At 36.1% G+C, this 132,777-nt stretch overlaps 14 protein-coding genes, 1 long non-coding RNA gene and 1 pseudogene across 31 annotated transcripts; 8 read left to right on the top strand and 8 right to left on the bottom strand.

Moving 5' to 3' along the window:
• Positions 1-3,200: 3,200 nt before the first annotated feature.
• LOC140974533 (serine/threonine-protein phosphatase PP2A-2 catalytic subunit-like) lies at positions 3,201-5,757 on the top strand. The gene is made up of 6 exons (XM_073438041.1): positions 3,201-3,750; positions 4,062-4,176; positions 4,433-4,541; positions 4,627-4,704; positions 5,075-5,266; positions 5,366-5,757. Exons 1-6 carry the CDS (start codon positions 3,498-3,500, stop codon positions 5,537-5,539), a joined length of 921 nt encoding a protein of 306 aa, XP_073294142.1. The 5' UTR covers positions 3,201-3,497; the 3' UTR covers positions 5,540-5,757.
• A 297-nt stretch (positions 5,758-6,054) lies between these two features.
• On the bottom strand, positions 6,055-8,390 carry LOC140974532 (glycosyltransferase family 92 protein RCOM_0530710-like). Its single transcript, XM_073438039.1, has 2 exons — positions 8,270-8,390; positions 6,055-8,176 (listed from the first exon to the last, which is right to left on the bottom strand). The coding sequence occupies exon 2, from the start codon at positions 8,171-8,173 to the stop codon at positions 6,305-6,307; it is 1,869 nt and encodes a 622-aa protein (XP_073294140.1). The 5' UTR covers positions 8,174-8,176; positions 8,270-8,390; the 3' UTR covers positions 6,055-6,304.
• Positions 8,391-19,170: 10,780 nt separating this feature from the next.
• Positions 19,171-20,885, bottom strand: LOC140972678 (protein trichome birefringence-like 2; annotated as a pseudogene).
• Positions 20,886-21,917: 1,032 nt separating this feature from the next.
• On the bottom strand, positions 21,918-30,009 carry LOC140974530 (protein NSP-INTERACTING KINASE 3-like). 5 transcript variants are annotated; one of them, XM_073438034.1, is made up of 12 exons: positions 29,993-30,009; positions 28,172-28,860; positions 27,394-27,526; positions 27,205-27,276; positions 26,948-27,091; positions 26,768-26,839; positions 26,622-26,681; positions 26,434-26,531; positions 23,670-23,813; positions 23,102-23,443; positions 22,472-22,863; positions 21,918-22,372 (listed from the first exon to the last, which is right to left on the bottom strand). In XM_073438034.1, the coding sequence occupies exons 2-12, from the start codon at positions 28,272-28,274 to the stop codon at positions 22,064-22,066; spliced, it is 1,869 nt and encodes a 622-aa protein (XP_073294135.1). In that variant the 5' UTR covers positions 28,275-28,860; positions 29,993-30,009; the 3' UTR covers positions 21,918-22,063. The 5 variants fall into 5 exon arrangements, with proteins under 5 accessions (XP_073294135.1, XP_073294137.1, XP_073294136.1 ...); XM_073438036.1 differs by lacking the exon at positions 29,993-30,009 and having other exon boundaries at positions 28,172-28,315; positions 28,391-28,993; XM_073438035.1 differs by lacking the exon at positions 29,993-30,009 and having other exon boundaries at positions 28,172-28,549; positions 28,657-28,993.
• Positions 30,010-51,874: 21,865 nt separating this feature from the next.
• LOC140974529 (ADP-ribosylation factor) lies at positions 51,875-54,850 on the top strand. Its single transcript, XM_073438033.1, has 7 exons — positions 51,875-52,013; positions 53,264-53,433; positions 53,596-53,666; positions 53,853-53,972; positions 54,263-54,381; positions 54,479-54,560; positions 54,648-54,850. The coding sequence occupies exons 2-7, from the start codon at positions 53,286-53,288 to the stop codon at positions 54,651-54,653; spliced, it is 546 nt and encodes a 181-aa protein (XP_073294134.1). The 5' UTR covers positions 51,875-52,013; positions 53,264-53,285; the 3' UTR covers positions 54,654-54,850.
• Positions 54,851-60,925: 6,075 nt separating this feature from the next.
• Positions 60,926-63,063, top strand: LOC140974528 (uncharacterized). Of its 2 annotated transcripts, XM_073438032.1 has the most exons (5): positions 60,926-61,104; positions 61,195-61,359; positions 61,499-61,579; positions 62,502-62,625; positions 62,703-63,063. In XM_073438032.1, exons 1-5 carry the CDS (start codon positions 60,956-60,958, stop codon positions 62,748-62,750), a joined length of 567 nt encoding a protein of 188 aa, XP_073294133.1. In that variant the 5' UTR covers positions 60,926-60,955; the 3' UTR covers positions 62,751-63,063. The 2 variants fall into 2 exon arrangements, with proteins under 2 accessions (XP_073294133.1, XP_073294132.1); XM_073438031.1 differs by having other exon boundaries at positions 60,926-61,359.
• A 3,196-nt stretch (positions 63,064-66,259) lies between these two features.
• Positions 66,260-67,961, top strand: LOC140972677 (uncharacterized). Its single transcript, XM_073435051.1, has 2 exons — positions 66,260-66,884; positions 67,696-67,961. The coding sequence occupies exons 1-2, from the start codon at positions 66,260-66,262 to the stop codon at positions 67,959-67,961; spliced, it is 891 nt and encodes a 296-aa protein (XP_073291152.1).
• Positions 67,962-72,935: 4,974 nt separating this feature from the next.
• Positions 72,936-76,242, top strand: LOC140974527 (uncharacterized). Of its 5 annotated transcripts, XR_012174798.1 has the most exons (8): positions 72,936-73,033; positions 73,213-73,351; positions 74,526-74,603; positions 74,716-74,808; positions 74,924-75,227; positions 75,302-75,409; positions 75,720-75,771; positions 75,868-76,242. XR_012174798.1 is itself a non-coding variant. In XM_073438030.1 (7 exons), exons 2-4 carry the CDS (start codon positions 73,232-73,234, stop codon positions 75,089-75,091), a joined length of 381 nt encoding a protein of 126 aa, XP_073294131.1. In that variant the 5' UTR covers positions 72,936-73,033; positions 73,213-73,231; the 3' UTR covers positions 75,092-75,227; positions 75,302-75,409; positions 75,720-75,771; positions 75,868-76,242. The 5 variants fall into 5 exon arrangements, 4 of the variants coding, with proteins under 4 accessions (XP_073294131.1, XP_073294130.1, XP_073294128.1 ...); XM_073438030.1 differs by lacking the exon at positions 74,526-74,603; XM_073438029.1 differs by lacking the exons at positions 72,936-73,033; positions 74,526-74,603 and having other exon boundaries at positions 73,040-73,351; positions 75,868-75,902; positions 75,941-76,242.
• A 73-nt stretch (positions 76,243-76,315) lies between these two features.
• On the bottom strand, positions 76,316-80,666 carry LOC140974526 (DEAD-box ATP-dependent RNA helicase 22). 2 transcript variants are annotated; one of them, XM_073438025.1, is made up of 9 exons: positions 80,315-80,666; positions 79,042-79,329; positions 78,391-78,513; positions 78,256-78,303; positions 77,870-78,177; positions 77,405-77,729; positions 76,857-77,009; positions 76,704-76,755; positions 76,316-76,624 (listed from the first exon to the last, which is right to left on the bottom strand). In XM_073438025.1, the coding sequence occupies exons 1-9, from the start codon at positions 80,600-80,602 to the stop codon at positions 76,572-76,574; spliced, it is 1,638 nt and encodes a 545-aa protein (XP_073294126.1). In that variant the 5' UTR covers positions 80,603-80,666; the 3' UTR covers positions 76,316-76,571. The 2 variants fall into 2 exon arrangements, with proteins under 2 accessions (XP_073294126.1, XP_073294125.1); XM_073438024.1 differs by having other exon boundaries at positions 77,870-78,303; positions 80,315-80,665.
• A 582-nt stretch (positions 80,667-81,248) lies between these two features.
• LOC140974524 (uncharacterized) lies at positions 81,249-87,101 on the bottom strand. Of its 4 annotated transcripts, none has more exons than XM_073438020.1 (18): positions 86,898-87,101; positions 86,521-86,830; positions 85,693-85,902; positions 85,342-85,400; positions 85,103-85,240; positions 84,569-84,643; positions 84,361-84,444; positions 84,192-84,253; positions 84,033-84,102; positions 83,591-83,666; positions 83,379-83,509; positions 82,628-82,687; positions 82,479-82,553; positions 82,299-82,403; positions 82,113-82,208; positions 81,930-82,010; positions 81,748-81,849; positions 81,249-81,565 (listed from the first exon to the last, which is right to left on the bottom strand). In XM_073438020.1, the coding sequence occupies exons 1-18, from the start codon at positions 86,937-86,939 to the stop codon at positions 81,497-81,499; spliced, it is 1,845 nt and encodes a 614-aa protein (XP_073294121.1). In that variant the 5' UTR covers positions 86,940-87,101; the 3' UTR covers positions 81,249-81,496. The 4 variants fall into 4 exon arrangements, with proteins under 4 accessions (XP_073294121.1, XP_073294123.1, XP_073294122.1 ...); XM_073438022.1 differs by having other exon boundaries at positions 86,521-86,825; positions 86,898-87,037; XM_073438021.1 differs by having other exon boundaries at positions 86,521-86,803; positions 86,898-87,037.
• A 680-nt stretch (positions 87,102-87,781) lies between these two features.
• LOC140974523 (uncharacterized protein At4g28440-like) lies at positions 87,782-90,177 on the bottom strand. Of its 2 annotated transcripts, none has more exons than XM_073438019.1 (3): positions 90,045-90,177; positions 89,178-89,393; positions 87,782-88,081 (listed from the first exon to the last, which is right to left on the bottom strand). In XM_073438019.1, the coding sequence occupies exons 2-3, from the start codon at positions 89,365-89,367 to the stop codon at positions 87,894-87,896; spliced, it is 378 nt and encodes a 125-aa protein (XP_073294120.1). In that variant the 5' UTR covers positions 89,368-89,393; positions 90,045-90,177; the 3' UTR covers positions 87,782-87,893. The 2 variants fall into 2 exon arrangements, with proteins under 2 accessions (XP_073294120.1, XP_073294119.1); XM_073438018.1 differs by having other exon boundaries at positions 89,959-90,131.
• Positions 90,178-95,401: 5,224 nt separating this feature from the next.
• Positions 95,402-95,917, top strand: LOC140972676 (uncharacterized). Its single transcript, XM_073435050.1, has one exon. It carries the CDS (start codon positions 95,402-95,404, stop codon positions 95,915-95,917), a length of 516 nt encoding a protein of 171 aa, XP_073291151.1.
• Positions 95,918-103,886: 7,969 nt separating this feature from the next.
• On the top strand, positions 103,887-107,994 carry LOC140974522 (probable LRR receptor-like serine/threonine-protein kinase At1g67720). Of its 2 annotated transcripts, none has more exons than XM_073438016.1 (15): positions 103,887-104,091; positions 104,170-104,710; positions 104,778-105,289; positions 105,378-105,504; positions 105,574-105,645; positions 105,742-105,810; positions 105,888-105,959; positions 106,068-106,136; positions 106,214-106,395; positions 106,469-106,722; positions 106,842-106,968; positions 107,039-107,104; positions 107,172-107,358; positions 107,427-107,559; positions 107,633-107,994. In XM_073438016.1, the coding sequence occupies exons 1-15, from the start codon at positions 104,019-104,021 to the stop codon at positions 107,939-107,941; spliced, it is 2,793 nt and encodes a 930-aa protein (XP_073294117.1). In that variant the 5' UTR covers positions 103,887-104,018; the 3' UTR covers positions 107,942-107,994. The 2 variants fall into 2 exon arrangements, with proteins under 2 accessions (XP_073294117.1, XP_073294118.1); XM_073438017.1 differs by having other exon boundaries at positions 103,888-104,091; positions 106,232-106,395.
• A 2,470-nt stretch (positions 107,995-110,464) lies between these two features.
• LOC140972419 (uncharacterized) lies at positions 110,465-111,814 on the top strand. Of its 2 annotated transcripts, none has more exons than XR_012174511.1 (3): positions 110,465-110,681; positions 110,752-110,837; positions 111,525-111,814. It is a non-coding gene; the product is annotated as an uncharacterized lncRNA (long non-coding RNA). The 2 variants fall into 2 exon arrangements; XR_012174510.1 differs by having other exon boundaries at positions 111,521-111,814.
• A 2,066-nt stretch (positions 111,815-113,880) lies between these two features.
• Positions 113,881-115,089, bottom strand: LOC140972675 (uncharacterized). The gene has a single exon (XM_073435049.1). It carries the CDS (start codon positions 115,087-115,089, stop codon positions 113,881-113,883), a length of 1,209 nt encoding a protein of 402 aa, XP_073291150.1.
• A 1,267-nt stretch (positions 115,090-116,356) lies between these two features.
• On the bottom strand, positions 116,357-117,175 carry LOC140972673 (uncharacterized). Its single transcript, XM_073435048.1, has one exon. It carries the CDS (start codon positions 117,173-117,175, stop codon positions 116,357-116,359), a length of 819 nt encoding a protein of 272 aa, XP_073291149.1.
• Between the last annotated feature and the right edge of the window lie 15,602 nt (positions 117,176-132,777).

The following is a 132,777-nucleotide window of genomic DNA, read 5'->3' as shown; positions in this document are numbered from 1 at the left end:
TATATATATATTGATTTGTTGTCTTGTTCGTTCTTTTCAATCAATCAGTTAATTTCTCATTGTATATGATGAAATTATATACATAAAAAATAATTTTTCCATATTTGAAAGTAACAAAATTGTTATTTAATATCACTCACTTAATGAGTTAACTAAATTATGTTTACCAATTCATTGTGCATTATTATTATTATGATTGCAACTTAATGGAGCATAGATGAGGGCATAGGATTGTCACCCCAACAATTAATTTTGTGTTTAAATTATTATTATTAATTACAATTACTTTGTGTTCGATAAAATTATTTGATTAGTGAGAATATATTTTATTTAGATAAATAATTTCTGGAATGTAAAATAACATTCATATCAGATTTGTTAGGTACAATAATTGTTCATGTTAGGTAGAATTATTGAAACTTGACATTTGAGTTGCTTTATGGTTTTAAAAGATTTTAGTTAACATTGCATTGTTACCACCGGTTATAACTTTTGGTAAAACGGAAAGTGGATGATCATGCAATTGATATATATCAGAGACAAAGTCATGAAATCAATTCTCATAGATGGCAAGGAGTGTAATTATTGGGAGCGAGATTGTTGGAATGCAATAATTGTCTTTGCTTGATACATCAATCGAAACATGACGATTGGACTACAATACCGTTTAAAATATTTGAGTTGCACCATTACCACTAGCTATAGTTGTGGTAAAGCTACCAATGTCTGGTCCTACAATTGATATCATAGTCAGTCTCACAAATTCGATTTTCATTCATTGCAAAGAGTGCAATTGTTGGGGTACAATAACTTTCTCCATTGGATAGAACAATCGAAACGTGACGATTGAGCTACTGTATGGTTTTAAAATATTTGAGTTAACGTTTAAACATTGTTACCATAATTTATAAATTTGGTAAATCGACAAACGCTTGAACTTTTCTGATTATAAATTATTTTGAATTTTCTTTTGTTTCTCTAATAAAATATCTATCTACATTTCTTACCTCGAGATAGTTTTTTCCTAATATATTATATGCTCTTGAATTTTCATGTATTTTCTCCTAATTTTTATATCAAGTAACTTTATCAATAATTTTAAAATTAATATAAACATCACATCTATTTTAATCACTCTATTTTTTTTCAGTTTTTTATTCATTATATTTCAAAATTCAGACATACATTCTTTCTCATTAACAATTAATTCATACACTTAATTATGTTTTAATGCAAAATATATATAATATGTATAATATGCGGAGAAATCGAATGAGAATTTTTTTAAAAAATAGAATTAAATCGAATGGTGAACGACTCAAATAAACAAAATAAGAAGACCATATGAAAAAACACATGCAAACATCAAAGAGATTAATCAAAATCAACTCAAATAAACAAAATAAGAAGACCATATGAAAAAGTACACGCAAGCATCGAATAGATTAATCAAAATCAAATCCGACGACGAAAAAACATAGAAATTTGATATGATGATATGATTGCTGAATTTAATAGAAGAAAGAAGAAGGAAAAATAAAATGAAACTATGATACTGAAATATTCGAAAATCATACAAGAAAATGATTGAAAAAATTAAACCATGTTGTTTAGAATAATAGATAAACTGTGAAATAATATTTGTTATTGAATAATTTGTGAAAAAATTATGTGTTTACATGCGTTTGCAAAATTAGGATCAATGTTCATAGTGTACTTAGGTTCGTTACCCACGTGCAACGCACGTGCTTTGCTACTAGTATATCTATATATTATATGTGAGGGCCCGTTATCCTAATAACGATTTATTAACATGCAATCACGATTAATCAGTAAACAGCGGAAAAGTATGTTAAAAATTTGTGTTTGGGCATATAAAAATTTCGGCATGACCTTCGCATTAATAGGACATACCAGAAAATCAAATATCTTGCACATATACATGCATTGCATTCATGCATGTCATCATTGCATTTCTATGTCATATATCGTGGTTTCTTGATGTCTCGCACTGAGGTTTCTGACACCCGAGAGGGGAGCTGTCGTGTCTTTTGTGTGTGGGCATGACAGGTGGTACAGGTGGTTCGACCTCAAGCGCTCGAGAGGAAGCCTCAGGAAGTACCAGAGCTCTTTGAGAGTGGGCTCAGTTGTATATATATATTATATGTGTGTGTATCTTTTATCTTTTCGGGGTTCGAAACTTGACCCGGTCTATTTTACTTCAACTCTTGTGTGCTATAAAATTTAAATATGCATTTTAATATCGCCTATAAACCGATATTTTTTAATACATATTTTAAACACACTATTTCATTATTTGGCTTAATTACTTTAAATTCCTCAAGTTAAAATAATTAATTTTAATTATCGTCAAATAACATATAATTAGGGTCATTACATTAGAGATCACTAGAGTCAACATACCTAAACAAGCAAAAGTATTATAGTTGCTCGACGCTATTTTCTTGCCCTATTTCGTCGGAACAAAGCACTAAAATAGAGCAATTAGTTGGACATGGCCTAAAAGCTTCTCCACTCGGACTCCATGTTCTAGAAACATAAAATCAAACCAGATAAAATTAGATGGTGTATCGATTTCAACATTCTAAAAAATTGGAAAAGTGTTTTAACATTACAAATTCGAAAAAAAAAATTCTAGTCAATTGTATGAGAAAAACTTCATACCCGACTCGACACATGAAAAATATTGTTTTTTTTAATATAAAAAATAATATTTTTCATTCTAAATATGAATCGAGTCAATCTTTTTAATAAGAGTAAGTCTCTTGTGAGACGGTTTCACGAATCTTTATCTGTGAGACGGGTCAACCATACCGATATTCACAATAAAAAGTAATACTCTTAGCATAAAAAATAATATTTTTTCATGGATGATCCAAATAAGAGATCTGTCTCACAAAATACGACCCGTAAGATCGTCTCACACAAATTTTTGATTTTTAACAAATATAAATTAATAAGACCGAATCACATAATCCTCCATCTAAATTTGAACATGTTCGGTCAAGATTAAAAAAGGTATTTAATTTTTAAGAGAAGATAAAGTTCAAATGAAACTCTTCTCACATTCTCGATCTTATTTTTTTATTAATTTAATGAAATATGGATTGAGAGTTGGGCCCTTTTTTTAATATAATAATATAAATTAATTTAATAATATAATTATAATGTAGATTTGAGCTTCATCTGCCATCCATCGATCTCACAGAGTCACAGTTTGTTTCTTCTTCAATCTTCATCCATACGTACATAAACAATACCCCATCTTTATTCTTCTGTCTCTGGGTATCATGCCTAGATTTAGATTTAGGGCAAGGAGGATTGCAAACAGATCTATGGTGATCTGGTGGTGGCTCTATTGATTTCATATTTCGGATAATTCTAATTTTGAATTCCAACAGATCCAAGGGTTTGGTTTGAGTTTGAGATTCAAGCAACAGGAATAGAGTTTGGATTTTTTCTTATCCGGAATTAAAATGCCGGGTCATGGGGATTTGGATAGACAGATCGAGCAATTGATGGAGTGCAAGCCGCTATCGGAGGCGGAGGTCAAGGCTCTGTGCGATCAAGCGAGAGCGATTTTAGTAGAGGAATGGAACGTGCAGCCGGTGAAATGTCCCGTCACTGTTTGTGGGGATATTCACGGCCAGTTTTATGATCTGATCGAGCTCTTTAGGATAGGAGGAAATGCTCCCGATACGAATTACCTCTTTATGGGAGATTACGTCGGTGAGTTGCTAAGAAAGGCTGCTTTTGGTCCGATTATGAACTGAAGATTATAATTTTCTTGCATAGATCGTGCATGTGCTTATTGTCCTTGGAGTTACTTTACTCTATACCTCATATTTGTGGGAAATTAGAACGTTGATTTGTTTAGATATTATGTAGCTAGGATTACTCTGAAGTCTGCATCAGAACCTTTCAGTTGCTTTATGTGATTTTTTTGTTAGATTAGATTTCCCTTTTTCTTTTGATGTATTCTAATTGGATTGGTGGAAAGAGTTTCGTATCATGCCACTAAATCTTTTCATGTAATGCAGACCGTGGGTACTACTCGGTGGAGACTGTTACACTTTTAGTGGCTTTGAAGGTTCGTTACAGAGATAGAATTACAATTCTTAGAGGGAATCATGAAAGTCGGCAAATCACTCAAGTGTAAGACCCTTCTCTCTCTGGAGTGGTGTGCATGTACTGATGAAAGCACTTTGAAGGTGCATCAAATATTAAATTGATCAATGGTGTGGTGTTTTGAAATGTATCAGAGTTTTTTGCTTCTTAAACACCGAAGATATCTTTGATAAAAGGAACTTTTATTTCCAATGTTTTAAGCATGCCAAGTTTTGAAATAGTGTATGTCTTACTCATTAGTCATGGTCTCCTGATTTATTAATTTACCACTTGTGCATGCCAGTTATGGGTTCTATGATGAATGCTTGAGGAAGTACGGCAATGCTAATGTGTGGAAGTATTTCACTGATCTTTTCGATTATCTACCCTTAACAGCACTTATTGAGAGTCAGGTGTGGATGATAAGCAGGCAACCCAGTTTATTTGATTTGTAAATGGAGTTATTTTATTGTCTGATGCCTTGTATTGCCCTTGTAGATATTCTGTTTGCATGGAGGTCTTTCACCGTCTCTTGATGCCTTAGACAATATCCGAGCTTTGGACCGTATACAGGAGGTATGAATTAATTTTATTGTTATTTAGCGTTTTAGATGTGCTTCATTTCATATTTATTTTACTTCTTTTTTAATATTTTTTTCCTTTTTATGAGTGAGTTGATGTGATGTGTGGGTTCTTTATATCTTTCCAATTTTATGCTTTCGGCTTATGGTGACTGAGTTTTTTACAATCTATCTACTTGTATTGTTTCATTCTTAGCTAAAAGTGAGCTGTGAATGTGTCTTTTCTCTACATTTTGGCTCTGTTGCTTTGTTATTTGTTATAAGTTTATAGTGCTTAGCCATCAAACAATAGGGTTTCAATTCAGATAGAATGGCTTATTGTTAGACGTTATGTTTTATCAACTTTATTATTGATGAACTTGTAGGTTCCGCACGAAGGACCAATGTGTGATCTCTTGTGGTCTGATCCAGATGATCGATGTGGCTGGGGCATATCACCACGTGGAGCTGGCTACACTTTTGGACAGGATATAGCGGCTCAGTTCAACCATACCAATGGCCTCACACTAATTTCCAGAGCCCACCAGCTAGTCATGGAGGGTTACAATTGGTGTCAGGTTAGTCATACAATCTAATCTAAACATGCAAGTGTGCATCTCCCCTCGGTCCAAATGTCATTTCAGTATTGATATCGACTTGTATTAATTGATTCGTAGGATAAGAACGTGGTGACAGTTTTTAGTGCTCCAAACTATTGTTATCGTTGTGGGAACATGGCTGCCATACTCGAAATTGGGGAGAACATGGAGCAAAACTTCCTTCAGTTTGACCCAGCTCCTCGGCAGATTGAACCAGATGCAACACGCAAGACTCCGGATTATTTCTTGTGAACCCATGACCTCTGCCGACTTGTTGCTTTAATTCTTTTGTTTTCGAGTTTTGCTCTTCTACTGAATTTGTTTTATATGTTCGAGATTTTAGCCAGAGAACTGGAGGCGGGGAGGTATTTTTCCTTGTATATTTTTTTCCAGTGAATAGGAACGAAGATGACGGGTGATATCACGTGTTCAGTAATTTAAAATGTTGTAGGGTGCATTTTTCCATTTTATCCAGGTGATTGGTACTCCAACAAAATTTCATGGAACTGAATAGTCGTGTCCATGAACATGGCTTCTAAAAATTTAAAATGGTAGAGAATGAAATCTTTTTAGGTTATCTTTGGAGTAAATTACTCTTCTGATTAAATATTGCCATCTTTTCTACCATCAGCTACGCTGAGCTTAATATCATAAAGAACTACTGGCGAATTGTGATTTATCTTGTAGAATGCATTTCATTCCACCATGTCGAGTGGAATCACAAATATATTTGAAAAAGTACTGATTGAGCTAAATATGCTTCGATATCCAAAGTAACTTAAATGGCAAGACAAGGGGCTTTAAAACCTTAAAATTAGTAAATCATTCCACAAGCATATGACCAAAGAAATCATGTCATGTCCTCGCCAGAAACAAACACCAAATGAAATCCCTGTGACTGAATCTATTGCTTTTTTAAATCCTCTATTCACAGAAAAGAACGAAGAGTGGAGATCCATAATGTGTAAAAATCAAAGAATCATTGCTATGGTCTTTCTTCTTTACAACGTACATAAGTCACAGAGAATGCGTCTCCCATGGCAGCAAACCACTCCAAAGATCAGCCATAGTGGCCATAACAAAGTCCCTAAGTCCTGAATCCCAAACCTCACAAAACTTTTTAGACCAATTTGGCGGTTCAATAGCCTCTGTTCCCAATCCAGGTACCCTGTCTCTCGAACCTTCGTTTTGGTTTTGTTGCCAATCTGCAACATACGTAGCAACTCTTCTGTGAAACTTTGTTCTAAACACTTCCCACACCTGATATTTGTAATGATTAATCACAACAGTGCTCTGAGGCAAATTCAGGTACTTAAATCCCTTTTTAAGGTGGAAATGGTGCACCACATTGAGCAGGGTAATATGTAGTGCATCCGGTCTAACGATTGATTTATGCCTTTCAGGGCTCTGGAGGCGGCAGGTGTAACCCACCATAACTCCCTTTGAGGGTGGTGAATTCAAACCTGATGGTCCAAAACTATGGCAAGATGTTCTGATTTCTGCGACGGTCTTCAATGATGATGATATATTAGCTACCAAGTTGCGTAACGAATTCTGAGTTGCATGACCTACTGTCCTGAACCTTTGGTGTCCAGGAGATGTAAACGGTAAGTAAAAATACTCATCCACATCCATGAATGAAACCCAACGGCATTCATCCTTCGCAGTGAGAGCACAGTGAGAGAATCCTGCTTCTTGTGTCTTGATCCATGGCCATACATGTCGGGTTAGATTATAATTCTCTTGATCAAGTTCTCTTATGACTTCATCAGTTTTATCATCACTGTCGTTATCATATATGAACCATCTTTCAACTCCAAGCCAAGCATGATATAAAATCCACTCACGGATGGTCGATGCCTGGTTCCACACCATTGTACACACACAAAGCTCGTATTTTCCTTTAATCCTCTTCTTACTTACCAACCCAGATATGAAAATATTGGCAACTGATGGCATGAGTGCACGCTCATAAGCTCCCCCATGCAGACGGGGAGTCGCTCCAACAGTTACTCGGACTCCCTGAGCCTTATCATGGTTGCCTTTTAGGCTTATAGGCAATGAACATCTTAAAACCTCCTGAGCAGCAGATAAAGCCTTAGTAGTAATAGTAAACATTTCATTTCTTTCCCATTTCCCTAATCTAAAATGGCAACTAAACTGACTCGAGTGCGATTCCCTATCCGGCCTCAAGTTCAATCCTTTCACGAACACAACAGCAGAATCCCCGTCCACTGTGGCTGCATATACCACATTTTCCCAAGAATTAACAGTCTGATTTTTCACCCAAAACTCATTTATTTCCCCCAAGATTTCAATTTTATAGCGCCACATCAGATTTACAACAGCTGAATAATCTACTGAAGGAAGAGGACACCTCACAACCAACCTGAACTCTTCGTATACATCTACAGACAGCACCTTTTGCTTAGTTAATACAACCTTATTCTTCCCACCAAAACTCCCTTTCCTGTACCTTTGCACTACATTTTTACTATAATAAACACATTCTAATTCATCAGCAACATTCTTCTCTTTCAACCAATCTCTCTCTCCACCACTCAACAGCAGCGAAATATGATCAGGGAACAAAACCCGGTTCTCTATTTTTAATGGAAATAAAAAACTTCTAAAATCTTGGGCCGATTTAGCAGTATTTCTTGAACTAGAAGAAGACAATAGTGATAAGCCTGAAACCACTAAAACCGGCCTAAAAGCAGAAGAATCTGAGGGAACCATATTGGATAAAAGATAAAGAAAGGTGAGAAAGCTTAAGCATAATATAGAAGATCTCACAGACAAAAAGCAAACAGGAACACTGAACGATGTATAAGATTGTCTGCTGAAGAACCTTTTTCTCTTGCGGCGTTGATCTGGAGAATCCATTCTCTGTTTGAAGGTAATTTTGTTAATATTTTGTGTTAATAAAAATTAACAACACATAATGTAGTGCCGACAATGATTGTGTTATTTAAATCTAACCTTTCAAGGTTTCATTCTGCTGCAGAATGACTGGTGAATGTCGGGAGGAAAAAAGGTAAAGTTTTTGGGCAGTAGGACCATTTCGTCAAGTTGAGAAATGTTATGGAAGGTCTTATTTTCATTGTATTTGGTACATTTCTAAAAAAATAATATTTTTTTCACGTATTATTTTATATGCACAATCACGTACTGCCGCTAGTTGAATCGCCAGATTTAACCCTTTTTTTTTTAAAGACAAATTTATGGATTTATCAATATATAAAACACATTAAAAATAAATAATTATCAATTTATGATCATCGATATTAGCTCATCAAAACAATATCAAAACTAATGCAACNCACCAAAACTCCCTTTCCTGTACCTTTGCACTACATTTTTACTATAATAAACACATTCTAATTCATCAGCAACATTCTTCTCTTTCAACCAATCTCTCTCTCCACCACTCAACAGCAGCGAAATATGATCAGGGAACAAAACCCGGTTCTCTATTTTTAATGGAAATAAAAAACTTCTAAAATCTTGGGCCGATTTAGCAGTATTTCTTGAACTAGAAGAAGACAATAGTGATAAGCCTGAAACCACTAAAACCGGCCTAAAAGCAGAAGAATCTGAGGGAACCATATTGGATAAAAGATAAAGAAAGGTGAGAAAGCTTAAGCATAATATAGAAGATCTCACAGACAAAAAGCAAACAGGAACACTGAACGATGTATAAGATTGTCTGCTGAAGAACCTTTTTCTCTTGCGGCGTTGATCTGGAGAATCCATTCTCTGTTTGAAGGTAATTTTGTTAATATTTTGTGTTAATAAAAATTAACAACACATAATGTAGTGCCGACAATGATTGTGTTATTTAAATCTAACCTTTCAAGGTTTCATTCTGCTGCAGAATGACTGGTGAATGTCGGGAGGAAAAAAGGTAAAGTTTTTGGGCAGTAGGACCATTTCGTCAAGTTGAGAAATGTTATGGAAGGTCTTATTTTCATTGTATTTGGTACATTTCTAAAAAAATAATATTTTTTTCACGTATTATTTTATATGCACAATCACGTACTGCCGCTAGTTGAATCGCCAGATTTAACCCTTTTTTTTTTAAAGACAAATTTATGGATTTATCAATATATAAAACACATTAAAAATAAATAATTATCAATTTATGATCATCGATATTAGCTCATCAAAACAATATCAAAACTAATGCAACAATAATATTGATAGTAAAATATAACTCATAATATTCAATTTAAATAATATTTAACACAATTTTTTTATCTTTTGTTTTTATAATTATATATCACAGATAATTAATTTGACATCAGAATCTATCTTTGGTAAACTAATATTGATGACTATTAATTTCTTGTTAAAGACAATTTTAAAAATACTAAATAAATCAACATGTGTAATGAAATACACATTCAAATAATATTTTATGACAAATAATACATACATCAACCACACTTTTCATTAATGGTGATGCAGCTAGCCATGACGACAATCATATTACAGCTTACACTGACTTGGTTGCATATGGACGGACTACTACTTGTTCATCGATCACAAAGTAAATGCAAAATTTTGCAGCGCCCAGGCAAATGTTAGTATGGGCCTCATGTAAAGATATTAAGAGACAAGGGACTCCAGAGCTTGTCTATAAAAAGAACGTGTAGAAAGTGACACAATTAACACCATGGTAAATTTCAAATTATTGTTAAGGTGGAGTCGAAGCAAAACAAATTATTAATATGGCATTCAACCAAAGAGTATCCAAAACAATAATTTACAGGTAGACATTGGTGTTGCAAAAGATATAATCATGGTTAATATAATGACACCTGATGCGATCTGGGTGAAATAGATGAGCATGATCGGGTGCTCCACCGGATCTGCTATCAAGATAATGAAGGGAATAAGAGCAATGTGAGATACGACTTTCCCTGTGACCTGCAGACAAGGAGATGAACTCGTGAATGTGCGCCGGAGGGGTGTCCGGCGTGGTCACTCCGATGCTTAAGTCAGTGGAGGACTCAAACTAAAAACCAATGTAACCAAGTGATAGTTGTGAGACTGGTGTGGAAGGTGAGGAATAAGTGAAAAATAAATGTGAGCATTCAATATCTGAATAGATAGTAAATGCAAAGAAGGAACCTGATATTTATAATAGAGGATGTAATGATGAACTCGTTCTTTGTGCTGATCATTAATTATAGTAGGGCGGCTGATTATACCCTATTGTTCTGACATGTCAAATCTCATACTAGTCACATCCAGCTGACCTGATTTTGTCAACCACTTGCATTGGTGTCAGAGATAGGTCGGCCGCACATACTCTACTTCGTCGGCGTAATTAAATGCAGCACTCATATCGAAGTGGCCCGAGTACAAGGTCTCTTGGGAAATTACATGAGAACCCGGGCATATAATACCCCGGGGAGGTTATGTCTCGTATGCTCCAATGGCTCGGCACTTTCCTGAACTAGTTGGAGTGTCTCTGTCGAGCTCATTCCTACATCGTCCTGGGCCCTCCAGGGACCGGGCTTCCTTGCCGACCTATTCCAATGTCCCGCCTTTACTACGTCTCATGAATGATCACCCTCCCTGACCCGGACACTATCCATGACCCGAGTCATCCCGGGGTATCAACACCCTTTTTTTACAATCACACAATATCTTGTCTTCCCGTTGCCAATTAAATAATGTCAAACAAACATCTGATTTGATCACAACCCACCGATCGAGTTATTGCCACACACTTTAATTTACCTGTGGTCGGTAATTATATGTGGGCACAAATTAAGGGACATCTAGCCGAGTCCCTTAAATGTTACAACAGCATGAGAAATTATACAGACGAGGTTGCATACATTAATATATATACACAGAAACAAACACACACACAAAGTCCCTTAAATTTACGTTCAACGCACGCGACGATTGATGTTCTCACAACACTTTTGTAACACAAGGAAGTCTCTTACTTCACAATTAGGAACACGAGCGATCCATGTGGCCAGACCACACCTTTAGATATGGAGACAACACCAGCTTTTCTTAGATGGAGAAGCCTTTACATCAACTGATTAAATACAAAGCTGCAAGTAATTTTATCTAGAGATGTAATTAAGTTTTTATCTCTTGGAAGTTTCATCCAGATTCCCAAGAGCAAGTTTGTTTTCTCCGTAATTACCAAGTAAATTATCTCTTCTTGCTAATGGTAAGTGCATGTCTTTTTATTCGTAAAACACATGCAGCCCGAAAAGACAATTTTAACCGTCCACCAATTAGCAATCAGACACTTTCCAATGCTCATTTACTGAGCCAGCCAAAGTGATCGATTGGAACTTGAGTGATTTACTGCAATTTATCAACACTCGATAAAAAAAACTTTCGAAAAAAAGTTCTATAAGTATACGTTCAACGAATAATCCACATTAAGCTACACAAGCTGAAGACAAGAAGCATTCAGTTCAGTGTAAAAGTCAAGATAGAGCCACAGGTCCAAGTATCCAAGAATTAAGGTACCAAGACAACTATAAAACAACCGAAGTCCGCATTTGGGCCTTGATATCCAAGTTTAATTTCACGTGGAAATTAAGGACACTTTGAGCGCAGTACGGCCAGTCAGCATAATAAGCCGAATCTACCCAAAATTAAAAGGACCAAGTTTAGAAATAGATATCAAAATATCAAGTCCATTTCTAATACTGGGTTAAAGTTCGCAATCTATTCAATCTGGAATTCCGTCTAATCTAAACAAAATAAAAATAATTGACGAGTTCATAACAGGTTTCATTCCCAGTCTAATGCGGTAACTGCTATGACCACTTCTTTGGTACCAATAATCTAAGAAATGTTATGAGAAACCTTCAGTTACTGTTTGTCCCGAGGAAAACTGCTGTCAATGATGTCATCTGTTCTCTGACATGTCAAAATCAGAATCTGAATTGTTTAGTTTAATTTAATTAAAAGCTTTGAATTAGTCCCACGCTAACCACGAACGAAGGTAGAAAGAGAAAAGAAACCCCTTACGAGAAAACCACACTTCACCAAAAACACAGGTAAAGAGTTTAAAACTGTTCCAAATATTTACTTGCGTTGACAACCTTGACTTTTTATTTGAGGTTTAATTTCTCTGTACTCGATGCCTTCCAAAACACATCAAAATATAGCATAGATCAGGAAACACAGGCAACGATAAAAATAAGCCTCCATCTCTCAATGATAGTTTTTCTTAATTTTATTTAGCTACTGTCGATTGAGGCTGGAGCCTTCAAGAAGACATCCAGTACAAAATATTATACAGAATCCTTTTTCGGATAAGAACATGTATATGCATGAAAGAAAGAATGAATGAAGGGTGTTGATTTAAGACACGCTTTGGTCAAGATTTTACTTTTAACCAGTCATTCTTGAAATTGTCCTTTTTCAGAGATGGGACAATGGCATACAGTCTTCCAAAGAAAAAAAAAACAAAACTATTTATTCCTATAGATACGTATAGAAATTACGAACCTGCAGGAATTGTAAGAACAAGAAAATTTATTGAATAAATTAGATGAACCAACCTTTACAAAGATCGCTGTTTAGAAAAGTCGTTGCTTCATCGTGTGACATCGACAGATCCGTTTTGTACTTCACCAAAAACATTACAGTACGTTTCCTTTACACGAAACAAAATTAAAATAAGAAAATTCAAGATAGATTGAATATGTTTGATTATGTGATTGAGGCTTGAGAGAAAGGAAGAGGGAGACCATAAATTAAACCATAAACTCATCGAGTTCGGGATCAACTCTGATGCTCATCGAAACTGCCTCATCTTGTTTAAATAAGTCTTTCTCTCGCCAGATTTCTTCTAGCAAACACGCTATCTCTGGGGGTGCTCCAACCTGATAAAAACGTAAATTATTAAGCAAGCAGCAGCTAAATAATTGAAAAACAGCTGAAAAGAACTTTTCTTTTCACCACAAATTATCGAAAACCCTTTATTTCACATCAGAAACAGAAACAGACCACAAAATGGGGGACTTGATAATGCATGATACTAACAAATGGGACAGATCAGAATTCAGAAGTAACAATCTAATATATTGGTTTCTGCTGGTTGAGTCAAAAATAACAAAAGATAAGATTTCTTCAAAGAAACTTGGATGAATCTTCAAAATCAAACCTTTTGGCAATTAATATAAGCATCGAGCAATTTCGGGTGCGATGGATGCGAAACAATCTCGGTCTTGATCACATTGGAAGCGTTCTCATCTTCGTCTCTTTCTTTTCCAATTTTCAGATCACCTGAAGTTGATTCCGGCGCCACCAGAGAACACGGTCCAAACACCGGAATCCGATGAAAAATTTCGCCAAAACTGTAATTGTAGCCGCACGGCTTAAACTTAGCTGCAATCATCAGATTTTCGGGGGCCATGAGCGCCTTGTCTGGGTAATCATCATTAGTTGGCTGAAGTCCATACACGTCTTCCATTGAAAAAAGAATGAAGAAGTCGATCAGTCAAATACATGCAATTAATACACGTGCAGAAAAAGAGAGACAAACGTAAAAAGTAGCAAGTGTAGAGTATTAGAGCATGTGTTTTTTGGGAAGATTAAACGAGAATGGACAAAGATAAAAGGAATTGTACGTTTTAATAGGAATCCACTCCAAACTTCATCGATTCTTTATTTCTTTCTTGACCAGATAAATAAATAGTATAAATAATCTTTGACCCGACATCGTTGACGGATTGAACCAATCTAGAACCAATCCAAGTTCTGTTCATTTTAATCCGGTTCAATCTGAAACCAATATAGTTGTTTTCGGGATGAATTGAATTAAATATCAACAGTGAATCAAATTGAATTGTTTTATAATAAATCAACAACCATGTTAATATGGTCCGTTTGAACTTCATATCAGAACTAGCACAGACCCAATTTCATACATCTATATTGCTCCAAAAGGTGAAATCGCTCACCATAGGTGCCCCTCACCCCGACCCAACAGGATTGTGAGAGGAGCTAAATCATGGTGACTCAGCCAACCAACAGCAGCTAGACCTTATGTTACGCCGCGCACAAGGAGCTCCCCCACATTGGAGGGAATTTAACTCCCACACTGCCGCTTGCGAGGCTCAATCCCTGATTATTGCTCCAAGATTCACTGCTGCTGACCAACTGAGCTAAGCCCATGCAGGTTTTCATACATCTATATTAAAAGCATGTACATTATATATATATATATATATATATATATATATATATTAGATAATTAATAAATAAATTAAGATTTGACATGTTACTTATATTTAATTATCTTTAAAAAAACTATTTCTAATTTGGTCTCAATCCGGTCCAATTCTATTTCAATCCAACTTAATTCGATTTCGATTTTGGATTGAATTACGCTCTCAATCCGATATTATACAGGATTTGCTCGATTTCATCACCCAAAAATCCAGAACCGGTTTAACCTGGTCCGGTAACATGTATAGACCCGACTAATGAAAAAATATTATTTTTCTTTGTTGCTATAAATAAAATCAATCTATCTCACGGATATATATTCATGAGAACATGCAAATACACTATAAATAAATAAAACTAAAGTATGATGATACATTCGAATATGTGAGTTAAAGTATGATGATACATTGTTGGAATATTATAAGTTTCCGAGTTTCACAATTAAATCTGCAAGAGAACTGAAGAACCAAATCGATCGGACGTAATCAAGATATCGTAACTGAAAGAAGATTTTAAACCTATTACATAAATTTCAGTAAACGAATTGGTAATCAGAACTGAAGACTTCGCGTTGGAAAAATCTTTATCAACTGAAGTATCCAAAACTGAAATGACATCAGTTAGAACTAATATTGACCAGCTAAACTGATCTGTCGACCAGTTGACTCATGATGAATTTATCTATGTCATCATTTGTAGTATCAGTCGACAGACTGACAGTTCGTACCAAAGCAGAACAGATGAAATAGAGCAGAACAGTCTGACACTTCGTACTACTATCAGATAAAATCATCTACTTGGACTAAACGATGATTCAACGGATATTAGTCATTAAATGCATTCAATGTGGCCGTTGAAAGCTGATCGATTTAGTTGAAGAAGATTAGTGAAACATACTGGACAAGCTATTTATGATCATCAAGCAGTTGCGAAACATTTTTCGAGCATTTCTCAGTTTACAAATCGCACACTTAAGTATTTACGTAATTGTATTTATTCGTAGCATTCCGGCTACTCCTTAAGAGCGATTCAATTATTTACATTAAGTTATTGAAGAACTAAGAATTTTAGTTTAGTAGTGTATAAGACCAATTGAAGTGGATTATTAAAATCTGTTATAATACATCAAAGTTTTTTTAAGTGAAAATCTATCATTGAAATAAAATGGGTGACATATGAACATTTGAAGACTTCGAACATCTATAAAAATTGTGTGTTCTATTTTGTTACATATTCAGTTTTTACAGTACATCACCCTCAGTATTCAATCTATATTTCAGTCTAATTTTGCATTATCATTAGTTGACTGATTTATATCGACGAACAAGATTTCAGGATCAGTTCAATCAAATAACTGATTCATATTCAAAACACCCAAAAAGCCAGAGTGTTTATTCAACCTCTTTCTAAACATTCCTACTACGTTAACCTGTCATATCACATTCGAATATGTGAGTTGATGTCATCAAATCATTTACATGTTTTTAAATTCCTTTCAATATTTTCTATGTTTATAAAAATACACCATTTTTTCTTATTTTAAAAAAAAACACCAATGTCTGATAAAAAAAAACCCATTTTATTTCAATGCCATGATCACAACATATAATTTTAGATAACTAAAGTAAATTTAATATCCTATAACTTTTTCTTTGGTAATATTGATCATATATTATAAAATAAAATTTGAATATTTGGTTCTAATAATTTTAAGTACGATTAATTCCTTAAAATCCCTTGATTAAGTACATCTTAGGAATTTTATATGATATGTTTTGATGGTTTATAACCTTTCGTATCTTATTTTAAAACACACTTTTGGCATGGATAAAATAAAGCAAGTAACAATACGAATAAATAATTAAAGAAAAGAAGATACAAGTTGGGGGGAGGGAAGAAGTATTTGGAGAAAAAGATATTAAAGATCTTTCAGGCCTTGGCCATTTCGGGAGAGACTGTTATAATAAGATTTAATATGGCAAGTGCAAATCAACTTATAGACTAAGAACGACATTCCCCATTATCTCCTCTTCACCAAATACATACGGCCAAGATATTATAAAAAAAATAATATATGTGCATTCTATGATTGGAATGTGTGTTGTTCCCTTGTACAAATCAAAACTAGAGGCTTTTTCACCGTTTACCAAAAATTTCTTCAACGCTTAATAAAATAACGTAAAAAAAAAATTTAACAAACTAAGGTGTCACGCCTCTTCAAGAGGCGTGACTTGCCTTTAATTTTTTTTTTTAAAAAAAATTTTGCAACTTTTGTTGTTGCTGGAACTATTTAATTTTTTTTTAAAAAAAACAAGTCATGCCTCTTCAAGAGGCGTGACTTGCTTAATAATTTTTTTTTAAGTAAGTCTCGCCTATCGAACCGGCGTGATTTTTATTTTTTTTAAAATATTTGCTGGACGCTGGTGGAGGAAGTCTGTCATATGAAACACCGACAACCCAATACAGGCAATAATGCATGTTTCTTTCTTTTATTTCACAAAGAAGACGTTAAAAAAATTTATGATTAAAAATCATGTATTAAAGTGATTTGATGTATCACTGATGAAGACTAACATGACGTGTTTTTTTATCAGAAAATTTGCTTATATATCACTTGCCTTCGCTTCAAATGTATTATTCCTGTGCTTCATTTCTCTGGATTTATTGGTCATTCCTTGTGGATTTTCGTTCAATGTTCGATTAAGTCATTGTACTTCAGCACATGAGGTTTGTATGCTTTAAATTAAGTTTTTCATTCGATTTTTGATTAAAATCGTTAATTTACTTATTTGTGATTATATATTTGCAGATAAAATTTTGATTTTGAACATGAACGTTGATATAAATTAATTTACTTGAGTATTCGAATATAAATTATGAATTTATCAAAATGTTACGTTTCCAGTTTATGATTAAAATGCTTAATTATGTTTTATTATTTTATATTATGCAAATGATAATAAAAATACTTTTTCTTCAATGTTTTATATTGGTAGTATTTAAAAAAAATTAGTATAACGATTAATTTATTTTACACAAATAATATAAATGTTTTTATTATAAATACGGTTAATATAGTTTTTAATTACTTAAATGTAAATAAATATTACAATTAATTTCATTTCTTATTATTTTATTTGACATGCGTAGTATCAAAACTTTTTATTATAAAAATATGATTATAAAAATATTATAAAAATTAACAATAACCAACAAAATAAACATATAACATTATCGTGGTTCATAATTAACGGATAGCGTATTTTTTAAAAAATAGTTATTTAAGTTAAAAAAATTATAATCAAACATATATCAATAATTAAAAATAATCTATTTTTTAAAAAATAATTAAAAAAAATCATATCGATCTAACACACGAATTACAATTAAAATTTTTTTTAAAGTTTTTTTTGTAAAATTTTAAAAAAAAATTCAAACAAACATATCTCAATAATTAATAAAACTGCAACTCATTTTTTTTTACCTTAATATGGTTCTTCAATAACATCACAAATTATTTTTTTTAAAAAAAGTAATAAAGTCACGTGTGCTTCCAAAACAGATAAAGCATATGACTTTACAGCTTTTCACTACCATCCAATTATTAATAAATAAATTTGCAGCCTTTGACCACATTGTATCGATCGACGATACAAATATATATTTTTAAAATAATTAAATTAAATTTTTTTAACTTTTTTTTAATCACAGAAAATAAATAAGGGAAGTGTGATTTTTTTTTTTAACGTTTTTTTATTAATGGAATTGTGCAAATTTAAAAATAATTTAAGGAAAGTCACGCCTAACAAGTAGGCGTGAATTCTCTTTTTTGAAAAAAAATAATAAGGGAAGTCACGCTTACTTTCACTTTTTTAACAAGGGAAGTTACTTCCCTTTTTTTAAAAAAAAATAAATTATTTTTTAAGTAAAAAAAAAAAAATATTTTTTTTTAAAAAAAATAAAAAAAAAATTTAAAAAAAAAAAAAATTAACAAACTAAGCTGTTACGCCTCTTGAAAAGAAGAGACTTTTATTTTTTTTAAGAAGTGACTTCTCTTGTTTTTTATTTTGTTATTTTTTTTTTTTAGAAAAAATAAATTCAAACATGTACAAAAACTTACCGATGAAAAATATGAGAAGAGTGAATGAAAGAAGAGAATCAGGTATTCAATTTATAGAAGAAAATTTATAATATTATAATAAATTCGAAATTAATAAAATTATAGTGTCGCAGCTTTTAACATGTGCTCCGCTTCAAAGTTAATGTGTAGCAGCTTTTAGCATGTGCTGATTCCGCGTCTTTTGCATAAAATAAGTCACGCGCAAATTACGCCATCAGAGATGGCGTGGCGTGACTTAATTTTTTTTAAAAAAATGAAAGTCGCGTCTCTTCAAGAGGCGTGACAGCTTAGTTTGTTAATTTTTTTTTTTTACTAAAAAAAAAATTTAGTTAGTCACGTGTTTTTTTTTTTTAAAAAAATGAAAGTCACGTCTCTTCAAGAGGCGTGACAGCTTAGTTTGTTAATTTTTTTTTTTTTACATTATTTTATTAAGCGTTGAAGAAATTTGTGGTAAACGGTAAAAAAGCCCTCAAAACTAGAATTAGCCTAATAAGAATCATACAAAAATACTTCATCATTATTGTCATACGATCTCAAGTTCAATACATGTTTTTTTAGCCATAAAGTCTGACTAATGATATAAGCAAGTGGCCTTTCTTCCATTTAAATGATTTTGATAAATATTTTCTTTCTACCAGGTCAATTAATATAAGTGCAACTTTGTACACTGCGTATCATATAAACACAGAACTACTGCTAAGCCAAGATTTATTTTGAAGCTTGGGTCGTATTCAAGCAAATTAAAGGTTTTTGGTTGATTCCCCAGAAATACATAAAATAATACCTATCACTAACAATGGTATATGCAAGAACAAATTCATGCAAGGAGAGAACCAGAATACCTTGCATCCAAGCATATTCCCGCATACAGTTTAGTTTACAACAAGAAACCAAGAAAAGGGGAGGAAAGATTTGTACTGGAAATGTTGCCTAATCGCAATTCAGTTCCTCCACGATCCTTTTCCACTTTTCAAGAGAGACACGTAGAGTAACTCGTTCCAAGTATCTGGTACTCCAGGTAAGCACCAATGACTGCAATCTTTTGCGTGGGCAGTCGCAGCATCTTGTTGCTCTGCCTGATAATCTGGCCTATGAATGGACGGATAACCATCTTTTCTATAATCTGTGAGACAGCTTATGTTTAAATAAATCACTGGAGTTTTCATGCCCTGAAGTATATGCTCGAAAAATTTCATCTTTGCAGGATACTTTGCTAAGTGACTTTTCTTGAAGATTGGTTCAGTTTCTTTATGGCACTGCCCTCCCGAGTTCCATGGTCCCCTGCAAACAGTCAGATATTAGAAGTTTGCAAAATCCATTGCCACGGAAATTGACAACAAAAGAGTGTTCAAATATGATATCCTTCTAACTCATTTGACATTAAATTAATTTGTAATCGTACCTGAAATACGTGGCTGAGAATCCTAGAAAACAATTTGAGTTCGCCTTTCGTCAATGTTGCTATCCACCCAATGAGCCCAAGTGACAAGTTCTCTCTTGTACGCTTCCATAACTTGTAAGTCTTGGATACACATAATTCCCTTCCTGGTAATACTTCTCCCTGTGAAATAACAATTTTACCAAGTCATCACCTTGACTCTTCATCCTTGGCCAACTTTGCATTTTTCTCCACTAGTTTTTTCCTGTAAGCACAATTTTGGTCCATGTATTTTCTCTGTGAATATGAGTTTGCAAACCAAATTCGTAGCGAATGAAGCAGGCATCTCTTTATCGTAACACCATACTCAATCACGGGATGTTTTTTCATGGGTCCAACTGTGTCTGATATTAAATATTATCACATCCGCGTCATGATACATGGCAGTAGTCTCGTCCATCAAATCCAGTCTTAATGTCTCAAACGAAACGTTTTTGCCATTGAAAGATGATTCCTTCACAAAAAAGGAGAACTGACAGTCTACCGAGCAATTATAATCCTGCAGAAGCAACCATATGGCATGATGCATCGTTGGAGAAATTCTAGTAATATTTTGGTATTAGTTTGGTGGTTTTTTAGCACAATTACCTCAATCTGAAAGCATAGAAACCTTTTTCTTGAATTCAGTACTCCTCCCAGATATCTCAAAAATTCGTTTTTTGTCCGGATACTACAGCGAAGAAGGCAAACATGAGACTCCCACATGTTCCTATTCAGCGAACCTCCAACAAAAACTAACTTTTCTCTCTAAGTCTCTCCAAAAATTCACTCGCGTTAAAGCTGAGAAAGCATTGTGAATTACAAAACACAAACATGATTAGCTGGGACGGTCTACTAAGATACAAATGTAATTAATCTCAGTATTCTAAGTACCAAGTAAACCAGATAGCAAACATAAACTATCAAGGTATATCACATCAAATATGTTAGAGTAGGTGTCCAGCGAAACTTGTGGCTTTGGCTTTATTAACTCTAATGTAAAACGATCTTTATATTAATAATATTTTACGGTTTTACTGAATTATGATATTTGCTTTATATGTATATGTGAGACCCGGAACCAAAGAGGGCGGGGGGTGATCGCCGGTGCCATGAGGTTATACGGACAATGAACGGCTCCTGGCAGGCTTCTAGGCGAAGGGAACATGAATGAACCGATCTTATACCAGGAGAAAGATTCTAAAAACTGTTCAGGTATGAGACTGTGCAGTTGAAGAGGGTTTAAAAGATTTGATAGGTACTACTCATATCAAGAAGGTGCATCTTCTTTTCGGTAGCTCATATTTGGGACAATTTTGGGATTGGTGACCCCTGAAAAGTTTCCTTGGGTGCGTGTGCTTGAGGACATAAGCACGCTGGAAAGACTCGTCTTGGTACAGTGAGGACAGTCGTCGAATCTGGGGCGTTACACCACAAACAAAATTATTTTTGAAATTATATATTTTAAAAAAATTAATAATAAGAGTCTTAAAAGAGATATTGAATGGTACTACACTCAACACGATGAAAGACAACACAACGCCGAGGCCGAAGCACGACACTTACTTCATGAGATGAAGCGCAGGGCGGGAACTGATCCGAGAATGTGAGCTTCTTGAAGTCCATACATGGTATAGTATTAGAAAAACCGGCCATTTTTATGACAACGGCTGAAAACTCGTAGATACAACTGTAATATATAGTGAAAAAACATGCCATTCGAGTCCAGTTGATTGGTTGAGTTTATTTGAAGAATCAATTTGGTTGAATGAAGGAGAGGAGAGGAGATGGAGCACTAATTTACTGGTTAGTTGTTCCAAAGGAGGAGAGATCGGAATGACGAAATAGTTATTCAATTGCGGGCCCACTATTTATATTTGAGCCTAACGAATTTATTATGTGACAAGATGGTTTACCATTGGTTGAATGAATTTGTGATCCAAACAAAAACTTTTGTACACATGGAATATTCAATTGTTCCACAATCACATCACAAAAAAGAAGAAAAAAAATGCTATCTTGGGCCAGAGAGCTCGATTGCCTCAACCACGAGCGATGATTCTTCTACGAAATCCGAATATCTTTTCGAATGTTTCTCATGTCTTGTAGTCTCCATGCTCTGTGATTGCTCCCATTTCTCTGTTAACCCGTCGCCTTCCAACATCCTCAAAACCTCTGACATTTTTGGACGATGACACGGATTAAAATGTGTGCTGACAAGTGCCACTCGCACCATCTCTTCTAACTCCATTCTATCGTATTCATTCTTCAACTCTCTGTCCAGCAGAAGATTCAGTTTACCATCTTCATGAAGCTTCTTCACCTGAGCCGTTGCACCCAGAAGCCATTCTCTCGGATTCATATTTTAAGTTTTAACATAAACAACATGACATAATCATAATCAAAGATACGAGGGAGTTACCCAGTCGAGCATGACCGCCTTTTGGTTGGTCCCCCGCCCAAAGTCCACCGCTTTCTGCCCTGTAATCAACTCCAGAAGTAAGATTCCGAACCCAAATACGTCCGTTTTTTCTGATGATCGACCCGTTGATAAATATTCGGGAGCAATGTGACCCACAGTGCCACGAACTGCTGTTGTAACGTGGGAATCTCGGTGATCCAATAGCTTCGCCAATCCAAAGTCTCCAACTACTGCCTCGAAGTCCTCGTCTAACAAGATGTTGGCAGCTTTGACATCACGGTGAATAATTTTGGGGTCGCATTGCTCATGTAAATACACTAGCCCCCTAGCTGTACCCAATGCTATTCTTTTCCTCCTGGACCAGTCCAAAACCGGCCTGCCATTTACATGATCTAAAAAGATGATCGAATATAATGTTCATCAGCCAAGAATCTGCAGCAGACCACCTCCTCGATAGAAATATTTTAAGGCTTTTTGTGATTTTCTAAAACTTAAAATTCTCCCCAAATACCCCTCAGTCTTGCCCCTCACATGAATTCCTAGTTCCAATCGTGCCTAGGATGTTTCAGGCTTGAATACAATTAAGATTGATTAACTTCAAAACTACAGCAGAGCAGAATATTCACATACCTTTCAGTCTAGAGGCGACCGAACCATTTGGCATGTATGGGTAAATGAGAAGACGTTCGTTTTCGGTCGAGCAGAATCCCCAAAGACGAAGAAGATTTCTATGGACAGCCAGACTGATCAGCTCTACTTCCGTCTGGAACTGAATTTCACCACCAACTGCATTGTAATCTTTTAACCTTTTGACAGCAACTACAGTCCCGTTACTTAAACGCCCCTTGTAAACGATGCCAAATCCTCCCTTTCCTAATATATTCTTCAAATTGAAATGATCAGTGGACGCTCGGAGTTCCTTGAAGGTGTACCTTCTCAGATGGCCTAAACGTACCTCTGGATCATATTGATCTGACAAACAAAAGACGGATAAGAATAAAGCAGAGAGAAAGAATGATTGTGTAGCATATGGATAATCGTGTCAATATTTATCGTTTAACCTTTCCAGAAATAAGAACACACTAACCATATACCAAATAATTCCATCCATCTAATTTCCGACATCAAAATCTTGTTACAGAATTGTTAAAGATTAAAAGGTAAAGTTAGTGCACCAACATTCATCAATACGACTGACCATTAACATCAAAGAATATCTGCTGATTATGCCTGTATCGCCACCAAAGGACCAAGCCAACGACTATTAGGATTAGAAAGGCAACACTAAAGCTAGCTCCAAAAGCAATGGCAACGTAATGTTTTGTTCCAGATTTTGAATACCCTGTTAAGAATAATTAGATTATTGTTAGGAAATTTGATTCAAAGATTGTTTATAATCTTTTCTGTGTGAATTGAGATGACCGCAATCAATGAACAATTTATGCATACCAAGAATACTGTAGCAACGCAAGCAAGAGTTACAAATTACGCAAAATTACTGAACACAAGGAATTATGTGGTTCAACCAAGTTTGGCCCGCATCCATGGGAGAATACGGCTCTCTTTTATCATTCACTCAACAAGTTCTTCACAAAGCCTTCAAAAAAAAAAGAACAATACAACATATGAGCTCACCTGTTCAGTTGTTGATTATTGAAAATCTCTCTCTGTTCTTATCTTCAGTCCAGCCTTCTCTTTTATAGCACTGACCAGCCAACTAACCAGTTGACTTCTACAAGTTATAATCTGTTATGGCCACTAACAGAAATAGCCACTTCTTTGCTAACCTATTAAGCCAGACTTTTGGAACACTAACTTATCAATCTCCACCTTGTCTCAAAAATATTGGCTTCTCTCCTTCACCTTTTGGGCTATTTTCCACCCACTACATTGATTAAGTTCAAACAATGTTTGAACTTGGCTTGTGGTAGCTCCTTGGTCATCGCATCTGCTGGGTTATCTTTCGTACCGATTTTTCCAGCTTTATTTCTCCTTTTTCAATGATGTCTCACACAAAATGTAACTTAACGTCAATGTGTTTTGACCTTTCGTGGAACACTTGATGCTTGGCTAAGTGGATTGCACTTTGGTTATCACAGTGGACCACCTGATCTTGTTTTACCCTAAGTTCAGAAACTATTCCTTGCAACCCAGGGTCTCTTTAACCGCTTCTGTCACATCAATGTATTCCGCTTCAGTTGTTGATAACGTAACCACTGATTATAGAGTGGCTTTCCAGCTTGCAGCCGTTCCATACACGGTTAACACAAACCTAGTTAATGACTTCCTTGTATCCAAGCTTCCCGCATAATCAAAATCCACGTATCCAAGTACTGGTTGAGAAATGTGCACGTCTTTTGAACAACAGTCCAAGATTTTCTTCCCCCTTCAAATATCTTAGAGTTCATTTAAGAGCATCCCAGTGAGCTTGTCCAGGGTTGGCCATAAATCTTGAGATCACATTTATGGCATAAGCCAAATCTGGACGACTACACCATTTCATACATGATGCTACCTACCCCGCTAGCATAGGGTACACAGCCACACAGGACATTTCTTCCCTCTCTTCTTTGCAGTTTGGGGACTGATTTGTTGAGAGTTTAATGTGTTGTGCTAGAGGAGTACTTACAGCCTTTGCCTTGGACCAACATTGCCCATATCTTGATCCTCCAAGTCCAAAATCATTACTCCCTGTAAATTTTTCGATATCAAACTCATTGATTACATTGCAATTTATCGATTCCCAATGATGGCGCCATTTGTTAGGAAAATTGATTCAAAGATCGTTTTTAATCTTTTCTGTGTGAATCGAGACGACCGCAATCAGTGAACGATTTCTGTATACCCAGAAAACTGTAGTAAAACAATCAAGAATTTCAAATTATGCAAAATGGTTGAACACAAGGAGTTACGTGGTTCAGCCAAGTTTGGCCTACATCCACGAAGAACACGCCAATCTATTTTATTATTCACTCAACAAGTACTTTACAAAGTCTTTGAGAAACAAGAGCAGAAACAATACAACAGATGAGTTGTTTTTCCCTCAATCTCTCTTTTTCTCTCTATTCTCTCTTGATCCCTTCGTCACTTGTTGAGTTGTCGATTTTTGAAAATATCTCTCTTTTCCTATCTTCAGTCCAGCCTTCTCTTTTATAGCACTGACCAGTCAACTAACCAGTTGAATTCTAGAAGTTATAATCTGTTATAGCCACTACAGAAATAGCCACTTCTTTGCTAACCGATCAAGCCATACTTTTGGAACACCAACTTTTCAAATAAATCTCACTTGTTGTGGAAAGAAACTCACATATCTCCACAATAGTATAATATTTGTCCACTTTGGGCTTAAGCACTCATGGATTTGCTTTTAGACTTTAGCCAAAATGCATCATACCAATGGAGATATATTTCCATCTTATTAACCCATGATTTTTAGCATATATTTCCAATGTAGGACTTTGATTGAAATCTCAACAATCCTCCCCTCGAACGAAAGACCACCATTATTCTTAGGGTCGAGACTTCCCTTCAAGCCCATCCGTCCATCCTCTCCACTTGGAGGATAATACACTCCAATCGAGATCACTCTTTTCCACTGCGTTCGGAACACATACTTACGTGAAATACTTGGAGCACAACCTGCCTCGAGAGCTCATCACGGATTTAATGGGAGCCTCCACCTCCTTCACTTAAGTATCCGAGGATTCTACTCACATGGCTCGATCTAGACCATGGCTCTGATACCACTTGTTGTGCAATGAAACTTATATATCTCTATAATGGTATGATATTGCCCACTTTTGGCATAAACCCCTCTGGATTTGCTTTTGAACTTTATTCAAAAGTCCTAACTTTTTCCTATATTTCCGATATGAGACTTTGGTTCAATTCCCAACAATTATGATAACAGGAATGAAGATTAAATATACTGAAAATCGGGTGGAGAATGAAGCCATGTTTACCTTTTCCATTATCAGGTGGGAAGAACAATGGCTCTGGATAGACAACAGAACAATTGTTTTGAGAAGCTTGCTCACAAATTAAAGGATTTCCAACAATTCTGGGAGCGAACCAACACAAAACAATTAGCTGAGTAAATAAATTCTACCACAAGTAAATGATTATTTTTGAAAGAGAGAGAGCAATCAACTTTAATGTTCGAGCAGAAACTTTAGGCAAGGAGCCACTAAGATTATTGTAAGAAAGGTCCCTGCAGTGAGGAAGAAATCAAGTTCTTAGTAAATTACTCTCATGAATTTGACAACTAATGAGAGCAAGAAAAGAAATAAGACATACACAAGAGTGAGGCCCTCGAGTTTGGAAAGAGAACCAGGAATCGGACCAGTAAGGCTGTTGTTGTTAAGCCGTCTGTCTTGCTCAAAGCCATGGAAGAAACAGGTGTCATTATAAAGCAAACAAGGATGGCAAAATGAGAAACTTTTGAAAGTTAATATCAGCAAGTCTCAAAACACTCACAGATAATTTAAGTCCTTCAGATCCCCAACAGATTCAGGAATTTCATCAGTAAGCTGGTTGTTTGAGAGATCGAGCGTCTCAAGCTTTTCTAACCTCCCAATGGAAGTAGGAATGAAACCAGAAATTTCATTGTTCTGTAGCAATCTACATAGAAATGGAAAAACATTGTTGGAGATTAAATTGAAAATGGATACTCAACTAGGCAATAACATATAGACAATCTCAAAACTAACAGTAATAATAATAGAATAACTCACATAGACTGCAAGTTCGTGAGGTTTCCGATCCCAGGTGATATGGTTCCGGACAAGCTCAGGCTAGGTAGTCCTCTAACAAGAAGTAAAAATTACCGCAATAAATCAGTAACTAACAGATTCAAGCTATAAGCAATTAGTGGAAAGTTTTCTTCGATTTTTGGCATTAAAAGGTAATGTTAGGTGCCTTACAGAGCAGAAACATAGCCATCTGGAGAACAAGTGATCATCCTCCAACTACAAGGATCTACAGAATTGGCATCCCAATTTTCCAGGACATTATATGGATCATTTAAGTCACTTTTTATGGCAATTAAAGCTACAACTGCATCAATTTCAACAAAGAAAGATCATTTGTCAAGATATAATACACCTTTGAAGAGCTATTACACTCAATATCAAAACCATTAGCTGGGTCTGCGTTACCCAACTTGTAAAGCATATATGTCCACAAATGAAAACAGTGCCAGACTTTGCATAGATTTCCAGAACCAGTGTGTGGACTCTAAGTCCTTGAATCCATTAATGTGACAGCTAGTTTTTAGGAATAATTCTGATAAAACTACCAAACTTCTCAAGAACCACGATGGAAGAATTATCAGTAATATATTTTTATTTCAGTAAAATCCCTACACTGGAGGCAGGTTGCAGCAGCACAAATCTTGATATGAAGATAGACATTTCAGGCTAATACAAAAACTAAATGACAAGGTAAGAGTTTATAAACCAAGAAAAGAAAAAAAAAAGGTTTCACCCGAATTACAAGAAAGCATAAGCTAACGGGGACATTGAACTTGAATATGATCAAAATTAGAAAATAAATGCAAACATGAAGGAATAAACTAAAAGCTTAGGAATCCATAAAAATTAAAATTCAATCACCATCATCCATGCAAGAAAATTAAAAGCAAAAGAATTTTTCCCACAGCGATACAAAGAAATATGGAAGTTCAGAGAGAAAAACGTCTACCTTCAAAATTGACTCCAGTTGGAGATAAAGTTGAATAAGAACTCCCAATCAATGCTAAAACCATTAATCCCACTTTCCAGAAAAGAAACTTCTCTATCCCCATGTTACGATCTGATGAAACTCTAACCACAAAATTTAACTTGTCTGCAAAAGATTATTCCGCTCAACAGATTAGTCCATTCACAAATTACACAATAATTCACAACGTCAGCAGATCACCTTATTCTCCAAACAACTCAGACCATAAAACGAGCTCTCAAGTCTCAAGATCAGAACCCCACAAAGTATTTCCTCCTCCACCATATATAGAAAGGCCCCTTTTATATTTCGAACTCCAAAAGAATTTCAAAATCTCTTTCGTGATCCAAGAATCCACCACTTTGGGACAAAAGCAAAACTTACATAGTAAATTTATAATCTTGAACAAAAACAGAGCCTCATACCAAGTAGGCAATATTTGGCGCCGAATAGAATGAAGAAAATACCTCAGAAAGCAAAAACAGGGGGAATAACAGATATTTTAGAGCCTTGAGATCTACGAATAGTAGTTTGTGAATTCAATGTAGTTGAAACTTGAAACTGATCCCCACAAAATTCTATCTGCCCCGGACTAATAATTTTGAGCTTGGCTTCTGTTGCTTTAGGCAGCCTATCCGCTCAAAGATTAACATCACAGTTCCTCACTTTATCTAGTTAAAATCAAGAAACAACACGACGACATTTTACAGCTTACCAGAAAAATACAAACACAACCCAAGAATCCAAAACAAAAGAGGCCAAGGGATCACAAAATGCAGATGTGGCAACTATTTAATAATAATAATAATCAAACAATGGGGAAAAAGATTATTTAGCAAGTGTTATACTAATACAGTAAATGTTTTTGTTTTTTTTTTTCAAAAAAAGAAAAAGAAAAAGAAAAAGAAAGAAGGTTTGATATGGAGTGAAGGGATGGATGTGTGATTGAAAGCATGGTAAGTTTTTGGCAGATCACGTGCTTGCCTTACCTTGTCCTCGTCTAAGTCTAACTTTGTGACCTTTTTGACTGATTTTATTTTCCAAATTCATTTTGTTCTGTTAGGATCTCATCATCTCATCCATATTATGTATGTTAAGTCTTATAAATAAAACAATTGCCTTGATCTCTCTCTTTCTACATATAATGATTGAAACCGGAACCCAACCTTTTGAAAACCAGACAAGTATAGTAGTTGTAGTTGTAGTTGTGGAGGTTGGTTAAGATGAGGACATAATTATGATGAGTAGGTATAGTACTTAGCTTAAATTAAATATGGTAATTTTTCTTTTTGAAAATCCTTATTGTGAATCTGATTAATTTATGTGTAAAATTTATACATTAAATGTTGAAGCGGATGAATATATTAACTGATATAGTTTGTTTTATAGGCTGATGATGTATCGTTGAGAATATATAAAATTAAATTCTCACTTGAAAAAATTAAAGTACCGCAATTATCAGCCTACACTACAAGGGCATTTTCGACAAATCCTTATTAACTGAAGCAAAGCAGTACCTCCTACCTTAATGTGCTCAGTTGAAAAACTCGAGAGTATTCTGTCGCATCGGAAAGGCTGAATATTTTCTAGCCCACAACTGCTTGAACTTTCTTAATTATATAATTATTACCTCCCCATTCGATAGTAATAATGATGATGATGATGATGATGATGATGGTATGTCTTGTATCGTGCGAATGAAAAAAGAGTTTGGACAAACTTTTATTTAAGCTCAATCTTCAAGGGACGGATACATAATTGCAAATAATCAATGTTGGGGTGAAAATTGTTTGTTTTAAATACCAAAGCCTATGGATTTTAGGTTAACCATATTATTTCCAATCTCGCCTCGTCGGGAAACCCCCTTCTTGACTAACTGCTGCATGCTATAAAAAACTCGGGACACGAAAGTTTCCAGAGGCATTTATGAACTCATGATTCTCAAGTTAATAATATAAAACATCATATCAATCTAGATATTAGCTCAACTGTACTGGCTACTCAATTAAACTAATCACAGTAAAAAGAACATGTGGAACTGTTTTTGCCGGATCCATGTCTATTAATTGTCGCCCTTCAAGTTCACACTACAAAAAATAGCAATAGCTACAAATACTTCAATGAAATATACATTCCCATAGCATCATCAACCTCTTGGTTCAAGTTTCAGCAGAAACACTTTTGGTCATGAATGAAATTAGAAAACACTTAAATACTGACCTTGTTAAAGGGATCTGATGTTGTAGATGTTTGTCGCGTGTTAACAACATTCTGCAAGTCCGCTTCGTCCTTGGAAAAATGATATGCTTCCTGTATGATAAAGCCATAAAAACTTCCTCAAAATATTCGTCGGTGTCTAGAAGAGTACCTTTGGGCTAAGGATGACGTTTTTGGAAATGAATCCTTTGGCCCTGGATCAAAAACTGACAATGGCATACTCATAAAAGATGAAAACCCTTTCAAGTTGCTAGCTGAATAAAAAAATCCACCACATTAAAAAATCTTAAATTCTATCTTGTGTTACTACATACTTACATTTCAATCGTGCTAGCACTTCCTTTCTCCTTCTTTCTAATTTCTCTCTTGTATCAAGGATAAGATAATTGCAATCAATTTCCAAGAAAAACAGGCTTATCCAACTTCCTTTTCGCAAATCTATTTCAAAATGATGTACAAAATATGCATAATGAGATTGCCATATGCTACATTTTCTTCCTCAAACTCATTTATCAAACACAGAGATTCACAGGCATTCAAGTGAATATTCAATGATACTTATTAGCTAACATCACCTGGCATTGCTGATCTGACAAAACTTAATTCAGTAGACATCGGTAAATGGCTCACATTCTTCACTATCCATTGGCTTGCATCTGAGCACCACTTTCAGAAACCATCAAACTCTTAATCAATTCACTAAATAATAGGCTATATTCATGAACTTAATTTTCTTTAAAATAATAAAATTGATGCAACACAAAAAAAGAAGATTTTTTTATGGGGAAAATAAAGGTTATATATATTTATTTGTGCATACGTATCATTGATATAATTGATAAACACTCACTCACTTCACCGTAGCTAGAGCATAATTTCATCAAATCATTGTTGCTGCCAAGCTCCAGAACATTTCTCACTGTCAAATATCTGCAGAGGAAATATTTCAATACACAGATTTTATTGTTTTTGAATAAATAAACGAATATGAGGGGATGATACCTAGAAGATAGACTCGGTCCGCTGTCGATAGCCTGTGTGAATACACGCCCAATATCCAGATAGTTTTGGGAGGTCATCCTAAGGGTTAGGGTTCATAAGAAGGTCACCTCATTCAACCGGATTCATCAGATCATAAAAGGACCCACCCGAGGCTCCATTTATCCAGATTCGTCTAGAGCTCATCCGGGAGCTCATCCCAGCCGACCTCTCATACTTCCATAATCTCGTCGATCAGCGAAATGTGTCCGACCTCCCATCATGGTGCGAGCCGACCTCCCAATAAAATATTATCACATCGATTGAGAAGATCTCGGCCAAATCCGGGTATTAGACGAGTTCATGCCTCAAGGAGCTCTCACTCAGATATATTAACGTGTAGCCCATAGAGATATTTAATATAATCTTATCTAAGATTCTGAGAATATAGAGTCCAACAGATTTAGGACTCTACAAATAATAATCCAGAGTCCTATAGAATTAAGACTCTACAAATACCAGAATTTTAGTTGTCAAAGAATTCTAGTCGCATAAGGATTCTTCTCCTATGAATACCAGGTTCCGGTCATTGTTTATTCATTCATACATTCCCTCATTCTTAGCAAACATAGTATTCTCTCTGTTTTTATATTCTCTGACTTAAGAATCAGAGGGTCTACGCTGGAACAAACTTTTGTGCTTCCAAATTTCAAAGGTCCAACCCGAACTTCCAAGGAGAGATCCGACCTCCCAGTTGCCCTTGCGATTTTCATCAACATCAATTGGCGCAGTATGTGGGAAATACTAAGCAAAAGACGTAGACATGTGGGGACGATGAGGACGAAGAACAGGTCCTAAAGGCAATAAAGGAAAAAGTGTGGCGAATCTTAGTATGGATCAACTGGCCCATTTTGTTAATAGGTTTGTGGAAGAGGCCTTTCGTCGAAATCAAGTTCAACCACCATCACCACAACCTTCCTCTCCTCCACCTCCACCTCCACATCCACATCCGCCTGAACATCTAGAAGCAATGTTGGAGGAAATCAGGAGGTTGGGCATACAAGTTGGAGGCCGACCTCCACCGCTAGACAGGGAGAGCCTACTCTCCCCAGAAATACTGAATGAAGACCTTCCACTCAATTTTCTTCAGCCAAACGTCGGGGATTACGATGGGAATACAAATCCGGAATAATATTTGGGGAGGTTCAAAAATTCCGACGTGCTGCACAAATAGTCAGATGGGGTGAAGTGCCGATTCTTCCTTACCACCTTAGTAGGTCTGGATCAGAGGTGGTTCGATCTGCTGCCGCCACATTCCATTACAAGTTTTCGGGAATTTAGCTCCATCTTTATGAACCAATACGCCACAAGCAAGAGATATTTGAAGACCTCTATGGGCTTGTTCCATGTGAAGCAAAGTGAGGCGGAGTCGCTGAGGGATTTTATGAGGAGATTTAACAGTGCGGCCCTGGAAGTGCCGGCTGCTGCTACCGAGACACTAGTAAATGCCTTCACGCAAGGCCTTCGGGGATGACATTTTTGCAATTATTTGATGAAAAAACTCTCTCAGTTATGACGAGCTCCTGAGCCGAGCTGAGAAATACGTGAACCACTGAACCTTTAAGATGCACAGAAGTTGATAGGTCAAGAAAAAAGATAAGGGGAAGGAGAAGTATAGCCAAGCAGGAAGAGGCCAGCAGAGAGAGTCGATGAACGAGGTCGATGCATGGGGCAGTTTCCTTATGCACCATTGGCCATGAGTTTGGAAAGGGCCATGGCGATCTATGAAGAAATAAGAAAGTTAGAGCACCTGCACCCGAAACAAGCCGAGAGAGGCCCACGTTTACCTCTCTCAGATAAATTATGCGAATTCCACCAAGAATATGGCCACACTACTAATGATTGCCAGATTTTCCATTCATATTTTCCAATAAATTTATGTATTGAATTTTAATTTATATGTTAGGTTACAATGGTTGTTTCGAAAATGAATATAAATAAAGCTTGGATGTATGCTAGGACCTAGGTTAGAGAATGGATTTATAACAGAACAATATATGAATGTGGTTTTGGAGTTCGTGAACTTTGCTAACAGTCATCCTGAATGAATGAGTGGTAACAAGTTACGTTGTCCTTGTACTCAATGTAAATACAGAAATACTAATTTTTTCGATGAGGATACCGTTAAAGTACATCTAGGAAAGTATGGTTTTGTTCCAAATTATTACAATTGGTATGTTCATGGGGAGCCTTATATTACTGATCCGTTAAGACATTTCATTCGCTCATTTTCAGCTACTATTGCTCAAGAAGATCCACCCAATGACAATGCATTGTAGTCAACGATTCACAATGCGATGAATGCACTTCATCATTCAGATGTTGATGAGATACCAACAACTGTCGAACAAAAATTGTACGAAATGCTAAAAGGCGGTGAAAGAGAAGTTTGGGACATCATTCCTTCTAGTTATTCCCAATTTTCAGCTAATGCGAGACTATTGAACATCAAGGCAGATCACCATTTCTCCAAATGATGTTATGATGATTTATGTCAGTTGATATCAGAGTTGCTACCAACCGATAACAAAATGATAAACAATTTTTACAATACGAAGAAATTAACTAAGGGTTTAGGTTTGCCAGTGGAAAAGATTGATTGTTGCATTAACAATTGCATGTTTTTTTGAAAAGATGATATTGATTGTAAGATGTGCGGCCAACTTCGTTATAGACTGCAAAATCTTGGACCAGGGAAAAAGAAAAAAAGATATATCTTGGAATATTATGTATTGTTTTCCATTAACTCCAAGGCCGCAGCGCTTGTATGCATCTACCGCAACAACCAGACACAATATGTGTGATTGAGATTTTCTTGCACGGTAAATCCCCAAATAAAATTTAATCTTTTATGCTTGAATAAAGCACAAGTGCACGAGTCAAGTTATAATATAGTGTACGGAGTTCGGATATCATCCCAAATTTTGACAAAATCCCCTATATTATTAACATTCTCTCTCAAGATATGCTAAATTAATTCTACACAATGAAATAATTAAATATGTTTAACAATTTATCAAAGGTGAGTTGCATGCACGATTCATAAAATCTCCTAACTTTCGACATATTGGGCTATAACTATCAACACGTCGTTTAATTTCATATGTCTATGCAAATTGCAAATCATGCACGATTCATAAAATCCCCTAACTTTCGACATATTGGGCTATAACTATCAACACGTCGTTTAATTTCATATGTCTATGCAAATTGCAAATCCACGGATTGTGTTACTTGTTCCTATTGCATACTATTATTTCAATTCATTCACAATATAATATATTATCAAAGTTAGTTAGACTTCAATAATCAAAAAAAAAATAATAACACAATCAAGAATACTGCAAAAGTCGAATGTTTAATTATATAAAACAAAGTTTCGGGGTAAGATCCCCTTAAATCCCAACAAATAAAATATTTAGCTACTAAACATCATAATAAAATATTCAAACAATAATTAAAATAAAGTTTTCAAACTAAAAAAACTATAGTAGATGAAGAATGGAAGAGATGCTGCGCGAAAATCCCGAATTCTTCAAGTTTCCTCGACTCTCGGGTTCTTTTTCCTAGCGTGCGGCGGCTCTCTCTAGATGATAAAACTCTACGCAATTCTCCTTAAAACCGTGTACTAGGGCTTTTCCAAGTAGGTGCCATCAAGAAAGTTGGAAAGAAATGAATAGAATATTTTTTCCTTCCTGATCGCGATGGGGAGACTGAAATTGCCCGCCCCAGCGCGCCCTCTGTACAAATTCTTCTTTTTCATATTTCTCGTGTGCGCTAGGGCGGCCGGAATTGCCCTGCCCAGCGTGCCTGACTCATAGATCAGCTCTGTTTTTCTTCTTGTACTTGCTGGGGTGGTCAATTTCACCCGCCCCAACACGCCTAGCTCGACTTTGGCCTCTGAAATCCACCTTTCTTGATCACATTGTCTAGAATTCAACCCAAACACATGAAAAAAAATACTATACATGACATATATGTTGGACATTTGAATCAAATTTAGAGTTTGAATAAAAATTATGTCTCATTAATGTGAGATTGTATTTTAGCTCTCCACATTCTTGAGTTAGTCGTGGCTCATTATTGTCGAAGTGTCTTTTGACTTTCCACATTCTTGAGTTAATTGAAGACTTTTGGCTCTTCATATTCTTGAGTTAATGGGAAGATTAATTGAGTTAATTAATTTTGCATGACTCTTGGTGTGCACTTTGGGGCTTATAAATAGTGTGTTCATTTCCTCATTTCATATACATGAAACTCTTTCAAGCATTCTCTTGAATTTCATATTATTAGTTTTCCATTTGGCCTCTGTTAAATTTCGGTGATAAAGTAAATGTACGTTTTCAGCTCACCGTAATAGTGCATCGTGCTAAGTCACTGCTGATTGTTCTGTTGTATCCTGAGAAACAGACGTCCAGGATGATCTGAAGCACATACAGGAGGGGACGAATCAGTTTAAGGACAATATACTTCGTACAGGCCTTAGTTTGGTTTACTTTAAGCTTTGCTCTACCGTGTTTTCTTCACCATTTAATTTACTGGTTTTTACGAAAGTTTACCGTACTTTATCGTCCGGTTTAGTCTTCACTGATCTTATATTTATAGGCATGAAGGCTTGATCGTACAGTGAGATTCAATTATTGTATCAGTTGCAGCTTGAACGTGTTTCTTGAAATTTGTGTCTAGACTTTTCCGACAGTCTTCTGAAACATTTTGGCTTTATGCTTTGCAGCAACGTCCATTATTGTACTATCAATAGTACAGATGCTTTGTACACTTGTGCAAAGCTGGAATCCACTTTAGATAAGCTTGTCTTGATCTGCAACTGATTGATTCCTAACTGACGCTCCTAACTGGTCATCTGAACTGATCTTCAGTTGGGCTGGTGAAATCAGTTGGCTCGTCAGTTGAACTGATTTCACTCTTTCAGTTGAACTAATCAGCTGGGCTCTTCATCAGTTGAGCTCTTCATCATCTGGTCGGGCTTCTGAAGTTCTCCTGGTGAACCACCTATCAGCTGGACATCAACTGAACTATTCTTCGATATGTCAGTTGAGCTGATTCATTTTGGACAATCATCTGGTACTTTCAGTTGTGTCTTGATAGCTTCAGTTTTGGCTCAATTAATAGATCAGTTCGAAGCCTGATCAACTCCAGCTTCCTGCGCACTACAATTAAACCATTAGAAACAAAATAACAAGTTTTGTTAACATCAAAATTAAGATTGCAAACATGAAATGCTCCAACATAATATCTAGAAAAAAAAACTCATCATTAGATATAAGATAATACCAAAATCATATTCATGATTTATTTGTTTTTAAATTTTTGTCTAAAAATTAAAATTATATTATTTAACATAAATATATCACTAAATTTTATTTTACGAATACTTAGTTGTTAATTGGGGTGTAACATTACTTTTGTTGACGATATCACAAAATTTTGTTATGTGTATCTTCTTAAAAATAAGGATGAAGCAATTGAAAAATTTGTCCAATACAAAAGTGAAGTTGAAAACCGACTTAACAAGAAAATTAATGTGCTAAGAAGTGATCGTGGAGGTGAGTATGAATCACCATTTGCTGAGTTTTGTGCTCAACATGGCATTAAACACGAAGGAACCGCACCTTACTCACCTCAGCAAAATGACATTGCAGAGAAAGAATCGCACATTGAAACAAATAATGAATACATTGTTATTAAGTTCTGGTTCACCTCTGAACATGTGGGGGGGAAACTATTTTAACAGAAAATTACCTTTTAAATAAGGTGCTCCGAAAGAAGCAAGATAAAAGTCTATACGAGTTATGGAAAGGTAGAAGTTCTTCCTACCAATACTTGCTAGTGTAGGGGTGTCTTGCCAAGGTAGTTGTACCAACTCTAAAGAAAGTAAAGATATGACCAAAAACTGTTGGTTGCATTTTCATTGGATATACTCAAAACAGTAACGCGTATCGCTTTCTTGTACATGAATCTCAAATACCTGATATTCACAAGAATATGATAATGGAATCAATAAATGCTTAGTTTTTTGAACACATGTTTCCTTGCAAATCTAAAGAAGATCCAAGTTCATCCAAAAGATTATATGAGACGATTGAAAAAGAACAGGAGCTTAACCAAGATATTAAACCTAGACGTAGCAAAAGAGCTAGGACTGAAAAATCATTTGGTTCGGATTTCAACACTTTCATGATGAAAAATGAACCTCAAAGCTTCAAGGAAGCAGTGAGTTCATCTGAGGGACCTCTGTGTAAAGATGCTATCAATTCCGAAATGAAATCTATTTTACAAAATCATATATGAGAATTAGTGAATCTTCCTCCGGGAAGCAAACCACTAGGCTGTAAATGGATTTTCAAACGAAAAATGAAATCATATGGAACCATAGATAAATATAAAGCCAGATTGGTAATTAAAGGTTACCATCAATTTGAACGTCTTGATTACTTTGACACATATTCTCTTGTATCGAGAATAACCTCTATTCGTGTGATACTTGCGATTGCCGCCTTGCGAAATCTTGAAGTACACCAAATGAACTTAAAGACAACTTTTCTAAATGGAGATTTAGAAGAGGAAATTTACATGGAACAACATGAGGGATTTTCTGCGAATGTGCAAGAAAATAAGGTTTGTAAACTAGTGAAGTCTCTGTATGGCTTAAAACAAGCATCAAATTAATGACACGAAAAATTTGATAAAGTCATGATAGAAAGTGGATTTAAATTCAGTGAATGCGACAAATGTATATATATAAAAAATACTGAAAATGGATATGTCATTTTATGTCTTTACGTAGATGACATACTTTTCATTGGTAGTAATGATAAGATGATTAAATCCACCGAGAAGTTAATAAACTCAAGATTTGACATTAAATATTTGGGCTTAGCCGATGTGATTCTTGGAATTAAAATTCATAGAACATCTGAAGGCCTAGTTCTAAGTCAGTCACATTATGTGGACAAAATATTTGAGAAATTCGATAAAGATGACTCAGCATTGGCTAGAACCCTGATAGATACCAGTCAGCATCTATCAAAGAATCGAGGTTAGAGTATATCTCAATTAGAATACCCTCAAATCATTGGAAGTCTGATGTACTTAGTGAGTTGTACAAGACCAGACTTAGCTTATGTAGTAAGAAAATTGAGTAGATTCACGAGTAACCCAGGAGTTGAAAAATGGAAAACAATTATCAGATTGCTAAGGTACTTAAGGTACACTCGTGAACTTGGACTACACTATACAAGATATCCCGCTGTTATTGAAAGATACGGTGATGCTAACTATATCTGATATGAAAAGCGCAAAATCTACAAGTGGATTTATATTCACTTTAGGAGGTGCAACAATTGCATGAAAATCTTCTAAACAGACTGTAATAGCCAGATCCATGATGGAATCTGAGTTTATAGCTCTCGACAAATGTGCTGAAGAGGGTGAATGACTCCGTCAATTCTTAGAAGATGTTCCAGGATGGAAAAACCTGTGTCGGCTCTATGCATACATTGTGATAGCCAATCTACGAACGGAAGGGCACAAAATAATATGTATAATGGTAGTCTAGGCATATACGTCGTAGATACAATGCCATTATACAACTACTTTCAACTGGAGTTATCTCTGTTGACTATGTAAAGTCAAAGGATAATATAGCGGATCCGCTAACCAAGGGATTAAACAGAGAGTTAGTTGCGAAAACGTCAAGGGGAATGGGGTTCAAGCCTATAGAATAAATTGGTGCGAAGGAAAACTCAACCTATGCTGACTGGAGACCCCGAGAACTAGGTTCAATGGGACAACCTAATCACACTGATTTGGTATATCACTGGAGGGGTTATCCCTACTCCATTCCTATTATGAAACAGTGAATGTTGAGGATAAGCTTACGATTTTTAATGATTCTGATAAGAAGAATATAGAATCACCTATGTGAGAGAAAAATGGGGCCGCTTTGAAGGAATTTTTAGGCTCAATTCTAGACCCTCTCGCAGAACCAGGCGTGTGTTCATGGACAAAATGAACATGATCATGAGAACTGAATAGTATCAGGGAGAGTCTTGTGTGAAGTATATCTTAATTTACATAAATGACAGAACAGTTCAAGGACATCATGTCACTGGTCAGCTAGTAAAGCAAATATATTTCATAAAGGAAGGTTCAAAGGGTAACACCTACCTATCCTATGTAGGATTCAAATGTAGAACTTTGTCACCAAGATTTGTATCGATTTTCATTCATGTGGACGATTGTTGGAAATTTGAATCAAATTTAGAGTTTGAATAAAAATTATGTCTCATGAATGTCTTTGGCTCTCTACATTCTTGAGTTAGTTGTGGCTCATTATTGTCGAAGTATCTTTTGACTTTCCACATTCTTGAGTTAATTGAAGACTTTTATCTCTTCATATTCTTGAGTTAATGTGAAGATTAATTGAGTTAATTAATCTTGCATGACTCTTAGTGTGCACTTTGAGCTTATAAATAGTGTGTTCATTTCCAAATTTCATATACATGAAAATATTATCTCTTCCAAGCATTCTTTTGCATTTCATATTGTTAGCTTGGCATTTGGTCTCCGTTAAATTTCAATGATATAGTAAAGATAAGTTTTCGGTTCGCCATAATAGTGCCTCGTGTTAAGTCACTGCTGGTTGTTCCGTTGTATCCTGGGAAATAGACGTCCAAGACGATCCTCTAAGTACATACAGGAGGGGACGAATCTGTTTTAAAGACACTGTACTTCGTACATGCCTCAGTTTGGTTTATTTTAAGTTTTGCTTTACTGTGTTTTCTTCACCATTTAGTTCATTGGTTTTTACGAAAGTTTAATGTACTTTATCATTCGATATATTGTGCAACAATATAATGAAAACAACTAAATATAGATGCAACCTAAATGAAACATCCATGAATGCAACTCAAAATGACACAATAAAATACTTAAAATCACACATATCGACCTCCTCATACTAACATTTTGCTCTCTCTCGAGCAAAATAGTTTACAAGACACAACACAACAAAAAATAAAAATATAGNTCATCCCATCCAAACTTTTGGGACTTTCTCAATTCTTGGAAGAAGGGATAATTGTGATGTGCTGATCTAGAAATAAATCGAGACAGAGCAGCGATCCTTCTTGTACGCTTTTGCACTTCCATAACAGATTTAGAGGAATTCATCTCGGTGATAGCTCTTACTTTCTCTAAGTTGACCTCAACCCCTCTCTCGGTCACCATGAACCCGATAAATTTGCAACTTTTAACCCCAAACGTTCACTTCAATTTTTTAATTACCCCATATTCTCTAAAAGTCGAGAATGTCTCTTCGAGATCTGTGATGAAACAAGATTTCTCCCTAGATTTAACAAGAATATCATCCACTTATATCTCAACATTTCTCTCGTATTGTTTCATAAATATTTTATCCATCAACCACTGATGAGCGGTCCCTACATTCTTAAGCCCAAACTGCATAACCATATAACAGAATGTACCGTCTGAGGTGATGAAGCTGACGTTGTCTTGATCTTCTAGGGCCAAGGGAATTTGGTGGTACTCCTGATAGACATCCATAAAACAAAGAAATTCATACTTCGAGGTGGAGTCCACCAAATGATAGATCTGAGGCAAGGGGTAGCAATCTTTGGGGCAAGCCTTATTCAAATCCCTGAAATCTACGCACATTCTCCATTTCCGATGGTTTTCTAGACTAGGAACACATTTGAGAGCAAGTAGTGAACTGGACTTCTTGGATGTTCCTGACTTTAAGAAATTCTTGCACTTGGTTAGCTATTACCATGTCCTTCTCGGGACAGAAATGCCTCTTCTTTTGTATCACATACCGAAAACCTGGGATAATGTTTAATTTTCTCAACAACATGGATCGGATCCCAACCAGCTCTTTGAGGGACCACGTAAAGACGTTAGTTTTTCTCTGTAAGTACGCCATCAACTTGGTCTGGGTAGTGGGTTCAAGATCCCGGGCCATTTTGTTAGTTTTTTCGGGGTGACCGAGAACTAGACCACTTCTTCCCTCTCTTTTTCCATCATGCCATGCACGTCCCCGATTGAATGCATTGTGGACTGAAGCTCTTCAGACAGCTGTGTATATATTAAACCGAGTTTCAACTAAGGTTGTCCCAAATACGTCATTTGAATTATTAAAAGGTTGGAAACCGAGTTTGAAACATATAAGATTTCATCGGGTATGCCAAAAAATCCAAATGGTACAGATTCTATTGTCCATTTCACAACACTAGAATTGTGGAATCAAGAAATGAAAAATTCTTGAGAATGACTTATTAGTGAGAGTGATCATTCAAAAAACATATTTTTTTGGGAAAGATCACATTAATGCACAACCATCTCATTCAAATGATAGATTGGTAGTTATTCATACCCCTCAAGACCAAACAGGTGTTAGACAACTCATTATTGAAAGTTCCACAAAATGCTGATGAAAATACAGTAAATCAAGTTGTTAATGAGAAATTGTTGATCAACCAAACAACCTAAGGAAATCTACTAGAATAAGAAGATCATCAATATCTAGTGATTATGTTGTGTATTTACAAGAATCGGACTTTTACATCGGAGCCGAAAACGATCTTGAAACATTTTTACAAGCCATGAGTTGTAATGAGCCACAACTATGGTTTAATGCTATAAAAGAAGAGATGAATTATATGGCATTTAATGGAGTCTGGGATCTTGTTCAGTTGTCTGATGGTGTAAAAACCATTGGATATAAATGAGCCTTCAAAATAAAAAAGACTCATTAGGCAAAATTGAAAGATATAAAGCAAGACTTGTTGCTAAAGGATTCACTCAGCAGTTAGCAGGAAGGAATCAACTATAAGGAAAATTTTTCTCANCAATGGTGCATTCATGGTTCATAGTTATGCCTCAGCGAATATCCAATCTATCTCCCATTCACTGACACACAATGTCCGTGTTCGCGTATCCCTTTAAGCGTGGACTTTGAATGTGCGTGTGTGTATGTGTGCAATGGGAGTTATCCATGTGTCATCCCGGGGAACCAACGAACCAGTTTTTACCATAGATATGAGCTTTGTTTGGTGAATAATACTCTTTTCCTTCACCCTAGTAAAAGAGGATGCCATTTTGACTAAGATATCAGTTTCTATATTTTCTTCTCTCGGAATCTGCTTCACACTCCAGTAGGTAAAATTTTCCAACAACTCTTGAACATCCCTTAAAATTTTTATCAGTCTTTCTTCTCGGACTTCGTAAGATCCCTTTATCTGTTGAGTAACCAACAATGAATATGAGTAAATGAGGACTCGGGTAGCACCTGTTTCTCGAGCTGCTTTCATCCCAATTATAACAAATTCATATTCAGCTTCATTGTTTGAAGATCGAAAATCCAGCCTCACTGCAACCTTAATATTTTCCGCAGTCGGAGTCATTAGAACTACTCCTACACCACTGGCTTCCTTGCTAGTGGCACCATTCACAAATATCCTTCATACTTCTTCTTGTCCGAGCTGGATCATCTCAGTCAAGAAGTATGACAAGGCAAGAGCTTTGATAGTTGTCCTTGGTCGGTACTCAATATCATACTTTCCTAGCTCCACCGTCCATTTTACCAATCTCTGGTCGGTCATGATTCTTTCGAGATGACTGTTGATGAGGAAAATAATAGGATGAGACAAGAAGTAGGATCTTAATTTTCTTGCGATGATTATTGGTGCCACGGATACCTTCTCAAGCTCAGTGTATCTCAACTCGGGTCCTCTGAGGGCGTGACTGACATAGTAGACATGCTTTTGATCAGACCCTACTTTTCGGATAAGGACTGAGCTGACAGCATGCTGGGTTGCAAACAGGTAAACCCATAAATTTTCGCTTGACTATGGCTTCACCAAGATGGGTAGCCCGGCCAAATGAATTTTCATATCTGGGAATGCTTGTTCAAATTTATCATCCCATCCAAACTTTTGGGACTTTCTCAATTCTTGGAAGAAGGGATAATTGTGATGTGCTGATCTAGAAATAAATCGAGACAGAGCAGCGATCCTTCTTGTACGCTTTTGCACTTCCATAACAGATTTAGAGGAATTCATCTCGGTGATAGCTCTTACTTTCTCTAAGTTGACCTCAACCCCTCTCTCGGTCACCATGAACCCGATAAATTTGCAACTTTTAACCCCAAACGTTCACTTCAATTTTTTAATTACCCCATATTCTCTAAAAGTCGAGAATGTCTCTTCGAGATCTGTGATGAAACAAGATTTCTCCCTAGATTTAACAAGAATATCATCCACTTATATCTCAACATTTCTCTCGTATTGTTTCATAAATATTTTATCCATCAACCACTGATGAGCGGTCCCTACATTCTTAAGCCCAAACTGCATAACCATATAACAGAATGTACCGTCTGAGGTGATGAAGCTGACGTTGTCTTGATCTTCTAGGGCCAAGGGAATTTGGTGGTACTCCTGATAGACATCCATAAAACAAAGAAATTCATACTTCGAGGTGGAGTCCACCAAATGATAGATCTGAGGCAAGGGGTAGCAATCTTTGGGGCAAGCCTTATTCAAATCCCTGAAATCTACGCACATTCTCCATTTCCGATGGTTTTCTAGACTAGGAACACATTTGAGAGCAAGTAGTGAACTGGACTTCTTGGATGTTCCTGACTTTAAGAAATTCTTGCACTTGGTTAGCTATTACCATGTCCTTCTCGGGACAGAAATGCCTCTTCTTTTGTATCACATACCGAAAACCTGGGATAATGTTTAATTTTCTCAACAACATGGATCGGATCCCAACCAGCTCTTTGAGGGACCACGTAAAGACGTTAGTTTTTCTCTGTAAGTACGCCATCAACTTGGTCTGGGTAGTGGGTTCAAGATCCCGGGCCATTTTGTTAGTTTTTTCGGGGTGACCGAGAACTAGACCACTTCTTCCCTCTCTTTTTCCATCATGCCATGCACGTCCCCGATTGAATGCATTGTGGACTGAAGCTCTTCAGACAGCTGTGTATATATTAAACCGAGTTTCAACTAAGGTTGTCCCAAATACGTCATTTGAATTATTAAAAGGTTGGAAACCGAGTTTGAAACATATAAGATTTCATCGGGTATGCCAAAAAATCCAAATGGTACAGATTCTATTGTCCATTTCACAACACTAGAATTGTGGAATCAAGAAATGAAAAATTCTTGAGAATGACTTATTAGTGAGAGTGATCATTCAAAAAACATATTTTTTTGGGAAAGATCACATTAATGCACAACCATCTCATTCAAATGATAGATTGGTAGTTATTCATACCCCTCAAGACCAAACAGGTGTTAGACAACTCATTATTGAAAGTTCCACAAAATGCTGATGAAAATACAGTAAATCAAGTTGTTAATGAGAAATTGTTGATCAACCAAACAACCTAAGGAAATCTACTAGAATAAGAAGATCATCAATATCTAGTGATTATGTTGTGTATTTACAAGAATCGGACTTTTACATCGGAGCCGAAAACGATCTTGAAACATTTTTACAAGCCATGAGTTGTAATGAGCCACAACTATGGTTTAATGCTATAAAAGAAGAGATGAATTATATGGCATTTAATGGAGTCTGGGATCTTGTTCAGTTGTCTGATGGTGTAAAAACCATTGGATATAAATGAGCCTTCAAAATAAAAAAGACTCATTAGGCAAAATTGAAAGATATAAAGCAAGACTTGTTGCTAAAGGATTCACTCAGCAGTTAGCAGGAAGGAATCAACTATAAGGAAAATTTTTCTCATGTATCTAAGAAAGATTCTCTTCGTATCATTCTAGCATTAGTTGCACATTTTGACTTAGATTTTCAACAAATAGATGTAAAACGGCTTTTCTCAATGGAGAACTAAAGGAAGATGTTTATATGAAACAACATGAATGATTCTTCTCTATTAATGGTGAGCACTGGGTATGCAAGCTTAAGAAATCTATATATGGATTGAAACAAGCTTCCTGTCAATGATATTTAAAATTTCATGATGTTATCTCTTTATTCTAATTCGTAGAGAACCCCATGGATCAATGTATATACCAGAAGGTCAGTGGGAGTAAGATTGTTTTCTTATTCTATATATGGATGATATATTACTTGCAACTAACTACAAGGGTTTGTTATATAAGGTGAAACAATTTCTCTCTAAAAAATTTGATATGAAAGATATGGGGGATGACATCAATTTCTCTCTAAAAAATTTGATATGAAAGATATGGACGATGCATCTTATGTCATTGAAATTAATATACATAGAGACATAATTCGAGGTATTCTAAGTGTAACGTCCGAAAAAACAACTTACGTAAACCACATGCATGCAAATTATGTAAATTGCATAATTGTTTTATTTAATTGATTTTAAATGCTTACTTGATGCATATTAAATGATTAAAGGTATGATTGCATAATTAAATGATTATATGACATGATTTCATGAAATTGAAGGATTTTACCGGAATATTCGATAATAGGCTGGGGAAAGGAGACCGGGGACGACTAAGACAAGAATAAATTTTTTTCACTAAATATTTTCAAGGCTTCTTAATATGATTAAAAATGATTAAATTTTCTAAAAATGATAGAGTTCGATTTATTTTACGAGACGAGCTGGATTTTACTCGGGAAGCCGGTTTTGGGCAAACGAGGAGTTTCTCAAAAATATTATTTTTTGAAACTAATTTTTATAAACTTTTAATTTTAAATTAAATAAGAGTTATTGAGCCCAATTTAACTAATTTAAGTAGGCCCAATTTCTCCTAAACTTGAAAGCCCAAAATCCAAGCCCATTATCATGCAAAATAAAATCTATAAATAGGACTCTTAGGTGTTGTGGAGTACCATTCAGCCGAAATTCACACACAACACACACTAGAATTTTCAAAAAAATAGGAGAGGAGGAAAAGCAAGGAGTCTTCGTCGCCCGTTCGTCCCTTCTCGTGCCCCTCGCCGACGATCGCGTATTCGAGCGTTTTAAAACGCAAAGGAACATTACTAAACTCTTTTGAAGCATCATTCAAATCATAATATGCATGTTTTAATCGTTTATTCATGAAAAACATATGTGTTCGATTATTTTTATGGTAGAACACTTATTTTCAATTATATGACGACTTTACGCTGGTTCGTTAAACGCTATGATTCCTAAGGACACGCTGCCATAAGGGGGATGTTTTAGGGGCGGGAAAATAGTCGTTAAGGATCAAATACATGCTGGAATTGAAGGAGGGAATGGATTGAAATCGCCTAGGGTTTCTAAGAAGCCACACACATGCATGGCTTCAAAGGGGTGCGGCTATGAGCGTGGAGGCTGAGGGCTCGGCCAGGGCTGGTTGGAGGCTTGGCCAGGGTCGTGTGCTGGGGCTAGGAAAGGTCTTAGGGTGTCTAGGGCTCGAGAGGCGCGACAAGAGAAGAGTCCTAGTGAAGTAGGACACTCCCCATGCACGCATGTGCAACCTGCAGCGGAGAAGGGCTCGTGGCTGGCTTGGGGGCGAGCCAGGCGGGTCCAATAGGGTCAAAAAAGTTGCTGAGGGGTCAGGGCCTAGGCTGGGACGGCGGTGGCTCGAGGCGAGAGCACCGCAACGTGAGAAGAGGGACGAGGGCGCGCTTGTTCAAGGGCTTGGGCTAGGTTCGGTTGAGTCTAAGCATGGTTCATGGTCAGTTGGGTTCAATTGTTAAGTAGCTGTAAGCTCCCTAGGATGGTTAGGAGTCCTAGGAAGATTATAAAGCCTCGGCGCAGCTAGTGGTCTACGTGCAGGGAGTTTTGGCATGATTAGAGGCTGGTCAGTAGGGTCCGTAGATGGGTTGGCTAGAGTTTGGTTCAAGGTAGCTCGGGCGTGGCTCAACATAAATTAAGAGTTGGCTTGGTAGGTTCATGCAAGGGTCAAATTTCGAATTTAAGGGGATAAGTTTCGAACCATGGGTCCACGGGGGTGGTTCATGGCTCACAAGGGTAGTTTAGGTAATAAATTCTATGATTAAAATTTGGGAAGAAAATAATAAAGTTTGAATTAATTCGAGAATTAAACGCCTCACGAATTAGTAAATAGGAAATTAAATCGAAACCCATGAATATAAGCTAAATAAAATTATGAAAAATTAGATTTAAGCTTAAATAATTATTTGGGATAAGCCCATGTCAATAAAAGTAAGAAAAAATCAAAATCGAGAAATTTTTCGTCTAGGAGAAAAACGGTCATTTTAGACATGGGTAATATGAAAAAGGTTGGCAGCGTCCCGACGGATCATAACACATGTTAAATGATATAAAATGATGATTTTGATGAAAATATGATATTTTATGATTTATGGTAAAGTTGTGCAATTTTTACTGTTAAAATGTTATTTTTGAAAGTCGTGATATTTTATGCTTTAAAAAGAAAAGGAAAAATATTTTGAGGGATTTGAATTGATTGTGACAAAGCATAGATGATATATGGGTGTTCCGTTTTAAGAAGGAATGGTGAACTTACAATTTTATGGGAATATCGTGAGGGAGAAGACCCCAGAAGGAGCCCGTTTATGGGAAAGGGCTCCAGAGAGAGCCCGACGATCGTATTTCCATGGAGGTGCGTAGTGCCCATCCCCATGGACCATGTGGAGCTGAAGACAGATCAGTCGACCAGAGGATAAAATTCTAGTCGCATTCGAGGATCATACTTCACCCAAAATGATAAAGGATTGAAAGTTTTATGATTAAATGATTTACGATTTATTTATGCTTAAAAGTTATTTTAAATAAAAGTATGATTTTAATGCTTGTGATTGTATATGTATTATTTGCTACTCATGTTTAGAACGTGCTGAGTCATTAGACTCACTAGGTTTGAATGTTGTAGGATATGATGATATGAGAAGGCACTGACGTTTGAGTGGATCGAGTGTGGCAGTACACTCCCGAGGTACATCTATTTTCCGCATTGACTTGATAGATAAAAGATTTCAAAGATTATTGTTAATGATTTTATTAGAGATTTCTATGCTTTATTTTGATGTTTGTTGGTCTTTTTAAAGGTCGATGTAGGATTTTTGGGTTAGTTGACGATTTATGGATTTTTATGCACTTGAGATTTTAAGTGATAAATTATTATGATTTATGGAAATGTTAAGTTATTTTAATTAGTAATTTTCGAGTTTATGATTTATATATATATATAACAAAATTAGTAGTTGACGTTTGGTATTCTAAGTCTGTCTCAGGAAATATATATCAACAAAGTTTTACAGAGATATCGAATGAAAGATTGTTCACAAAGTATAGCTCTTATTGTGAAAGGTAATAAGTTCAATTCGAGTTAATGTCCAAACAATGATATAGAGCGGGAACAAATTAAAAACATTCCTTATACTTCTGCTGTTGGAAGCTTGATATATGCTCAGATTTGTACTAGACCTGACATTGCATTTATTGTTGGGAAGATGTCAGAGTAATCCAGGTTTAGACCACTGGAAAGCTGCAAAAAAGTGATGGCACCTTCAAGGGACCAAAGATGCTTATGTTCAAACGAACTCAGAATTTAGAAGTAATTGACTACTCAAATTCAGACTACGCTGGCTGCATTGATTCACAAAAATCCACTTCAGGATATATTTTCATGCTAGCTGGTGGAACTGTATTTTGGAGGAGTGCAAAGCAGACATTGACAGCTACTTCCACTATGGAAGCTGAGTTCGTATATGGTTGAAGAGTTTCATTTCGAGGCTTAGCATTATGGATTATATATCTAGACCATTAAGAATATATTGTGATAATTTAGCTACTGTTTTTATGGCTAAAAATAACAAAAGTTGTAGTCGAAGCAAACACATCGACATTAAGTATTTAGCCATACGAGATTGTGTTAAAGATAATAAATTAATTATTGAGTACATTAGCACTGAATTGATAATTGCGGATCATTTGACTAAAGACGTGTCACCATTGAAATTTAAGGATCATACAGAAAAGATGAGATGTGGTCCCTTTATGTAATTTTGTTGTAAGAACAAATTAATGAAACTGTGATATAATATTTTCTCATATTTATTGTGCACACATTCATTGATTCTAGAAATATCAATAAAGTTGGACCTCGAATAAACATAGGATTTATTCATTATGTTATACTTATTTGAGAGACATAATGAATTGTAATACATGGAAAATAATACTCGTTTTTAGATGGCCTATCCCCATGATTCATGTATTTTATTTTCTACTATGGTAAATGAGATATATGGATAAAGTGGGAGAATATAACAAAATTACACCGTATACGGAGAGAGTTGGAGTGCTTATAATACTTCAATCGGAAGAAAATAGAAAACTTACAAATTATTTGATGGTCGGAGGTAATATTCAATCTGCTTCCGTATATTATTTATCATGTTTATAGATGTAGAGATATGATTTTGTTGAGAAAAACTATATCTTACTATTGGTTCTTCAAATCCATCTACTGCTTCAACAGATGGAGCACTTGGTGAGTCACTACTATTTGGGCTATTAGATTTTGTATACTGTACTTTTTGGTCTCCCGAAACTGGAGAATCCCTCAGCCCGTTAAAAAATTGTAGCTCAGATTCCTCACCTCCCTTGATATCACAATCTCGTTGGACATACCTAGCTTTCCACAAAGATAACAGAAGTTTGTCAATCTTTCATACAACAACATGATACAAAGCTCATCTTGTATGTGCTATTGTTGAACCCATAGTCCATGTTTCTAAGGTTTTTTGATATCCAATATCACACGAAATTTGGAAAATTTCACCGAACAATTTCCTTTTTCCCGAGCATCCACTTCAATAATCTTGCCATATGATGGGGTATTTACAACAAATTTAAATGGTACGACGAGATAGATAACACGCTTTGGATTTTTCTATCTGAAAAGGTCATTGTGGGTCTCATAAGATCCGACATGAAATCAATATATTTAGCTTAATGACGTGAGAAAAAGAACGATATAAGATGAGAAAGAATCCCAACAACAACATATATATTAAAGTTATATTAAATAAATATTTCAAATAATTTTCTCCCCTATCGCTATATCCTATATCAAATATATATTAATACTTACAACTAACTCTTGATTTGAGTTGGAAATCCATCCAATGATTATATGCAAACATAAATTTTACTAATGATGTGATCAAAACAAAGATAAGATCATGGCAAATTAATGGAAGAAAATTTAAAGTTTATAACGAGGATATGAATCTTTTAGATTTTAACGGATCATATCTAAATTTATAATGAATACTCGTTGTCATCTTTGTATATTTCCAACCACACATCTCTAATAAAACCTTGTTTTTCAATTTATTTTAGTTGAACGAGATGGTTGTTACAATGAAATCTTAAATCAAAATTGAGACTTTGGTATCACTATACAAATGAATCAAAATTTTGAATTTCATTTTATTAAAAACCAATATCAGGGAATTGTTTTTGTGACAATAGTTATGTGGAGCGTTTGGCAAAACCATATTGACGTGGTTTGGAACTAGAAATGTAACAAATCTCGTTTTACTATTTAAGGAGCTTTGCATTCTTTGGCCTGTGGCTAATCGACGGGCTGCACATCACCCTATCTCCCACTTGCAGCCTACTTTACCTAGATGGAGTTCTCCCCAAACGACTCAGTTAAAGTGTAACGTGGATGCAGAAATCTTCCACATCCCCTTCACATGGGCTATGGACGTTTGATACGAAATTCTTGTGGTATTGTTGTTGCAGCGATCCATGGCTGCATTCCTGGTGTTCATAACCCAACCATTGATGAAGCCTCGAGAATTCGGAAAGCTCAAAGTTGGATTAAAACTCTAGCATTGGATTTAAAATCCTTCTCTTTTGCTTTTGTTAGAAGATCAACAAATCACGCCGCTCATCTGTTAGCTACAACGACTGTCTAGTTTCAAAGGCTGGATTATCCTTACGCCTTGGCTTATTTCTCATGCAATTATAACTAACTTGACATTTTAATTTTATGGATTTTTTTACTTCAAAAAAAATGCTAGTATTTTCCTGTACGCATTATGGGCTTGTATAGTCGATTTTTTTAAAGTTAAAAAAGATTAGAAATCAAAATTGAAAAAATTATAATTTTCTATTTTTGATAAGTTTTTAAAAAATTCTTACAAAAAATTATTTTTTTTCCTATACAAAGAAAAAATGGATAGTGTAGGGATTTTAAATCCGTAAGACAACCGGTATAAATTAATTAATATGATAAAAATAATAACGGCGGCTCCACAAGACAAATCTAAATGGATTCCCCTTAATATTTATTTATTTTAATATAACATAATTTAGTTTGATTTAATTAAATTTAATAGCCCCCTGAATAAAATTTTCCACTTTATAAATGGCAAGGGGTAGTGCCGTTATTTAGAGGACAATAGGCGGTTATTTAGGCAATTGGAATAATAAAATACCAAAATTAATTTAATTTAATGACTGAATAGATTTCATTCTCGCGTTATTCTGAGGCAGCTAGCTGTACGCACGCTCTCCTTAACATTTCGCTAGATCTATCTCGCTCAGGTACGTACCATCAGGTTCTTATGCGCATGGTTTGAAGTTGTTTTTGCTGTGGTAAAATCCTCTTCGGATTTCTCTGATTGCTGATTTATTGTTGTATTCGAGGTACCGGGTGAAGGAATTTTTTGTTTATCAATTTCTTTTGAATTGGTGTTGTGTTATCTCGTCTGATTCGGATGCAATGATGGGATTAAAAACAGCGTTTCATTATTATCGAGTTAATATTTATTTATTGCTAAATGTCGAGTTGTTTCTGTTTCTGATTTTGTTTTGGTTGTGATCTGATCCGATCTGTTGTGTGTTTTGGTACGACATTCTGAGAATCTGGATACTCGTGAAATCGCGGTAAATATCTATTGCGGTTGTGTATGAACCAGTTTTTTCAAGTGGATCTGTTTGATCTTATAAATTTTCTGGGACATTTAGTTCTAATTGCTATAGTTTCGGACTTATAAGTTATTGTTTAGTTATTTTACCATTTAGAAGGTATGATTAATTTTCTTTTTACATGTTAGTCTACACAGGCATTTCACTACCTAATGCATTGAATAAATTTATTGGATTTGGATTTAGCCTTTTTAAATCATGGATTTTAAATGCATCTTAGTTATTTAGATGAATCTAATTAAAGGGGATTTCAAATTCATCCCCTATCAATTATAATGGATAACCAATACAATTTTAGGTTATTTGAAATACATACTTGATATCATTCTCCAGATTGAATTCCCAATCCATATTAAAATCTGTCTATCCAAATGCAACCTGGCTAAGTAATTCTTAATTTGGTGTCGTGTAATGGCTCCTGGTTTCTAACTGGTTTCTTCTTTTGCCCATGCTTGTTTGCGTGTCTTGTGATTGATTTTATTGATTATATATATGATAAACAGTATTATGTGTTGAAACAATATTTGTAACATGTAAGTGGGGTCTATATTTCAAAGTCTCATATTTGTGACTGCGTGAGTGTTATGCGTGTAAAAGATTTCAATAGTTCTATTTTGTGTTGAGATCTTAGATGAATTTGGGAACGGAGCAAATACTGGAATGTTATAGTACATCACTGCTGTTCCTGTTCATCCATCATTCTTTTAGAAATTATAAACCTTTTGGTTGTAATGTTCTTGCTATAATTGATATCGGTATGCTTGTCTTCATATGGTTCTGGTCATATGTTATTTATTAGGATAAATTATGAAACCAATTACACATAATATAATGCATTGATATTTTTTGCTCATTATGGTTTCTAGGGATTAAAAGCAAGTTAGAGAAATGGGGCTGTCGTTCACTAAGCTTTTTAGCCGGCTTTTTGCCAAGAAGGAGATGCGCATTCTGATGGTTGGTCTTGATGCTGCTGGTAAAACCACCATCCTGTACAAGCTCAAGCTTGGAGAGATTGTAACAACTATTCCTACAATTGGTATGCCTTCTTGATCTTGCAACTGCAGTAGTTCCCTTTTTACTTCTTCTCTCAGCTTCTCTTTCCGATAACCAGTGCAGATGATCACTATTGCGTTTTTTTATTCCAACTTTAACAGCTTTCTAATATTTCTTTCCATATGGGTCTTGTATTTATCCGCAGGTTTCAATGTGGAGACTGTTGAGTACAAGAACATAAGCTTCACTGTCTGGGATGTTGGTGGTCAGGATAAGGTGGAACCTTCATTATACTCTTTATGATGAATCTATTGATATTACTTATTTATATGATATAATAGTTTAGCGCATAGTTCACCATTTAATTTCGTAATCTTTCCCTGATGGGACAATTGTTTAAATCATTTTCCATGATCAATATAACATGCCTATGGAGGGTAACATATTCATTTACTTTTACAGATTCGTCCATTGTGGAGACACTACTTTCAAAACACACAGGGTCTTATATTTGTGGTAGATAGCAATGACAGGGACCGTGTTGTGGAGGCTAGGGATGAATTGCATAGGATGTTGAATGAGGTGACAATTTCTTTGAGCAATCTTTTTGTATCCCATTTTAACTTCTGAGAAATTATTTTTAATAACCTGTGAGGATTCATACTCCGGATGCAAATAGTTTGTTTGTACCCAATTTCATCTCATTTCCTTAAAAATCTTGTTTTCCCCCCTGCTGCTGTTGTGAGCCATTTGAGGAGTGCCTTATAGTTGTTTCATGTTGCCAGATAAAATGGCTGCACCACTTTTGTTCTTGACAAAAAAATGGTTTTTGCTTACCACTTCGGCTGGAATTATGGCTTCCTTTTTTTCAGGATGAATTAAGAGATGCGGTACTACTTGTATTTGCCAACAAACAAGATCTTCCTAATGCAATGAATGCTGCCGAAATAACTGACAAACTTGGCCTGCACTCTCTCAGGCAGCGTCACTGGTAGACATTTTTTATTCCAGTTACGTTTATTGTCTGTTACTCTACACCCACAATTTCCCTTATAAATGTTATTTTACCTGTTTTTCTTTGCTTCCAGGTACATCCAGAGCACCTGTGCTACCTCAGGGGAGGGGCTTTACGAGGGACTTGATTGGCTCTCCAATAATATTGCTAGCAAGGCAAGTACAATAATACTTTAATTATAAACCTTCACTTTATTTGGTGCTTGAACATTTTGTGACCACTCTGGTACACATTGTTTACAGGCGTAAATCTTTATAATGAGTCGTTTTGATGGTGGATGCAACTGGTTTTTATCAAGTTTTATACCTGTGGTCTGTGTGGTTTGTGATATTTTTCTTTTTAACTGTTTTGGATCATGTGTAGGAACCTTTCTAATGCATGTACGACCAAATGGTTTGTGTTTTATATATTAGTTGTGTTTTATATATTAGCATAAATTTGCTTCTTTTGTTGTTGCAAGTCATGGGTGGATGCACGATTTCGATGAGAATGAAGGAGCATCTTAAAATATTTACTCTCAAAATCCTTGATTCTCTGTGAAGAGAAGAGATGCACGGGATTACCATTGAATTTGCATAGCTTTATAGTTATATGAAGTGAATTTGAAATATATTTGAATTTTATACATCCAAGAAAGTCAATAAATTTGAAATTAATAATCTTAAATCCATATATAAGTACAACCTTGAAAAGAAAAAAAAATCCTTTTAAACCAATTTATATGCACAATTTTTTACTTGATAAATGTTGCAAAACTCAATTTGATCCTTAAAGAATAATAAAATCCCATTTGATTTTCTCCTTTGCATGTTCCACATCGGTCCTTCATCTTTCCGATAATTAGTCAAAGTTGGTCCTTCAGGCATAAATATTTTCCAAAAATTTCTAAGATAATTATGGACCTATTATTATTATAAAATCCTTGGATAATACAATTAAAATGATATCAGAGACTAATTTTTTTTATTCTAGACATAAAGTTATTATTATTAACTTATCTTGCTAAGGAGGAGATATTTATCAAATTATAGATATGAACATACGTTCAAAATGTAATATTTGCAGGTTTTATTCTAATGTTTTGGAATATGTGAAATAAGAAAATTTAACAAATATTAGATATCAAGAACAGTCAGAAACAAATTAAATTACTAATTATGATTTAAAATACTAGATTCTTAGAAATAATATCGGGTTCTTCTAAATTGCGGAGATCTTAGAGACCAAAAGATGTACAAAATTATGACAACCAACTATATTATGTATCATGAAGAATTGAAGCAATCTTTGAAAAAGAATAAGAAATTCTTTGAACGTTGAATGATATTCAAACAAGAATCCAAACCCTATAATAACAACCAAGTTCTAGCAATAAGATCTCGGAAGGAAGGTTACGACCATCATTTGAACAAAAGATAGACAACGCTGATGTCGGTGTCGTCATAAAAATGGATAGGAATTCGAGAGAATACCTTAAAATACTTCAAAACGAGTTCAATAAGTTTGCCATAAATGCAAAATTTATGGATAGACTATAATAAGTTGATAAAAGTATTGTCTCTTATTATATTAAAGGTTATTTACATGTTTACACTAAGTTATGGTCTGTATTGCAAAAACATATCCTCGAAGCTATTGAGAAACCACATGCCTCTAAAAATCAGAGTTTTCGGGTACATGGCTCTATACATGGAGCAGAGATCCAATTACTCCTAGCACAAGTGCTAAGTCAGATCATTTTTAAATGAGTCAACCCGAGCAAAAATTTATTCTCTGGATCCTTATCTCGAGCCATCAAGTCAACCCTTCACCTCGTAGATTGAAAAGAGAGATATCAACTTTACAGGGGAAAATATAATGTTAATACTTAATATTAATGATTTTGCAGTTTCTCTGTTCCAGATATATCAGTAAAACTAGGAGAAATTGAAAAGTAAATCAGGAATTAATCCAGTTACATGTCAGGTTGACATAGCAGAAAAATATCCAAAGATGTGAATGAAATCTGATGCATATCCTAAGAAAGTCAAGACATGACATGATTTTGAGGCTCTTGTCTCAGTCTATATTATGATACCTAGTTTCCCAAAAATATCCGCACTATAAAATAAATCCAAGAAGTTGTTCAAGAAACATGGACAAATAATGATTATTTGTCTAGATTAGATATTCTGGAGCTATAATTTTTTAGTGCAACGTCAGAATCCGTTGAAAAAGACTCACATGAGACTTTCCATTCCGTCAAGCTCATAAAACCAGATATGAATCTCAATAAATTCATCAAGAATCATCCGATAAATGAAGTGTTATTTTATGCAATTAATTATTAAAATTAGTAAGTATTAATGTTTGAATAATTATTTAAAAGTATTGATATAATATAATAAATATATTTAAAATTTAAATATTATTATAAAAAATTATTATATCAAAATATTAATGTCATTTGAAATAACGCTCAAATGATGATAACGATATTTTGTCGTTAAATTGACTTATTATTTTGGTTAAGTGGTACTGCTATAAATAAAAAGAATAGAAAAATATTTAAAAAAATCTTATATTATTTTATTTATGAAAATTTTAAAGAATAAATAAACATTTTTTAAAAATTAATTTTTTTTGTCATTTATTACATGAATAAATTTTAACTTAAAAAGTAATTATTTTTTAGACATGTTAAAAATATTTATATTAAATTTCTATTAAAATACATATTTTAAAGTTCCATTAAGATACATAACAATAATCACAACAATTTACAGACACTCTTTTAAAAAATGAAAAACATAATATTGTATAAAGCTTTTATATTTTATTTAGTATGATAGAGAGTAGTAAACATAAATTCTATGAAAAACACGCAACTTAAAACCATAATCGAAATTAAATAGAATTATATAATCAATGCCGATACTTAAACGTAGTTTATAATTTCAAAAAACATCAAATTTAAATTTGAATTTTAAAAAATAAATTGAAAACAATTCACAACCATATAAAAAAAGGAAATAAAATAATACCCTTAAATCAAATAGTAATATGTATGGAAAAAATAATAATAAAATTTTTATAATGAAAAATACATTTTCAACTTGAATTTATGTTGTTTCTATATGATGGTAGATCGTATCAACGAACTAATTAGATTTTAAGCGCTAAATGTATTTTTGAATGATTTAAAAGTAGTTTATGTTTTCAACTGAATCCAGTTTCAATTTGAATAAAGAACATAAAAAACAAATAATTCATAGATTACATTTAAATTGATATAAAAATGAATTAAATTCAAATTTAAACTAATAAAAAAATTGATATAATCAATTCAAGCAATAATTGAAGTTTATATTTTCAAATTTCTTCAATTCACATTTGAATTTTTTTAAAAATATATATATAATTATTTATTACAAAAATATCAATAAAAATAGCATAAAATTAAATGTTTTTAATAATTTATTACCGTTCACATATTTCGAGATTAATGATATATCTATCTTTTTTTAGAATTATCATTTTCGCGGGAACTTAGTATTTGAGGCAAAAACTGACCTTATATATATATTTGAATTCAAATTATATTCATCAGAACCTCGTTGGTATGAACCGTGTGATGAAACTAAGATATTAAATTATGTGATGGAACCGATGTCAAATATTTGAAAGCTATTTATTTTTTCAAGTTATTTAGAGTTAAATTTGAAATTAAAAGTGAAATTTATATTTTCAAAAAATTCAATTTTAAAACTGAAATTTGGAAAATAATTTGATATGTTTTACGATAATTTTATTAATTTTCATACTTTAATTAATTACATATTANATTTAAATAATTATTTTAAATTATTGATATAATAAATAAATTTAATTATTATATAATTTTTTTTATATCATTTGAGATTATATTCAAATAAGGATAACAAACTAACCGTCAAATTAAATTATTTATCATTGCATTCGATATATTAATGGAGTGAAATTGTTATTAATAAAAAAATAAAAAAAATCAAATATTATTTATTTATCAAAATTTTAAATAAAATATTTTTTAAAAAAAACATTTAATAGATAAAAAATTTTGATTAAAATTTTTAATTATTTTTTGAACATTTTAAAAAAATTATACTAAAGTTCTAATTAAACAATAATAATAATATGGATGTATGAACAATCGATATACAAAAAATTCACGATAACATTATTCATTAAAATTTTGAAAATTTTTTATTAAAAAAATAACATTTTTTTAAATGTTTTAGAGAGTATAGAAAAAGAAATATATAAAAGTAACACAAGACCTGAAATCGTAACCGAAATTAAATGAAATAATATAATCAATCCAAACATTTAAGGGAATGTTATTTACACTCCATTTTTTAAAATACACTTCATATTTTCTTTCTTTAATCTAGAATACCTAATGTGTACTCAAATGCTTTTTTTAAATATTGATATAAGCATACAATATCTATTATATATATATTTTTATTTTATTAAATATAATAAAATATTAAAATTAATTCAGAAAACTCTTATGAGACCGTCTCATTAGTCACTTTGTAATATGAATCTTCTACCCCACCCGATTCATGAGAAATATATTATTATATGTCAAAATTATTATGTTTCACTCAAGATATGGATTGAGTCGACTTGTCTCATGAATATAGATTCGTGAGACCGTCTAACAGGAGACTTACTCAAATTAATTTAGGTTAATTTTTTTCTACCTTGAATAATTTTTTGTAAATATGTTATAAACAATTTAATTAAACTATTGATTTCTAATATTATTTTAAGTATCGTAGCATATTATTATAAAATAATAATGTCGTCAGTGTTTTTTTTTTCAAAATATGTTATAGCAAATTTTAAGATAGTTTCTTATCATAATTGTCCCTGCTTGGTAAAGTGATCGAATCGTGGTGTTTGGGCTGCTGTGCGATTTAAAATATTTGAGTTGCATCATTACCACTAGTTATAACTTTTGGTAGAGCAGCAAGCTCTCGGTCCAACAATTGGTATCAAAGCCAATGTCACGGGTTCGATTCTCATTAATTGCAATGAGTGCAATTATTGAGAAAAAAATTTTGGGTGCAATAATTATCTCTGCTTGGTAGAGCGATCGAACCGTGGTGCTTGGGCTGCTTGCAATTTAAAAGATTTGAGTTGCACCATTACCACTAGTAATAATTTTTGGTAAAACGACAAGTGCTTGGTCCAACACTTTTTAAATAATTATTTTTATTTATAATATTTATTTATTTGATTTAATGAATTACAAAAAAAGTTGTAAATACATGTATAGTTTGTTATTATTGTATGTCATTGTTTAAGTTTCTCAAATAAATTTATCTTTAGTGAAATAATAAATATTTGAATTCTTGTCTTTTAATATAAATTATTACTTTAGATATAGTTTGGTACACTGTATAAGGGAGAGATTGATAAATAATCCTTCTCATCCTACGTTTGGTACATTTTTAGAAAACCCGTGATAATATCATGAGCCCGTGATAAATAATTTTATTCAAGGATAAAATATCATTTTTATGAGATGTGATAATTTTAATTTAATGATAAAAAACACCACAAATGAGTTCATTGCCATCAATATATAAAAATCATAAACTTTAAAAATATGATCACATCCTATATGTTAGCAAATTCTAAATTAGTATCACTAGATGATAAATATATAAATGAATTTTATAAATATCTGCTAGTAGGTAGAAATTAAAATCACTAAAATATTTTTATTTATTTTTATATATTATATAATATGATAATTATATAAATGAACTCGAGATAATTATATAAATGATTTGTATAAATCTCAAAAAATTATTAGTATCACTCGATTAACCTTAAAAATTGATATTTGACTTGACGCACAAAATCAAGCGCTCAATTATCATATTATATAATATTTAAAATTAGGTAAAAAAATAAATAAATATGAACTCAAGCAACAATTTTGAAATTATAAAATTTATTATGATAAGGTTAATTTGTCATTACAATATAATATATAAATTTAATAACTCTTTTTAAAATCATACAAAACGTTAAATATAATATCATACATCTTATTTATCTTTAACTTATTCTTATATTATATATCATATATTTATCCTATCATGTGTACCAAACTATACCTTAATTACTTATATTAATATATTAATGTATTTTTTTGTTTAATACTATTTCAAAATCAATATATTTAAATAAATATGTGAGAAATAATGATGAATATTGTTATTTTTTAAAATAAATTAATTAATGATATTAAAAATTGGAACATTAATTCACATTTATTTGTTGTTTTAGCACAAAGGTTTACTATATGAACTATATATATATTATTTACTGAAATCATAAGTAAAAGTTTTTTTTTTTCGTTGTTGGAAGTGATCCAGTTAGCGGGCTCGTGTTTTGGACCCAATTCGTTAAAGAGAACATTTGGCCCAAAACAGTCGGTCCAGGTCCATTTACAAACTTGTACTAATAAAACATAAAAATTCACAGGTCGTCTGGACGGGAGGCGCAGATGAGAGCACAAGATACGTCCATGGAAGAACAGGATCAATCAGAAGAATTCGCTGTTGGTTGTATTCTCTCAATAAAGACCACGTTTGGAGAAGAATTTCAAGCCCAAGTCGTCAGCTTTGACGTCCCCTCCAATCTTCTCATCCTTCATATCCTTCCAATTCATTTCAATCTTTGTTGGTTTTTGTTTTTCTTATCTTGTTTTGGTGTATTCTTTAACTTCTGTTCCTGTTTAGTACAAGAGGGGATGAAATCTGGGATTGTGTCGAAGAGGAATATAAGGCTGCTTAAAGCTAACTACATAAAAGACTTCTCCTTGTTGGGTCAAGCCGAAGACCCACTTGATATTAAAAATTGTTTTCTTGATCTTACTACTCTTCAGTCTAGAGAAGAGTCTGCTTTTAGGTGATGTCTCTAATTTTACCAGATTCCCGTTTGTGAGTTATGAGATTTTCTTTTTTGTAAAATTTGATGTATGTATTATTTTAGCGATTTTATAGGGTTTAATTCCTGGTTATGGATTGTATGATTAATTCAATTTCAGACAAGCAGAGGCTGAGGCTGAGAGGATAGGAGTTGGTGTTACAACTGAGGCCCAAGCTCTTTTCGATGCCTTGTCTAAAACGTAATGTATCGTCTCATTACTCTATTTAATCATGGATTCTTTTATGCATTTATTTTTGCCAGATAAAAGTGTGATTTTTAATTCATATTAGATACGGTGTCTTCTAAAAAAATTTGATTTTGGTTTGCACGTAGTTTTTATCATTTTCACTTCTTGTTGCATTACCAAGCATAAAACTCTCTAAATATTTGGCGTTAACATTCTGGATAAAAGCTTCATGACAATTGATAGTCACATTCCATCATGCTAAATGTTCAATTTCACCACCGGGGTACAGTGTTTCTCTTTATTCTATTTTGGGAGTTGGATTTGATCTACATATAGGTGTGACCTTTATTAATATTTTTTTTATGTTTCAAGATTTTTGAAACTACGCAATTTTTTTCCAAGTGGGCGTCTCAATTTGGGTACTTTTAATTTGATGCATGCGTCATTATCATGTCAGAACTAATCTGATGGAAAGATTCAGGTCATTTAGTCCCTTGATCGTCCAAATGATCATCATATCTTTGGGTTGACGACTATCGAAGACATCTTTTGTAGTTCCAGGTCTGTTTTGTTTTGGTATGCCATATCATTCAAGCATACACAAATGCCCGGACAAATGGTGAAATGTTAAGTCGTGTTTGTAGTGAAACATAATTATATATTCCTTCTTGAGTGCGACTGAACATTCGATACCCAAACTGTTGTCTTGCACTGACATCCCATATATCCAGTGACATTCAACCTCAAATGCAATTTCTGTCCGTTTATCGAGCCGTATCTATTCTGTATTCATATGTTGAGTGCTGGATAATCTATGTTGTTAGACGTTGCTGATCTTGGGTACCATATTATTTTGACCACTGAATCCACCGTGTGATCTGTGCTGTGTCATAAGCTTTTAATAAATTGGTTTCCAATATTGTTGTATAAGCAGGCTTCCTGTTCGGTGGGACAAGACGATCATAGTTGTGATGAATGACGTGCGAGTTAGCAGCCCTTATCTTCCTGAATCTGTCACTGGTGGAACTCCTGCTGCCAATGAACGTGTACGGAAAGTGGTAAGATAAACACTTAGGTTCCTAGAGGAGTTTTAAGTTCTGCAAAGAGTTATTTTCAATGGCATGTTCATGTTCAGCTTGAACTTGAGAGTAAGAGGTTGCAAACTCGTAACTCTTGCCAATGATGGCTTTGGAAGTTGCTGAGGGACAAGAGCTTCCAAATATGGCTTGCTTTTGGTGGCTTTTGAGTTGTGGCCGTGGGGAGCCTTCTATCAATTTGCAAGAAACCTTGGCGGAATTTAAATTTAGGGGAATTTGACGTTTTTGTCTTGCCAAAGAAGATGTGCTTCTTTGGGCTTGACAACCAAGCCGAGGAACATAATAAAATATGTGATTTGATTTGATTTGATTGTAACAACAAATCCTTTTTTTCGAGAAGTGGACTATAATGTTTACTGGCTACAAGCATAAGTTGCAGAATGATTATGGTCGGTTCAACTTCAATTCTTTTCGGGAATAAATGAAAACTCAGTCGCTCCAAGAGAGAAACATCAACTTTTCCATTAAAGACAAAGGAATGGAGCCAGCATATTGTATCCGACAATGGAATTATTTGATTTCAGTTGTCACGTGTTCTTCAAATCATAACTTGTCACTGCGCTGTCGTAAATATTATTTATATCATTCCAGTTAATTAATTACTTGTAGAATGTAAAGAAAGACTTCAACATTTAATCGAATCAGGTCATTCGGTCCAAACATGTAACCACAAAAAGGGAATGCAATGTTTGATTTGCGTTAGACTTATTTGAAAAGATTATTTAATAGTGTAAGATAATATTTATAGTACTTTTTTATTATTTATATCGTGATCATATTTTTCGGGAGTTTAATGACCTTTTCGTTTACAAATTGAAATAAAAAAGAATCACAAATTCATTTAATTTATCTATCATCCGGTAATACGGATTCCTAAACCCCAACTACCCGGCACCCGTTTTCACCGAAACAGAAGTAACAGTTGTGCAATTCAACAGGTTGGAGCATTAAGTCTGTCGGTATGTGTGTGTATTCATTAACTTTTATTCGTTCCGCAACTGTTGATCACTCATTTGGGTATCCATGATTTAGGTTTTACATTCATTTCCCACGTGAAGTTTTTGTTTTGGCTTTTACTTTTAACCGGCTAAAACTCGTCGTGGCTTGGTAGTGAATAAAGGAAATTTTTTTATTATGACTAAGGACACCCACAATGAGATGTTAAATGAACATTATCTTCATTGTGAATGGATATTATAATGCCCACTCACAAGAATTTGAACACCTCTTTCTATTTTTTTTAATTTTAGAAACGCCACAAAATGAGTGGGGCAGCCGCCTACGCGGCCCCCACACGTTTTTTATTAATATTTTTTATTTTTTTGTTTTTTTCACGTTAGCCTCACGCGTAATAAAATTTTTAAATTTTTTTTCATTTATAATCGGTGTAAATTTTCAATTTTTTTTTTTTTTAAATATTTAATTAAATTTGAATTAAATTATAAAAAAATCTAAAAAATTTGTAACGACTAACTAACGACTAGTTTCAATTTTTTTCTATAAATACCCACAAATGTGTGCACATATTTTCATTCCAATTCACTACACTCTTCAATTATACTCTCTAATATTCTCCCATCTATTTTTTTAAGTTCCAAAAATCTTATTTTCTATCCGAAATGGATGAAAATAATAAGATATTTTTTTACAAATTTCTTGACTACAAACAACCGGCAAGAAAATCCATCTTCCCAAAATCCACAAATTCCACCAAATTATCAATACCCACATCCATTTCCAAATATGACGTTTCTTTCCCAAAATCTTCAAAATTTCCAAGGTTTTGGAAATTCTATCAATCATCCAAATTATGACCTTCGAGGTCCATATCAACCGCTTCCAGCCGAATATTTGCAAAACATGAGCCATCCGTTTTTCACGCCGCCAGTTGTTCATGGATATAGTACCCCGCACACAAATGTTATGCCTTTCACATCTCCGATGTCGAATGAACCCGCAACTCCAACTTTTGTCCCGGAGATGCAACTTTCCGATCGTGAATCCCCAATTGTGGTGGTCAATTTAGAAAAAACGGTTTCAAATGCTGAGGGTTCAAGAAAGCGTTCAAGTTGGACAAAGATTGAAGACGAGGTCTTAGCGAAAAGTTTTGTCACTATCAGCGATGATCCAATAATCGGCAATGATCAAAAGGTGGATGCTTTTTGGGGACGTGTTGCAAGCTACTACAATAAGAATCGTCTCCCAGGTTTAAACACCAGAAGTGCAAATGTTATACAGTCACATTGGCACAATACAATCCAAAAGAAGGTATATCGATTCAACTCAAATTATAATAGTGTTTACAGTTCATATCGAAGTGGTCACAGTGACGAAGATATACTGAGGTTTGCGTACGAAAAATATCGATCCGAAAACAAGGTGTTGCATTCAATCTCGAGCATGTGTGGAGAATTGTCAAAGCCGTCCAATATTTACTCCACAGTCCACTGATCACTATGTGGCCACAAAGAAGACGAAGACTTAAGAGTCGGGAGCAAGCAACACCTCCTCTAACCAAGAGGTGAGCATAGACCTGGATGATGAAGATACTCGTCCAATGGGACAAAAGGTAGCAAAAAGAAATGGAAAAGATAGAGTCAAATCGACCATAGAAGATCTGGCTATAAACTACAGCAATATTTTCACAAAGTTCACCGAGTACACAAGCGTGAAGAAGTTCGAAGTCGATCTGAAACAAAAACAACTCGAAGTAGAGGAGATTAAGGCAAAAACTGCCTTGTCCAGATATGAAGCTAAGAATCGACGCTTGAAATTGAAGGAGTACGAAATCTTGAACAAAGACACATCGCAGATGACAGAGGAACAACTTATTTACTCGACGTTCATTTATTATTATTATTATTATTATTATTATTATTATTATTATATTTCCAAGTGATTGTAATTTTTAATTATTGTATTTCTCATTTCGATTAATGTGATTTTCAATTATTATCATCTTTTCAAAATTGTTATTGTCAAATATCCGTTGAAAACTAGCCGTTGCAAAGTAGTCATTGCAAAGTAGCCGTTGCATAAGGAAAAAAAAATATATAGACACATTGTGCTACGAGAGTTTCATTCGACTAATATACCTTTTTGCAAACACATATAGTAAAACGTGTTTTCTCCAAAAATGTCTCATTCTACAGGCAACTCTAGCTCAAATTCTAGCTCGACAAGCGAAGACGGAGTCCATGTTGAAATCGATGAGCAAGCTTATGATCCGGTTGACGAAATGATGTCATTGGTACTTCAACAACACCAAGAACTTATGGAATCATATCAGAGGAGGGAAACACGCAGAAAAAGAATGATCATTCAAAGAAATCGTGAGGCCATGAATGAGAGGCTCGCTAATGATTATTTTTCTACGAACCCGGTGTATCACGATGAAATATTTCGAAGACGATTTCGAATTCAAAAAGAGTTATTCCTCAGCATAGTGAATGCATTAGAGAATCATTCAATGTTTTTTCGACAGAGGGACGATGCTGTGCGAAGAAAAGAGTTTTCACCACTACAAAAATGCACAGCTGCGATTCGTCAACTGGCTTACGGAGTCCCCGCCGACAATCTTGATTAGTAACTACGTATGGGTGAATCAACTGTCATCAAGTGTCTTTTCAAGTTCTGCGAATACGTGGTTGAAATATTTGGTGATAGATACTTGAGAAGAACAAATGCTGATGATGTTCAACGTCTTCTTCAAATGCATGATGAGAGCCACAGCTTCCTTGGCATGTTGGATAGCCTTGATTGTATGCACTGGAAATGGAAAAATTGTCCAGTTGCTTGGAAAGGTCAATTTACAAAGAGACATGGGTCACCAACAATCGTGCTTGAAGCGATCGCGTCTCATGACTTGTGGATATGGCATGCATTCTTTGGGGTTGCCGGTTCACGTAACGATATTAACATGTTATATGAATCTCCCATATTCAACAACGTCTTGCAAGGAAATGCGCCAGAGATTCATTTCACGGTGAACAACACTGTATATACAAAGGGTTATTATCTAACAGATGGAATATATCGTGAGTGGGCTACTTTCGTTAAGGCTTTTCCTTGCCCGGAGGATCCCAAGAGGAAGTTGTTTAAGGAAAGACTGGAGTCCGCAAGAAAATATGTCGAATGGGCATTTGGGGTGCTTCAATCTCGATGGGCGATTGTCAGAGGTCCAGCTCGTTATTGGTATAGGAAAAAGTTAAACAAATCATGTTAGCATGCATTATTTTGCATAACATGATCGTTGAGGATGAGGGAGGTCACGCGACAAATTGGTACAACGATGAAGGTGACGAACCTGCACAACCTATCCGTGTCTCAAACCGAGGATTTCAGGATTATCTTCAAACAAATTCTGAGCTACGTGACACTCAAGTTCATCACCAACTTCGTGCAGACTTAGTTGAGCATATCTGGGGGCAATACAACAACAATCCGTGAATCAAAGTGTGGTTTATTTATAAGTTATTGTTTCATTTCAATTTCGTAATTATATTGTAACTTTAAATAAATTGTGCTCACGTCTTGTTTAAATTCTTCTTCCGTCGTGGTATTTCTTTCGAACATCTATTTTATTTAATAAATATATTTAAAAAACATTAATATTATTTTTTAAAATTAATAAAATTATTTTATTATAAAGTAAGATTATTTTAAAAATTAGAATAATGATTTAAATAATGCAAAATATATTTAAAACATATTTATTTAATATGAAAAAAATTTATGATGATTAAGTGGACTGTGAGACCCATAAATAATGAGTTTTAATGTTAAAAGGAATGTGAGTAAAAGAGATATGTTGTTATAATGAGTATGTGGCAGTGGACCCCACGATTTTTGATGAGTTGGTGGGTGTTATATTGCGGGTGCTCTAAATGGAAATAGTTCTATTTTGTAGCCTTTCTGCAAGGGAAAGAGCGGGCATATCAGCAGGATTCAAAATTTAAACCTAGCTTTTTCTAAGAATGTGAAGTTTTGTGAGAAAAAAAGCTGATTTCGGGTCTTTTTTCAATGTCATAGTTTTGAACTGTCAAAAAGAAAGATATTTAGATGCTTTGTGGAAGTCGAAAAATGTTTGTCTGAAAGGATTACCCGAGAAACCTGAGGAAGAGGAGGGAAAGAACTCTGGTATGCTTTGTTTGCTTCATGAGCCCCGTTTTGTGGCTTGTGTTTTCCTTCATGGAAAACAGGTTTCCACAATTCGGGCTTTAGGCAAGATTTTGAGTTCAGTTCTATTCGGCAAAGCAGTCTGTCATGTTGGTTACACTTGCGACAATTTGAGATAATAAATTTGAAAATAAATAATAAATTGGACATCAAGATTTACGTGGAAATCCCTAAAAATTATTAGGGCAAAAACCACTGGCAAGATGAAAAGAATTCCAATATAATATTTTACGGTGTACAACCACTCACTGTGTTTCTCAAAAGAACACACACTCTCTTAATACATTAGAACAAACACCTCACAAATATTATAGAACTAAGCACTCAAATGTTATAGGATGAGAGAAAACTCGAAGAAGGGATGATTTCAGAATGAGGGGAGATGACTCTATTTATAGAGTCCATTGTCCGTGGTATTCTTATTTTCAACAAAACTCAATGCGTTGTACTTGTCACCAATCATTCATTCAATTCAATGTCCTGACATGCATTTAATTCATTTTGCCGACATTTCTCCCACTTGGAGATTTGAATGAGAATCAAACACATCTCCACATATCCTTTCAATCTTGCCATTCCATGCTGCTTACATTTCCGTTAGGCCATTTGAGGATCTACACCACTCAAATTTGTCAATGTTCACTGGCTTGGTTAAAAAATCAGCTATGTTATCTTTTGTATAGATCTTCTGCATATCCACGCTTCTTTCTTCTACTACTTCCTGTACAAAGTGAAATTGAACTCCAATATGTTTCGTCTTAGAATGAAAGGTTGGATTCCTTGCGATGTGCAAGGCACTCTGACTTTCACAAACCAAAGAAATATTCTCTTGTTTGTGTCCGATCTCATCCAATAACATTTTAGTCCATATTGCCTCCTTGCAACTTTGAGTAGCTGCCATGTATTCTACCTCCGTTGTAAATAATGCCACAACTGTTTGCACGTTTGAAACCCAGCTTACTGTTCTCCCTGCAAGTGTATTTTCTCTTATCAGGATCACCTGCATAATTTGAATCGACATAGCCCCTGAGTGTAAAATCTGATTCTCCATAACATAATACAGCATTTGAGGTACCCTTAATGTATCTAAGGATCCTCATAACTGTACTCCAATTCTCTCGTCCAGGATTCGTCATATACCGATTAACTGCTCCCACTGCTTGAGCTATGTCTGGTCTTGTACAGATCATAGCGAACATCAAACTTTTCACTGATGATGCATATGGTACTCGAGACATCTTCATCCTCTCTGCTTCACTGCTAGGACACATCTCGAAAGGTAATTTGAAATTAACAAGAAGAGGGGTCGATATTGGCTTGCTATCTTGTATGTTGAAGCATTGCAAGATTTTCTTCAAGTAATTTTTCTGGGAAAGCTAAATCTTTCTGTTACTTCTGTCTCGGTGAACTTGCATTCCTAAAATCTTGTTTGCTGGTTCCAAGTACTTCATATCAAATTCTCTAGCCAACTGTGTCTTCAATCCTTGGACCTAATCTTTGTTGGGGCCTACTACAAACACGTCGTCCACATACAACAGCAAAATAATATAATCATCACCAGACCTCTTGAAATATGTACAAGGGTCTGCACTCAGTCTGTTGTATCCAAAGCTCATGATATAGGAATCAAATCTCTTGTACCAACACCTCGGCGCCTGATTGAAACCGTACAGAGATTTTTTCAACCTACAAACCAAGTTCTCTTTGCTTTTTTTTGCAAAACCTTCTTGCTGAAGCATATATATTTCTTCTTCAAGATCTCCATGAAGAAATTCAGTTTTCACATCTGGTTGTTCTAGATGTAGGTTAAACACCGCACACAATACCAACTCTACTATGACTGTTGTAAGCCAAACCACAGGAGAAAATATCTCATTGAAGTCAATGCCTTCTTTCTGAGCATATTCTTTTACCACCAATCTATCATGATACCGCTTCACTTGGTTATTGTCATCACGCTTGATCTTATAGACCCCTCTGTTTCCAATGGCTTTCCTCCCTCGTGGTAGTGTAACAAGATCCCAAGTTTTATTCTTGTCTAATGCCTCCAACTCTTCTTACATTGCTATCATCCACATGGATACATCCGAGCTTTGAGTAGTCTCGTGGAAACTCGATGACTCACCATCATCTGATAACAGATAATATGCAATATTGCTTTCAGTGACATAATCTGAAAACCAACCTGGTGGTCTTCTGTCTCGAGTTGACTGTCTGACATTGGAAATCTCAGACTCAACATGTTCTTGTTCTTCGTGCTTTGGTACTGCTTAACAAGAATTTTAACTTTCGTCTGTCCTATTTTCCACCTGAAATATAATGCTTCTGAACTCGGTGTGACTTTGTCTCCCTTTACTTTATCTTCCTCGAAGATAACATCTCTGTTGATGACAAGCTTGTGGACAGTGGGATCCCACAAGCGAAACCCCTTAACTCCATCAGCATAACCCAAGAAGATACATTTTTTGGATTTCGAATCTAACTTCGATCTTTCTTCCTCATTGTACAGAACGTACACATGACTTCCAAATGTATGCAAATGAGAATAATCTGTCAGCTTTCCGGTCCACATCTCCATCGGAGTCTTCAAATCAATAACTACTGAAGGAGAACGATTGATAGTATAGCAAGCGGTTTTGACTGCTTTCGCCCAAAATGACTTGTCTAGACCCGCAGTCCTCAATATAGCTCTTGTTCTATCCAACAATGTTCTGTTCATCCGCTCTGCCATTCCATCCTGTTGAGGTGTGTAAGCCGTCGTAAACTGTCTTTTGAAGCCCTTATGTTGACAATATGCATCAAATTCGTCACTGTTATATTCTCTTCCATTGTCAGTCCTCAAACACTTGGTTTTCTTTTCAAAATCAAGTTCAACCCGTACTTTGAAATCTTTGAAGATCTGGAAAACATCTGATTTCTTCTTGATTGAATACACCCAACATCTCTTAGAGAAATCATCAATGAACGAGACAAAGTATCTCGCTCCTCCTAGGGATACAACCGATGCTTGCCAAACATCCGAATGAAACAGCTCCAATATGCTTTTGCTTTTGGCAGTAGAAGTGCAAAACTTTAATCTGTGTTGTTTTCTAGTAACACAATGCTCACAAAAGGGTAGTGACACTTTTGTAAGTCCCGGCAGCAGCTTCCATTCTGAGAGAATTTTCAACTCTCGTTCTGACATATGCTCGAGCTTTCTATGCCATAACACTGTTAATTCTTCTCCTAAACCAATTGATGCAGCAACTAGTTCTGAGTCTTTGTGTGTTTCTCCCAAAAGTACATACAGATTTGCATAAATTTTTTCCGTCTTCATAACTCAAAGCTCACTCTTTACAATTTTCATGATCTCATTTTCGATACGAGTTTTACATCCGATGTCATCTAATTGCCTTTAGGACAAAAGATTTTTCGTCAGTCCTTTCACATGTCGTACCTTTCGTATGGTGCGAATTGTGCCATCAAAATTTTTTATTTTCATAGCACCGATCCCAGCGATTTCCAAGGTATGCTCATTTCCCATGAATACAGTTCCTCCTGAGACTGGTTCATAATGATCAAACCATTCTATTCGAGACGTCATGTGCGACGTCGCTCATGAATCCATAATCCATGTGTCACAAAATTTGTACCTGTCTTCTACAACTGTTGTCGCTTCGCTGAATACTATTTCACCACTGCCTGAATTACTAGCCACATTTCCTTGAGAACTCTTCTCGATACTCGTACACTCTTTCTTGAAATGCCCTTTACCGCTACATTTAAAGCAGTAAATATTTTTCTTCTTACTTCTCGACTTTGATCTACCTCGTATTTGGCCACTAGAGTCACGGTCCATAACTCTTACTCTTATCATCGGCAAAACCACTATCTGCTTCGAAGTTACCAACCTATCTTCCTGATTTCGAGCCGATTTTCTTCTCCTAGAACCACAGTTAAGACATCGTCGAATTTTAGAGAGCCCATAAGAATATTGTTGGTTATGTTGATGATAAGTTGATCATATGAATCTGGTAGAGTTTGAAGTAGAAGCTCTGCACGTTCATTTTTCTCTATTTTATGCCCCATAGAAGTGAGTTGAGAAAATAGAGTATTTAGTGTGTTGATATGATCAGTCATCGATGAGGATTCCGTCATCGGAAGAGTATAAAGCCTTCTTCTTAGGAAAATCATGTTGTATAGCGGCTTAACCTCGTACATCTTTGTCAGAGTATCCCAGATAACTTTTGCTGTTTTTATCTCAGAGATACTTGACAATACTTCGTCTGCTATTACCAAGTGTAGATTGGCAACATCATTATCATTCATCTCATTCCACTTTTATCGTCCGTAATTTCCACCAGTCTATCTCGAATAACCGCCAAACAATTCTCTTTTCTTAAAACTGCTTGTATCTTTATTTTTCACAGCATAAAATTGCTTCCGTTGAACTTTGTTATCTCGTACCTACCCGTCATCATGTCTACAACAATTTTAGTAGATTGGACAAAATAATTAATAAAAAATCTCAAAAAAACTTTTCTGATGTGGAAGATTAGTCTAGGCTGCAACCATAGAGCATACTAAAAATTTTAAAAAATTTTAAACCAATGCTCTGTTATCACTTGTTGGTCTCACTTGCGGCAATTTGAGATGATAAATATGAAAATAAAGAATAAATTGGACACCGAGATTTACGTGGAAAACCCTAAAAATTATTAGGGTAAAAACCACTGGCAAGATGAAAAGAATTCCAATATAATATTTTATGGTGTACAACCACTCACTTTTGTGTTTCCAAAGAGAATATGCACTCTCTTAATACAGAAGAACAAACATCTCACAAATATTATAGAACTAAGCACTCAAATGCTATAGGATGAGAGAAAAATCGAAGAAGAGATGATTTCAGAATGAGAGGAGAGAGCTCTATAAATAGAGCTCTTTGTCCGTGTGAAGACCCTTTAAAAACGCATATTCTTATTTTCAACAAAACTCAACGCGTTGTCCCTGTCACCAATCATTCATTCAATTCAATTCGATTTCCTGACATGCATTTAATTCATTTTGCAGACATGTCAGAGGTACCTCTCGTGAACGACCCAAAACTATAATGCAGGACGACAGGGAAGCAATTTTTGTTGTTCGGAAGGGCAATCTCATAGGTGTTTACAAAAGCTCAAGTTATTGCCAGGCTCAAGTTGGAACCTCGGTAATCTGCTGTTCTCAATTTTGATTAGTGAACACATGTTAAGATGTTTTCATGTTGAGTATCATGTTTAATGTTCACTTTCATTTCAACCAGCGTAGTATACTCAATCTTCATTCTGTTAGGAGAGAGGACTTACTAATACTTAGATGCATCTATTTTTCTCTTATTTTCTCGGGCAGTGCGTACAAAGGTTACTCCATGCCGAAGGATGCAGAGAAATATCTTCTCTCTTGTGGACTTGTGAATGCTCTTTATTCCATCAGAACTTCTGATCTTACTAAAGAACTTTTCGGCACTCTTGTGCCATGTCCAATTCAGGTCAGATTATCTCACCACATATGCAATCAAAAATTTGAAACACCTTATTTGATATTATTCCCCTTCCACTCCATTCAATATGTGTTATTTAGCCTAATAGGAAACTTTTTTGAAAAAGTTCATGGCACGTATGTACTTGGATTCTGGTGTCCCTCGATGTAAAAATATTATAAAAATATTATTGCAGAGTAAGATCAATGAAAACTACTATTATTGTAAAAATAAAGAATTATGTGCTAGCTAATGCTCTCTTCATTGTGCTATGAGACAACAAGCTTCTGACTTGTGTTATCCTGTTCAATTCATCAATTACTACAAGGGCAATACGATCAAGTCCTTACTTTTGTGTAGGGGTGTTCAAATTTCGGTTAAAACCGAAAAAACCGGCCGAACCGTAAAATTCGGTTTTTTTGGTTCGGTTTTTTTCGTTATTTGACCGGTTACGGTTTCTATATTACGCATTTTCGGTTTTCCGGTTTGGTTTTCGGTTTTTTTTTTAAAAAAAAACCGAAATAACTTCAAAACCGAATATATGAGAATTATTTGTTTTTTTTATTATATTGTACTCCAAACATGTCCTAACTTAAAAATTAAAAATAAAACTTAAAAATAAGTAAATAAATAATAAATTAATTTATTTAGGTTTTGACATTCAAAATTTCAGCCGCACATCTTTGTTGAATTGTTGTGCTTGTGCCTTGCTTCACACATTCCCTTTTCAATCAACCAACAACACAATTCTAGATTGGAGAAGAAGAAACATGTGTTGCTTTGGTAGTTCTCTGCTCTCTAATCTATATATTGTGCATGGTATTTGTTTATGATAAAATTATTTTCTTAATTTCTTTTACCGTGTGGATTGAGTGATTATTGGTTTTTGTAAGATAATCAAACAAATTTGATTGTGGTTTTTTATTATATTTTTTTAAAATTTATAACGTACAACTTCATTTATAACTAAATTTATTACACAAACCGTAATAACCAAACCGCAATACAAAAAAACCAAACCGGACCGAATTAAAATGGTTTGGTTTAGGATTAGACACTCGAAAACCGTAAACCGAACCGAAGTTTATTAAAACCGAACCAAACCGACCGTTGCAAACCCATACTTTTGTGTTTCTTCCCAATACCTAGATTTAATATAAGCATCCTAGTTTTCCTATTGCAGCCAAATTCTGTGGGTGAAACAACTAATAACTCATTGACAAAGAAGAGGTGACAAAAAGCTCTGTGGTTGACTTATGGAGTAAGTGAGAACTTTATTTGGTCCCCTTAAAGAAATGGGAAAAAAGAGAAACATGAATCTATAAAATTAGCTTCACAAGCCCGTGGTTTATAAGCACTCTTATGCTTTCCAGGAAGCTGTTGGACCATTGCTGACTTCAAATGACTCCTCAAGAAAGCATCTCAAATTGGATCCTAATGGAGTTGACCAAAATTCATCGGCTTGTGTGAGTGATTGATTCATTATTAAACTTTGGACCAAAAACAATGTTTTGGATTCAAGAATGCTCTGAGATTGAGACTTTCTTTGCAAAAACCTGAATGTCTTTTACTCATTTGCAGCTATCTTGTACTCTTGAGTTTGATGGTTCTTCAAAAGGGAATCCTGGACAAGCCGGGGGCGGAGCTATTATACGATCTGATGATGGGAGTTTGGTAAGCATCGTTCTTTTTTCTGTATCTTTTACATTCGGTGTATCTCTAACATTTTTTCACGTATTAGATTTGTAAGTTACGTGAAGGGTTAGGCGTAGCAACAAGTAATGCTGCTGAGTATCGTGGAATTATATTAGGATTGAAATACGCTCTTGGAAAAGGTTTTACAAGTGTTCGAGTTAGGGGGGACTCCAAACTTGTTTGCATGTAGGTGCCTTTCTTGGTAAATCTCACGCTTCATTTATCCTGGTGAAATTTTCTTTTAATGTGATATTTCATGAACAGATTCAGGGTTTATGGAGGGTGAAAAATCAAAAATTATTCAGGTTATACGAAGAGGCAAAGAAGTTGAAGGATAAATTTCAGTCGTTCCAGATTATCCATGTCTTAAGGGTAAATATTGATTTGATACATTTGTTGTGCACAACGATGTCATGCTTCTGTTGATTAGGACTTGGGAGCACCTAAAAATGATATCGGTTTCGTTAGCGTCTGTTTCTTGCGTCATTTTGTTGAGCAACCCATACAGCACCATTTCAAATCTTCTGTTACATTTGTCATGACATCCACTACACTGAATGTCTAATATTCATGAGATAATATCCTGGTATGATTCTTGGCGAACAGTCACTTAGTTCCAAATACAACAGAACTTTTGAAGTATTACAGATTAATTTAACTTGTTATTTATCTCTTCTGGTAGGACTTGAATTACGAGGCTGATAATCAGGCCAATCTGGGAGTTGATCTTGCGGGTGAGATTATCTCCAATCTATATCTTCTGCTAATCTTGTTCGGTCCCTTAACTGATATCTGTCATTTTGTTCCATTCTTTTGAGCAAAAAATATAGGGACAAGTTCGCAAGGATATTGAAAAGTAGCTCGAGTCTATTATTGGATCATCAAAGGTATATCATGCTAGAGCCCTATCAAGAATCTGCACGCTGAAGTGGCTTTAGATGTTTGGTATACGGTACTGGAGGCTTTAAATTTCGAATTGGAAGCACATCAATTCAAGTTCAGAGTACTTTCTAACCAGCAGGGATGTTCTTGAAGAGCATACTCCAGACTAGTTGCCAGGAACCAAGCTTCGCTTCTAAAACTTCATTTTTATTTTCTGAACAAATTGGAAGTATAGTATTGAGAACATATATATCGAACTCAGATGTACATCCACGATAGTGGTCTCAGACTGATTTATGAATGCATAAAACAACTTCATACAAGCTTGGATTGCACGGAAGTTTTTCGACAACAGTCTAATTCTTCTAGGAAATTTACTCCAAATTCAACGAAAATCATACAAGAATGATTTCTCACAGAACGGAGGAATTTACTCCAAATTCAACGAAAATAACATGAGATCTAATGCATTCGTTGACAATTGGTTGCGTACATTTCACGACAGTGAACACACCTATTATCCATTGGCCGTGAAGGTACTTATGGTCGAGGGTGAATATTGCATTCTAGCTTGGGTTGGCCTTTTCTGAAAACTCAGCATGTTGCAAAAGCGAAGTTGTGGCTGCATTCCTTCTATTACATATCTAGTAGTTTACAATGGAATTTCCTGTGGAATGAATGATGCACCATCCGGCCTATTTATACCTGCAAATTGTGATCCACTAAATTATTTTAAAACAAGTCATCTCAACTTATGTCACCTCAGAGGAGTATCCTAGTTTACCTCTCTTCTTAAGCTTGTTTCGGAAACTCCTTTTTCTGCTAAATGCCTTTTCCTGAAGTAAAATTATTAAACGCTATCGTTGCATAAAAAGCTTTCCTAAAGAAATTTTATTTGAGCCAAAACGTAATTGTTTGTCATTAGCTAAAATATTACCACAGACAAATCCAGTTCTTCGGCATGACGAACTGCAGCAACAAGATCTCGATTTGATTTTGTAAAAAGACTTGTAACGAGGCCATCTTCACCAGCTCTGGCTGTGCGACCGACTCTATGTAAAAAGTCTACAGCCGAAGTCGCAAATTCGGCCTACCAGGAAACCAACTTGTCAGATTTTACAGAAACATAAATCAAGGGGACTAAATACTTCTAGTAGGGGTGGCATAGGAAGTAAAACTAACCCCATTCTCCAGTCATGTCGAATTTCTACTACATCGCCATAATCACATACTTAAGTAAATATAACTGAATTTTGAATACTAGGAACATAGAGGAAACAGAAACCAAATAAAGCATAAATTTTATGTGGTATAACCATCAAAACCGACGTGCGAGACACAATATACAGTCTTCTTAACGTAGAATACAATCTATCACCCCATTATATAGATAAAACTAGACTTGGATAACTATGATAGTAATTTTTTTATTAAACAATAAATAATATTAAACATATTTTATAATCTCAACAATATTGATGTTACCTGAATAACATGAGAAACCTTCTGTATGTCAAGCCCTCGAGCAGCAGCATCGGTGCACACAAAAACACCACCTTTCAGCTGGAAGTCAACCAGATTCTCTGTCCGCTCTTCCAAAGAGATGCTACTATGGTACCGTAAACATTTGATATTCACTCCCATCAAAATCTTGGCGACAGCCTCGGCAGCCTCAACAGTATTTGCAAACACCATGGTCCGAATTATTCCAGAGCTGGAACCAACCTTAGTGTTAAGTCCACTGTTGACAGCATTTATTAGTGCATCTACTTCTGTATCGTTTGTAACTTCTACCCACTTTTGCTCCAACCTGGCGCACACACAAAATCAATACTGTAATAGCATGTTTTCAATTATCACCTTTCATGATAAGAAAAAGTTTATCTTTCCCTTAAAAAAGGGAATTAATTAACTACGGGTATTGATGCAGCCGTAGATGAATGGAGGGACCTTGGATTTTGACGATGGAGATAACTTCCACTAAGCCAACTTGCATCAGGAAACATCCGTTTCAAAATCCCTCCGGCAGTTTTCTTTCCATTCAGAGGAAGAGTGGCTGCAACAAAAATGTACTGCTTACTGCGATCATATAATTTTCTGACACGCCTCCAGTCCTGTTTTATCTTAATCTCAGATTTGAGCTCCAAGTCCTCTATAGCAGACGTATTATCAGAATTTTCATCTTCCTCAGCTAAATCCACAAATATTCCCTCCTTGACCTCTATTTCAGAGGATTTTAGGGGAAATGAGTCATATTCCTGAGCCACAGAATCTGGGTTTTTCAGTCGAGACAACTGCTTCTCATCAAAACGAAGCATGTTTATAAGACGGATTACTTGGTTCTGGAAACTCCCACAGAGCAGCAGGTCTGCTTCATCGAAAACCTACAGAATTGATTGACATAGACTACAACCAGTGAATGATGAATTATTAACAAATAGTAACGCATGGTCACTTGTACAAAAAATTACCACATATTTCAAGCGGCGTATACAATCAGCACTTCTGCGTTTTTCTGGGTCAATTGCATAAAGAAAGTTCAGAAGTGCAACTGGAGTTGATACTATTATATCCGGTTCTTTGATTGACAAGCCCTATAAAAAAATGGTGATGTACCATGTATAAGAACTTTACACTGAAAAAGTCGGCAAATCTGATATACTATTGCATCAATGTTATATGTTCTGTATCGGATCCAAATAAACACTAAATAGTGATGTAACACATAAGCTGGAGCTACTCTCCAACATAATCTACTAGTTTTTTGGGTTCGAACTTTATTTTTTGTCTTGTAGCATAAAATTGATGTTCTCGCTGAAAAGAAAATCAATACAACAGATAGGGAAACTTGGAGAAGGGATCATGTCGATAATGTGACCCATATTCGAATTATAAGTACAACTAAGGTACATTAATTATAGTCGCTGAAAGACATCCAGAGTAGGCCATCATGAGGATTTCTCAAGTAGTAATCTACCATGGCACACATCAGCTTCAGGGATATGTAAGCTTGAAGATTTTCCCACCTAATATTCTAGTTATTTTAGACTAATAACTTTGCTTTTCGGCCCATAGCTTAACAATCAACCATCAATAAGTTTTAAAACAAAACATAGTCGTACCTGCCGGCCACAAATGGCAGAAGCTGTAAGAAATGGCACACCGTTATCATCTATGAGGGAGTTAGCCATGCGGGCAACTTGCTCACACAGCATCACATTAGGACATAGAACAAGAGAAACATGGTGCTTCTTGTGCCATTTGTGATCATCCACATCACGTTTTGATACATCCATATTTCTGCATAACCTGTCAACGAGAGGAACTAAGTATCCATGGGTTTTGCCACTTCCAGTCTCCGCTGCAACCACTACATCAGCTCCTGCAAGAATGGTTGGTATACAGGCTGCCTGAATTGAGATTTTAGTGAGTTCCACCATGATTAACTATTTCCTCTTTGTTTATTAGAAATAAATAAAGAGATATTCCAAACGTTTTGAACTACACTTTCTGAATATGACTCTCAGAAAAGAAAAAGAAATTTAATAATCACAAATGACAAATTCAATTTTGCACTTATTGATTCTGCACGAGTTTAACTAGTTTTTATTTTCAGATATTATTAAAGTATTTTATTTGCATTAGGACTCTTAGTATTTCAGTTGCATTCGGACTAATATTTTTAAATATAGTAGGACTCTCAGTATAGTATTATATCAGGATAGGATTAGTACTTTATATGAACTTATTCCCTGCATTTAAACATCGATTTAGCTTTACTAAGATTCAGATTTATATTATTTTACGTTCTTGTTTCAAGTTCTTTATTGTTTGAATTTAGACACTCCCTTCTGCTGCACCAAATTGGTATCTCCTCTTGAAGATTCGTGAAAAAAAAACCTGATGGAAAGTAGACAAAATATCAAAGTCATTGAAAGTATTTGAGATGTTCTGTCACTTTGGATATCAATTTTATAAGCATTGTCACAAATTCTCTTGAGAACTCGGAATGGCCAATTTTAATCCATGCGATTTTGCAAGATAAAGGATGCTTCTCAATTTTCAAAATTCAGCACCTTGACCAAAGCTTTGGAGGCCATATTCTCACTGTCAATTATTATATTGCACACTTCAGTTTCATTAGTACACTGAGTCCATAATATCATATGTCATTGAGGATCATCTTGCTCTTTTGGAATGATGGGGCTATTTAATAGAATGCCGAGTTTGAGAATCATCTCGCTGTTTTTTTTTTTTTTTTGTTCTTTTCCCTTTTTAAAGAACCTGAACCAATAAGTTCTTTATTCCAACTTTCCCAAATAAAAATCATGACTTTACACAACTAATCTAAACACAAAAGAGAACTTAAAGAAAAGCAGAGAAAATATAAGGAACCTGAACCAAAGAAGGTCTATGTAGGCCAACATTAATGAGGGCGCGGGCGAGGCCATCCGAAACCCCAAGAGAAGCCCACGAAACATGTTCTTCAGCTAAAAAGGTATCGGCTTCACCTCTATTTTTGGCGGCGGCGGTTGCGAGAACCCGGATTCTGAGGGCCTTGAGTGGGCTAAAATTGTTGAGAACGGGAAAAGATAAAGTTGCCAGAGATACGAATGTGTGTATGTGTGCCGGGAATTTAGGAGGAGGCGAAGTTGCTCCGGCGTAGAGCAGTGAAATAAGCATGTTTTCGCAACGAGTGGAAAGCGGAAGGAGATTTTAAACAAAAACGCATTGTAAAAATAGAACAAATATAAGAAGCTGCTTTTAGGAAACTATTTCTTTTTTTTCCTTCGTTATTCGTTTATAAGATAATACCAGTGCACGGACATACGTATTCCTGTGTTTTTCTACATATTTGTACGGTTTTTTTAAATTATTAATTTATATTCAAATAGAAATAATATAATAATTGTAACAAAAGAACACACGGGATTATTTTTTTTTGGATCAAATCAAAATTATACGTATTAATTAGAGACTAAACTATAATTTGTTAAAATAAAAATAAAAAAGACAAAATACCGAACCATAAAACTATTTTTTCATTCTATTAATCTTAGAACATCGTCCATTTGAATACGAGTATCATCATGTATGACACAGTATTTGTAAATATTTTTTTAAAAGAAGTGATTGTTAACTTTTTTTAAAAAAATTGCAAAACTTTGTAAATGAAAAATTCAAAATTATATTTTAAGTATTTGCAAACATTACTTATATAATGCGCCAAAGCAAGACAATGGCCGGATGGTTTGCATTTTTACTCCTACATCAATCACGTATGTGCTATCATCGTCGTCAATTCAGTAATTCCGGTGAAACATGCATAAAAAAATGAATGTAAAATTTTAATTATCACTAAATAGCCCAAAACAAAAACAAAAAAATCTATCTAGCCAGGATAACAATGGTTTAAGGGATCATTTAGATGCCAAAATTTCCGATGTTCCTCTCGATTCAAAAAATATCTCAATCAGCTAAATCCCCGTAAATTGACGATAATTTCTTAACCCGTTAAAAAAAAAACCATCAAAAGACAAAAGAAACCCTTGATCCTCTAACCTATATATTAACCAACTAAAAAACAACCGTAAGCTCCTTCTCGGTCATCTCGTATACATGGTCCCTTGCATCAGCAATTGCACTCTGCACGTTTCTCTAAGATTACTTACAGCTAAAATTACTCATAAATCTATTCCAAGTGATACAATTTGGAGGGGCCGATCTTTCATGTTTGCCCCGACCATTTGCATACTGCAACTTTGTTAAAATAGACTGGAATACGAAGTAAACAAATCTTATATAACAACATAAAGAAGGAGAATAACCTGTCCCAGTTTGGTGAGGAAGTTGTTCATTAGGTTTAATGATGTGAGCCCCACATCTTCGTTTGCTTTGAGTGCTCGAGCAATGGAGAAAGCCCCTTCATCCTGCATTTAGTTTAACAAAACATTGATACCAGAAGCTAAAATTTACAGAGCTGCAGACTTGCACTGATTAGATTACACACCCGTATTTCATTGAACCCTAGATTGAGTGACGTTAAAGCCTCGTTAACCACTTTCAAGCTGCGAGCCAGGTACATGGCACCCTGCAAACAAAGCATGCAACATTGGAAAGAGATCAAAGGATTGATAGACTAATCCATATGATGTGGAAATTACACCATAAAGACACTGAAAAAGAAATGAACCTCATCTCGAAGTCCATTGGCTCGTAAATCTAGGCTTCCTATGGTACTGTTGTATTTCAACATATCTGCAATATGCTCTGCACCATTGGCTCCTATCTGTAAAATACATGCAAATAAAAAGGTCAAACAATATGATGGGGAGAAAGAGTTGAGAAAAGATTGATGGGTATGTAGTAGCTTTCTTACCTGACACCAACCAAGCATGAGATTAGTTATGTTCCCATTGAATTTTAGGACGTCTGCTAAAGCCTTTGCGCCATCAGACCCGATGGGATTATAACCAAGTTCTAACTAAGAAAGACACAGAAATTAAGGCTTCAACATCGTAAAATAATTAGAAATGACAGATTGGTGGAGAGCACTCACAGCTGTAATAATGGAGTTATCTTTCAATACTTGTGCTATTGCACTGATACCTTTGGCATGAATGTCATTTCCACCCTGCCAATAATTGGGATAACAGCGTTGACAATCATATTGACTCCAGAGACATTAGTACATATTCATTTACTCACTAGATCAACATTCGTAACTGAACGATTCTGCTTTAAAGCCTCTGCCATCCTTTCAGCTCCCTGAATAAGAGCCAGGAACGGAAGAAGTCAGTACACTCCCACACAACAGCAAGAGATTACCGGCCAGATCAGCCTCCCAAAGCCAGATGGTAGATTAACCTTCAACTATGGCAGGACATAAGCTAAAAATGGAGAGGAAAGACGGTTCAAGGCAAACACAAGGATCACGACACAACCAAAAATACCAAGAGGTATGAAAAGCCAAAAAGGGTAGAACACAAACTTAACCAGAAAATGGAGAGGAAAGACGGTTCAAGGCAAACACAAGGATCACGACACAACCAAAAATACCAAGAGGTATGAAAAGCCAAAAAGGGTAGAACACAAACTTAACCAGTGATATTTTATGATTTTGGCAGACATTTAAATCATGAAATTTAAGATACTTAGACATTCAGACCTCAAGGAGCCTGGTGAAACCTGAATGCCGCTGCCTAGCCATACATATAATTTCAAATGTAGAAAGGTTCCAAGTTCTGGAGCAACTCATAAACCTAAGCAGATTTATTTTCAGTTATCAACAGTTGCATATTCGAACTAAATCTTCAGAAGGTCGCCAAAGTGTAAACTTTCGAAGTATTGAGGACCCCTTGATCTAGCATCGAATATCTTGTATTTTTTTTTAGTTGGCAAGGGGTTTGTTACAACTGGGTCAACTTTATATTTTTAATTACATAAAAAAAACTTGTACCTCATCTTTAATGTCGTTCATGTAAAGATTTATCCACAACAAAGTTTTGCTTTTCTTGATATATTCAGCAACATAGTAGGCTCCTTCTGCAGTAATTGAATTGTTTGCGAGATCCAAGGCTGTAAGATTTCCTAAAATAACAATGTGAAAATCAGTCTGCCGTGTTGTGTAGGAATAAGATATCATACCAGAAAGTTTGGAAGTGGCAGAACCTTTATGCAAAGATAAGCCAGTCATCAGAGCACTAACTCCTTCATCTCCAATAGAGTTTCCTTGCAAATATAGTTCCTATATGAATTAAGACATACATAAGACAGTTCCGCAAGGCAAGCTACAGAATTAAATATGGTGTTCGGCTTATTCGCATAAAAAGATGGCTGTTACTAAAGCTTCCTTCACCCGTGGGCCGTGACATCTCTATGAGTTCAGACATATCTCAACACAATAATTTTAGAATAGCTAATCTTCCAGAGAAAATCAAAGACATTGGTACATCCTTGTAGCAATTATATTATAGTATATAGAAGGACCTTTGGACCTTGGTATTCTCAAGTTATATCATTAGAATAGGTATGGTTGGGTGATGGAACAAACTGACATTTTGAGGTGGTGATGATCTTCTAAACCAAATCCTAAATCAAGAAAGACTGATACCCGCAAGGAGTTATTCCCCTCCAGCCCTTTTCCCAGCGCAGCTGCACCAAGGGCACCACCATAATTGCCACTGGATAAGCCAAACACGCATAAATTTACAGAAATAAAAAGAAGATAATGTTTCAGAGAAGTTATGATTTCACTCAGCAGGAGATTTACTTGAGGTATAGCGACAGTATGCTTCTATTCTCAAGAAGTGCTTCAGCGAGGCCTGAAAATCCCTACCTCCATTTCCGAAACATACGAAGAAGCAGAATAGACGGGCGAATCAGATAAACGGCACATCCACTAAAAAAGATTAGAAAGTATAATAAATTATTATCCATACGGAGTAATCAATCAAATTGTTGTTGAGTTCAATCACGCGCAAACTTGAGTTTTTCTTTAACATTTCAGCAATAGCTTTTGCTCCCTGTCATGGGAAAAAACGAGATATAAATTAGGCATTTTTTCCAAGGAACCTTTTAGAATATCGTATAAAGGGTATGACAGAGTCCACATATTAACAATAGTTTCAACTCCAAAAGTTAGCTAACCTCGTCTCCGAATGCACAACTGCTTAGCTGTAGCTTCTGAATACTGTCATTATTCACCAGAATGTCACATAGATACTGTAAAATTGCAAAAACCAGAATAGAGGATGTCTAAACAGCAGATTCATGGGGAAAAAAATAGTCGATCATTATAACTTTCCATCATTATAAAAATTCAGTTAAACGAAAAAGAGTAAAATCCTCTGATAAGTGAAACGAGACATGGAAGAATTGCTAATACATCTTATAAATCCATACATAGAACAAAGTTGTAGATGCGTGATATTATTTTCACCATGAACACAGAAACATCTTGGTCACGAATAAGTAAGATGGAAACAAATGAACCCACAGCCCCGCTTTCCGGATGTCATATATTTTTTATGCACAGGGAAAAAAATAGAGATTGATTTAGAGTAGAAAGTAGTAAAATAGGACAAATTATTTAAACAAGGAGCGTAGATTTTGATCATCTAACTGCATCAGCTACATCACAGGGGGATAAAATTGTAGAACAGTATCATATTTGAGCCTTACCTTCACCCCTTCATCTCCTATAGAATTTCCAGATAAATTAAGAGATTTTAGTGCGATGTTAGATTGCAAAATTCCATCAAATGCTTTTATCCCATCGGCAGTAATCCCAGTTGCAGCAAAATTTACTTCCTCAGCAACCTGAAAATAAGAAAATGTGGATTTAATGGAGAGCGGAATTGACAGTTTGGGAATTCTAAGCTCGAATTTAAAAGGAAAAATTGATTATTAAAAAAACTGACCTGATTGTATGCTAAGCTCTCAGCCAGAAAGAATAATCCTTCATCTCCAAAGTTGCGACCTAACAACACTTTGTGCGGTTAGACAATTGAACACAAACTTTCAAAGATACCACCAAAAGAAAAGGTAAAGTCTTGTTGTGCGTGGCCTTTATAAGACGAAAAATGGATTATTCAATGTGTTTTAGTAAACAGAAAATTTCCACAGGAAGATGACGAAATAAAGAAGGAAATAAAATAGTGCTGCCAAAATAATATTTTTTTATTCAAGATAAGTTCAATTCGATGTGAATTTAACAAACTTATACATACCATCATTAAAACAACCAGATAAGAATTAAAATGTTTATGAACCTGACATGTCAACGCTCGCAAATGATCTAATCTCTTTGGCAAAATCGTTTAATCTTTGCTTGGATTCTCTCTCAATCTTTGGTCCAGAAGATGATAATAAATTTGTCCCGGGGCCAGAGGACCAATTCACACCTTGAGTGGGTTTATTTTCTTCTGATACAGGCTTAACAGGTTGCAGTATAAGGATTTTCTCCATCATTTTCCACAAAACTGTGAGCTGGAAGACAGATTAGTTACCAATGGAGAAATGTTCTCATAACAAAAATTATTTGGAATATGCAATAACCCTCCTGCAGGAGCCAAAATTGGCAGCCTAAAGGTGGCAAGGCTATGGTGGTAAAATTTAATTTGATACCATGACATAAGTGCATGCTAACAACCCCTTCACCGCCACAGGCCACATCAACCATACGTAACAGAGATACATAAATATAGCAACAAAAGAAACAATGTGATTTATCCAAGACAATATAAGACCCACGTGCGTTGTCAATTAAACAATGAGAGACATTGATCAACAAATAATTGCAGGTGATTGCTAAAACAATCAAATAAGTTCCTAAAGAACCGTCAATTAATTAAAAAGAAGCTTCGAGCATCATCCTTTAAAGTCAATTGCCAGAATGAATCCAAAAATGGTACCCATCCTCTCTAAATCAACCTATTCAAAGAACAATTACATAAATCATTCCTAACAAAACATTCATCCAAACGCAACAGGCAAAGAAATCAACGAATCGGCTGCTTTAACATTTATAGCAAGTCATACCCTAAAAAAAAAACATCCTAAAGTTCGTCAAAACAAATAAATAGTCATGAATTGTGTACCGAATCCGAATGTGACAACAGCAAATGCGCCTACGGGGAGAATAGAGGAATCCATTTCTTTCACCATAGCAACGGGGGCTTGTGCTTGAGACTGGTGGTAAACTCTCCGAGAGCTCGAGCTACGACTGGAATTGCTGCGTCCAGAAGAGGCGGACGCTTTAATGCTCAACCTATTGAGACGGAAGGTCTTGGAAGCATAGCTCGTATTTGTGTATATAAGGGCAAGAACACCCGGCGCATAGCAGCACAGCGAACCATGCTTGATGGTGGCAGTTTCTCTTCTCTGTTTCCCGCGAAAGCCGAAACTAACCTAAGACAAGGGGGGAAATTTAAACGAAGATAATACTAAGTAAAAAAAACATAACGCAATTTACAACCTTTAGATGAGAACACAGAGAAAGCGTAGAAGTGGACGCCATTTGAATCCTATTATTTGGATTGTTTGGGGGGTAGTTATAGACTGAAGGGGGAGGCTGAGGAGGAGGTGTATCAGTGTCGCAGAGAGAGAGAGAGAGAGGTGCGGGGTAGTTATAGACTGAAGGGGGAGGCTGAGGAGGAGGTGTATCAGTGTCGCAGAGAGAGAGAGAGAGAGAGAGAGGAGAACGGCGATTGCCCAAAGATTTTGATATTTACAGTTTACTGCCCTTTCCTCTGGATAAATATTTACATTGCAGACCCATCAATTGATTCAATTCTCATGTGATGTCTAATTTTCTTTTTTGTTTTTTCTTTCCACTAAATCTAACTAGTGTGATTTGAATCAAATTTTTCATAGTGAGAATCGATTTATCTTAAGATATGGTTCAATTGATTTGATTTAATTGAATTGATGATCGAACTGAATTAATATAATCTTAAATATTTATATAGATAATATATATTTATTAAAATTTAAAATCTAATCGATATATGTATAATTATATATATGTTTTTTTAGATAAAAATAAATAAATAAATTAACCAATTCACGACAGGTTGGACCAATTTTTATTGATTTGACTGTAAAAACGATTTAGGGTTTGGCCAGATCGCACCTTACCCGTAACCGGTTTTCTGTGGAACTGGCCGATCCAATATGAAAAACCAGTAGCTATTTTTCTCGGAGGGAAAAATAAAGTAGCAGTGCATCGATATTTAATTCCTTAAAAGAGAGAAAAATAGCCTATTTGAGTTAGACAACACCAACTTTAATAATCATTTCATCCCACACCACAAAGCACACCCACATAAACCAGATAAGCCATACCCAGAGATGTAGATGTAAGAAGCAAACTCCAATAATTATGAGCTTGAATTCAACTCAAGTATAAAACTGCAAAAATCAAACCTTGTCCTCTAAATTTAATAACAACTTTTGTTTTGCCACGTAAGGCTCATACTGCTACATCATATCGATCAAATTCAATCAAAGACAAGTTGTTGCTTTCTTCTACCATGAAACTCGCCGGTTCCCCAGCTTCAACTCGCCCAGATCTATCCACTGCAAGCCTCATTGATCCTTTAAACATGTCAATCTTCGCATTTGAGAGAACAAGTGTGTTACCGTCCTTGGCCACATCCACTGAAAATATTCAAGTGTGCACAGATGCAATAGAATTAAAACTCCAGAAGTATGGGAAAAAAGACACGTGAAGCTTAATAAGGTTGTGATGCTTGTGCCAAAAAAATTGTTCTCCAGGCTATAATGGAATTTCCGAAAACAATTCAATGATCCCGAAAACATATTGAAAATACACCATTGTATATAGTCCACAAAGTGCAAGTAACCATGGACTATATCATTCAAGTAAGACGTCCTCTGATACATTATGTACTAAAATTTTAAAAAAAATTATGTGCTAACAATCTTGGGACGCCGGGGGTTAGCCTTGGTGGAGCATCATAATCTTCCAGCCTTCAAGAATATCGTTTATTAATAGAAAGCTTTTTACGAATTTTCAGAGGCCTTTCCTTTCATGCACGATTATGTATGCGGATAAACTAGAGATTCTCAATGAAAATAGATTGTCTCTAAACTACACATGAACTAGTATTTATGCAAACAAATCTTTTCAAGGCCTTAGTTTTTTACCAACATCCATGTGTCTAAAGAATCATAAGGAACTTTGATGGGGAAAGGAATTTATGAAAAACAAGTGTATACAGGAGATCGAATCCACGGGCGGGTGCCACCCCTGAAGAGTGAGGTCTAAGGATTTGTTAAAAAGATAGACATAACACCTTTGAAATCAAAAGAATCTCATTACATGGATTAAACCTATGGCTGTAAAATGCCAACACCATAAATTAACTTATTTTAAGATTCTGGAAAATCACAAACATATAATCGAGATTTAGAAAGATGAATATTTGCAAGAGAGATAAAGAGATGACCAAATGGTTAGTTACTGGAACAAGCCAATCAAAAGTAACAACTTTTCCATTTTCCAAGTTGAAGTTATTTCAAACATGATTACATTGATGCCATTCTAAAGCATTAAACTAATCATCACAGGCAGTAAACAAAGGAAGCAGAACAAGAAGAAACAGGTAGAAAATCTCATCAAAGCGAATCCACAATTCATGAGTAACAGAAATCGCGAAACTTGATTAGTTTTCAACATCTAAGAAGCTATAAGTTTACACAGGGACTCCATTTGTTAGGAGAAAATACCGACCTTGATCATTCCTCGCAGCAAAAATAATCATTCCTGTCTCATCTCCCACCAAGCATTCAGTAAAACGACCTTGAGCACGACCTCTCTGAGCAACAACCTTTGCACTGACAACCTTTACAATCAAAGTGACCCCGGAATCTAACGGGCGTAGCTGGTTAACCTTGGTGATCTGCTTCTTCTGGTCATCCATATTTTACTTTCTACTCTGCAGTTTAACTTGTACACATATATACAAAGCATTCTCAGCATCGCAAAAAAGATCATATCGGAAAAGATTCTACCATAGATAAAATAGATTCTTTTCCCGACTAATTTCAGATAAATTAAACAATTCTGCTCAGATATTCGAGGAAACAGATCTTTACTTTCAATTCAATTCAAAAAAAATCAAGATCCCTAAGAATCAAAGACAAGATTTTGTCATCTTAATCTATTTTCTTAGTTTTGTTATCTGCGCCATAAAACGTTCCGAAAAATAAGAAAATAGAAAAAAACTCCGATACAGATCTATGATGGGTACAACAAAGTTCTGAAAAATCAATCAAATCAAAGACCAATGATTTCACCCATAACATGAATTAAAAAAGAAAAAATGGGAATTCATCGAGGACACGAACAAATTCGTATCTTTCTTCGATTTGAATACGACTGAGAGACACGCACAATGGGTTTCGAGCAGATCAAGTAACGCCATTCACGCAGATCAAGTCAAGAGATTGACAAAATAAACCCTCGAATTAGAAAATGAAGATGTCGCATGAGCAAATTAGAGCCTACCCACCTGAACTTTTGCAAAGACGATGATTAATAATCAACGGAGAATTGGGGATTTCAAAAAATTGAGATCGTAAAAAGGTAAGGTCTCACCAAAGTATTCCGCCGCTCGTCAACAAGTGTTTCGCTTCTTGTTTTCACTTATTGATTTGTACGAAAGTTTGGGAAAATTGTGTAGCCCCAATTCATGATAACAACAATATTATAGTTAATATTACCAGCAAAAACGTTTCTATAATTTATTTAACTACAATAATACAATCAAACATACCAATCCATAATTTTGATATAATAAGGTACAAATTTTGGAATAGATAAGATAACACACAAAATTCTCCTATATTAGTTTTCATTTTCCAATTTCTTTTTGTTCACATACTTCGATATGACGTTTATAATAATAGAAAAGATAATAAAAGTTAAGTTTTTTAGTACTTATTGAGTACATAAATTTGATTTACTTAATATAACAAGTCGAAATATGATATATTTCTTAATATTTCAATTGATGTATCTTGAGAAAAATGGTAAAATGCTATAAATCAAAATGAAGTAAATACTAATATAATAATTATATTGGTTTTTAGAGTGAATATTGTAGGATAAAGAGATGACTCTCATCAAAATTCAGTGTAGCACTTTCGAGCCAAAGTAAACTCACGTATCCAAATCGAAGTCACGTTGTTCAGATGAACCATATACTCGTGCTGATAAGTTGTTCATTAAACTCACTTTATGGGCCGACGCCGCGTTATCCAATGGACTTAATTTTCGCTACGATGATTGTTGTTCAGTGCTCCAATAAACAATCATTCATCTATTCATTTACAGTGGTTTATGATTGATTGGAATTCAATAGTATTCTCGCAATATCAAAAATGCATCACAATATGATAAATGTGAAATTTCAATATGATGCAATATTTAATAATGAGAATGGTAATTTTATCATAAATGCCAGACCAAATACCAAAAAGTTATATAGAAAGAAATCTGGCAGTAAAATCTCACCCCAACAGCTTATTTCATAGTTTGCTTTCTTACTCTGGTTGCTTCAATAATCCCTAGAATAATTATTTTTGTGATGTTATATATATTAGTAAGGCTACAAGATATTTGACTGCCCTAATGTTTAAACTTTTGGTCAAAATTGAGTTTGATATTATACAATATTTTACAAGAAAAATCATAATAATTCGAAATCATATCCAAAAAATACAAAAATTTTAAAGTAGGTGTATGTTACTGAGTAAAAATTTTTGTTTAGAAAATTTTTCGAAATTTCAAGGGTGTTGATTTGCTAGAAAAAATTTGGCTTCCGTGAATGTTTCCATTCATCGGTCGGAACTTTGGTGTACTAGACATCCTGGTGAAGAACTTTTAGTTTATATTTATATCCAGAGACAATGTGTATGATAGTAAAATGTAAAAATCAAAATAGTTTCTAAATCTTTCAAAAAACAAGTGATAGAACTTTAGTTTTCAAAAAAAAAAAATCGTATACTAATTGAAAAACTCTGAAATTTGAATTCAAAGCCTAAAATTAGTGTAGAAATATTCGGCCATGGTTGGTTTTTAAAAACGATGTGGCGCATGGGTGTTCCCAAGCCACCACGCGTGGCCAATATTTATAGGGTGAAACCACCGTGGAGCGTTCTACAACTTTAATGTTGAATGTTTTTTGAAAATCTCATCCGCTCGTACCCAAAATGGGTATTTTTGAAATTATTTTCATAAGTTTGTAGCTTCCAGAAAAGGATATTTTCGGCGACAACTTGCTGACATTGATTACGCCATAGCACTTTTACCAGCTGAATCTTTTTGTTGCGAAGCTCTTTATTCTTCTGATCCAATATTGTTAAGAAATTATTACAGTAAGGTCTAAGAAATTGGACAAAGAAACATGACTGCATGCAATCTAGGGTATTTATTTAAAATATGTGTTTAATTATATTTATGTATTTAATGCATGTTTATTGCATGGATATGTGAGTTAGTTCATGGTTTATTCAACGTTTTATGAATTATGGTTTTAAGTTGTAATTCGTGCTTGAACGAGGAACGGAGACGTGGATATTTAGGAAAAATATATTTATTAAATAACTATCTTTAATTATTTAATATATGGTGTAATTAAGGGAGAATTTCGAAAAAGGACATTGGTTGGGTATTTTTACTCGCCTGATCATATTTTTAACTAGTACGCAAATTTCACCGAATCGAAGGACTTTTTGAGGGTTCGAACAATATTTTCAAAAATGTAATTAAACGAAATATTTTTCGGGGGTGTTATTGGGTTTGACAGGTTTGTTTTTATTGCATAATGAGCCTAAAACTTTTTTAAACTCCTTTAATTATTATTAAAGAGCCCATTAATGTATTATATTATTAACTTAAACTCAAACTAAACCCTACCCCCAAGCTCTCGACCGCCCCTCCCTCACATCAGCAGCCATTTTTCGTCCAAACTTCAACAGCCATTCGAGAATCCTTCAAAGTTTTTCAAGAACTCCTTCCCCGTCTCTCCGGTGCTCGTTCTACGCGTTTATGGTTGAGTTTTCGAGCGTTAACATGCAAAGGCACGCCCGATTTCTTTTGTTTTCTCGTCTTTCACACCATAATACGTATTTTGAATGGATTATGCATGTTCTATGTCGGGACTAACGTTTTATATCGGTTTTTGCATATGTTTCTCCATGAACTCGGTTTTTGCTTTCATGAACATCATGTCCCTATTCGGTTGAGGGGTTGCTGCCAGATCAGGGGTTCGATAGAGGTTTCATGGCAGGTTTTAGGTGTTATAGGTGTCGAGCTTGAGGTCGGTTCATGCCTTGGTAGGTGTCTGATCGGGCCTTCGTGGTTGGGTTAGGTTGGGGGCTCGATCGAGTGTTACGATGAGGGCAGCGGTGTAAAGGACGCTCTCTGGACGGGAGTAGACCGTGGTGGGTCTGAGTCACGGCCTAGAGCATCTCATGCACGTCTGGTTTTGGGCTAGGAGGAGATCGAGGTCGATAATGGTGATTAGGGCTCGACTTTGATGAATTAAGGGAGAGAACATGCTACCGCGTGCATGGGGCTATGTGCGTGGTTTGGTCGGTCTAGGAAAGGTTCAAAGGCTTGGTTAAGTTTCGGGTTGATTCGGGTTAAAACCAGGATCCCGGTCCATGTTTTAAAACGAATCGTATAATTTATGAAACGAACTCGAGTTTACGTCTAGGAAATTATTATAAATATGCTTTGAGGTGTTTGGTTGGTTTCGGGTCGAAATTTTGAGGTCCAGGGGTAAAATGGTCAATTAGAGTTTACATGGGAAAATTGGTCATTTTGCATCTGGGTCGAGTTAGCAGTCCTGGCAGAGCCCTGATCACAAAATCACATGTTTTTAATGCATATGCTATCATGAACATGACCTTTTATGGAAATATGAAAATTACGTTGCATGCTTGATTTTAAAAAATTTTTACGTATATGCATGATTTTTGTAAGTGATGAATATGATGACACGTTTTGAAGGAAGAGAGTTCGTTGTGACTAAATACGATGATACAATAATACGATGACATGTAAGGCCAAGGCTTAGTGGATGAGTAATAATATCGTTGATGTCCCAGCCGTCGAGTACCACGATTATACGTAGATGGACCATCGACTAGTACGATGATACAAAAGTCAGAACTAATGAACGGAATTCAAATAAAGAAAATTGAGCACATATATGTTGATATGATGCGATATGAACATGTTTATGTTACGTTTATGTTCACGATTTTAAGATCATGAAGTTTATTTTAAGTACATTACTTTTCACCGATGCATGTTATGTATATATACTTGTTATAACAATTCAGGTGTGTTGAGTCCTTAGACTCACTAGGTATGATTGATGCAGGTGAGCATATAGATGAGGAGACGGGAGGCGTCAAAGACTGAGTAGGCGGGACTAGATGTGCGCACGTTAACCCGACGACTATACTTTTCCGCACATCATGTTTATGAGAGAAAAGAGATCGTGGATATTTTCTTACATTTTATTATTTATATAGTCATGGTTTGACAGGACTTGCATGTTACCCAGTAGTTGAATGCCTGTTATTTCTAAATTATGTAGTTGAGGCAGATATTGCGTGCATGCCTATAAATATATTTTTTAAATAAAAATGTATATTTCAAGATTTAGGTTTTTTTTTTAAAAAAAAAAATTTCTAGCATTGTTTTAAGAAGTAGACGTTTTAATTACTATCCTAAAGTTTTGGTGATTGACAAAATCAAAACAGCACCTAACTGTTTTAGGAAAACAGCCGCAATTTATTTATATAACAAGAACACTTCAAAACCGCTTGGAGCACAATCGCCTACAGCTTGAAGAAGTTTAAACCGTTAGAAGATTTTCAACAGGCTGTTCAAAGTCTTCAAACCGCTTCATGAAAGAGCCATTCATTGTTCACTTAATGAAAGACATTCTCTGACCGGCTCAAGACATTAATGGTTTTGCTCCGCTACAAGTCAATCGTGTCCTGCACCAGTCCTAATAAAGATATGCATTTATGTCACTTTCTCAGAATAGAAAGATTGGTTAAACACCCTACAAGCTCTGATGGAGCTAACAGTTTCTACAAAAAGATGCTCAACAGCAACTCTTCAAAGGAACGAGATTCAAAGCTGTACAAGCAAAGAGAACATTAAATATTTGCTGAAGAACATTCGTTGGGATGATAGCTTATAAAAAAAAATTTGAAGAATGCAGACATGAGTTCGATCAATTAAGTTTTTCAACCACGCGATTGCTATACTACTAAAGCTTGCATACTCGAAGATTTGTGTGCACTTAAAGTTCATATACTTCATCGCTCACCAAGCACGCACTTAGCAGAAAGATATCTGATCATTCAAGGATCAACTTCGTGTTACTCAAAACATACAGTTTTCTTTTATCAGTAGCCTTTTGGTTATTTGATTGATTGTGTTGTTTGGTGAACTGAGAGTTCTTAAAATCCAGAATTGTAAAGTGATCACTAAGAGTTCCAAATCAGACGGTGTGATAAGTCTTAATTGGAGTGGGTTGTCGCATTAAGTTTGTAAAGCCAAAGTATTTTAGTGGAATCCTTTCTAAAGAGGAAGAAGGGATGACATAGGAGTTTTATCTCCGAACATCCATAAAAATCATGTGTCTTTACTTTCCGCGAGTAATTACATTTCAAATAGTTTCTTGTCAACAAGACAACCAACCAGTCGAAGCTATAATTAGAAATTTTGAACCGCTTTCCGCACTTTTCAAGTGATTCATATTTCTAATCGTTTAAGAAAAAATTTCAACCGCCTAAAAACGATTGAAAACAAATTTGAAAATCAAAATATTTTTAAAGAGTTTATTCAGCCCCTCTAAACTATTTCCCGATCCTAACAAGTGGTATCAGAGCAGGTTTTCTTGAACGTTGATATCTACAATCAATATGTCATCATTTAACAAGATTCATATGTTTTCTAAAGAAGATTACAATGACTGGAAAATTCGTATGCAGGCACATTTAGCAGACCAAGACGATGACATGTGGACTAAGAAGATCTTGAAAGTCAATCCAGCTGTGGCTATAACTGAAGGTGCTCCCCAAATGGTGGAAAGTCATCGATCTGAATGGACAGCTGAGGAAAATAAGAAGGCGAACCTTGACAATGTCGCCAAAGATATCTTTTATAAAACTCTGTATAAGATTATGTTTGCCAAGATTAAAACTTGCTCCACAACAAACGAGATATGGGAGAAACTCACACAATTGTGTGAAGGAAACGACAAGACCAAAGAAAATAAACTGGCAGTTGCAATCCAAAAGTTTGACAACACAAAGATGAAGCCAGGACAAACTCTCTCCGAATTTGATGAACGATTTAGTTGTATTATTATAGAACTTATTTCTCTAGGTAAAGAATACTCTAACCGTGAAATTGCCAATAATGAGAGCTCTTCCTAGATGGGACGTGAAGACAATAGCAATGCGATAATCAAAAGATCTGAACAAGCTGAAACTTCACGATCTCTTTGTCGATCGTAAAGCGTAAGAGTTCGAGCTTGGAATACGAACTGAAGAATAACCATTCATTTCTCAACAAACCAAGGCCCCGGCAGTTACCACAGTGACTCTTCCGGTCGAAGAGTCCACAAGTAAGAAATTAGCCGAGCAACTGAGCAATGAAGCCATGTCCCTATTTGTCAAGATATTTGGTAAATTTATGCGTAAAAATCAACATCAGTTTGCTAAATCATATTTCAAAAAGGACCATACAGATAATGATCAAGCTTGTTTTAATTGTGGGAAAAAGGGACATTTCATTGCAGAGTGCAACAGGCCGAAGAAAGACGAAAAAAGACCGGCTGGTAGGAGACGGTCCAAAGATGATAAAAAATTCACCAAAAAGGAAGATCAACGAGTTTTAATTGCAGAAGAAGTAAAAACCAAATGGAACGATTCAGATTCAGAAAGGTCCATCTCCGAGGAATCTTCGAGTGACAGCGACGATGAGGCAGTAAAATGTCTCATGGCTGATGAAGTATCAGAATGGACCGAAGAAATGGTATTTGACTTTGACTCTCTGGAATTTACACGAGCAGACCTTGTAACGGTACTGCATGACATGGTGAATGAGTTTAAAGGACTATCGTAGCAATTCGATGAGGCCAAGGCATAAAAACAAAACTTGAAAAACAAGTTAATCCTCTCCAGCTGCTAGCAGCAAAAGGAGGTTGACGGTTTGAAAGTGAAGTTAAGTCTGCTAGCGGCTGAGAATGATGACTTGCGAAGACTATTCCATGACACGTTAAAAGAAAATAAAAAGTTGTTGAACACAATCAACTCATGGAACAAGTCATCTGCTTCCCTCGAAAGGATTCATGAGATGCAGAAACATAGAACTAGGCTAGGTTACAACATCAATAAATGCAGCACCTCTGAAGCACAAACTCAGCCGCTACTAGAGAAAGAAATTTTAAAATCAATTAAATTTGTCAGATCTAGTACGATACATGGATATAACGAGCTTGAAGTCCAAATCAATCAGAATTTAAATTTTGAGAACTATGGAAGGCGACGTGGTCTAGGATATGTCGAATTTGAGAGTGTGAAGTCCAACTGATCATGGCTCAGACGTAGGCCAAATCCAACCGTTCACAACGATTCAGATTGGTCCCGCAGAAAGCCAAGTTCAACCGGAGATCACTCGAAAATAAGACCACCGATACTACAACGGCCAACCGGTTCAAAAGAGGTACAGCTTGAGTGATAATGACAAACGGACAAGACAACAAACTGTAAAAGAAAGAAAATTACACACACATTACTAGATTATGCACCTGACCGCATCCATCTTGGGACACAACGGAAAATACCTCAAGATAATCCAGGTGTGGGTCCTTAAGGATTTAATCAGTTCAGGACCCAAATAGAAATGGGTACCAAGTTCTCATTTCAATGATTTTAGGTACTGAAGAAGAAGAACTTTGAAGAATCCATCTTGTTTTTGGACATCGGTTGCTCCAGACATATGACAGGTAATAAAAATCTCCTATCAGAAGTCGTCGACTACAAAGGACCAAGAATCACCTTTGGTGATAATTCTAAAGGTAAAACAGTGGGTAAATGTAAGATTACCCACATAAAAATTATTATCAAAGATGTACTCTTAGTTGAAAATTTATGTTATATGTTGGATCGTGTGCTGGGCACCAAAGGTGCTTCAGACACAATATTCTCCAAGAGCTGCAATAGCTCGTTTTCTAAGAATGTTTACACCGATTAATTAAATCGAGTTTGGTTTACAAAGCAAGCGGAAAACACTCGAAATAATCCTTCGTTAAGGTAACTGATATATTTTATATATCGTGCAACTGAAAAACTGAAAATGGGTAGATTAGTTTTTGCATTCACCAATTCAGTCATGGTGACAACTGAACTGATGGATACTCTTGCTAATCCAATTAGTTTGAAAGCAACAAATGATCAGTTAAATACACAACATATGTTTATGGATGTCCGGAGACTTCAACTACTCCTACGTCATCCTTTCTACCTCCACGGGTAGGATACACTAGAAGATTTAGATTTATACAACTGATTGTATAAATCCTACACAGCTTAGAACTTACACTACTGCCTAACTGAACTCCTAGACTGAAGGCAGCACCTTCCAGCCAACACTTCTTTAACCTCTATGTGTCAAAGACTACATACACAAGTTTATTGTCTTTATGCAAGACTGTATTTGGGTGGTGGTGTGCATGTGTGTGTGTGAGAACTGAACAATGAATATACCAGAAAGTTGTTCTCATACACTGAGGGAAAATAGCTTCTATACTAAGCTGATATATCTTGAAGTGTTCCCTCGCAACTGGGCGTAATGCTTCTTGAAAGATGATGAATAATAAGCATGCCCTTCTTGTTGTTCACACTCTCTCTGTGTTGTATTTGCTGATGATCTTGGTCTGTATTTATAGCAGCAAGATGACCGTATACCAAGACTCGGCACATGTGACCGTTGCAGCTAGAATGCATTCCTTGGAGTTTGTGTCTTGTCTTTTTCCGACATCTCTTCTGGAACGATTTGTCGTTAAGCTTTGCTGCTCGGTCCATTATTGTTCTTTGACTGGACAAAAGTTTATGTACCTTTGCACACAGCTGGATTCCAATAATGTTGACTGTCGTGTTACGCAACTGATTGCTCCTAACTGAATTTCTGAACTGTTTAGTTGAATTGGTCTGCAGTTGAGGAGGTGAAATCAGTTGGCTCGTCAGCTGAACTGATTTCATTGGTTCAGTTGAACTGATCAGCTGGGATCTTCATCGGTTGAATACTTCATCAGCTGGCCTGGCTTCTGAAGGTTTCCTGCTGAACTACCTTTCAGCTGGTTAGTCAATTGAATTGATTTAAGATACATCAGTTGGATTCTGTTCAGTTCATACGATCGGTTGGTGCGTTCAGTTGGCGTATCTGATAGTCTTCAATTTGGGCTGTCAACTGATTATTTCAGTTCTAGTTTTCTGCGCACTTAAGTTAGATTATTAGAAAACAATAACAAGTTTTGTTAACATCAAAATCAAGTAAAGATTGTGAACATAAAATGTTCCAACATTATAACTTGATTAGCATAAGTCAACTTTGTGACAACGATTACACCGTTGAGTTTCACAAGCACACATGCACTGTTAAATCTGTTGCATGCAATACTGTATTGACTGGTCTTAGAGAACATAACACATATAAGGTGAAATAGAATGATGATAGTTTAAATGCACCTACTTGCTTCATAGCCTTAAATGGAAATAAAAATTGGATATGGCACAAACGGCTCAATCACATTAACTTCATCCATTGCCACAATTAGAAAGCTTAAGTTGGTATCTAGTTTGCCTAACACTGACTTTGCAAAAGATAGAATCTGCAATGATTGTCAACTAGGTAAACAGGTTCGCTCAACCTTCAAAAATAAAGGAAGAAACTCATTAGCTCGATGCCTAGAACTACTTCACATGGATCTGTTTGAACCCATACCAGTAATGAGCTTAGGGGGAAAGAAATATGCCCTAGTGGTAATTGATGATTTCTCCCGGTTCACGTGAGTAATATTCTTGAGTTCCAAAGATCAAACCGCTGCTCAGCTCATCAAACTCCTCAAGAGACTTTAGAATGAGAAGACTGAAGCAGTGGACAGGATCAAGAGTGATAGAGGAACTGAATTTATGAACCAATTCCTGTCATCCTATCTTGAAGACCACGACATCAAGCATGAGCTCTCAGCTGTCAGATCACCGCAACAGAATGGAGTTGCTGGAAGAATAAACCAAACTATTAAGGAAATAGCTAGAATTATGCTAGCAGAATATGTAATCTCTCAGAGATTTTGGGCAGAGGTGGTCAACACTGCTTGTTATGCTCAAAACCGGTCCATGATCAACAAGAATCATGAAAAGACTCCATATGAGATCAAGACCGGAAAGCAGCCCGAAATTGGATACTTCCGCATATTCGTTAGTCACACTCATCTTGATCATGTCTATAAATTAGATAAAGCATTATATGGAATAAAACAATCACCATGAGTATGGTATGATACTTTAACAAAATTCTTACTTGATCATGACTTCTCGATTGGAACGGTTGATAAAACACTGTTTAGATTTTCAAAAGATGATCATTCATTATTTGTGTAAATCTAAGTTGATGATATTATATTTGGATCAACTAATCCTAAATTGTGTGAGAGATTTTCCAAGTTAATGCATGATCAGTTTGAAATGACCATGATGGTAGAATTAAAATTCTTTCTAAGACTGCAAGTCAAGCAGTCAGAAATGACATCTTCATTGCTAAATATACAAGAGACATACTAAAGAAGTTTGGTATGGAGAATTGCTCTAAAGCTACTACCCCAATGAGCTCATCAATCAAATTGGACAAAGATGAATGGGGAATCTCAGTAGAAACAACCATGTACCGGGGATTGATTGGTTCACTATTATATCTGACCGCTAGCCAGCCAGGCATCATGTTTGCGGTTTGTTTGTGTGCACGTTTTCAAGCTAATCCTACGCAATCACATTATACTGCAGCTAAACGTATTCTTAAATATCTTAAAGGTACTACTGATGAGGGTTTTTGGTATCCCAAAGATTCAAGTTTTAATCTTGTAGGTTATTCAGATGCGGATTACGCATGATGCAAAATTGACCGGAAGAGCACCAACGGTTCATTCCAGTTCTTGGGCGATAGACTAATATCTTGGTTCAGCAAGAAACAAACGTCTATTGCTCATCAACCGCTGAAGCAGAGTATCTTGCAGCTGGAAGTTGTTGTGCTCAAATGCTATGGATGTAACAGCAGCTCAAAGACTATGGAATTCAAACTGCCGAATCTCCTATCTTCTATGACAACAATGTGTTGAGGTAGAAATTAAGACGTACTTTATGGCTTAATTTGAGTTAGTGTTACATTTATCTCCTGATTTAATCCGTTAAAATACCATCAGCTAGCCCTATAATATTGCCACTGGTGAAATACCCGGCTCGTGAAGATATATCTATTTTCTTCTCGTCATTTTTCAGAAATTTATGCCATATTCTCCAGGTCTCTTGCAATTTCTAGCTGAATCTGTAAAGTGAAGATTCCACATGCACTTAATGATATACGCTTTTTTTCACTCGAGTAGCTGACAGGGCTTTGTTTTTGTGGAACAAAGAACATATTGATAAACTCGTCAGACAAAACCGTGAGATTATACTGTTGGTAGGTATTCTTTCTTTTGTCTTGAGAAATCACGGGATAGAAATGAGTGAACCAAATGGCTAGGAGAAAGTAGTCGAGATAAGAGTTTAACTCTTTTCCCTTAAAACTATATTGCCCCGCCCCGATGCTCACGGTTGTTGGTAATTCGTTTCACAAGATACAACGACTACGACTTTAAAATAGTAGCACTACAAATTTCAAAGCCACACGAACTTGAAATGTTTAGAATGCTATCAACATGGTATGTAAACTTTCTAATTTCGAACTTTAAGCGTTAAACTTAAAAATCCAATTCCAAGATTTTATATCTTGCAAAACNTATATATAATCATTTTGATTCAATCTTTTCACTCGATAAAATTGAAACTCAATTAATTTCTCATTCACCCTAATTGGTAATCGAGAAATAATTTCGTTCACCACGTGTAGCTCGTTTGAATTATTTTATTGATTCTAAATGAGTACAAAACTCATTTTTTCTAACATATACTGCCATGAATTGTTTCTTCGTTTCTTCCTCTTTTGTTGTTTTTAAATCTTGAGAGTTGGGGATTTAACTAGCAGCAGAGCATTTCATGTATGTTGAGTCTTCATTTATCTACTGGCGAAGTTCAGGGGACATGAGTAATCTTTGTCTACATTTTTGTGCCAGCATCTGACTTTTAACATTAGCACAACAACTTTGACCTTTAGACAAACAAAATATGTATACACTTGAAAACTACACTATGAAAAAAACAAAATTCACGCTCACCCCCAGTTTACATGAATAAAATTCCGAACTCCCAACATTTTGGGGTCACTAGTTTTACCAGAAAGAAAAGCGTTTAACTCCAAATCCAGAGAAGCCACTTATGGAGATTCAAGTAGAACAAGAAAATCTCATGGAATGAGGTTGGATAGTTTCGAAGTAGATGTTTTCCTAAGTCTGACCCTTCATCATCTTCAGAGCGAGGACCTGAAAGATTTTTTGGCACCTCATAATGATGCATTGTTGGTAACCTTCAGTATTGTCAATTATGATGTTGCGAAAATCTTCGTCGACACTAGAAGCTCGGTTAATATACTAATTAGGAAGACACTTGATCAAATAAAGAAGGAAGATTTATGATTTGCTCATTTAACGACAGCCTTATTCGAGTCACTGGACATGCAGTGCAACTATAATTAACTTTACATGCTTAAAAATATTTAATTATTTTGTATATTTTCTCACAATTAATTTTTCAAGTACCAGATAATAATGCTGGTTCAAGATAAAAATGAAATAGCTAGAGTGACGTTGTTCGAAGAGGTTAATGAGAAATTTATTTGTTGCTCTATCAAAAAATAATTGACATGCACACTAATGTGAATTAAAATATTTATTTGAATAATATTATAATAATCCAATACATATTGCCAATAACTACAAATTTTATATTGCTTAAAAAAGTAATTTGGAGCATTTAACAATACTTGATCAACCAAGAAAATAAGATCACAATTCTCTTTTCAAATTAAACAAGTCAGTCTCGACTAAAAATGGAATAACAACAATAATTGTAGATGGATTTGAGAAACCACAACTCAAGAGGAATACTAATAAGAAAACAAAGAACTGAAACATCAATGAAATACAAAATGAAGATAAGAAAAGAACGAACGTAAAAGAAAGGGCAAAACAAGTACAACATGAAGATAAGAAGACAACAAACACTAAAGAAATGATAAAACCACAGAAAAAGAAACAAAATTCATCATGTTTCAAAGGAGAAACCATAAAAATTCAAGATAATGAAAAAATAGATGATTTCAGTAAAATGATGAGGAAACTTAGACAAAACAGTCACACAGAGATGACCCAAAAACTGAAAATTAAATAAGAAAAAATTTGATAATAATTTTTTATATTATGAATTTTCAATAGAAAATAGTTCTTTCGATTTCATTCAATATAAGTGTTTTATGTTTTCTCACTCGTTACAACGTTTATTCACCACGTGCGTTGTGCAACGCACGTGTTACTTGCTAGTTAAAAGAAAATAGCGGAGATTTGTAAATTGAAATATCAGCTACTATGTTGCTGGCTTACTGATATTAGTGTTTGCCAATAAAATTTTTTTTTTCTTTTTGAGAATGTTTTTACTAGTATTTTGAAAAGTACAAGTCCTGATAGTTTGGGAGGCCCACCAAGTCTAATAGCGAAAAAAACCAGAGGCAAATTAAAAATCCACGGCTATTTAAAAAAAGAAAAGAAAAGAAAAGAAAAGAACCCTTGAGGAAGATGTTTGTTAAGAAAAGAAGCATTGATTACTTTCGAATCAAACTTTATAAAGTGAGAGACAACGAAAAAGAGAAAGTAGGAGATAATATTGTTCTATCTTCATATTCTTTTTTTTATAATGTATTTTTGTTCAGACGATGCACCTTTAAGCATGGGTCAAAATGCATGTCACCATGTATGATTATTTTTTTTAAAAAAAAATTTAATCCGGAGATGGATGTCGTGAGATATAAGCGAAAATTTTAAATTCTAAGGTTCCCTGTAAGATAAAATAAACCATGGACATGTATAGGTTGGATACGAAATTGAGTAAACAAACAAACAATTACATAAAGTTATGATCTCGCTTTTATGGTGTCACATTCATATCCTAATATTCTTTTCTAAAGCAGAACCTTTTCCTTCCTTTGAGTCTTCCTTTGAGCTAGCATTGCACCAATCAAGAAATAAAAAGTCTCATTTTTGGCCTAATTAAGGACCTTATTATCTCTTGGTTCACTCACACACAATAGAGCTGTCAGTGGATCTTCCCTATGGGATCCGTCGTACATGTCTTGATTTCAATGTTTCTGTGGTTAATACCATCTATTTTATGCCAAGCTACGGGTAAGGCTTACTTACACCAAGCTTAGAATGTAGTGCTGTACGCTATTTTCATCTGTTCTTGTTTGATTCATCATGCAGAATTCATCAGTATAGACTGTGGAGGGTCAACTAATTACACAGACAAAGACACTGGTTTAGCCTGGATTTCAGATGCCCTAATCGCAGCTCAATTAGGCAAACCAGTGAAGGTAGGAAAGACCGATGGAAACTCAATTCAGTATAAAACACGGCGAGATTTCCCCACAGACACCAAGAAATACTGCTACTCACTCACCACAGAAGAAAGGCGGCGTTATATTGTACGAGCGACGTTTCTTTATGGGACTTCTTTAACTGAAGGAACATACCCCAAATTTCAGCTTTATCTGGATGCTACAAAATGGTCCACAGTAACTGTAATGGAAGCTGCAAGAGTCTATGTCAAAGAAATGATCATCCGGGCCCCCTCTAAGTCAATTGATGTGTGCTTGTGTTGTGCAACAACGGGCTCCCCTTTTATATCCACTCTTGAGATGAGACCCTTGAATCTGTCAATGTATGCCACTGATTATGAAGAAGAGTTCTTCTTGAAATTGGCACAAAGAGTGAATTTCGGAGCACCAAGTCAAGAATCCATAAGGTAATCCTTCTGCTTTTAAAGATATTCCGATGCTGTGATCAATGACACGATACGAGGTTTCTTTCAGGTACCCAGATGACCCCTATGATCGAATATGGGTGTCTGATCTTGACAGAAGGCCGAATTTCTTGGTAGGCATTGCGCCTGGAACGGAGAAAATAAGCACGACGAAAAGCATAGATATAAACACTAGAGAATATCCACCTGTTAAAGTAATGCAAACTGCGGTAGTTGGAAGTAGAGGAAGCCTCAGTTACAGGTTAAATCTAGAAGATTTTCCTGCGAATGCTCGAGCTTATGCATATTTTGCTGAAATTGAAGATTTAGGAGCAAATGAAACGAGGAAATTTAAAATGGAGCAACCTTACTTTCATGATTATAGCAATGCTGTCGTGAACATAGCTGAAAATGCCAATGGAAGTTATATGCTATATGAACCTAGCTACATGAATGTCACATTAGAATTCGTGCTGTCTTTCTCATTCATGAAAACCCTGGATTCAACTCGTGGACCACTGCTAAATGCGATTGAAATTAGCAGATATGTTCAGATTGTAGCCAAGACTGATGAACAAGATGGTAGGGATATTATTTACTGGTAAAATTTACTTAATCCATCAATTTTATATCTTTATGACTTGACAAGTTCCGTTGTTGATTGTGGAAGTGAGTAACCTGAATGCCCTGCGATTAGATAGCGGCGAATGGCTTGAGGTAGGTGGTGATCCTTGTATACCTACTAACTGGGAATGGGTGAGTTGCAGCTCTTCCACACCACCAAGAATCACCAAGATGTGAGTCATCTCACCAAACCTTCTCATGAAAAACTCAATTTTCTATTAATTCACCGACTCCTTAAACAGTTTCTTGTCAGGAAAGAAAATGGATGGTAAAATCCCACGGAAGCTTAATGACATGGAAGAGTTAACAGAGTTGTAAGAACTGCAGTAGCATGCACAAGTTTAAATTTATTTCTGAATCATATGTACATACAACCCCACATGGTATTTTGGTTGGTTTCATTTGTGTAGATGGCTAGATGGAAACTCTCTGAGTGGGACAATCCCTGATATGAGTAATCTTGTCAACTTGAAAATATTGTAAGCTCTTCATCTGTGTGCTCATTCTAACCAATTGAATTGATTTTTCGTCATTATAATTTACTTGGGATATGCAGGCATCTAGAGAACAACAAATTGACTGGTCCATTGCCTTTATACTTGGCGAGTCTACCACATTTACAACAACTGTAAGCAGTAATCTTTGGCCGTTTTTTGAAAGTTTCATGGTATCATGTTTATTATTATTATTATTATTATTATTACTATTATTATTATTATTATTATTATTATTTCAGGTACGTACAGAACAACTCTTTGTCTGGGAAAATACCTAGAACATTGTTAAGAGGAAACTTATCCTTCGAGTGAGTATGCTTATCGTTTTCCTAAACCCATCGAGTATGAACGATAGAATAAATCCAATACTCCATGTTGTAAATAGTATCTTTTTCTTTTTCAGCTATCAAGGCAATCCTCATCTTAGACGAGTGACAAAAATGCATAGCAAATTAGTTCTTGCAACTTCTGTTGGAGTGCTGGCTATTCTTTTTGTCCTATCCATCGCAAGCATAATACTAGTTCGTTTTTTTAGGACAAGGATAACTTCAATAAGGAATGATAAAGGTTCTTGCCAGTGATTTTGCATGTTTTTCATTCTAGCTCATTAATAACAGAGCAAATATGCTTTACGAATCAGGAAGTTTGTGGTGCACCAGTAACAAGCCTTTGACTGGCTATTCAATGGGACGGGGTGGATTTTTTATGGATGAAGGCGTAGCATGCTATATTCCGCTCACAGACATACAAGAAGCTACTGCTAGTTTTTCAAAGAAAATTGGAAAGGGAAGTTTCGGACCAGTTTATTATGGGAAAATGAAGGACGGGAAGGAAGTTGCGGTGAAAATCATGGCCGACTTATCTAGTCATGGTACCAAGCAATTCATGACCGAGGTGTATAACCAGCATCTTTAATTTTTTTAGAGGCAGAAACTGTGAGACGAAATGTCAATTTAGACAGTTGCAGCAAGTAATTTTATACCAGCGATTAATATCAAGAATCCATCTCACAGGTTGCACTCTTGTCAAGAATACATCACAGAAACTTAGTTCCTTTAATTGGATACTGTGAGGAAGTGAATCAGCGCATGCTTGTCTACGAGTACATGCATAATGGGACCTTAAGGGATCGTATACACGGTTTGTATCTATATAGATGCGACTATCTTTAGATTTTTTTTCGTAGTAATGAGATAGACTTGCTTGACAGATTTTGACGAGCAGAAGCAGTTAGACTGGCTTCCACGGCTTCATATAGCTGAAGATGCAGCTAAAGGTTGATCATTCAACTTTTTACCCCTGTTGTTCATTAATTTAATACTCAAAAAATTATACTTGAACAGGTCTTGAGTACCTGCACACCGGATGCAACCCCAGTATCATTCACCGTGATGTTAAAACAAGCAACATTCTCCTAGACATCAACATGAGGGCCAAGGTATCAGATTTTGGACTGTCGAGGCAAGCTGACGAGGACTTGACACACGTATCAAGTGTGGCACGAGGAACAGTAGGCTATCTCGACCCAGAGTACGTAAGCGTAGTCTAAATGTGTTTAGTTACTGGCTGAAACTAACTGTGTTGTCATGTCCCCCAAGGTACTATGCAAATCAACAATTGACTGAAAAAAGTGACATTTATAGTTTTGGCGTGGTTCTCTTAGAACTTATCTCTGGGAGAAAGCCTGTCTCCACGGAGGAATATGGTTGTGATTGGAGTATTGTCCACTGGGTAACCTCTCCCAATCTTTTTGTGAGTTCTCACTTTAGAATTAACAGGAACTAAGCTTATTTTCTTTTCGTAGGCACGGTCATTGATCCGTAAAGGTGATGTAGTTAGCGTTATAGATCCTAGACTGGCAGGGAATGTCAAAATAGAATCCATATGGAGAATAGCAGAAATCGCGATCCAATGTGTCCAACAATATGGCTACTCGAGGCCAAGAATGCAAGAAATCATAGTGGCCATACAGGATGCAGCTAAGATTGAGAGTGGAGCAGATTTATCAACGAGTTCAAATGCACAATCTTCAAGGAAAACACTCTTGACAAGCTTTCTTGATATTGAAAGCCCTGATCTTTCCAGTGGAGCCTTAGCCCCGTCTGCTCGTTAAATACTGTTAATTATGTTTGAGTTGAACATTTTCATATTCTTATTTGTCTTATCTTAATTAACCTTCACATCACGTAGCTAGTATATACCACAAGAATTATTGAAACTAGTGTTGGCATGCAATCACGTTGTAGTATAACAAATAAAACACATCAACTCCATTCTTTTCCCATAATTTTTATATTGAAACCACCAAAAAAGTGGTGGGGATTAGGCAACAGCCACTCTATGTTGAAAACCAAATCATGGAGAGGAACACTTGCTGCCAGAACCTTCTTATATCACATATAACTCAGTCTACCGGTCACCATTACTGAGAGGAGTAGCTGTTTAAAGAAACAAATTTCATAACCTAACTAACTGGTCCTCATAAAAATATGTAAATTTTTAGTATTTGTTTCTTTCAATCTTCTTTGAGATTTGAGAAAGTGTAACGGTAATAATGAGTTTTTTCTAGAAACGCTTTCCATTCGAACTCCTTTTATTTTTGGGTTGAAGTTATCACTTATTTGTTGGTTGAGAAAGTGTTTCAAGTAACCATTGTTACTATTTCTTTGAAGTAACTGTCGTGGTTATTACTGTTTGATGACTAGTGTAATTTTCAAAACTGTGAAGTCATGTTAATAGTCATTTTAAGTAGAAAATATATTGTAGTTGCTTCGGTTTTACTTCGTAATTTGATTTTTAACAAGAAAAGACATGAGAAATCAGACACAGGTTTGTTCAACGCCTCAATAACCAAAATAACATTTTATTCAACTAAGACATGCTTGCACTTTAGCCAAATGAGGGCCTCTCGAAATAGTGGAAAAGATAAATACCAAAACAACTAATTTTCTTCAAAATAGGATTGACCAAGCAGAAAGATCCACCCAAGAAGAAACAGTAGCTCAAATGTGCAAATCTTTGCATAGCATATCATAGCTGCATATGTTAGCACAATGCCATCATTACCACGCCTACTAAAGAAAACCTATCGAGTCACAAATAACAAGCCACACTACATGAGGGCCGATCCTAACAATATATGGGCCTGAGTCTAACTTTTAAAATGAGGCATCTGAATCATAATGTGTGTTCATATTTTTTTTAGTTCCATAGCAATTTTTCAAATTAAATCAATACGTTAAAGACAATATAAAAAACTAAATGAATAAAAATATCAAACATGTCCAAAATAAATACTAAAAAACAACCCGCCTAACAGTTTTAGAGCTAAAAATACTAATCAAGTCTGTATATTCAAGTTGTTCAATAATTTCTTTCTCAATCGATAACATAGCTAATTCATTCAATCTTTCTTGTGACATGGTTGATCGGAGAAAAGTTTTGATGAGCTTTAACTTTGAGAAATTTTCGCTCTGCACTTGCTACTGTGACCGGGACAGTCAACAAGATTTTATAAGCAATATGAGCATTTGAGATTCTAAATGCAATCATTATTCATATGAGTATCACATAAAAACACGCTGATGATCAAGCGCAAACAATCTTTAGCCACATTAATAGCTTGAATGAATCTCTCACTTTTTACACAACTAAATAACTGGGAAAAGTTGTCTTACTCACCAACCGAATTCAACATCAAATATAGATATCAGTTACAGCTAATCACCACACATTCTTGATACGCCCCACATACACATTTTCAACCTTTCACTTTTGAATTTTGATTTTAGCTGGACCTGATATGGTGAACGAATGGACTGATTCCATAGGGCCTTTAGGGTTTTCAATTTTTCATCTCGTTATACTTTATATATATTGATATTTGAATACATATTTTAAGAAATATTTAGGTTTTTTCTATGCACTCTCAAGCAAAGTTTCATAGCAGGAGATTTCTTGATTTGGAAACTTCCTCGTGTATATATTACAAAAGCAAAAACAAAAAAGAAGTCTCAAATCTTGAATCCCCGCCTCAGAAAGAGTGATAAATCATTAATTCGAAGGTAATATATTATTTATTCTCTTTTTCTGATTTGTTCCGATCTTTATACTTGTCCTTAATCCGCCATGCTTCCCACAATTACTCCACCCTGATAAGAAAACTAGACTGGTTTGGTAAATCATACCAACAACTTATTGCCAGCTAGATTAATTCATCCATTCCTGACTTTGATTTCGAAGATGACCGATAATTTCTTAAAATTTTACGAGTGATTTTTTTAATAATAAAATTCATGTTTCGGCCGCACTAATTCTTCACAAACTGGATTTTTCCTTTCGTTTCCATAGATGCATATGTGAGGGCTATCTAGTATTATATATAATAATTTTTTAAAAAAATTTTTGGGCCCCAAAAAAGATATGGGTCTAAGTCATTGGACTCATTTGACTCCAAATAATCACAGCCTGCAAAAGGCCAAACTCATGCAAATTCTGACAAAGTCAAGCACACGAACCATTACCTAAGAGTCCAAGCCCATTAGTGTGTGTGAGATATCCGAACACAAGGACAGTTAATAATACGAAGACATCTTCGTCATAAATAAAACCTCGATAAATATGAGATTTGATCAAATCTCAGATCCACGAGAGTCTCAATCGCCATCAAGAGTTCTGGGGAAGGGCGCAGTCGTAGAATGGGGCTCCACAGTGGTGGATGAGGCAAAGAGCAGCGGAGCGTAGCATTGGGCAAAAGCGTTCGACTTTCTTGCCAACCTCAGAGCACTCGAACTTCAAAGATTTGGATTCTTTAACCGCTTCGAAAATCTGGTTCGACAAAAGGATTGGAAACGGTAAAACCTCTTCGATTCGCTTCTCTCTTGTTCGGTAATCGCTTGGTTCTGAGGTATGATCTGGGTGCAGTTGAAGTAGGTTTTGTCGACATAATCAACTAAAATTTCTTGGAGAATCGAGAAAGTTCAAGTTTAGTGCATGTGGAGAAGTCATAGGTGAGTTATTGAATTCATCGTTTCGTTTCATTGTGTGTGTTTTTCTTATTTGTCGGAGAATATAATGCAGGGAAAGAAAAGCAACAATATCTTTGAGTTTGAGGACGATGACGTGTTTATATCTACTTTTTTGGACCTCAATTAGAACATTGCTTCATGTATTAATTTTTAAAAAATTGAGGATTGATATTTTTTTGAGAATTTATTTGTCTTTTTTTAAAAAAAGGAAAAGAAAAGTTATTTCTTTTAGATTTTTCTACAAAATATTTCATAGTTTCAAATTAATATTATTGTATTTCTGTATTAATGTCTAATCACTAGTATCAGTTTACATATTGTAGCCTTTTTAAATGCTAGTTGAATCCAGTTTTTAAATTCACCATAATTGCACGAGCCATTTTGAATATGTGAGTTAAAGAAATTATATTATACATCACAAAATGTGTAAGAAAAGACATAATTTCTAATTTGAAAATTCTCAAAAGCCTCCTTTTATTATATAGCAAATTTTGTAGTTAGATGTGTGGTTGTGTTAGTCGCACACTATATTGTTGACAATGAAGCCTTCTACTTGCCATCTTTGTGATTTACAACTTACTTTTGGGCTTTAGCTTCTCAAATGTTCAGCTAACTCATTAAAATTATATATTTCTTTATTAATCCTTTTGTTTCTTTTTTCGAAGATAGTACGGTAATGCCATTAAGAATCCAACTCCTTTCTCTATGGATGATCCTCTTGCTGTTGTTGTGCGTCGCCGCTGCACTCAATTCTTATCTGTTATTATTCAACACTGCAAGCGTAGCGCGAATACTGTGGATCCTTTCGTTTTCTTGAAGTAGCTATAATGTAAACTTTAAGTAATGGTTTTTATTGAGCTTTTTTCCCCTTCTCTTTCTCTTTCTTTTTACCTCCTGCAATTATTAGTGAAAGACTACTTTTTTTCCATGATAACAAAGATCCTTACCCTTTGCCATAGGGTAATGCAGTAATCATAATATATCACGACTTCTGGAGGACGTGTTATTAAATTATTGACATTAAATAGTTCTCCTCAGGAGCATAGAGGCAATACTCTGTTTTTCTTGGGGAAGATATATAATTTAATTGGTGCTTTCTTGGATATCTCTGAAAATGCTTCACACATGCACATATAACGTACAAAAAGGTTTAAATTTACATTTGCGATTGCTTTCGGCAGTATATCCCATGTTGACCTGTGCTCTTCTTTCTTGAAGTCGTAGGACAAACTGGTATTGTGTATAATTCTAAGTCATGTAGTGCAGGGCCGTGCTTATTTGGAGTCAAATGAGTCCAATGACTGAGGCCCATATCTTTTCTGGGGCTCAAAAATTTTTTTAAAAAATTATTATATATAATACTAGATAGCCCTCACATATGCATCTATGGAAACGAAAGGAAAAATCCAGTTTGTGAAGAATTAGTGCGGCCGAAACATGAATTTTATTATTAAAAAAATCACTCGTAAAATTTTAAGAAATTATCGGTCATCTTCGAAATCAAAGTCAGGAGTGGATGAATTAATCTAGTTGGCAATAAGTTGTTGGTATGATTTACCAAACCAGTCTAGTTTTCTTATCAGGGTGGAGTAATTGTGGGAAGCATGGCGGATTAAGGACAAGTATAAAGATCGGAACAAATCAGAAAAAGAGAATCAATAATATATTACCTTCGAATTAATGATTTATCACTCTTTCTGAGGCGGGGATTCAAGATTTGAGACTTCTCTTTTGTTTTTGCTTTTGTAATATATACACGAGGAAGTTTCCAAATCAAGAAATCTCCTGCTATGAAACTTTGCTTGAGAGTGCATAGAAAAAACCTAAATATTTCTTAAAATATGTATTCAAATATCAATATATATAAAGTATAACGAGATGAAAAATTGAAAACCCTAAAGGCCCCATGGAATCAGTCCATTCGTTCACCATATCAGGTCCAGCTAAAATCAAAATTCAAAAGTGAAAGGTTGAAAATGTGTATGTGGGGCGTATCAAGAATGTGTGGTGATTGGCTGTAACTGATATCTATATTTGATGTTGAATTCGGTTGGTGAGTAAGACAACTTTTCCCAGTTATTTAGTTGTGTAAAAAGTGAGATTCATTCAAGCTATTAATGTGGCTAAAGATTGTTTGCGCTTGATCATCAGCGTGTTTTTATGTGATACTCATATGAATAATGATTGCATTTAGAATCTCAAATGCTCATATTGCTTATAAAATCTTGTTGACTGTCCCGGTCACAGTAGCAAGTGCAGAGCGAAAATTTCTCAAAGTTAAAGCTCATCAAAACTTTTCTCCGATCAACCATGTCACAAGAAAGATTGAATGAATTAGCTATGTTATCGATTGAGAAAGAAATTATTGAACAACTTGAATATACAGACTTGATTAGTATTTTTAGCTCTAAAACTGTTAGGCGGGTTGTTTTTTAGTAATTATTTTGGACATGTTTGATATTTTTATTCATTTAGTTTTTTATATTGTCTTTAAAGTATTGATTTAATTTGAAAAATTGCTATGGAACTAAAAAAAATATGAACACACATTATGATTCACATGCCTCATTTTAAAAGTTAGACTCAGGCCCATATATTGTTAGGATCGGCCCTGGCCTTTTGATACGTTTTTTAGCTCGGAATTTTTTGGAAGAAACTATATTCTCGGACTTTTCACACCCCTGGTTAATAATGAGACATGACCCTTAACAGGCTAAGCCAATTTCAGATATGGGCTTGGGTCCACCTAGATGTGGCAATTTTAGAGGTATAATGTTACCTCTCCTTTTAGCATAAAAGAAGTACGGAGTTTAGACTAATAATCTGGTTGGATCACAAGCCCCATTATTTTTTTTTATATGAACACATATCATAGATGGTAAATAAAGAAAATACAAAATATACTGGGCATACCCAGGGATCACATAATCAGTGTTCAAAAACCATAATCGAAGAAAATGGTTATATCAAAAAATAGATACATCCCAAGAATGAAATCCAAATACTGGGAGACAAAAAATGAACATCATCCAGCAGCCAACGTTCGATGAACATGAATCAAAATTTTCCGAAAGATAACTTCCACATCCGGCCTCTCACTGTCAAAAAGTGCTCTGTTACGAGCACTCCAAATGTGATAAACCAATGCAGCTATCCCCGAGTGGCACCTCCGTGCACGCATGGTAGTACCTCTGAATCTCCTGCGGAGAAGACGAAGTAAACCTTTCATAGAACGCGCCATACACTGAACATCCAACCACTCCCACAATCTAACCCAAAGCTGTGTAGAAGCTGTACACTCAAAGAAAACATGCTGTGCAGTTTCATTTACAGTACCACAAAGACCACAAGACTTGTCTAGGATATAGGGCTGTCTGTCCTTTGTCAAGCACTTCCCATGAGCAAAAATCCAAAGGGCGAAACGGTGTTTAGGTAAGATGTGTGGTCTCCATAAAAATGGTTTCCACGGCCATCTACCTGCCCTTGGTAAGAAACTCATGTAGGCTTCCGACAAACCCCTCGTCGTACCAAACCAAATCGACAATCTAGCCACCACCGCATCCCAACTCCCCTCACGAGCCAAAAGCTCATCACGGATCTCCACGAGCTTCTTAATGAGAACAATATCATCCTTCCTCCACCTCCAATCCATGACATCATTCCAGTAATAATGATGCACCCACCGAACCCACAATGTATCCTTGTTAATGTGAATATTCCACAAGGTCTTAGTGAGAAGAGCCTTGTTCCAAGCTCGAAGATCTCGAATACCCAAACCCCCATCCTCAATTGGCGAGCAAATCTTACTCCATGCAATAGAATGATGCTTGCTCGTCCACATAAAGCTCCTACAAACTGAATTAATCTTGTCAATCACCCCACATGTGATAGGAAAGACCGAAAGCCAATAGCACTCCACACCTTGGACCACCGAACGAATCAACTCCAACTTCCCTGTATAGGAAAGAGTCTGTCTCGGCCACGCTGAGATCTTTCTGGAGATAGCATTGATCAAGACACTATAATCTGACTCCCTCAACCTCGCCACAGCCAAAGGAATACCCAAGTAACGAAAAGGAAAAGAACCCTGACGAAAGCCACACATCCTCAATATCTCACTCCTATCAGGTTCTTTAACCCCCGCCATATAGATATTAGATTTCAACACATTGGCTCTCAAGCCAGCCATCCTCCCAAAACTATCCACACACTCCAACAAAATCCTCACACTCATCACATCACCTCGAGACAGAATCAATAATTCATCAGCATATACCAGATGAGTAATATGCAAGAGAGCGCACCTGGGGTGGAAATTGAAATTCGGCGATCGAGAAGCCCAAGAAGAGACCTGGAAAGAATCTCCATACAAATGACAAAAAGAAAAGGGGATAATGGGTCCCCCTGCCTCAATCCTCTAGCACTTTTAAAGAACCCATGAAGTTGGCCGTTAAAGGAGATATAGAATGATGTAGTACAAACACACTCCATGATCCATGAAATAAACATGGGAGGGAAGTTCAAGAGCCGAAGGGCATCACGAAGGAACTCTCAGTGGATTGTGTCATAGGCTTTCTGCAAATCAATCTTCATAATGCATCTAGCAGAAGAGCGCTTCCTAGCATAATGTCTCGGCATCTCCTGAGCCAAGTGGATGCTCTCAACAATAGATCTACCTGGGACAAATGCACCCTGAGCCTGACTGATAAGAGGAGAAATCACTGCCCCCAATCTGTTTGCCAAGATCTTGGAAATAATCTTGTAAAATATTGTGCAACAAGATATCGACCTGAAGTCAGTGACTGTAGTAGCGTGGTCAGATTTAGGAACAAGAGCAATGGAAGCATGATTCCATTGCTTCAACAGTCTACCAGACCGACAGAACTCTCCCACAGCTGAAACCACATCATCACCCACAATATCCCATGATTTTTTTGAAGAAAGCAGAACCAAAACCATCCGGACCCGGAGCTTTGTCATCATCAATACCAAACAAAGCAGTACGGATCTCCTCCCTATGCACCTGCGCAATCAACCCATCCACAATCGTCACCCACCAACGGTCCAAGAGAGACCAAATTCGCATCAATGTCAGTCCTCTCCATGCCAACACCTAAGAGGTTGCGGTAGAAGTCTAGAAACTCCCCTGCAATCACATCCTGATCCAACGAGACAGTACCATCACCAAGAGTCAAAGCCACAACCTTATTCCTCTTGATGATACGCTTGATCATACCATTAAAGAATTTAGAACATCTATCACCGTATTTCAAGTACTCACACTTCGCTTTTTGGGACAGAAATGATCTCTCCGCCTCAAGAAGAAACTCTGCTCTTTTCATCCAACTCCACAATACCATCATCCACAAAGCCACCACTAAGTGCCCGATTTTGAGCATCAATAAGCTCATCATTCGCCCGGTTTGCACGGCTCGAAATATGACTAAAATGCTCACCATTAAGTTGTTTGAGAACTCGCTTCATGCGCATCAATTTCTTTTTCAGTACAAACTGTGCGTGCCCCCACCCCCATAGAACCAATTATCACCCACAAGACTGTGGTAGTCCGGATGTAAAGTCCACATATTAAAGAATTTGAAAGGAGTGGCACGACGAACACTATCCCGAAAAATGCTTACAACACTATAAGCATGGTCAGAGAAACACCCCGGAGCCAAGAAGTCCACAAACACATCAAGATTCGATTGTGTCCAGTGGTGGTTATCCATTACCCGATCAAGTTTAGAAGAAATCGCCAAAGTAGACCAAGTAAAGAAACAACCCACATGGTTCACATCCGATAACTCAAGGTGTGAGATACAACGTCCCAAGTCAACAATATCACGGGGCCTAATCAGAAGACCACCCATTTTCTCATGCGGGAATCGAACACAGTTGAAATCACCCAATACCATCCACGGTAAGACCACACTATCACCACAACCCATCAAAAAATCCCACAATGGCCTCCTCTCCACCACCGAATTCAAACCATAAACAAATGAGATAACAAAGACTCTATTAGAATGCAAGAAAACAACATTCACATGATTCACTTGATCCGTCATTTCCAAGAGATCAACATTGACAACACTATTGTTCCACATAAGCAAGACACGACTCTTATCACTTAACAAGAAATTATGAATAAAAGACATACCCGGGAAATTCGTAGCCATCATGCGATCCACCAAACATGCCTTTACTTTGACTTCAAGTAAACCAAGAATACTCAAGTTATGCTTTTTAATCAACCCTTGAGCATTACTTTGTTTGAGAGGCTTGTTAAAACCCCTCACATTCCAACAAGCAATCTTCATAAGGGACGAGAGGCGGCCCTTAGCCGCCGAGCCTCCGCTTGAGCTCTAGTCATCAAAATCGATTTCGCATTCAACTTAGGCAACCAACTTCGGGGGTCCAATTCAATAAACTCCGCGGAATTAGAGCTCGAACTCCCCGAATTGCACGGCTTCTCCAACCGCTTGAGGTAACAGATAGCTTTTTCGGTATGTTTGTTATTAACATCCTCAAAGCCCTCATCATCACACTCATCCACAAACACCTCCACAACAAATTTGTCACCACCATCACTAGGTGTGACCATAAATCTATCTTCTTCCACAATGGGATCAATGGTCTCAACACCCAAAGTGTCTCCACCACCACCCCCATCAACCCCAAGATCGGGAGGCACCACACCATCAACAAAATCCACACCATTCTCCCCACTATCTCCACGACCCTCAATAAACCCACGGCCATCCCCATCAACCCCAAGATCGGGGGCACCACACCATCATCAAAATCCACACCAATCTCCGCACCATCTCCACGACCCCCATTAAACCTACGGCCACCCCTAGTGCCACGCCCCCTAGCACCCAAACCCCCACGGTTTTGGCGTCTATTCCAACGACGTCGAGCATTACGGGACCGGCTTCGAGCACCATCCCTAACACCCCCTACATGGACATCTACTCCACGGCCCTCCACTAAAGTATCATCCACAACAATCCGATCTTTGTTACGCAAGCAATAATCCCAAGAGTGACCGAGTACATTGCAATCCACACAAAACTTAGGATCCGTCTCATAAAAGAAATTAAGTGTTACCTTGACACTCGTGGGGAGGGTGATAGTGAAGTCATGGATCTTGGGTTTGGAAGCATCCACCTCCACATCCGGGCCATTGGTTTCATTTCGATCGGGCGTCCAACGTGAGACTCATTCGAGTATAAATAGGAGCTTCCACCATTCATTTCCACTTTTATTTCCTCCGAGCTGTCACTTTGTTGGATTTAAAAGAGCTTGCCCGACCTGCCTATCTCATTACCGACCACTTATCATCTGACCCCTTTCAGTAAGTTCACTCAGCCTAATCAAACCTAGGCTTAAGGGTGCCTTTCCCTGATAAGTCTGTCATACAAGAGTTAATAGACTTTCTGGATGTCCCTTCCTTTCCAATGGAAGAATCGGGGCCATTCGACCCATAGAAGAGGACCTCGGACCGAGCCTTACTGAGGCCCACACTGCCAAAATAAAAAGACTGAGACAATTAAAAGCCGATGAAGTCCGATTGAAATAAAAAGACTTCTTTTCAGACGCCAATGAGGTCCACTTCGGACCAAGCAAAACCTTCCTTGTTTTTATGTAAGCACTCTAAGAGCCGACCCCTCAAGGGCTCCTCTAACATTTTGGCTATCCGAATCATTCCGTTTGGGGAAGAGACAACAACCCTTTCACTTTCCTCTTCGGTCGTGATTTGGACGATGTCCTCTATTAAGTATAATTGATCATAACTTCCAAGCCCTGATCGTATGGGGTGTTCCATCTTGATAGCTTTCTGTCCAATTGTTACCTCGTCCACATAACACTTTCGAGCAATTTTTTGATCCCCTGTTATTTTTCTCATTTCCTACCCGAAACTTGATTTTCTGATGCAAAGCCGAGGCCACCACTGTAAAAACAGTAATGACTGGTCAGCTCAAAATTACATTTTATGCTAACGGAGCATCAACGATTATAAAACTCATAATTCTGGTCTTTTGAGTGTGCTCCTCCCCTACATGACTTAGAATTATACACAATACCAGTTTGTCCTACAGCTTCAATAAAGAAGAGCCCAGTTCAACATGGAATATACTGCCGGGAGCAATCACAAATGTAAATTTAAACCTTTTTGTACGTTAAATGTGCATGTGTGAAGCATTTTAAGAGATATCCAAGAAAGCACTAATAAAATTATATATCTTCTCCAAGGACCAAGGCAAGAAGCAAGGAAGAGAAGTGGAACTGACGCCTTCAAACACTCAGCAAAAAAGTAGCAAATGACGATGGGCAAGGAGAATTCGGCAGTAAACACCTTTCAGAACCTGAGAAAGAGCCAAAACTGGTCGTCAACTGAGGAGGTATATGAGCTTACCTGAAATGAGGAACCATGAAGCGCAAGATGAGGTAAGCAATATATTGTGTTTTCACATAGACCTAGAAAGTTATTGTAAAAATAAGGTTTATAAATAAATTTTTCATTTTACTATTTATTTAATTAATAGTAATTAAGTTGATTAAAAAAGGCAAATTAAAAAGGGATATATTGGTAAAAATGTAGAGAAAATATTGATTCAATGAAGCTATGTTTTTGTCCAATGCTTAAGTACCCTCTCGTCTCGGGCCATTGCACGGAAAACTATAACCAAAATCTTTTTTTATCTGATATTAATTAGATCTGAAAACCAGATTATATATTTGAGACCGATGAAAAAAAAATTAAGCCTACATATACTAGACATAGATTATAATATTATTGGGCCTGACTTTTTCTGCATTTCAATTCAAATTTGTAAAAACTTTTGTTGCTCTTAAACATCATGCCCTAAAACAAACAAAGTCATTTGTTGTCCTGTCATTAGCCGTGTGTTTTGCATGTTGGTATGAAATTCGATGGGATTTAGACAAGATGTTATTGATATTTGATGAAATTTTATTTAATTAAGTGAAATATTTACAAAATTAGTAAAATTTATGGGATTTCATGGATTTGAATATTTAAAAAAAATCAAATTATTTTCACTATTAAATTTACATTACTTATAAATTTAATTTTTTTTACAAAATACCATTTATCCAAATCTATATTATCATAACACTATTATATTATAGTGAAAAAATCTAATAAAAAATATTTTTATATTAAAAAAATTCTATATATTATTTATTTTTCTTAAAAAAACTTCATTATTTTTAATACTAGAAACCTAATTTATCAAAAAAATTTAATTTAATTTTTAATTTCATTAACATTAAATTTTATGTTTTTTCATTTATTAAAAGAACTATCTAATAAAAATGTTTTTTATATGCTAAAAATATTTTTTCGTTCTTGACAAAAAAAATATGAGTATTTATATAAATATTAATAATAAAAAAAGAATTTTAAAAATAAATAACACAAAATTTATTAATACAAAAAATAATTTTTTTAATTATCACGTCAAATCCAAATCAAGTCCAAGTCCAAATAAATATTTTTCACTGTAATTTTTCCAAATTCTAGAAATCATCTTGACTCTGCTTCCATCGATCACTCTGATTTCTCTTCGCCTTCACATCGTCTGCAGTCTAACCCTAGTTAACCCTGATTCTTCTTGATATTGTCTGCAACTCTGCGTCTTCTTCATCTTCGAACCAACACACAGGTTTCATGTAAGGTTATAGGTACATATTTTTTATTTTGCGAAAATGAGCTTACTTAGTGCTAGGGTTTTATATTCTGCAAATTATTCACACTTGTTATCACGTGGTTCGTGATCAATTAACTCCATTACCATTTTGTTTTGCAGTTTTCAATTCTACATTTTTGTGAAATTGGTTAAGAAGTGTTTTCATCTTTTTTGGTATTTTTTAGGCCTGTGTGTCTTCTCTATTCTTGATACTTTTCTCCTTGTGGCAGTGGTTGTTACTGCAGTCACTATAGGTTCTGGAAGATCAAAATTCTATCAAACTCCAGACATTATTGCTTTTTGTCGGAGATGGCGGCTACCATCAAATCATATTTGGCTATTCTCTACAAGGTATTAATTTTTTGTCCTTTCCTACTGTTGGTTGAACATAGGATCATAAATGGAAATAAGATCTTTGCAATTTGGTTTTCTTTTAGCAAATTCATTTCTCATTCCTCAAAATATAATAAAACATCATCATCTCATTTTCATTCCTTTTCGGTAAATTATATTTCTATTATTTCTACTTCTACATTACCCAAATTATCTTATACAATTTTTCACCGCCTCCAAAAAACACTGTATTATTATTTAATATCATAAGAAAAAATTCTATATATTAAAATAATAAAATAATTAAATTAATTATAAATTTTAAATATCTCACTGTACTCATCGTCACATAAGTTAATAACATTTATTAAATAAAATCTTATACCATTCGAATACACGTTAGACTGGTTTACGTAAAATAAAATCTAACACACCTTTGTATTTGTCAAAACTATTTTTCAGAATCTTTTCCATAAACATAATAAATAAAACCAAATAATGCTGTTGCTTCTCGATGAATGGAAAAGTTATCAGTTTAGATTGCATTACTAGATTGGTTGACAAGTTTTTTCTTCCACTTACCATTTGATGGGCTGTCATTGCATATATGTTTCGTCTTCCTATGAAATCATTGCTCTTATGTTCAGAAATTTTGTTTGCCATGATTTTGTGTTTTGCTTTAATTGTTATTACAAAGTATTTTATGTTGTATTATTTGGGAAAATTGTGCTTATCACGAGAACTTTAAGCATAAGTTTTAAATGCAAGAGCATAATCATCCATTACTTTTCTCTTTAAAACTTGGGAAAAACCTTGGGTGGATACGCGTGTTTGCATCGGCAGTGAACTAAGCCATTGCAATGATGAATGTGCTTCCGTGGAGTTGAATTTGAATTATTTTCCAGTTATTCCATTATGAAATTTGTGATGAAAACTCCGGCAAAAAGTACTTGCGCCTGATTATTTATAATGACTAGAAAATTCGTGACAATATTTTGAAATATATGCATCTAGCGATTAGCAACAATAACTCAAAGCTCTTCTTAGTTACAATGCTCATTTTATGTTATTTCTAACTTTAGGAAGTCAGTGACGTCATTTTTCGCTGCTTATGATGCCCTCTTTGAGGAAGGAACAGCTACACCTGTATGCAAGACACTTGATGACATTGCAGATATATATGTACTCGGTAAGGTGTATGCTTGGAGTGAAATTGGAATATTTTATGTAGCCATTTAAATTTATGTTGCAATATCGTTTCTACTTTTGCTGTTGATAGATGGTCTGATTGTTGTGGTGCCTAGTCTTCTAAATTCTCGATAATATCCTACCCAGCGGAATTCTTCGATAGTTAAATCAATGATTTATGGTGCAGTGAAGAAACAACACCGGAGATAAAAGATTATAGAAACGCGAAGGAGAGTTTTCTTGGTGATAGCAAATATTTTCAGCTGAGTCCTCGGACCACATTTTTTCCTTGCGTCTTTTTATATTGTGTCAAGAGTAAGATTGTGGATAGCTGTCACCATCATATGCTGGAAACACACGAATGAACATCACTGCCATCATGTCTGTTAACTATAATCTTCTGTTCTTTTTTGTACCCGTGCTGTTGGGAGGCATTTAATGGAATTGAATACATCTGTGACTTGCTTTGCTACGTTTTGTTGAAATTTTTCTATCAGGCTCTGCTAGACTTGTTTGATATATTCTCCTTGTGAAATTGTAAGCTAGAGTCCGAAAACATACGTGCCATTATTAGTTTTGATACATATCATGTACTTTGTATCTCTGCTGTTGCTTTGCCCAATGTTCTCGTAATTAACTTTCAAAGTTGATACCATGTATTGGTTTGTTATTGAAAAGGATTGTTTGTCTATTTGGTTGAATATGAAGTTGAACTTTTGCTTTTCATTATCTGCAGGATTAAAGGACCATGTCAAGGTGTGGGGAGAAATATTGGAAGGTCTAGTGGCTTGAATAGTTAGCCATGATAGCTCAAAACATATGGAACAGGTTTTGAGAGATAGAGGTACACTGATTATTTCAATGGACATTGACTGTTTTCTTTCATTGTGCTAGTTTGGGCAAGTGGTTCATTGTTGAAGCCAAAAATTATAAGAAAAGGTAATAACAAAAACAAAATATATTTAATTTATAGTATTTTGCTGCAGTACATCAAACATGTAGAAGAAAAAAACTCCCACGCCGATCTCCCATTTTGCTCGTTTCAATACTTCTTCTTTTCCTTCCCTTTTTTCTTGTGATCTACATTTGCGTTGGGACTTAAGAGATGAGGAGGTGAAAGTTCTGAGTGATCTTTTATGTTCTTTATAGATGGTTATTTTATCCGTTGGAGTGGTAGATGTTAGGCAATGGGTTTTTGAATCTTCTAGGATCTTTTCAGTTAAATCCTTCTATGATTCGTTCTTTGCGGATGATGGGTCTCTCCATTGTCATCTTTATCACGTTATTTGGATATCACCGATCCCATCCAAGATCCAAGTGTTCTCGTGGATAACAGTTTTGAGAAAATTGCCAACTTGTGAGATGTTGCAAAGAAGATGACTTGCATGTTTTGTGAGTCCGAATTGATGTGTATGTTAACGACAAGGGGAGACTCAAGATCGCAGTTTTATTCATTGTCTCTTTACGAGTTATCTTTTGTCCAAAGCTTTGGAGAAGTTGGGTTTGGTTTGGGTATCCTCGGGATCGACAAATGATTAATTTGCTGCAGACCTCAGGCTCGATCTAGGTAAAAAGGTTGAATTTTTTGGACGGTGGTAGTTCATTGTATTTGTTGGTCAATTTGGTTGGAGAGGAAGGTGATGATTTTTGATAACTTAGCAGAATCGTGGGAAGAGTGCTGAGATAAGATAAAGTTTCTGGTTCACAGTTAGATCCGGAAGCACAAGGAATTTAAGATTTTTTGGTTATCAATTTATCTGGGAGTTGATGTTGTCTTTCGTTTTTATGTTACGTGTTTTTGTGTTAGGTCGTGCGAACCATTTTCCTACTTTTTGTAATTGTTACTTATAATTTATATAATATCGTTTGTTATAAAAAAAATATCTCATTCGAGAATTCATGTGATCGTACATGTTGACCGTTATGTTCCTTTTGCCTGATATCCTTGGAGAAGTGTGGTTTTTTTTTTTTTGTTCCACTTCACCTTTACATAATTTACCATTTTTGGTGAGGCGTTTTTATGATTTTCCTAATTGATAAAAACATTTGGAAGAGCTACATATATGATATATTCTTGAATATCAAAAAATTTACCACTTCGCTACTACCTACATCATTAGTCGCATGCCCTCCTGGATCCTTAACTTTGAAGACTCCTCTTAACTCATTCTTGTGATCTTTCCCCAATACACATCTCCATCATCACATTCCCTTCAAAATATTTGACTGTTCTGCTTTTGTTCATCTTCATTCCCAAAACCGTGGTAAACTCGACCTTAGGGACAATGAATCTTAAATTTGGAAACCTGTATTTATTGAACCAACTGACTATGTGGCTTCACCAAATCAAGAACCAAACCTCCTACCTTAACCAAACCTTCCAAGCAGCCTTGAGTTTAGCTGTCAACTCGAACCAACTCCTTCAGCTACACGATAATGTCTCTTTTGATTTTTTATCATCTGCATATCATGCTTTTGTATCCTGTATAGATCAAGATTTCATCCACCATCAAGATTTTAACTAGAAAAAAGTAGCCTTGTATGAAATTAAGGCTCTTGAAAAGAATATTATTTGGCAAATTAAATTACAAAACTCCCAAAAGGATAGGTTGGTGGGCTTAAAACCATCCGTGATGTCAACGAGCTCGTATATCATATAATAACCTGTTTAATTCGTTTCGTACCATTTTCATGTCATGACATAGCACCTCTCTTGAACGTTCATGATTTTTCATATCTAATACATAAAAATGATAGATGGTGCTATGTCTTCATCAATAAACTAACAAAGTACATATAACAATAATTAATAGAAAACATTTGAGATTCATAATACTTCAAAAACATGCCAACTTACTTTCCAAGCATAAGAACATTGGTAGATTAAAATTCCTTGGTCCTACGTTGTAAAATACATCAATAATTTAATCACTACCGGTTTAGGGTTTGGGATTTAGGGGTTTCGGGTTAGGGGTTTGGGGGTTTGGGGGTCTAGGGTTTGGGGTTTAGGGGTTAGGGGTTTAGGGTTGGGGGTTTCGGGTTGGGGGTTTAGGGTTTAGGGTTTAGGTTTTTTTTTTTTTTTTTTTGAAAAAACACCTCCAGAAGCGGGGGGGTTAGGCAGACCCCTACCTGTATATAACATAAAATCAACGATACAAGATAACACCTTAAGAGAGGATGATGAAACCAAACCTCTCTAAAGGCTAGTCATACAATACATAAAAACATAGACCTAGGGAGGCAAATACACGAGCCAAAAGCTAATCGCGAAGTGAAATGCATAATGCAAACGAACACCTAAGAACAGCGCTAGGAACATGAACACAAATCGACACATATCTAAACAGTAAAGATCCAGCTCAGAAGTAAGGGCAAAGTACCACCAATGATACCTATCTCTGAGCCATCTGTCAATGTAAGGCCAAACTGATAAATACATCGTAGTCGGAGATCCGTCTGCTGTACAGGGTGTCGCGATCAAAATAATATCCATCTGGAAAGTCTCTATGCAAAGACATTCGAAGCACAAAAAAATGACCGCAATCCAGCTCAAGTCAGAGAAGCTCCAAGACCCAAGAAGAGAATGAAAACGCCAGATCCACCAAAGCGCGAAGCAAAATAGATAACAGATAAATCCCGACAGGAATGGAGCTCCGGGCCAAAGAAACCACTGAAAGAGATCATCCAGAGCCACCACAACACTCGGCAAGTCAAAGATAAAATATGGCGAGCAAGGAGAAGCCTGCAGAGAACGCCCGCCAGAGAACAAGATTGGTCCAAAGACAAGCACCAACTGAGAAGTTACCAAAACCAAAGGAACCAAACATGTAGGGTGCAAGTGTCTGGGCCCACTTGCAGAGAGCAAATGCGAGATAAAAAACAACCTCCAAGAACGAAAGACCTGCAAGAAAAATATATACATATATATAGATAGAGAAAAAGATCCAAAAAGAAGGAGGGCTGCAAAGAGCTAAGAACATCTGCATCTCCGGTAGGGAAGCCCTGAAAGATCAGAGCGGGCAAGGGTGGAAATGGGGCTAGGAAGGGAAGGACCTAACTCTAAGGAATACTGCCGAAGGGTATGAGCCCTCACCGCCAAAGCATCCGCCACCGAATTACCCTCCCTGAAAATATGAGATATATGGAACGTACGCCCCCTCAAGAGAATCAAAATCCGAGAAACAAGATGATCCAAACCCCAACAACACCGACGAGACCGAATTATCTGAATGGAAGTCTTAGAGTCAAGCTCAATCCAAAGAGGGAAAAAGGAACAATCAGAACATAGGAGAAGACCCCTCCAAACCGCCCAAAGTTCTGCCCGGAGAGAAGACCCAGTTCCAATGAACTCACTAAACGAAAGAAGAACCCGCCCGGAGTCATCACGAACCACACCACCAACAGAAGAATCTCCAGGGTTGCCTCTCGAACTCCCATCAACATTCAACTTAAAACACCCCGAAGGCGGACGAAGCCAACGAACAATAGCCGTCCTACGAACTCTATGAAAGACAACCGATATACCAAGCAATCTCGCCGCATGAGAAATACCCACCCAATGATGGGCCTTGACAATATGAGCAGCATGAGAGAGACGCAAGTAAGACAAAATTTGAGACTTCACAGTCTCAGCAGATATAATCAACTGACGGTGCTTCGAATCATTACGAGCCGTCCATAAAAACCACAGCACAATAAAAGGCAGAAACTCCTTCACATGGCCACCGGGTGTCCAGCGAGGATTCCTTTTCCAAGCACAGAGGAACAAAGAGAAATCCCTAGTGTGGGGAATCCGGACACGGAAAATAGCCCCAAAAAAGTGCCAAACGGATCGGGCAATGGGGCAATCTAGGAAAATGTGAATAAATGTCTCCGACATATCACAACACTGGCATCGGGACGCTAACGCAAAGCCACGACGCTGAAGAACATCATCAATCGGTAGCCATTGATGCCAAAACCTCCAAAGGAAGAATGACATGGTGGGCCGCAACCAGCTACCCCAGCAAGGAGTCAAAATGTCAGAAGACTGGGCTCTCAAGCGGACAAGATCCCACGCAGATTTCAAAGAAAAAGCACCGTCAGGACTGTAAGTCCAACGAGACACATCAGGCTCACCAGAGGCGATGGGAACAAGAGAAATCGCCTCAGCCATCGAGGGACCAACAACCGAGCAAAGAAGATCAAAATCCCAAGACCCCTCGGAAATAAAATGTGATATACGGGCGCCACGGCCCCCTCTAGCCTCACTCTGGCTCGACAAAGGGGTATCCCCGAACCAAATATCATCCCAAAAAGAAATATGACCCAATCCAATCCTCCAGCGGATACCAGGCTCCGCACGAGGCCGAATATGAAGGAGGCGACGCCAAACAGGGGATATGGAACCACTAGAGGGTGCACAGACAGGATGCACCACACGACAGTATTTCTGCATCAAAAATTTAGCCCAGAGGGAAGATCCCTGCCTAAATCGAAACCACAGTTTGATGGAGAAGCTTTCCACAAGATCTTTCAATCGGCGGAAACCCAAACCCCCCTCAAGAACAGGGAGGCAAGCCCGAGACCATGTGGCCCAATGCCATCTCTTTTCCAAGGGTCTAGACCCCCACAGAAAGGCATTAAAAGTACGCTCAAGCTTCTCCATAACTGCTAATGGTGGCTGGACCACCTGAAACAAGTAAATCGGCATCGAGAAGAGCACACTACGAATAAGAGTCATGCGACTCCCCGGAGAAAGTGTCCTGATCTCCCAACCCTCGAGCCGTCTCCTAACCGACTGTAAGAGGGGCTCAAAAAGAGAGCACACCCTATTACCGCGAAACAAGGGAACTCCAAGGTACTTGAGTGGCAAGTGACCCTCCGCAAACCCAGTAATACGCAAAAGTCTAGAGCGGAGGCGCACGGAGCACCTCGGAGGCAAAATGAAAGAACTCTTGTCAGCGTTAACCAGCTGTCCCGAACAATTCTCGTAGTGACGCAGAAAATCAATGAGAGCCTGCATCCCACGAGACCCACCATTGGCAAAAATAATGATATCATCAGCATAAGCCAGGTGGGAAATCAAAAGATCACAGCCAGAACGGTACCTAAAAGAAGGATGTTGCAGATAAAGGCGGTCAAGGCCACGCGAAAGATACTCCGCCCCCAAAATGAAAAGAAGAGGAGACAATGGATCACCCTGTCTAAGACCCCTGGTAGAACCAAAGAATCCTGAAAGAGAACCATTGATATTCACGGAGAAATGACAATGAGAAATACAAGCCGAGACCATCGCCACAACCCGCTCCGAGAAACCAAAATGACGCAACACATCAAGTAGGAAAGACCATTGAACCCGGTCATAGGCCTTGGCCATATCCAATTTCAAAATAACATTACCACCACGAGTGGGGAGAGTGAGACTGTGAGTGAGCTCCTGTGCAAGGAGGATATTATCTGAGATCAGCCGTCCCGGAACAAAGCCACTCTGATTCAATGAAATCAATCTCTCCACCACATCCCGCAAGCGAGAGTACAACAACTTAGAAATGATCTTGTTCGTGACATTACACAGGCTGATCGGACGAAAATCTGACCAAACATTTGCACACTCAACTTTTGGAATCAAAGTAATTGTGGTGGCAGTAAAACTCTGAGGCAAGGGAGAACCACGGAAGAAATCCAAAACCGCATCCAACACATCCTGATGAACGATATCCCAGCAATGCTGGAAAAACGCTGAAGAAAAACCATCAGGCCCAGCCACACTATCAGGGTGAATGGAGAAAACAGTCGCGCGAACCTCCTTTAAAGAAGGGGTTGCAGCAATACCAGTATTCTCCATGNACTCTAGAAAATCCCAAACGACGAGTCATGAATCTCTGATCCAAAGTAATCATCGGCTCTAGAATAGCCAAAACCTTAATCTGTTTCTCCTTAACTAAGGCATGAAGCCTCTGTTGGGACTCTGAGTTCCGAAGTCCCCGGATATTCCAGATTAGGTAATTCATGGGGAATGAGACGCAGAAGCGCTCACCTTCTTCTTGAACAACCTACGAGGATCATCCTTTTTTCTTTTCTTCACATCGTTCATATCGACATCCTGATTACACTCCTCAGACGCACGACCATCCCCAGACTCAGAATGTCTATCAAAATCCTGATCAGGCTCATCTGTAGATACCTCTCGAACAAAAGTCTCACAAACAGAGGACCCCTGTCGAGCAACCAATTCCTCAAAATGAGAAGAAATCTCTAACGAAGAAGAAATGGAGGGGATAGAGTGGCAACTATTATTCTCAATGCAAAGAACGGGAGCAATAATCGGAGGTTTGAGCTCATCTGCACAAACCTCAAAAGAACCAATACCCTCCCCCTCCACACCACGAGCCCAAGATTGGGCTGACACACCTGCCAAATCGAGAGGTAAGACCTCAATGGTGGATGGACCCGCACGATCAGGATCAACATCAACAACGGGAATCTTCTCAACAAGAGTGTCCACAGAGATGTCGACACCCACACTTCCCAAGTGAGATCCAAGGTCAGGATTGTGACCAACCAATCCACTAGCATCAAAACACTGAGCCTCATCCTGCAAGGGTGACAGAACTTCAAAGGCATTTGAGGAAACCACAGGCTGTGAAACAGAAGGACCTGAAGGGGGAACTCCAGCTGGAGGACCCCGACGCACTGACCGCCTCCTCCTTCTTCGTCTGGGACCATCACCAATTTCTTGAAGCTGGGGCTGGGGTCCCGGATGGAATACAGGAGTGGCACCCCCTTGGGGTTTTTGGACTGAAGGAGCAGCAGACTGCTGACGCAGAGGATCAGCTGGCTTGGGCCTAGAAGGCCTGGGGTTCTTCCCATGGGAATAACACACGCTAGTCGCATGTCCCAACATCTTGCAATCAATGCAATACGCAGGGATTTTCTCATATATAACATCAATCTCCTGGGTATGTTCACCCCAACCAACCCAAATCTTTTGAATAAGGGGCTCCAAAACATTAATCTCCACACAAACTCTGGCAAAAGCCCCTCTAGAAACATTGGCGGTGTGGTCATCCATTTTCACCGGCTTACCCACAATTTTAGCAAGAGAAAAAAGAATACGCTTATCAAACAAATGCAGGGGTAAATCCGGAAAACGGATCCAGACTGGAGCAATAGGAGATTCCTCATGCAACTTAAATTCAGGTGTCCACTTAGAGAATCTAATCCCCAGTGGCCCTACATACATATTCCCTCTCGTCCAGATGCGTGCATAATCCTCTTCACAAGAGAGGGAAATAACAAGAAAACCACGGGGCAAGAATTTTAAATCAAAAGACCGCACTAATCCCATCTTGGAAAAAGCCAAAGAAATCTGAGAATTGGGAACTAGTGATCTATTGCCCGAGATTTTACCAACCAAAGCAAACTTAAAGGGTTCAATTAAAGAAGAGATTACCTCATCCGGGAAACGGATACCCGGCATACCATCCCGAAGAGACGGCAGAGGCATCTCCTCCATGGAGTTGCGCACGTCTTCAAAGCTTTTCTTCACCGTGCGAGGAGACGGTGGGCATAAGAGGTCTCGAAAAGACACCGTAGGCGGGACAGAAAAAACCGAACTAGAATTGACCACATGTGGCAAAGAGTGTACTGCCGAGTTGACATGGGTGGAACGGCCGAGTGACTCAGCCGAGTCAACTCGCGAGTCACCGGCCGGAGCAGCAGCGATCGACGGCGATGTGAAGGAGAGCTCAGAACCGGTCTTCAATCCAACAGAATCGGACGGATGAGGGGCCAATTGAACGAGTGAAAGAGGCGAATTGGATGGAAAACCCACAAATTGGGCGTTTCCGATCACCGGCGTATTTCCGGCAATTGAATGAGGCAAACGATTACCCATGAAATGAACATTACACGGCTGAAAGGAATTAAGATTTGAAGNGGATGGAATACAGGAGTGGCACCCCCTTGGGGTTTTTGGACTGAAGGAGCAGCAGACTGCTGACGCAGAGGATCAGCTGGCTTGGGCCTAGAAGGCCTGGGGTTCTTCCCATGGGAATAACACACGCTAGTCGCATGTCCCAACATCTTGCAATCAATGCAATACGCAGGGATTTTCTCATATATAACATCAATCTCCTGGGTATGTTCACCCCAACCAACCCAAATCTTTTGGATAAGGGGCTCCAAAACATTAATCTCCACACAAACTCTAGCAAAAGCCCCTCTAGAAGCATTGGCTGTGTGGTCATCCATTTTCACCGGCTTACCCACAATTTTAGCAAGAGAAAAAAGAATACGCTTATCAAACAAATGCAGGGGTAAATCCGGGAAACGGATCCAGACTGGAGCAATAGGTGATTCCTCATGCAACTTAAATTCAGGGGTCCACTTAGAGAATCTAATCCCCAGTGGCCCTACATACATATTCCCTCTCGTCCAGATGCGCGCATAATCCTCTTCACAAGAGAGGGAAATAACAAGAAAACCACGGGGCAAGAATTTTAAATCAAAAGACCGCACTAATCCCATCTTGGAAAAAGCCAAAGAAATCTGAGAATTGGGAACTAGTGATCTATTGCCCGAGATTTTACCAACCAAAGCAAACTTAAAGGGTTCAATTAAAGAAGAGATTACCTCATCCGGGAAACGGATACCCGGCATACCATCCCGAAGAGACGGCAGAGGCATCTCATCCATGGAGTTGCGCACGTCTTCAAAGCTTTTATTCACCGTGCGAGGAGACGGTGGGCATAAGACGTCTCGAAAAGACACCGTAGGCGGTACAGAAAAAACCGAGCTAGAATTGACCAAAGGTGGCAAAGAGTGTACTGCCGAGTTGACATGGGTGGAACGGCCGAGTGACTCAGCCGAGTCAACTCGCGAGTCACCGGCCGGAGCAGCAGCGATCGACGGCGATGTCAAGGGGAGCTCAGAACCGGTCTTCAATCCAACAGAATCGGACGGATGAGGGGTCAATTGAACATGTGAAAGAGGCGAATTGGATGGAAAACCCACAAATTGGGCGTTTCCGATCACCGGCGTATTTCCGGCAATTGAATGAGGCAAACGATTACCCATGAAATGAACATTACACGGCTGAAAGGAATTAAGATTTGAAGCGACGACGCCGGAGTAATTGGAGTTGAAGTGAGACGCACCTAGGGTTTGTGGAGGAAAATCGGTAGATCCGAAATTCCGATCAGAGATCAACGTTGTTTGGGACGGGGCCAGTGAAATTGAGATCGTCTCAGGAATAGGATTCAAGATCGAGCTTTCGATCAAATCAACATGGCCGGATCTGGCCGGAATCGAAGAAAACACGATCGAGCTCGGCGTGAACAGTGACGACGAGACTTCCATGTCGGAATTAGGTGGACAAATGGACACCAAATTGCATGATTTTTGGACACCAAGGTCGCCTTGAAGAGGCGCATCGATTGATGTAGGTGCGGCAGCAATAGGACCGGCGGAGACAGCCGGCGCGAGAACGGCCGTAAATTGCGGAATTTCAGTCGGCGATTTAGTGGGGCAAACGTGGTCCGATGGCGACGATTTTTGGATATGTTGGTCGTTAGGGGGCGGCGCGTCGGGTGGTGTGGTGAACCGGCCGGGAACCGGCGGCGGCAGCATGGCGGCGGGGACAGCAAGTGTGGGCGATTTTTAGGGGTTTTTTTGGGTTTTTTGGGTTGAGAGCATTTTTT

This window comes from Primulina huaijiensis, chromosome 3, assembly GCF_012295235.1.
Source record: "Primulina huaijiensis isolate GDHJ02 chromosome 3, ASM1229523v2, whole genome shotgun sequence".
Classification (NCBI taxonomy): Eukaryota; Viridiplantae; Streptophyta; class Magnoliopsida; order Lamiales; family Gesneriaceae; genus Primulina; species Primulina huaijiensis.
This window is presented reverse-complemented; position numbering and strand designations above follow the sequence as displayed.

What these genes read in the sequence shown, in the direction of transcription:
- LOC140974533 (XM_073438041.1), top strand. Translation starts at nt 3,498, where the DNA reads ATGCCGGGTCATGGGGATTTGGATAGACAGATCGAGCAATTGATGGAG. An exon ending in CTTTGGACCGTATACAGGAG is followed by an intron (nt 4,705 to 5,074) that starts GTATGAATTAAT and finishes ATGAACTTGTAG; the next exon opens with GTTCCGCACGAAGGACCAAT. An exon ending in AGGGTTACAATTGGTGTCAG is followed by an intron (nt 5,267 to 5,365) that starts GTTAGTCATACA and finishes ATTGATTCGTAG; the next exon opens with GATAAGAACGTGGTGACAGT.
- LOC140974532 (XM_073438039.1), bottom strand. Translation starts at nt 8,173, where the DNA reads ATGGATTCTCCAGATCAACGCCGCAAGAGAAAAAGGTTCTTCAGCAGA.
- LOC140974530 (XM_073438034.1), bottom strand. Translation starts at nt 28,274, where the DNA reads ATGGGGATAGAGAAGTTTCTTTTCTGGAAAGTGGGATTAATGGTTTTA. An exon ending in CTGAAGGACTTAAATTATCT is followed by an intron (nt 26,840 to 26,947) that starts GTGAGTGTTTTG and finishes TGAGCAAGACAG; the next exon opens with ACGGCTTAACAACAACAGCC. An exon ending in GTTTCTGCTCGAACATTAAA is followed by an intron (nt 26,532 to 26,621) that starts GTTGATTGCTCT and finishes GTTCGCTCCCAG; the next exon opens with AATTGTTGGAAATCCTTTAA.
- LOC140974529 (XM_073438033.1), top strand. Translation starts at nt 53,286, where the DNA reads ATGGGGCTGTCGTTCACTAAGCTTTTTAGCCGGCTTTTTGCCAAGAAG. An exon ending in AACAACTATTCCTACAATTG is followed by an intron (nt 53,434 to 53,595) that starts GTATGCCTTCTT and finishes ATTTATCCGCAG; the next exon opens with GTTTCAATGTGGAGACTGTT. An exon ending in TCTCTCAGGCAGCGTCACTG is followed by an intron (nt 54,382 to 54,478) that starts GTAGACATTTTT and finishes CTTTGCTTCCAG; the next exon opens with GTACATCCAGAGCACCTGTG.
- LOC140974528 (XM_073438031.1), top strand. Translation starts at nt 60,956, where the DNA reads ATGAGAGCACAAGATACGTCCATGGAAGAACAGGATCAATCAGAAGAA. An exon ending in AGAGAAGAGTCTGCTTTTAG is followed by an intron (nt 61,360 to 61,498) that starts GTGATGTCTCTA and finishes ATTCAATTTCAG; the next exon opens with ACAAGCAGAGGCTGAGGCTG. An exon ending in TTCGATGCCTTGTCTAAAAC is followed by an intron (nt 61,580 to 62,501) that starts GTAATGTATCGT and finishes TTGTATAAGCAG; the next exon opens with GCTTCCTGTTCGGTGGGACA.
- LOC140972677 (XM_073435051.1), top strand. Translation starts at nt 66,260, where the DNA reads ATGGGTGAATCAACTGTCATCAAGTGTCTTTTCAAGTTCTGCGAATAC. An exon ending in GAAAAAGTTAAACAAATCAT is followed by an intron (nt 66,885 to 67,695) that starts GTTAGCATGCAT and finishes TCAATGTCATAG; the next exon opens with TTTTGAACTGTCAAAAAGAA.
- LOC140974527 (XM_073438029.1), top strand. Translation starts at nt 73,085, where the DNA reads ATGTTGAGTATCATGTTTAATGTTCACTTTCATTTCAACCAGCGTAGT. An exon ending in TTGTGCCATGTCCAATTCAG is followed by an intron (nt 73,352 to 74,715) that starts GTCAGATTATCT and finishes TATGCTTTCCAG; the next exon opens with GAAGCTGTTGGACCATTGCT. An exon ending in ACCAAAATTCATCGGCTTGT is followed by an intron (nt 74,809 to 74,923) that starts GTGAGTGATTGA and finishes ACTCATTTGCAG; the next exon opens with CTATCTTGTACTCTTGAGTT.
- LOC140974526 (XM_073438024.1), bottom strand. Translation starts at nt 80,602, where the DNA reads ATGCTTATTTCACTGCTCTACGCCGGAGCAACTTCGCCTCCTCCTAAA. An exon ending in TACGCCGCTTGAAATATGTG is followed by an intron (nt 78,304 to 78,390) that starts GTAATTTTTTGT and finishes TCAATTCTGTAG; the next exon opens with GTTTTCGATGAAGCAGACCT. An exon ending in AAGAACTGGATTTGTCTGTG is followed by an intron (nt 76,756 to 76,856) that starts GTAATATTTTAG and finishes ATTTTACTTCAG; the next exon opens with GAAAAGGCATTTAGCAGAAA.
- LOC140974524 (XM_073438020.1), bottom strand. Translation starts at nt 86,939, where the DNA reads ATGGCGTCCACTTCTACGCTTTCTCTGTGTTCTCATCTAAAG. An exon ending in TGAACGACATTAAAGATGAG is followed by an intron (nt 82,688 to 83,378) that starts GTACAAGTTTTT and finishes GCTCTTATTCAG; the next exon opens with GGAGCTGAAAGGATGGCAGA. An exon ending in TCATGCTTGGTTGGTGTCAG is followed by an intron (nt 82,209 to 82,298) that starts GTAAGAAAGCTA and finishes TGTATTTTACAG; the next exon opens with ATAGGAGCCAATGGTGCAGA.
- LOC140974523 (XM_073438019.1), bottom strand. Translation starts at nt 89,367, where the DNA reads ATGGATGACCAGAAGAAGCAGATCACCAAGGTTAACCAGCTACGCCCG. An exon ending in TGCTGCGAGGAATGATCAAG is followed by an intron (nt 88,082 to 89,177) that starts GTCGGTATTTTC and finishes GAATATTTTCAG; the next exon opens with TGGATGTGGCCAAGGACGGT.
- LOC140972676 (XM_073435050.1), top strand. Translation starts at nt 95,402, where the DNA reads ATGTCATCATTTAACAAGATTCATATGTTTTCTAAAGAAGATTACAAT.
- LOC140974522 (XM_073438016.1), top strand. Translation starts at nt 104,019, where the DNA reads ATGGGATCCGTCGTACATGTCTTGATTTCAATGTTTCTGTGGTTAATA. An exon ending in CTTAAGGGATCGTATACACG is followed by an intron (nt 106,969 to 107,038) that starts GTTTGTATCTAT and finishes CTTGCTTGACAG; the next exon opens with ATTTTGACGAGCAGAAGCAG. An exon ending in ATTGGAGTATTGTCCACTGG is followed by an intron (nt 107,560 to 107,632) that starts GTAACCTCTCCC and finishes TTCTTTTCGTAG; the next exon opens with GCACGGTCATTGATCCGTAA.
- LOC140972675 (XM_073435049.1), bottom strand. Translation starts at nt 115,089, where the DNA reads ATGAGTGTGAGGATTTTGTTGGAGTGTGTGGATAGTTTTGGGAGGATG.
- LOC140972673 (XM_073435048.1), bottom strand. Translation starts at nt 117,175, where the DNA reads ATGAAGATTGCTTGTTGGAATGTGAGGGGTTTTAACAAGCCTCTCAAA.